General features: G+C 58.8%; 6 protein-coding genes and 2 non-coding genes across 9 annotated transcripts; 6 read left to right on the forward strand and 2 right to left on the reverse strand.

The window, feature by feature from the left end:
• Positions 1-5,238: 5,238 nt before the first annotated feature.
• On the forward strand, positions 5,239-7,383 carry LRRN2 (leucine rich repeat neuronal 2). The gene has a single exon (XM_068419432.1). It carries the CDS (start codon positions 5,239-5,241, stop codon positions 7,381-7,383), a length of 2,145 nt encoding a protein of 714 aa, XP_068275533.1.
• A 7,800-nt stretch (positions 7,384-15,183) lies between these two features.
• MDM4 (MDM4 regulator of p53) lies at positions 15,184-39,082 on the reverse strand. Of its 2 annotated transcripts, XM_068419177.1 has the most exons (12): positions 38,922-39,082; positions 34,400-34,634; positions 32,373-32,479; positions 29,606-29,680; positions 28,265-28,398; positions 27,751-27,800; positions 24,844-24,905; positions 23,982-24,078; positions 22,631-22,791; positions 21,937-22,071; positions 21,407-21,487; positions 15,184-19,790 (listed from the first exon to the last, which is right to left on the reverse strand). In XM_068419177.1, the coding sequence occupies exons 3-12, from the start codon at positions 32,445-32,447 to the stop codon at positions 19,236-19,238; spliced, it is 1,425 nt and encodes a 474-aa protein (XP_068275278.1). In that variant the 5' UTR covers positions 32,448-32,479; positions 34,400-34,634; positions 38,922-39,082; the 3' UTR covers positions 15,184-19,235. The 2 variants fall into 2 exon arrangements, with proteins under 2 accessions (XP_068275278.1, XP_068275277.1); XM_068419176.1 differs by lacking the exon at positions 34,400-34,634.
• Positions 39,083-39,475: 393 nt separating this feature from the next.
• TRNAK-UUU (transfer RNA lysine (anticodon UUU)) lies at positions 39,476-39,548 on the forward strand. The gene has a single exon. It is a non-coding gene; the product is annotated as a tRNA-Lys (tRNA).
• A 180-nt stretch (positions 39,549-39,728) lies between these two features.
• TRNAK-UUU (transfer RNA lysine (anticodon UUU)) lies at positions 39,729-39,801 on the reverse strand. The gene has a single exon. It is a non-coding gene; the product is annotated as a tRNA-Lys (tRNA).
• A 1,385-nt stretch (positions 39,802-41,186) lies between these two features.
• PIK3C2B (phosphatidylinositol-4-phosphate 3-kinase catalytic subunit type 2 beta) lies at positions 41,187-62,333 on the forward strand. Its single transcript, XM_068419136.1, has 33 exons — positions 41,187-41,226; positions 48,694-49,677; positions 50,371-50,471; positions 50,631-50,785; positions 50,944-51,064; positions 53,034-53,145; positions 53,253-53,332; positions 53,408-53,471; positions 53,714-53,860; positions 54,109-54,142; positions 54,455-54,650; positions 55,536-55,658; positions 56,429-56,596; positions 56,772-56,883; positions 56,967-57,109; positions 57,686-57,874; positions 58,005-58,098; positions 58,203-58,297; positions 58,376-58,556; positions 58,686-58,793; positions 58,880-58,972; positions 59,100-59,229; positions 59,510-59,646; positions 59,778-59,947; positions 60,123-60,279; positions 60,366-60,475; positions 60,587-60,788; positions 60,921-61,045; positions 61,123-61,240; positions 61,415-61,496; positions 61,588-61,694; positions 61,772-61,900; positions 61,977-62,333. Exons 2-33 carry the CDS (start codon positions 48,766-48,768, stop codon positions 62,163-62,165), a joined length of 4,884 nt encoding a protein of 1,627 aa, XP_068275237.1. The 5' UTR covers positions 41,187-41,226; positions 48,694-48,765; the 3' UTR covers positions 62,166-62,333.
• Positions 62,334-63,799: 1,466 nt separating this feature from the next.
• Positions 63,800-68,537, forward strand: PPP1R15B (protein phosphatase 1 regulatory subunit 15B). The gene is made up of 2 exons (XM_068419521.1): positions 63,800-65,599; positions 68,123-68,537. Exons 1-2 carry the CDS (start codon positions 63,800-63,802, stop codon positions 68,333-68,335), a joined length of 2,013 nt encoding a protein of 670 aa, XP_068275622.1. The 3' UTR covers positions 68,336-68,537.
• Positions 68,538-96,776: 28,239 nt separating this feature from the next.
• Positions 96,777-122,533, forward strand: PLEKHA6 (pleckstrin homology domain containing A6). Its single transcript, XM_068419358.1, has 23 exons — positions 96,777-96,830; positions 106,109-106,189; positions 106,345-106,459; positions 106,556-106,660; positions 106,752-106,824; positions 107,295-107,395; positions 109,490-109,618; positions 109,801-110,327; positions 110,878-111,388; positions 115,931-115,999; positions 116,405-116,485; positions 116,755-116,904; positions 117,145-117,240; positions 117,788-117,899; positions 118,014-118,153; positions 119,648-119,774; positions 119,897-120,006; positions 120,259-120,441; positions 120,593-120,757; positions 120,968-121,101; positions 121,219-121,361; positions 121,858-121,981; positions 122,460-122,533. Exons 3-22 carry the CDS (start codon positions 106,358-106,360, stop codon positions 121,971-121,973), a joined length of 3,174 nt encoding a protein of 1,057 aa, XP_068275459.1. The 5' UTR covers positions 96,777-96,830; positions 106,109-106,189; positions 106,345-106,357; the 3' UTR covers positions 121,974-121,981; positions 122,460-122,533.
• Positions 122,534-125,300: 2,767 nt separating this feature from the next.
• Positions 125,301-126,630, forward strand: GOLT1A (golgi transport 1A). Its single transcript, XM_068419451.1, has 5 exons — positions 125,301-125,325; positions 125,825-125,916; positions 126,026-126,204; positions 126,366-126,429; positions 126,592-126,630. Exons 1-5 carry the CDS (start codon positions 125,301-125,303, stop codon positions 126,628-126,630), a joined length of 399 nt encoding a protein of 132 aa, XP_068275552.1.
• Positions 126,631-128,532: the final 1,902 nt, after the last annotated feature.

Below are 128,532 nucleotides of genomic sequence, written 5' to 3' on the forward strand. Positions count from 1 at the left end.
GTGCCGTGGCCCCGTGCGTGGGTGCAGGGGTTCCCTGTGCTCCCCGCACGCCTTGGGGCTGGTTTGGGTGCTTGAGCCAGGGGTGAAGCTGCAGAAAGGCTGGGGCAGGAGCATCCGCCCATCCCTCGGTCCAGAGAGCGAAGACGCAGAGCTGCGTAATATGCCGGAATGTAATAAAACGCCTCGAACAGACAAAGTTTTTCCTTTTGCCAGCTGCTTAATTAAATTGCCTAATGCTGTTTGCAGTGGCAGCGCAAACCCCGGTGTTTAAAGCCCACGGTGTTGCCATGGTGCTCACCCGGCGGGGCTGTGACGGAGCATACAGATGAGGGAGGATGCGGGGGGAGCGGTTGCCGCGTTACGGGGTGGATGGGGGGAGATTTCGGTGTCTTTTCTTTATTTATTTATTGGTTTGTTTTCTGACGCGGTGGTAAACTCCCTGCCAAGGTTTGTGTCGGGATCTTTGCTCTGAACTGAGCAGCTGCTTTGCCATGCCAGGGCTTCGGAGCCGCTCGCTCGGAGGTACGAGCTCTCTGGCAGCGTTGCTGAAACATCCCAGCCCCCGTTTGCCAGCGGGAGGGAGGGGATGTGTTGGGCTTCCACAGACCCCGAGCGCTTGCTTTGCTGTAGCCTTACACACCAGGCAGAGCAAGCCTGAACTGTGTGGCCACATTCCCAACGTGGGGGACGGAGATGAGGACTGAGCCCAGAAATCCTGACCCGTGGCACTGAGGGGTCACCCTGGACATGTCAAGTTTTCCATCAGCAACAGGAGCAAATTAAAGCCCAGGACACCGGCAACACGAGCTCAGCCAAGCCTCCACCGCGGTGTCCAGCTGCATTGAAGCCCCTGGTGCTCCGTTCCTCATGGGTGAAGTTTTCCTGCTCGTGTTGTGCATCTCGCCTGTGCTGGAGGTCCACGAGGGAAAGTCCAACCTGGCCAGAGGCTTTGGGCTTCGTGGCTGTGGATGAGGCAAGGAGACCTGTGAGCCAAGGATGGCTGACTTGGAGAAACTCTTGCTTCCCCCAGCAAAGTGAAGCTTTAGGTGGATGTTGGGCTGTAATGCTTGAACAGGTTTCCTCGCTCAAGCAGCAGGTATCTCACATAGCAATTCCTGCCATTTTCTATCCCTGTATCAGCTGTAGCGAACCCAAGATGCCTGCAGCAGCATCCCTCCGGCTGCCTGGCTAGATCTCACCTGCTGTTTCTTCCCCTTGATGGTGCAAATTCCAGAAAATCCCTGGAAACCCATGAGCAACAGGCGGGAGACTCTGGGGCTGGGGACTGGCAGGGCTCCCTCTGCCCCAGGCATGGGGGATGCTCAGCCCAGGGCTCACCCCACGTCCTGGACCCACCTCATTGCTGCTCTATCCCCTGTAGTGCCCAGGGGCACTACACCAGAAAAACCTTTCCAGAGCCTCTTGAAGGATATATTTCCTTTTTCTGATATCCAGAGTTACGTCTCTGCATAATCCCTGCCACCATTAGCCCCAGATAATGACTTGACCTCCACAGCTTAACTGAGATTTGATAGGTCAGTTATTGTGTGTTAAACAGTGGATCATCAAAAACATTTATTCAAGATTAACAGCTCTCTAATAGACACCGTTATTAGCATCACAGTTGTGTAAGTGGCTAATCCAGAATGTGTGCGGTTTAACGATCCCTTGGGGTGTATTTGCCATACTGTAACTGTACTGTTAGATGTAGACTCGGGCTGGCCTCATCCTGCGCCCCGTGATGGGGACCCAGGGCAGTGTGTGAGCTCCGTGGGCAGAGCTGTATCCACAAAGTGCATGTGCTGGCATCGTCTGTGCTCGCTTCCCAGAAGGCACGAGATACCCAGGGGGAGGAAAGGGCTCGTTTTGCATTTGCACTAAGGCTGTTATCATATAAAAAAGCCATAAATAAGGCATGCTCCCAGCTGGCATCGTGATGGCAGCAGGGGCAGGGCTGGTCTCTCGGGTCCCAGGAGTCCCCGCAGTCCCTCTCCTCTCTCCCCCCCAGCCTGGATTTAGATGTGTGAACCACACAGAGCTGCCTCTGGCTGCCAGGCACGCTGTGGGGGCTCGGCGTTGCTGAAAATAGGAGGTCCCTGAAAATAGGAGGTCCCGAGGAGTTTTTATCTGATGGTGGTTCAGAGATGTGCCGGCTGCTCCAGGGCAGGGGATGGAGACAGAGAGTGAGAGCCCAGAGCCAACCTCATAAAATTGGCCATTACAGCAGAGCCCTGCAGGATTTGATACAGCATCTCCTTCCCGATAAAAAAAACCCTGATAAAGGAATGTTCTGATAACAGCAGAGCACCCTATTTCTGAGTTTTACAAGGAATTGATCCAGAACCCTATTTAATTCTTCTTGGTTTTATCACAAATAGAAGTGAAGCTTTTACAAAAAGGTTCAAACTGGGGAGATGTGGCCTCAGCCCGAGGGACAAACTTTGCTGGGTGCTACTGTGGAAAGTCCTGAGCCCAGAGCAGCCGGGGCTGGGAGCTGGGCGAGGTGATGTGCCAAACCCACGTCTCCTCCCCGGGGCTGGCTGTGGGTTTGAATCGTGCAGTCGAAAAAAGCAAAAGGGGATGGGGAGGGGGGGGAGGATTTTCCCACAGCATTCGACTGCCACTTCTCATCTGCCTCCGCCGGGAGCTGGCAGGGACGGTGACAGGGACGTGAAGGCTGCGCAGCCGCCCCAGTGCGCAGCGCTGGAAAGCTGCGAGAGCGATGGCTGTGTCAGAGGCTCCTTGCTTAGAGACATCACCCAGGAGAGACGGGGGCTTGGCAGGAGCTCACGGCCCCCGGGGAGATGCCGCGTGGGCTGGGGCGTCTGCTACCCCTTGGGGACATCGCTGTGGAGAGGAGCTGTGGGCTGAGCACGGCCCCGCTCCTGGCTGTCCCCAGCCGAGGGACCCCGGGGTGGTTGGGGTGCTCCCCGACCCCCTCGGGGTGCCCCCCATTCCCTCGGGGTGCCCCCCATCCCCCTCGGGGTGCCCCCCGTCCCCTCGGGGTGCTCCCCATCCCCTTAGGGTGCTCCCCATCCCTCTTGGGATGCTCCTCATCCCCTCGGGGTTCTCCCCATCCCCTCGGGGTGCCCCCCATCCCCTCGGGGTGCAGGGGCTGTCCATCACCTCCCACCCACAGCACGCTGGGGAGCCCCGGGCCCTCCAGGCTGCGGTAGGGGCGAGGGAAGGGCAGGAGCCCCCGGGCTGGCTGCAGCCATCCGTCTCCCCCAGGCAGGCGCTGAGACAGATGACAGAGGGAGGGAGGCAGCCGGTGCAGGCACTGAGACCAAGGCTCCTTCCACTGGGTGATTTATCTCCTGGCTTCATCCAGCAAACTTGCTGATGAAAAGACTCTTCCCTTCTCTGTGCCTCATCAATTCTCATTCTCGTTGCTTTTCTATTTTCTTTTTTTTTCCCTTTCCCTGCGTTTCTACTGCCTGCTCTTGCAGCCGCGCTCCCCTCGCCCCGGCGCCGCGCACCCCGTCTCTCCTGCGCTCCCCATCTCATCTCCCACTCCCGACCTCATTCTCTGATGACAGAGCTTGAAACAAGGTGCTTTTTCTGGGCTCTTCTTCATGGCCTTAAAGAAATAAAAAAAATATATTCCTCCGTATTATTTTTTTTTAAGGAGAAAAGATTCTGTAGTATTTTAATGGCCGGAGAGATTTATAGTCACAGAGATGCTTGTGCACTTAAAAAGAAAGATGAGGGTCCAGCAGAAGGATGCAGAAATCAATCCAGCCTTCGTCTGCTTTAATGCTGTTGCTCCGGGAGGTGGTTTAAAAGCCGATGCCCTCGCAGAAGGCCAGAAGGGAAGCGCGCGGGATTAATCCTGGCGCAAGGCTTGGATGAGTCGGTGCTGAATCAACTTGGGTTGGAAGCTCTTTCCAGGGAGAACCAGGGGCGATAAAATAGAGCTGCGTGGAGAGAAACTTTCTGCTCTCACTCTTGCAGCTTTTTAATGGTTTTCCTGCTGTGTCAGAGTCTTTTAAGATGGGGAGAAGCTTTGGGGCTTGGTTTGATTTGTGTCAGCGTGGGGCAGGAGGGCTGTAGCAAATCACAAAATCAAAGGTGGGGTGGTGGGAGGCTCCGGCTCCTCCGAACCCCGCGGCCGGCCGGGGAGAGGGGCAGGGAGGTGCCGGGGGGCTCGTGCCCACCCCAGCCCCTCGCCGAACACCCCACCGAGGAACCCCGACCCTTATTCCCCATAAAGGGTGCAAGGCGAGGAGCTGAGGCCAAGGTCACACCCAGCATGGAGGGGGTCAAGGGGCTTCTGCATTCCCCCAGGAGCTTCTAATGAGCCCAATCAGGGTTTCCTGCCCCCAGGAAATTGCCCCCACCCTGAGCCAGTGCTTTAAAAGGAGCTGGGAGGGATCTGGGGGGCTTTGTCCTGGAGGGGAGTATCATCAGCTCCATTAAACCCTGAGGCCCAAGCTTGGGCAGAGGTGGGTGTTCTCGCTGCTCTGCTGGTGTAGAAGGAAAAGGGCTGAGATGGGTCTGGGATAACCCATCCCTGAGCAAAGCAAACGGCTCTGAGCCCGCGGTCCCTGTGCTGCTCCAGGGCTCCTGCTGGAGATGCCAAGAGACAGGTCTGTGCTTAGGAGCATGTTTCCTCCATGAGCCCACCAAGGAAAAACACATCAGGGTCTGCAAATAGGGCTGGGAGCTCCTGGATGTGGGTGCTCGGTGCTGGGGGGGACAAGGGGCAGAAAGCAGAGTCCTGAGAGCCCACGGGAAAGCTGCCCCCATAGAGACTTTCTCTTCCCAGCACCTGCAGCCCTGGCTCTGCTCAGGGAAAAGCCTTTGGTCCACGGGCTGCTGGTGGCCTTGGGCAGAGCATCTGTGGGCTAATTATACCGAAAACCTCTTGGGATGGGAGGGCACAGTTAATGCCATGGATATAAAGCAGATTAAATGGACACATCAGTCTGTCCTGAAGCTGACACACTTGGCCATCATGTGTGTGGTCTCTTCTAACATGACTTTTTCTCTTTCAGGAATGACCTTGAGGAGGAACCCGAAAGATGCAGCCAAGTGCAAAAATGAATCACTTGGGGAGGAAGAAAAGGCAAAGCTGTGACTGAAGGCACCAGCCCTGGTCACGGGTGTTATGTGCTCTCGGTGGGGACCCGGCAGGGCAGCTGGCAGCAGGGGCTGATCGGTGCCAGGGGCTCGCATGGAGCATCTCCTCCCACGGATGCTGTCCCCACTCGACTGTCGCCCCATGCCCCGCTCTGGATGCCCCCCATGAGCCTTTCCTGCCTGGGAGGAAGCCAGTCCCACCAGCCGAAAATGAAACGCTTCCAAACCAGCTCGCTTCTGCTCTGCGTGGTGGCCGCCACCGCCATCCCCATCGTGCCCTGGAAGGTCAAATGCCCACCGCAGTGCGTCTGCCAGATCAGGCCGTGGTACACCCCCCGCTCCGTGTACCGGGAGGCTGCCACGGTGGACTGCAATGACCTGTTCATCTCCGCCGTGCCCGAAGACCTGCCAGAGGGGACCCAGACCCTGCTCTTGCAAAGCAACAATATCGCCAGGCTGGAGCAGAGTGAGCTGGACTATCTCAGAAACCTCTCGGAGCTGGACCTGTCGCAGAACAGCTTCTCCGATGTCTGGGACTTTGGCCTGAAGAGCATGCCCCAGCTGCTCAGCTTGCACCTGGAGGAGAACCAGCTGTCTGAGCTGCCCGACGGCAGCTTCCCCGGGCTGGGCAACCTGCAGGAGCTCTACCTGAACCACAACCAGCTCCACAGGATCGCTCCCCGCGCCTTCTCTGGCCTCAGCAGCCTGCTGCGCCTCCACCTCAACTCCAACCTGCTGAGGACGGTCGACAGCCGCTGGTTCCAGATGCTCCCCAGCCTCGAGATCCTCATGATCGGAGGCAACAGGGTGGATGCGATCTTGGATATGAATTTTAGGCCCCTGTCGAACCTGCGGAGCTTGGTTTTGGCTGGGATGCACCTGAGGGAGATCTCGGACTATGCGCTGGAAGGGCTGCGGAGCCTGGAGAGCCTCTCCTTCTATGACAACAAGCTCATGAATGTCCCCAAGCGGGCGCTGCAGCAAGTTCCTGGCCTTAAGTTCTTGGATCTGAACAAAAACCCATTGCAGAGGGTCAGGCAAAGCGACTTCACAAACATGCTGCACCTCAAAGAGCTGGGGCTCAACAACATGGAGGAGCTGGTGTCCATAGACAAGTTTGCCTTGATCAACCTCCCCGAGCTGACCAAGCTAGACGTGACCAACAACCCTAAGCTGTCCTTTATCCACCCCAACGCGTTTCACCACCTTCCCCAACTGGAAACCCTCATGCTCAACAACAACGCCCTAAGTGCCTTGCATAAGCAGACGGTCGAGTCCCTGCCCAACCTGCAGGAGATCAGCTTCCACAGCAACCCCATCCGCTGCGACTGCGTCATCCGCTGGGTCAACAGCACGGAGAACCACATCCGCTTCATCGAACCCCAGTCCACGCTGTGCGCCGAGCCCCCCGACCTCAAGAGGAGGCACATTCGGGATGTCCCCTTCCGGGAGATGACGGACCGGTGCCTGCCTCTCATCTCCACCAAGAGCTTCCCCTCCCACTTAGAGGTGGCAGACGGTGACAATGTCTCCTTGCATTGCCGAGCTCTGGCAGAGCCAGACCCAGAGATCTACTGGGTCATCCCTTCAGGGGTGAAGCTGATCCCCTACACGGAAGATGGGCGGTACAAGGTGCACCCCGAAGGGACACTGGAGATTCATGGGATCTTGGCTCGGGAGGCTGGGCTGTACACCTGCGTGGCTCACAACCTCCTTGGGGCAGACACCAAGAGCGTCAGCGTGGTGGTCAACCACTCCTTTCCGCTCAGTGAGGACAGCCTGGAGCTGGTGGTGGCAGATGTCCAGGCCTATCACATCCTGGTTGCCTGGAAGCCTCATCTCAACACCGTCTCCTCCAACCTCACCTGGTCCAACTTCTTGCTTAGCTCCAACTTGGACACGACCAATGTGGCCCGGATTCCCATGGGGACCCACATGTACAACATCACCCGGCTCCACCAGAACACGGACTACTGGGCTTGCCTCCACGTGGCCTTTGTAGACTTGCAGGCCAAGGTGGCTTGTGTGAACGCCAGGACTAAAGAGGCTGCCCATGGCTACCAGCTCCTGGAGGGCAGGCAGAGCCTCCTGACGGTGCTGGTCCTCTGCCTCCTGCTTCTCACCGCCAGCCTCGTAGCTCGCTATGGTGTCAGGGCAGAGCCCAGGAGGGCCGGGGAGCTGCTCTGGGGTGCCACGGCCGTGCGTGTGGTCTATCCCCCCCTTGCCCAGCCCTGGGCTCGGGGGCAGCATGGGGGGCAGCTCCTGGCCGTGGAGGTGCAAGCAGCCCCCCTGGACTGCTGAAGGCTGACCGTGGGGTGGGGTGGTTTGGGGTGGGGAGGGAGAAACTATTTTTTACCAAAAAAAAATAACTAAACTACAAAACTGGACAGAAAAAAAAGGAATTTCATGGACTTGACCACGAGTCAAAGCGGTGCGTGGCAGATGGAGAGGAGCAGAGCTGGCCACGGGGCTTGCAGAGCCTCTTCACGGTCCTGGCAGGGTCTGGACCCATGTGTAGTGTCTGGATGGGTGTGTGGCTCCCAAAAGCACCCACCGGGCAGCCGGGAGGGCTCAGAGGGGCCCGAGCCCAAGGGGGACGATGCCTCGAGCAATTGAAGAGCCATACAGATGATCAGCAGATCTCTCCTTCCCCACGTGCCCCTGGCACCACGAGACACCCCAGTGGTGTCAGCTCCTTTGCTGGATGGTCCCTGGTTTGGAAATATAAAAAAAAAGGCCTTGCCCTTTGGGATACGTGTCCTTTTGTGGGGTGGGGTTTTTTTTTTTGAGCACTCAGATAATCAGCCACAAACCCACCCCCAGCACCTTCCCACCGCCCCGTTTGCTCGCTGCTGTTGGATAGAGGGAGGCGGAGGGGGAAGAAGAGGACTTTGGGGGAAAAGAAACTGAAATTACGATGGTGACACATCTCTTAGTTGGCATCCCTGCAGGGCTGGCCAGCTTCTGCTGGGGTTGACTGGATCCTGCAAGTGTGATCTCAAGGGTATTTTGTAAACTTTTGTGGGTAATGTTAAAGGAAAAAAAAAAAAAAAGAGGAGAAATGGGAAGAAAAGTCGGGGTGGGGGGAATGAAGTTCTTGCTTTTCTGTTTTTGTATTAAAAAAGGAAAAAAGGAAAGTGTTTGGACAGTGGTGTGCAGCTGGAGGGCTGTGGGGTGGGAGTCCCTTGCTTTGGGTGCAGGGGGGCCGGGGGCTCTCCGGGACCGTCCTTGGGTGACACCAGCCCCGCACGCACCCCGTGCATTGCTGTGAAGGGGAGGACACAAAACCTGCGCTGTCACTGCTGCTTTCTCAGATAGTTCATTAAAATCACAAGGGAAAGGGAGCGGTGGGGGGCACCAGCCCCCGGGTTGTGCCAAACCAAGGGACTCCGCAAACCCAAAGCAGCGAGGCCGCGCTGATGCTGCCGGAGATCTCCCCCTCCCTGGTTAACATGACCAAGCCTTTGCCTGGGCCTAAACCTGACCCCTGCTTGTCAGCGGTGAGGATTTTGGGGTTGGTTTAGCTGCAGTCCTGAACAAAACGTGCCTTTACCAACACACACGCAGCCCCAAGAGACCCTGGTGCAGCCCGTGGGGTGGGTGTGGGTGCGTCCAGAGCCCAGCTGGCCCCTCGCCTGGGGGTCCTTCCGTGGGAAAGCCCCGGAAAAAACACCCCAGGCAGCCCTGGGGGGCTGATGGGTGTCATGGGGTGCAGGTACCCCAGGAGGTTGTGTCTCTGCGTGGACGTGGTGCACGCTTGGGTGAAGCTGGTTGTGCCGGCGCAGTCACTGCGTGCACGGGGCGTCGAAGGGACCAGAAATCCTCGACACAGTCAAAAGCTGTTTGAGCTCCTCATTCATCTTCCAGCCAAGGTGAGAGGGTTCCCCGCGGGATAAGCTCCACGCTCAGCCAGGCACCAAAACAGCTCCTGTGCCTTCGCCGGGTGATTGTTTCGGAGGATGATGGCTCTCCACGGCCCCATCACACCATCACGGCTCACCAGAGCACTTCAGCACGTGCTCAGGACCCAGCGAGATCTCCAGGTGCCCTAAGCACAAGCTGCCAGTTAAGTGCAGGCTTAAATACTTCGCTGAGAGTCAGGATCCACTTTGAATATTCAGCTGCAGAGCTCCAGCCCCGCGACTGTCAGTGTTTGCAGGCTCAGGGCTTGAAACAGCCTTCCTCTGCCTTTTGTACAGCAGGGAAACGTAAATGCAAAATATATTCCCTGTGGTTCAGCTAAATCGCTGCTGGAACACGTGGAAATAGTTGCTGAGGAGTTTCCCCGGTGTAAACACGGCCCTGATTTACTCCCGCTCGTCCCTGCGATGCGCGGGCTGAGCCCTGGGCAGCGCCTGCACCTCCCGTCCCCTCCGCTGCCCGAAACCCATCACCAGCTCCCAAACAAAGCAAGGCCCGAGCCCCTCGAAGGCTGGAATTTTGTAGGTGTGGAGAAAAAGCCTCTTTGATCACGGTTATGGTGGCTGCCGCTGGGACAGGAGGCGAAGGTTCAGCCGCTGCCGGGATTGTCTGCTCGCATCTAAAGGCGATGCCTGCGAACCAGAGATTAAAATGCAAGATACAGGCAATTAATTTGATTTCCTTTGAAACCGGAGCAGCCCGAGGAGCTCTGTGCATCGCATTCAGAGGCACCCATCGCTGCAGGACTTGCTTCCCAGTGGGTCCCCCCACACCCAGTGCCCCCGGGTGGGTGCTGCAGCGTGGGAGGGGGGTGGCAAAATCCCTTCCCCCTGCCCCAAAACAGGAGCTTTGCTGTGAACCGCTCCTATCCCCCTCCCTTCCTCCGAGGACACCAGCTGGGAGCACCGTAGGTGCCTCATCCACTATTTATTGTTGTTGTTATTTATTATTAAAGCCCCAACGAGCTTTTCCTGGGCACGGCGCTGGAGGAAACGCTCCATCAACCATCCCCTGTGCCCAAGCCTGGACGGGGCACGTGGAGCTGGAGCAGCTGCAGGCAGAGCCCCACCAGCACCATCCCCTGTCTGTCATCCAGGGGGACAAAGTCCTGTCTGCTGAGCCCCTTCCTCCTGCGGAGCCCACAGCCAAGGCAGGCGGGTGACCTGGGGCCAGCCCTCGCTGGAGGGGGCAGGGGAGAGCCCAGCGCCTTGGACCAGCCCCGCAGCACTTTCACCCTCATCAGGAGGCATCGGCCCAAAAATGAACTTTGCTGGGTGAATTATAGCGACCACGAAGTCTTACAGGGCTCGTGGTCGGGACTTACAGCTCGTCCCCTGCCTGGAGGGTGGGTTCTGCACTGGGGGAGGCTTTGTGGGTGCACACGAGGGTTATTTTGGGGGCCAGGCAGGGGGGACGGGGCTTTTTAGGCACAGCAAAATCTAATTGAACCTTAAGTTCCCTTTAGGGGGGAGCAGAACCCCAGGTGCCGAGGCAGGGTCGCTCTGCGGGGTCTCATCTCCCAGCCCTGAGAGCAAGGACATGGAGGGGTCAGAGATGCTTCGGAAAGGGGGAAAGGAGTGTCCGACCCGGGATGCTCTTGACCAGAGGGCTCTTTAGTCTGCACCCGACATCACTCCTGGCTGCTGCCAGCCCCGCCACTCATAAACCACTCTTCCTTAGCTGCTTGTCAGGTTTAATTTCTCCTTTTTTTTTTTTTAATTACCTTCACTTTGAGGAGAGCAGTAAAAGTCCTCACTCCTCCTTCTGCCCTCTACCCCCCCTCCTCCTCCTCTTTCTCAGTGCAAACAGCATCGTGGATCTCACACGCAACTGAGCTGCTCTCAACGAAGCCAACCGAGAACATTGTGTGCCAGGCTCTATTTTAAGCACCTAATAAACCAGTTTTTGGAGTGGCTCCATCATTGTGTCCTTCTTTTGCAGAGGGCCCCACGGTGGAGATGCCCCATTGTCAGCACCCATCGCTGGCTACCAGGTTGGCTACCGGGCTGGCTGTCTCCCTGCCTGCACCAAAGGCTTTCAGGCTCTGGGAGGAGAGCAACAGGCACGTATTTATTAGTTTGTTAGAGAAGCAAAGCAGCCTCCCCTCCTCTCTCCAGCACTTCCTCAAAAACAACTTAAATTAAACCCCCCGCCCTCCCTGGGAAGTGTCAGCCGTGTTATCCATATGCATGATGCCGTTAGGATGAAGCAGGTGCAGCTTTCAAAACCTTTAGGAAAATCTACCTGTCAATCTCCACGGCAAGCAGCTCTCCTTCCAAACACTTCGTCACTTCTCCCCCTCCCTCCTTTACCGCTGATCTACAGGTGGGGAAACTGAGGCAGGGAGCTGCTTAGGGACTTATGGTCCCTTTTCCCCTTCCAAGCACACGCTGGGGTCAGGAGACAAGCACTCCTTTGGCCTTTCCATCCAGAAGTCACCAACAAAAGGAGGAAGAAGCGAAGGCAGGAGGCACAGAGAACTGATTGCAGCTCATTTATCTCCCGTTGCCTTTCCCAGCCCTTCAGAGCTGAAGCAGCTCCTGGCCCCTGCTAGGTCAGCCCGGCCAGCCCCGGTGAATGCATTCAGCTGTGTTCAAGTGGGCAATCGAGGCTGAAATCAGGCTGATGGGAAGCAGCGGGGCAGGAGGGGCGGCACAGGGTCAGTTCGGAGATGTCTGAGGCTACAAAAGCACTGACTTTTCTGTCCCAGCTCTGGCTGGCTGCTCACAGCTCTCCCTGTCCCTCTCTGCATCCCCAGCTCCCTTCGTCCCACAACTCGGGGGGTCTCTGGAGGAGTGAGGACTTGGGGATGTGCAGCAGTGTTGCAGGAGACATGAGTGGTGCCACTGGACCGTGGATGCTGCAGGTCCTGGTGAGAGATGGGTGCTCGCTGCTGGCCACCAGCTCTGCTCGTGCTGCCTGGGCGGCACTTTGGGGTGTTTGGGGTCTGACCCCATGGCAAGGGAGGGTGCGGGGGGGGGCCGTGGCCATCCCAGGGCAAGGGGCAGAGCACCCTGCTCCCACCCTGGGGTCTGCTCCCAGGGGGATGCGTGGGGCACCCCTGGTACCCTCACTGCTCCTGAGTTGTCCTGGAACCTTATTACATCTTAATTAAGTAGGGGAAGAATTGATTTTGGATCTGCATGTGGCTAAATGGGAAGAGAGTAGGGGAAAGGCAGGCAGGGCTTGTGCTGATGGGGGATGAATATTAATAGGGAGTAACAAGCCAGAGCCCAGCTCAGTGGTGGCAGGAGCAGGAGGCGAGTGCCAGAGCCGGTGGGGTTGTTGTGGGGCAAGCAGAGCCAGAGGTTGTGGTGGGGGGGGCTCTGCCCAGGGCTGGAGGAAGCCCCGAGGAATGTGAGGTTTTGGCAGGGACTCAGCTGTGTCAGCAAGAGATGGGGAGATGTGGAGGGGGGCAAAATCCCCCCCCTCTGCAATGAGAGTCAGCGAAAATGGTTAAAAGCAAGAGCAAAAATAACCAAATATAAAGGGGGGGGTCGGCACTGCTACCCACGTATCGGGGTCCTGCGGAAAGCCTGCGGGGAGCTGGTGGTTTCCAGTGTGAATACCGAACAGCTTTGATCTTTGCCAACCCTTTCTAAATCTTGAGCGGTGTCTCGTAAATCTTTAATTACAAGAAAATTGCAACCTTAACAGTAAACACACAAACTGTGTTGATAAATATTTAAAATTGCCACAGCGACAGATCTGAGGGGATTAAGAAAAGATATATTGGAGAGACAGTTATTAAACACTAGATCCCAGTAAATGTTACCAAGCAGATAAATAATGCAGGTCCCCGACAGCCGCTTGGCTGCTGACAAGGGGGGGAAACGGCTGCTTTGGGGGGGGAGGCTGGGGATGCTGAGCTCCCAAAAAGCCCAGGGTGGTGGTGGGGGGGAAAAAGTAGGGAGTAAAAGCATTTTCTGTCCTGCTTGGAAATAAAATGCAGTGTGTGTTGTGGTAGTGCCCGGCAGCTGAGGAAGGGCCAGGAGCTGATGGGGTCTTGGCTCAGCAGCTCGCCTGCCGCTCTGTTCCTCCTGCTTGGCCCCCTCTGCTTCCCTCACCTTTTTCTGTAAGTTTCGAGGTCACCACCTAAATTTCCCTTATTAAATTTCCAGCTAGCATTAAAGATTTATTAGCTCACTAAAGGTAACTAGCAAAAAGTTCATTATTCCTAATAGCCTGGGCTTCGCTCGCGTGGAGGGAAGATGCTCGAAGCGTGAATTACCCCAGCAACCTTCCCAATAAAATATTGATCTAAAAAGTTGGTTAATTATAACTATTACAGCAGAGTGATGAGAAAGTCCCTGGTTTGCAGTAAGCTGCCCTCTCTGCCGTGCCCTGAGGATGGGTACTGGCTCTGCCTGGCAGATCCCCATCCTCTGTGTCTCAAACAGACCAGAGCTGTGGTGGGAGCAGTGCCTGACCCCCCAGCCCTGCCCAGTGCAGCCCAGCATCGCCGTGTCCCTGCCACAGGGCTGTCCCCAGCTGTCCCCACGCCATCCAGCATCCTGAGGGAAGCCAGAGCCTGGAGACCCCTCCAGACACACGTCTTTGCCCATCTTGGTCCTCCCACCCTGCTGCTTTTGGGCTCAGCCTTACAGGGATGAAGCCAGGCGCTGCTGGGTGAGCGTGTGTGGGCTGGTGGGTTTTAGATCTAATTTATGGTGTGCTCTGCTGAACTATGATAACGAAGCACTTAAAAATCTAACGAGGGGGGGCTGGTTTGTTGGCCTTGCAGAAGTGCTGATGCCCACCTAGTAAATCTTTAATTGAAAGTGGAAGGGAACTGGGAGGCTCATGAGTACAAACAGTAAATATTTAATTTGGGCACAGCGATTACAGAAACAAGGTTAAGGGGGGAGAAGACAGATAAAAGTGGCACCTATAGGACATTAAGTCCAGATAAAGTCACCAAGGAGATGATATAAATAAAATATCCCCTTCCAGCAAGGGCGGGCACCAGCTTGCTGCCCTGGCATCTGTAGGGCTGCACTTGAGCGATGCATTCTCTGTGCATTCAGCTGTTTTGGGGGGTTTTTTATAGTTTTAAGGCCTGACTGCAAGGTGTTGTGTTTCTAGGTATGAGCAGAAAGCACAGTTCTGCAAGCAAGGATCAGAGGTAAGGGTGCTTGCTCGGGATGAAATGATGATTTATAGCAAATACCACCCAGGGCTCCAAGGGCTGTGTCGGCGTGGGTTACAATCCGCTGCTAACAGCAGTAAGAGGAGGCTTGTAGCCAGTTAACCAGCTTGCTCACGCGTTCTTCTTTGTGATATTAAGGAGAACAAGGTTTCCAAAGCACAATAACAATAGGTAGCACTTGTAAGGCTGTTCCCACGCTCAAAGCAATATGCAAACATTTACATGCCATTTAAAGCATCTCATTAAATCACGCCGGTAGATAATCCTTCCTGATTTACTGCTGGCTGAACTAGAGGATGCTGCGCTCTGGGGATGTCTCTGGTGCTGTGAGGGGAAGCACAAGTCCTTGGTGGGCACCGGGGCTCTGCTCCTCTCTGAGGCAGAGCATCGCTGTCTCCTAAACACAGCTACATCTGTCTCCCTCCCTGCTGCTCCCCAGCCAGCCCCGTAAACCCAGAGGCAAACCAGGAAAGCCAAACCCCAACGATGGGACTCATGTCCCTCAGTGCAACCTATTTACACCAGCTGTGGAGGCTGCGTACGTACAGCCCAGAGGTAAGATGAGAGCAGCAAGGCAACTTCCAGCACCCCGCTCTGTGCCACGCAGGGCCAGCGGGTGCCCTCTAGTGAGCCGCCTGCCCGGGGAGCTCAGCAGAACGGGGCGCAGCGGGTGCACGCTGCCTTCCCCAGCCCTGCTTCCAGCCCAAGGCAAAGCAAACAGCGTTTAAAAACAGCTGGAGAAGGACTAAGCCACCGCCTGGCACTACCACAAGCAAACGACGGGGTGGCTGCCCCTCCTGGGCAGTGGCTACTGCTGCCGGTGGCCATGGGACTGGGAAACCAGCTTGAAAACAACACAAGCTGGCTCAGGAGATGATGCTTAATCCCTTCCCCTGCCACCACTCCTGCTGGCTTTTGCCAACACACAGGTTTGTGCTAGAGCCTCCCCTCCCAGCTGCCAGGCAGACCCATGCTGGGAGGGATGGGAGGCCTCCCCCTCCCTGGAAAGGCAGACACACAGGACGATCACAGGCTGCTGAACTGGTAACACACCTTTACTTAAAAAGTTTTTCCCGAAACGCAGTACAAATGAAAAAATAAACCTATGTTACCATAGAATGCGCTCAATTTAATTAAATTCATTACGTGCAGGACACAAACCCAAGTCGTCGATCCTGTGATACGTGCCTTTTTTAAATAGTGCAAACACACAGATGTTGTTTAGCGAGTGCTCCTGCTTGTTCCTGCAGTGGCTGAGTGAGTGTACAGGGAGACGCAGAGTTGTTCTAAACAAGAAAAATGTATCTGGGAACAAGGGGCTGCAGGAAAGGGTGGGGGGGAGAGTCAGTAGGCAATTGCTCTTTGCAGAACAGCGAGTCTTTTTATCTTTGCCAGAGGTACAACATGTTCCTGCCTTCTTATGTATCTGATCCTCTAAGGTGGTTATGTCTTCTAGGAGCTGGAGACTCATCTGTGCTTCTGGAGCTGTTCCAAATCGCCCCTCTATCATTTGTGGGTCTCATTCTTGCTCTTGATAGGACAGCCTTGCAGTATCTCCTTTTCAAGGTTCCTGATGCTGCTTGCTGAGGTCCAGGTGGCCAAAGAGCATGCATAGGACTTGAGGAGTTCCTTGCTCAGCTTATGGACAACGACAGAAGAGAGACCAGTGCCCTGGCTTGCTCTTCGATCGCTTAATCATGGCACCTTCAGAAATGATCAGCCTTCACTGAAGGCCTCTAATGAGAGCATTTTGTTTTTTCTTCCAGGACTGGAAGATGAAGCTCAGAACAGGCAGAGTGTGAGGAGGCAAAAGCAAGCTACCCTGATGGGTTTTGAGACACTCAGTTTCCACTCCATTTCCACTTGTCCAACAGCTGCTTTTTCTCTGCAAGGACAGCTTCTCAGTGGCAGATACAACCTATGCTGGACGCAGAAGGATGGAGCAGACCCTGGCAAGCTGCATCACGGCTTCCATCAGTCATGCACCGTAATAAATACATAACACAGGCAGAAAGTTCATTGCTGTCTTTGTGGAAACACCCACAGTTCAGAGGAAATAACCACTCTGGGGGGCTGCTCCAAAGGATCTTTGTAACTTGTGTAGCGGCTTTGTTTAGGGTAAATTGGCTCGGTAACACATCTCAGCAGAGGAGGGACACTGAGACTTTTGAAGAGAGCTGAAGAAAAGGCTGTGCATGTCAGTAAACGAGTCACTGAGAGTAACTAAGAGGCACTTCAACTGGAAGGACTTTCAGGAGTCAATGCAACGTGTGTACCTCTGGCTGCCAATAGAGAGTTTACATATAGTTATGGTTTCTCACTGCAGAGCACTATAATGTGCTGAGCAGCACTATACAGTTGCAAGCTTCATGGTTCCCATGCTGTAATTAAATACCCACCCAAGTAAGAAATCTGCTGGTTCTGGGGATAACTGATGCCAAAACTTCTGGCTGAAAAGCTGAAGGATCTACTAAATGAAACCTGACCTACAGGTACCCTGACTTCAGCAGGTTCCTGAGGAACAGCAACCAATGTCACTGAAGGAAAAAAAGGAGTGAAAGAGAGAAACCTTCTTAGTCTGGGCATTGAAAGACAGCTGCGCTCAACACTTCTCCTAACAGATATTCAGCAACGACTGCTAACGATTACCAAGGACCTCTGCTCTCATATTGCACTTCATAGTAAAACTACTGTAAGAGAGAACTGTCATCCGCTATGAGACACCAGTGATGTGTTCAGAGGACGTGCGTTCACTCTCATCTTGGGTAAATGCTCAGCTCCTCCAGAAAATGGGTTTCTGAATGAGGACTCCACGTTAACTGCTGCGTCTGTACAAAAGGGAAGCAACAGCACTGCCTGGCCAACATCTCCTCTGCGCCAACACGTAAGTATTGCAGCCGAGTGCTTCGAGCTAGTTCTCTAACCCATACCTCAAGTCTGCACTTCCTACAAAGTGCCAGAAGAGCAGTTCTTGCTAAATTGCTACTTATTTAGACTTAGACTTAAGTTAAAGCAATAAAACATTCTTTTCCCTTTCTCCTGCACCAACCCCCCTCCCTCCTCCAAACCCCAGCCACAACCTGGGCAGTTACAGCTCCACACAATGTGCTGGCACTGCAATAGCTTATTCTTCTACAGGAAGGAAAATCAACTGTAACATTGTGATATCCGCTAACTATTTCAGTTAAAAAAGAAATAAGAACTTGACAAATGCAGGTTGTAAACACTCTGGTTATACTGAACAAGAAGTCACAGATACAAAGATCGTTACACTGAGGGTTATCCTGTGGATGAGCTCTTTATCACAAACTGCCGCACTGACAACAATTCTCATTTAATAATGGAAGCTGCACACAGATCTCAGTAGGATTTTGGTAGGTATATTCAACCCTAGTACTGGAACTTAAACTCTCGTGACTTTTTTTTTGTCAACACAAATTACATGCTTTTCAGTGCGGCCAGATCTGAACAATTCAGTACAACTGCTTTTAAGCAAAACATTTAGTTTTTAGAAGCAATCAGGGCGAGGGGGAATTCACAGTATTCAGAAGTGCCACAAAGTGCCACAACGCACCCTGCTGAGCCCAAGACACTTAAAAGGAAAGAAACTACCTGAAAAGGGAAGAAAATACCCGGCGGGGACTCCCTTCTGTGATCCCAGGCTGCTGATCTTGGCATGATTAAAGTGCATCACCAGCAATTTAACAGCCCTTTAGCTAAAGGAGCAATAAGTCAGCTTTTCCATGTGGATTGATTCCCATGGACTTACAGCTAGTGCACCGAAACACCAGACTGTTATCCCCTGATTTTTAAAACACAACTGTAAATAACAGCCAACAATAATAGCCTAAATTACAGCCAACATGGAAATAATCACAATACTATGCAAAATATAAAGTGGAACTGACTTTTGGCAGTGATGGGCGATTGCATATAGCACCTACTCTGGTATCTTTGCAGAGAAACAACTTTGACATCGCAGTTTGCTGGGACCTTCTGCTGGGCAGGTTCTGGGGCTTCCCACTGCACGCCTGACCTGCTAGGGCTGGACCAGCACAAGGAGTGTGGAAAACAGCCTCGAGAAGGACCAAGGTATGAGCACTATCTTCTTTTTTTTTTTTTTTCTATCTTCAGGTTGTACTTCCTAGATCAGAGAGGGAATTACAGATAGCATGAGAAAACGGGGTTTATTCTACATGCTGTCCTGAATTCAAATGCCTGTGTACCTGAAAGGTGAAGGCATTATTGCTCTTGCTGCATGATGAGGCCCTCCAAAGCCCTGGAGAACAGGAAGGCTGAGGAAGGTCTAAGCACACTCTAGGATATGATGTCAGAAACAGGTTAGATGTTTTTAAACTGCAAGTTCCAACTGAGTTCTAATAGCCAGTAGAGCAACCCTGCATAGCTCTGAAGGACAATGTAAATGCTGCAAACAGATTTGAAGTGTTAAATCACAGGGAAAGCAAATCAGTGGAGAAAATTATAAAACTTTGGGAGTACTTAAGTCTAGGAGCAACCTTCACCTTTGCTAACAAACCTACATTAAACAAAAAAAAAATTTCAGAAACCAGGTTATTCAGAAGAACTGATCCTTGGAGAAATGGCTTATCTAAATCGAAAACACCTTGGTCTACCCTTCCCTGCCACCCCTGCATGAGTGTATATATATCTCTCAGACACAGATTCCCCCCTTAGAAGGCATTGTGCAGGGTTTAACTTACTGGAGACCACCACTCCAACAGCCAAAGTTACAACTCTTTGCTAAACTTGCTTTCTGCAAGGACCAGTTGTCAGAACAGAGAATCCCAGTGACACCACTGAGCTGAAATTAGAAGATTTAGACAATTGCAAAGCTAGGGCATTGACACCGACGTGCTGGTCGCTCCCTGCTGGCTTTAATTTAAATGGACATCGAAAAGTAGATGCTGCTTCATTTAATGCAGAGAATTCCTCAGTGTTCTTGGTCAGATTTGAATCTTAATTCTCTTTGGTATTCATCAGCCGAGCTGTGAAGTTAGGGTTTGTGTGAGTGCAAGAAAACCTGGATGCTATCTTCTCGTGGAGAAGGCCTGAACTGGCACAACTACCCCATAAAGATCCTGATCACCATCTCAATCTCTTTCCTGCACACTGGGCAAGGCGATCTCTTTTTCTTCAGCATCTTTGCACACTTGAAACAGGCCACAAGGTGAGCAGTTCTTCCATGGACAATATTCCCATCCCGTGGTCTGTGATGGCATAAGAAGCAAGGATTCAGTAATTTTTTAATACTCTCTAAAGACTGTATTTCTTCCTCCTTTTTATGCTCGGTGAAATGCAACAGAGACTCCTTCCTTTCACATTCTTGTGCCAAATCCAAAGACTCAATAGAGCTGCGGGGATCTATAAGTGATTTGTTTTCGACCACGTACAGGTCTTTGGGTTGGCCAACGGGAGCAGAAATAGTCCTTCGGCAGTCTGGGACGTCTATCCCTTCATCATCATTTTTGTTTTGCATAGCATCAATGTTGGACAGAGAAAGAGAATGAGCCAGTTTGGGACAATCTGAGTACCAGTCCTTCCGTAGGGCCCAGCAGCGGTAACAGTACCGTTTGCCTGGAGAGTTAAACTTCTTGCATTTGGTGCATTGCCAGCAGTCCTGAGGAATGATTGAGGCAGACAAAAACAGCAGCAAGTTAGTGTATTCTTGCATACAACTCGTTTCCTCTACGTAGGAAAAGGGGCAAAGAAGCTTCATCAAAAAAAGACATTTATTACCTCGTATAAGCCTGTGAATGCACGATTGGTAGTTGGATTATCAGCACCTCAGAAAGCCGAAAGAGAATTTGACTGCCCCTGTGTATTCTACAGATCTCTTTAAGCATTAAAATCTGCCCTTCCTTCCTCCCAGCCTTCAGCACTCCAGCAGAATACAATGTTCTCCAGCTATGCAGTTTATTGAATTTTTAGTATCTCTAAATTCAAGGGTAGAGCTCCTGGAATCAAGTCAGGAATATATTTCCCAGACTCACTAATCACTTAGTTGTACAGATTCAACAGCTTACTTGATTACCCCACACAGCAAGGGCAAGAGCTGCCCAAGTTCAGAGCTATGATTCAACTGCCCAATGCCAGGGACATCTTGATTTGTCAAGTATGCACAGTCTAAAAAATAATGCTAAAAAATGTTGGTGCCATCAGCTGCAAAGAGTATCATGATGATACACTTCTGCTGATTTACAACAAAACCTCAGAAGGTTCCCCCTGCAGGACTGGGGAAAAAAAAAGACAGATGAAAGAACACAAATTTGATGTCCCTCAGTATCTGTCATGAGGGAATTCAGAAGAGGAATGGGGTAGTGGTGAGGTGTGACAACCCAGTAATTACTGCTTATTCTCTCTTTCCACCTTGTTTTTTCATTTAAACAGGGAAAAGAGCTGTGCTCTGTCCTTAGAGAGGCACTGCAAGGGCAAAGACATTATACCAGCAGGTACACAGGCTCTCCTCCTGACAAAGGCCATAAAGGCTTTCAAAAATTTTTTGGAGTATAAGCACTTCACTTCAGTCATTACAAAGTGCCTACTTTAGATTTCTGAATCTCTACCAAGGACTATACTGCAAATTTCCTTTCAGAGGACAATACAGAATTAACCTTTTTAAAACATGCATGGATATGGTTAATGCTAACTTCATATAGCATTAGACTGACCATGCTGGAAACTGAGGGCCTAATCTTCATTCAGTTCCCGAGTGTGTGAAGGGACAAGTTAAATGATAAGTAAAAAGCCAGCAGCTGCCCATGCTGACACGACATTACCCTGCACAAAAGGGATGAATGTACAAACAAGGGCCCTCATCTAGTCAAAAATCCCTCCTAGCTACAGCACTTGTAAATTCTCTCCCATTGCCACAAAAAGTGGCTGAAATCACTCGAGTTCCAGGACTGCTCTGTGGCCAGGAGAGACACTCGGTGTCTTTGGACTGGGTGGGTCAGATCATTCATGGGCTGCCAGTGCTCAATGCCCATCCAGTTTAGAATTTAACAGAGCCCTATCCAAAACAAACCAGACCAGGCCAAGCCAACTTCTCTACCTTCCTTTACGTTGGTTACAAAAAAGCTTTTTTTGGCTTGATTTTTTGCTTTTTTTTGGCTGCTGAAACCCACACAAGAATCAGCTTCCCCCACCACAACCAGTAGTAGCTGTAGGACAAGTTTTTCCAACTATAGCATGCAGCACACTCCAAGCAAGGAAGGCTGACTAAAGGATGCCTACCTCAGAAGCAGCTTCTGTGTCTGTGTCATCAGTTAAGCACTGAGAATCCTCAAAGTCATTCAAACATGCATCCTCAGTTACCTGGAAAAAATGGAAAGGTTAGAGGGGCACAATAATCTGTATTTATGATGCGCCTGGCTCTGTACACCAAAATGACCATATAATTGCCATGATAATTAAGCTATTTCTGTAAGTGAATGAAAAGCCATTGAATGTACAGAAATATAGAAATATAAGGAAGTTGCTGCTAAAGTTTTAATTAATTTTAAATGAAGTTTGTGCCTTGAAAATACATGCATTTAAACCAAACCCCAAGCAGACTGGCTACACAGGAAAGCTATCACCCCGTGCATAGAATGGTGACAGCCTTTTCTAAACATTTTTTAAACCCTGGATGGTTATAGGTCTAGCTCCTCCCAAATCAGCACAGCACCAAAAGGCAGATGAAAAGCAAAGGATTTTGCACTTCCATGGAATTAATTAAAGGCCAACCTGCAGAACACAGGCACTGTGGCTGTTTGAAGAAGTACCTTTTTGTCACCTTCTTTCACTTCCTCGCAGTCAACCGTTTCCACCTTGACTGCAGCACTGCTCTGATCCGACGGGCATTCGTTGAGGAACCACAAGTCATCAGTAGTATCCGAAACAATGGCAGTGTCTATGTCCTGTGGGAGAAGAAACAGGAGAGACCACTTAGAGCTCCAGTCAGCAGCAGCAGGAGTACCAGCACCACAGCACTCGCCACAGCGAATGCCTCTCCCCGTTTCCTCACTAAGAGCCTTCTCAGCTCTGGGCAGCTTCTTCAGTCACCCCTGGGAGAGAATGGGGCAGCTCACTACTCTCACCCCCTTTTGCAAGCAGCACTATGCTTACTCCCCTGGCTAGCTGGCCATACAGCAGCTGGCCACACACGCTACAGCCATCTGCACCGCGTAACAACTTTCAACCCAGAAGAGGGGCAACTCCTGAAATAACAGCCACTGCTCTGGAGTGCAGAAGGACCTCCAACGGCTGAACACAGCCTTCAGAGAGCACCTAGTTTATTTAAGAACACTAAAGGTAACCAACCACCTGATGTGAAAGGCTGGGACAGGAACACACAAGGGAGAGGCTGAAAATCCTGGAGTGGGAAGGGGAAAGAAAGAACAAGAACATTTTATTTACTTGGAACCCAAAAGAGGAGAGGAAGAGAATACAGCGCACCTATTTAAAAGGTCTACACACCTGGTTAGTCTGAATATCTGTTGATCCATTACTTCTGGACTTGTAATTGCTTCTGAGGTTGCCTAAAAACCACCATGGAAGACCAGCTACATCCCATTCCTCAAACACTAGGTCCAGTTTAGGCTTCTTGCTTTTAGAGAGGTTTTCTATTAAGTCTTTGTCTGTAAGAGCCAAGTAGAATCTAAGTCATGCCACACCTACATTATTTAAGAGACTAGCAGAGAAAAGTCTGGCCCCATCTGAGGTTAGAGATCTTTCTTGCTCCTTCATACAGCCAGTTACTGCTAAGAGCTTTGGGGTTTGTACAAGTGTACTGGGATGTTAGATCTGCTGCACATCTGTACTCATGTATCTACCATCCCAGTGCCTCTGTACCGTACAGGTTCTCTTTAGATTTCCAGTGATGGGAGCTCCTGAATTCCTAAACCAGGCTCAAAATAGGAAGCAGGAAGGTAAGAATCCATCCTCCATAACTCCATCCTTCAGCCTCCTTATTAGCCTGTGTAGTTTAGTCTATGATCCTAAACTCAGCAGTCTGAACTTCAAGGTAACCTTGAATCTACCTCGCTTCCATGCCAAGAGTTTCAGATGCACAGACAAGGACTGTTTCTACCTCCTTTGTACTTGCAGCCAGGAAAATACCTTCTGCTTTCATTTGATCTGGAAATACCCACGCTTGCAAAGAAGATTTGGTTTCACAAATTAGGTTCCTTGATATGAGAACGATGTGAGAACAGAAAGTAGAAAACCAGGAAAACTGCTTCCACAACATCAGAAATCCGTATGTGAACCAGCAAGAAATCCCCAGACATTAAAACAAAGGAAATGTCTAAATATGAAAGAAGCTGTATTGCACTTCAGCTGGACAGAAAAAAAATTCCACTGTTATTCAGTTTCCTGATTGGTTTGCAGGTAATGACTGCAGACAGCTCAGGCTGTGTTCTGTTTAATCAGAGGGGAGAGTCCCTTGGGAAGATAAATAGATACAAGTATAATTTCAGCATTTAAAATACCCTCCAGCGAGGCCTGTAACATTTTTCATGGCATTGTTTAGTGATAGATGTGCTTTTGGGGCTTAACCTGCCATTTTATTCCAAGTGTTTGTTTATTTATGAGACCAAATATCCAAGCTAGAAAACAGGTCTATCATAAATACCTTTGGTGAACATTTCCAGTTCTCTCAATCTTTAGCATAAAACAATGATTTTTAAAGATTATATTTCACAACAGGTTCTTCTTAGCCTCCCAACACCCTCCTCCAGCATTTTGCTGATGCAGAGCTCAGTGTGTCACACTGGAAAAGGAGCAGAACTTGTACACATTGTGTTACTGCAGAAAAGCTGGCACTCACCTTCACAATTCTCACATTTTTGCTCTGAGGTAGACAAAGCAGAAGCATTGCTTTCACCCTCCATGATGCCAGTGTCAGAACCTTCTTGCTGGCTAAACTGCATGAAGGAAGAAAAAACAGATGTTAGTCCATCAGAGCTTATAGGGACAAGGGGATGTAGCACTTCCATTCCCAGTCACCAGCTGCAGTACAAGACCAAGAAGTTGTGAAGAGAAATAAAAGTTTCTGAACAAAAAATACACACTGTTAACCCTTTAAGAAGGCTAATGCATCTGTAATCAGCACAAACAATATACTTGCAACCTAGGAAAAATCTTAAGATTGGCAAAAGTGCGAAAGTTGCCACCTTTAATGCAGGAATACTGTGATCTTTGTTACTCTCTGGCCCCCAATGTGAACAGACACCTGCCAGATCAGACTACCTTAACCCCAAAATATACCTGGAAACAAGTTTGAATGTGCAAAGATTTTTCCTAGGTTTCAGATTCTGCCTGAAAGCTTCTGAAAACAATCCTACTAAACACAAAACTCGTTCACACATTTTAGAAAGCTTAATTATTTGGCAATTCCTACTGAGAGAGGGGATGGGAGAGAGGGGGGAAAGACAAGAAAATACAGAGCACGCTGGAGGAACTGAGGACTAGAAGTGCTACACCCCAGAGAAACGCGCTCAGAGACTGGTACTCTGTTATGAAGAGAACAGAGAAGGGTCACTCTGTCCCTGCTCTGTGGACTCCAAGAACTTTTCAGGAAGGTGAGGACCTGGCAGCCAAGCAGCACAAAGTTCTGGCAGTCCACCATGCACAGGTACAGAGAAGGGGCACTCTGTACAACAAAAGAAACCACCAGGCAGTGGGTTTACCTTCAGCTGGTCTTGGCTTGGCTTATCGACGCTCTGTTCCTTTGGGAGATTCTGTGCGGCATCTAGATGGCAGGTAAAACAAAAGAAAAAACCTTCCCTGGTAATAACCATTCTCACAACACAGAGGGTCTTCAGCAAGCAACCAACAAACCAGTCTTGGCAGACCTCTAAGTAAGCCTTTAAGAGAAACAGAGCCCTTTCTTCCTTAGAGAGCTGGCCATGTCCAAGGAGGATTACTCCAGGTACACATGGAGGCATTAGCCTATGGAATACAGAGTCTGTGCCTCCTGGGAGATGAAGCTTGATGAAACCTCACAGCATGTAAGAACCTTCTTCCCAATGTGAAAAACTATTCTTGTTCCTACAGGCTGTCCTGCCATCGCAAGCTCCAGGTCCTTTACACAAGAGGTCAGCATGGAGGCAGAAACCCAGAGCAAGAGCAGAGCGTGGGAACTCCTACTTGAAGGCTGGATCAGATCCATGCTGAGGAAGGTGAACAGAGACAAGTAAGATTTTTATAAATATCTGAGGACACCATCTCTAAGACAGGAAAACTGTCTTTCTTAAAGGGTGTGGGCATAAAGAACAAAGAGTAGACTGAAGAAGGGAAAATTCTATGCACAGCAAGCTCTTTCCTGGGTAACTGTGTACACATCTATAACACAATTTAATCCAGCCCATTATGCTGGCCCCAAGAGTTAATTAAAAGGTCAACCTAAACAGCAGGAACAATCAAATTAACAGAAATCTTTCTAATGATAGGAGAGCTGCACTTAGGAAGTATACCCTTTGAACAGAACGACTTGCTAGAGAACAAAAGATGCAAGGATGGCTCCTGCTTGCTCCCCTTTCAGTTTGGCAGAGAAATTCCCTGCTGAATGCCAGGCAGACATGAACTGTCCAATTCACATCATGAATCATGGCACTGACATGAAGACACCGAAAACTGCTGCTATAGGTAGAAAAGTGAACCACAAAATGGTCCATAAAATGGACCAAAACACAGGACCACAAAATAACACAGCTCTATCCCATATTCTTTGCCCTCCGTGCATTAGTTGAGCTTTCCTTTCTTCCCTTCCATCACCCTACAGCTTCTGCAGTCACTGATTATTTAATACCTGAAGGAAAACAAAAGCCATTTGGCTCATCCATAATTGCTTTGGCACCATAGGGGTATTAGAAGAGGTGAAGACTTACCATTCTAACCCTTTATAAATAATGCAAACTAGCCTTAAAAACTGTGTGAAAAGACACTCCGCTTACTGGAAGGCTTCCTTTTTCCAAGGCAACATATACTAGGAACTGAACACAAAATGTCCTTAAAGTGAGGTATTCCTGAACACACCTCATGTGATTGATACTTAGAGTGAAAGCTAGCCAAGTAAGGACACCATCTGATAAAGAGCATTATGGAAGAGCTTAGTCTTTATTATCAAGATGTAATGCAGTCACTTTTCTTTCTACAAGTGTACTTAAAAGAAGTGGCCAAGATAATCTGCACAATGATGTGCTAATAAGCACTGATTTGGCTAATGAATACAAGCTGCTATTGCAAAACAGGAAACATGAGGACCTCTTTAAACCCTGTGGCACTTCTAGCTATTCCTGTGTTTCGATGAAGGAAAAAAATACCTAGAGTCATCCTTCCTAGGTACTTGTCAAAGGTCTGGTCTGCCAAGCTTGTTTTGTTTGAGAGTCACACACATACCCAAGCAGACACGGTGGTATAACTCAGCAATCATCTCCCTAAAGGAACAGTATTTCCTTTGGCAGGTTCAAAAATAGTTACACCATGACTGGACCATACACGCACACCCAGCCACACACACACACACCAAGCAGAAGGGGACAGGGCAGCAGAGCAGAGAGCATTCTGCCAGGATCCTTTGCTCTCCTCATACACTGCCTACAGGGAAGAGGCCAGGGCATCACCAGCGAGGGGAACAGCACTCACACAGTTATCCTGGAGGGAATGTGTTTACACGAGAGTCCGCTTTAGGAAGATTCTTCTACAGAAATAGAGAAAGGAGGGGGACCTCAGAGGCACTGATACATGGCTCAAAGCAGAGGACTAAGCTGTTCAGGGCCACGTTTTCTCAGTTTCTAAATTTGCACAAGGTTTTATGTACGTATGCAAAAATGGACTATGCCCTTATGAAGAACTAAGTCCATATTATCTGCTTAGAGACCCCAGGAAGTCAGGCACAAGACTCCACAACTCTCTGGGTGCAGCTCGCTCATGATTTGCATGCTTGTGGTTTCCTCAGAGGTTTTTTTTTCAAATGAAGATTGCCAGCTGTACAATGGGAACTGGCTGCAAGGAAGCCATCAGCTGAGATTAATTTTAGAATAAATTTTAATTTATGACTGAAGGACTTTTGATGTACATAGATTTGATTTCTCTTATGAGCTGGGAAAGTAAGACTGACCTTTAAAGGTTCAAGTGTTTGATTAAAGTCCAGACCTCTCTGGCTTCCAGAACTAGGCTGGGTTTCCAGCACTCTTACATTCAGTCTCAAGACTAAATATAAAACAAGGTGAGAGCGAGGAGTCGCAGCATGCTATGAAACTGAGAAAAGACTGAGAAATCAACAGATATTTGGATGGGATACTTCAGCCACGTTGATTTAGCTCTGTCAGCATGCTTCCAGTGTGCCTGCTACCCCGAGGTTTGGCCATTGGTTATAGGCAGCCACGTTACTCAGACAGCTAACTGATTTAATCTCACAGCTACTGATGGTGGACACACAGAGAAGACACATACTCAAAGAGATTGTCTTGTTAAAGCCTTCATCAGCAGTTTGTTCCAACTTCAGAAACATTTCTCTTTTTTGAATATCATTACTTACCCAAGTTACATCAACACTATATTGAATATACTTGCCCATACTGTGACAAACCTACCTGCCATTGCAGCAGAAGTCAGGTTCCGTTTCAACATGTCATAGACTGGGCTGTGGGAAAGAAGGCAACAGTTGACTACACTCACAAAACCAAACAGCATCACCCTTTTAAACCAGAGACAGAAATTCCCTTTTATTATCCAGAGTGATGCTGGAAGCTACAGTGTTTTTTTTGCCACTCCTCAACGCCTGCTACAGAGAAGTCTAGCTCAGAACTTAACTGAAGGATGCAGATTTTAGTTTAAGTGTGAGATCAAGGGCTTAAGAAGATGCAAAAATAAAAGGGAGGAAAGATGTTACCCCAAACAGCTCACTGCCTGGACCATTCAGAACTGGCTCTTCAAAACAAAGAAGCTAAACTCAAACTTGTCACAGGCATTACCAATAAGCCACTGAGTGAGGCACTTGGTATTCGTGGAGGTTTATGTGACAGTGAACAGAAACAGTGACACCAGGAGTCTCCTGTCTCAGCAACCTCTACAATACAACACACGTTAAAGGTCACGTTTTCCTACCTTGGATCTTTTACAGAGAAGCTCTCCAGTCCCAGCAGTTCTCCCAGCTGATCTCCTCCACAATAGACCATGTGTTGCTGTCTTTTGTCATACAGCTGCCTCACCATTATATACTGTCCTAGGTAATGCATAACCTGTGGATACATAACATACCATTAGCCACACTTGCAGTTGAAATCAAACCACCAGAGACCCTGGAAATTTGCTTTAGTTTATGATACTTGTCTTCTGCTACCCTACACAGTGTGAGTCAAAGAGTACCTGCTTTTTATGCACATCTGCAATTCGTTGGAGCTCCCCAACTAAGGGAGAGTTATGCTTTACCATACTGCTCTAAGGTTTGTAACTATTAACCCTTGACAAGAAGGAAAACTGAGTGGAAGATGGATAAAGTAAGTGCATTAGTATCACAAAGAAGGATGGAGAGGAAACACCCTCTGAGAGACAGAGGACACTGCCAGCTCCAGTGAGGAATCCAGAGTACAAAAGGATAAAGCAAAGTGCACTGAGCACAATATAGGCAGGTTCCACCCCCCATTACCCACCAAAGTGACCCTCCTGAATGATAGTGTCACCAAAAAGTTGCTAACAGTGCTCCATTCACTGCACAAAAATGGACTTAACCGAGTTAAAATGTTAATCCATACAAGTAACCTGCATTTAATACTCAACTCTCCCCATTTAAACCATTCAATTTGTTTTTGCAAAGATTTTTAGAAGCTAAATAAGTTATTTAAATGCATAAGTGTTTAAAATAAGTCACAGGGCTCTGCAGGAGTATTTGACACATTCATAATGAAAAACCACTGCATTTAATTCTTTGCAGACAGGATACTCCTGTAAATCAGAGTCAGTGTCATTTTTTTTTTAAATCTTGTACACATATTGCATTTTAATCTTAAAATAAATGAATTCACAGGGTCTCTTAGGTTTAGCTGACAAGCCATTTCAAAGGAAAGTTAAAAGAAAAATATCAACTGGAATTCAGTTTTTAAGGCTTTCATGCACTGAGTGGAGAGCAAGACAATTGAACAGAATCTCCTACGCTCTCCCAGGAATGTGGCTACCCCATCTCTCCTTTCTCTAAAGAGCTTTCTGATTTTCCATGATAAACAATTTTCTTTAATATTTCACACTCCTATTCCAGTTCCTCCAGGGGCTCTCGAGACAATTTATGATCAATCAAACTGCAACAGCCCTCCTGGTAAGATATCCTTATTCTGCAGATAGGGCTTCAAAGTACAGCAAAATTAATAGCCAGTCCCATCCCTTCCCCACAAAGAGCAAGCTCCCAAACAACCAGGGACAGGCACAGCTTCAGTGCCTAGAAATTGAGCCCACCTCCTTCAGCGTGAAGGTTTCACCTTGGGCGCCTGCAGCCTGCAGGATCTTCAGAAGCGGCAGTTTGGGTCGCACCTAAAAGGCAAAGCAGAGAGTTTTGTTTGAAATGACACAAAGCAGTGCCCTGCTGAGAGAAAGCACAGCACCCTGGCACACCTGCACATCACAGCTAACAAACCCAAGTGGCCCAAGTCAACCTGTGTAAGACTCACACCAAGCACAGAGCTGACAACCGTGGTATGTGGTATGAGTTGGAGGTCATGGGGCTAACCTGCTGAAGGCTGGTATTCTTTTTTACAACTAATCTGCATGGACAAATGCTTTAACAGGAGTTAGAAGGACTGAAAATCAGCACAATCATTCTGACTCAAGTGCAAGACAAAAAAAAAGCCAAGGAATTTGGGCAGCCAGCTCTAAAGGTTTTAATCACTCACATTGTCCCATTAACTTTGATGTCATTCATCCTGGGAGAGAAGATTGGAAACTCAGACGCTTGGTATGGAGTCCTGGGCAGTGACTAACCAAATGCACTGAGTCATCTGTTCAGGAGCAATGATGGTGCATTGAGAATGCCACTGCAAGAGCAGCACGCCTGAATTTTCTCAATTAGTGCAGTGAACAAATGGGACCTGCTCTGCACAGACCTCAGGGAGCATGTATCCATGAATAGGCACATAACAATAAGACTGCATTAAACACAAGGTAAGGTTAATTAACACCAAGGATCAGAACCTGTATTTTCTACGGATCTCAGTCATCAACCAAAATCTTTATTATATAAAGCACGCTGGGAACAATGCAACTGCTCCACAACCCTTTTAGGTTTCACCCACACTCCCAAGCAGCTTTGAGTAGCAGATGAGAGAGATGATGCTATATAAAAAGCAGCAAGTTTTAAATAGCTACTTCCCCACTATGCTGCCACCTCATCTACTCCACAAGAATTTTAACAATTCCTAGGAGAGTGCCACCACATGATCTGATGCCTCGTGATCCCTAAAAATGGCAGAAAGCCCTCACTGTTCTCTGAGTGCTACACAATTGTGTACAATATTGTATATTAATGCACATTTCCCACACTGAACCTCTTCCTCTGTTCTCCTTGTCCATCAGATGCTAAGACAGCAAGGTATTGCCATCTGTCATGGGACAGAAAGTCCAGTCCTCAGCACACAACGTTCATTGCTGTTTCCTCTACACTTTGACAAGGCTTGTGCTTAAGGCATGTAATCTGTGCTCACTAGTAAAAGCCTTCACCTGTCAATGTTAGGTGGGTTCACCTGTGCCTCATACCCACCCCTCCTTTCTGCCTATATAAATGCAATTACAATCTCTCCTTCCTTTCCCAAGGAGTAGAGTCTGCTTGCAACATCTCCTTGAGAGAGAGCCTGAGCTGCAGCACCATTTCCCTGCACAAGGTAAGGAGAGCAGGTTTTGGTTGCTTGTCACAATATCATTTGTCACTCAGCTATCAGACAGTATCTGGGCAAGGTATTTGTTCTATTGTTTTATAATATTGTAAAAAATTCACCTCCTCTGTGAATGCACCTGGTCTGCCTGTTTTCTCATTATGTTTGTTAAATGCATTTTCAAGCTCAAACAGAAGAGCTTATGTCCAGCCCCAAGTCTCTTTCTCAAGAACAGCTTTTTCAGTAGGAAAAAAGCTCAGCACAACTGAAATAAGTGCTTGTATCAGCACATGGTATTTAATAAGATGAAATTATGTGTTTGCATTCATCCATTTCTCTAATGACCACTCTCAAATGGATTTTCAAGGAACTTCTTATACATTTCTTTCTGATTAAAGAAGTAACCTAGTTAGCTTGATCTCTTTAAAATGGGCCCTCAGCTGCTACAGTACAGCCCAAATGGAAGTGTTTACTCTGCACTGCTGAGGACACTGAGTGTTGACAATCAATATTTTGCTACTAATATCAGAGCCTATTTACTTATTTTTTCATGCAGAGTGAGTTGCATAAATAGGCATATACGTCAGTTCTGCACAGGGCTGGGCTACATTTCAAAGCCTCTAAATTACGCCTCTAATGGGAGGATCTCTCAACTTCTTGTCAGCTCATTTCCACTCCTGCCACATCCCCTCATACTGTGGAGACGCTTTTTCCAGTTAAGTGGCTCTGGAAGGCTGGATATCTGTCTTAGAGAAACCTTCCTGATTTTTAGACCAGATTTCTACTGTTACTGTTCGCAAATTTCTCTTCTCTGACTGGCTGTCAACATGGTGTGACAGAGCCAGACTACTACACTCAAACCACACACCTGCCATGTTGACCTTGGCTCGCAGCTACAACTGCCTCTTGTTCCAGGGATGCTCTAGGAATGGTCGATAATGGGAGTACTACATGTTCTTACCTGAGTTGACTTCACAAAGGTATGGGGATGCTTTACTGGCTAGACAAAGTTCAGCACACAAGATTACAAAGCTCTAGTACAACTGTCACAACCAGTCCAGCACTAGGAGGAATGCTGTAGGTGGAATACTTCAAGTACACGTCCAGCACAAAAATATGCATGACACAAGTTCTTTTAGGGCCTATTTTAACTGCTTTTTCCCCCTCCCCCCCCCTTTAAAATGTTCATAAATCATTGATCTGACAGTGAAAGCTAACACAACTCCTCAGGATAAAAGCTCTACTCCATCAGGCTAAATTCTTCTTACTTAAATGTACTTGGAGAGCTTTGATTTGATGGAAGACATTACTGCTTTAGTGAGGAGAAAGCAGTGAATATAAATGGGAGAGATAATTACCTGGTTAACTTGTCTGAGTGGGCTTCTGCAGGCATTCTCAGCTGCTGGATGCTGGGCAGAGCTTGAAGATGTCATTGTGGCAGTGATTAGCTCTGTGTAGCACAAACCTGTAAATGAGAAGGGTCATGTACCAGTTGAGATGAGAAACCTGGTCTTGAGTTTAACCACTTCCACTTCTTAGAAGCTTCAGGAAACCAGTGTTTAAAATTAGCCCTGCATGCATATCTTAAACAACTGCTGTATAATGCTAATGTTACTGTGCCCCTCACCTGCTCTGTCCACACTGATGTGCTTTGTCCTACCTGAGCTGCATCCAGCTGCCCAGTGCCTGACAAACAGCCATGTGAGGACAACCAGGACAGATTTGCTGTGGCACTGAGGATGCTTTGACTCTGCCCATCTCAGTGGCACAGCACAGTGAGGCACTTGGGGACCTGCCAGCTGAAGGGAACTGCCAGTCTCCATCATGCCACCGGCAAACTCTTAATATGGTGAAATCCTTGAGTCAGAGGTGGGGAAACAGAAGCTGAGACACAATCAACCACAATGGAAATCTTCACAAGACAGTGACTCCCTGATTGCCCAAAAGCAGTAGTTGTCAGTGCTGATGGCAAAGATTAACACATTCCCCACCTTCTTTTCCAAGAGCTGAAAACCTGCTAAAGCTGCTGCAGCCTTCAGCCCAAATGACTAGATGCAGGCTATAAATTAAGTTTTTAACAGCATTACTGGGTGAGCAGGTGAAATGATTCTTTCCTGGAAAGGAACAAAAGGGGAAGTCCTGCAGCTATTTGAATTTGTCAAGCCCTATCAGTTTCAGTATCCACCCAAGGAGCACAGCTTCGTATGCAAAATGATCTGTAACGACTCATGTTCACAGCACAATACAGTTTAATCTACCCCACACAACAAGTTTGAAAACTTCTTTATATTTAAGGAGAAAGGATGGTGTAAATTAACTACCACTGAAAAAAAGTAACTTGAACCTGCTGGAGAAGGAACTTAAGTCTTGACCTGTTAGTCTCAGCACTAAAGCATAAACCAATATAAAATTATTGTGCGTCCCTGGACCTAGTTAGAATAAAAATCTTCATTTCAATGTGAGCCTGGATGCACTTCTGCAGGCAGCACCGAAACAAGCCCTGCAACTGCCATTTTGGTAAACTTAAGGCTAGTGCATGAGATGAACTGAAAAGTAAAGACTGGTTCCTGGATTTGCCTACACAGATGCAACTTTGGGAAAGTTTTTACTGTGTGGAACCTGGAAGAAGTGTCAACCTTCCACCCGTGCAGTAGTTTAAACGAGATTTGAAAATGTGAGGCCAAAAAGTTTCAAAGCAATATCTAAATTGTTGATCATGGAATTTTCCAGCTATAGTAAATGAATTTGTTATTACTACTATTATTAACATCAGTTATAAAGAATGTGAGCCAGCATGATTAGCTACATAAAAAAGTTCATACTAGCAAAATAACCAGCTGGATGCCTGAGGAATGTAACCAAACATTTTAGAGATGTAGACAAAACAGGCTGAACATCTATCTAGCAGGCAGTGCAGAAACCTCAGTAATGACAAAAATCTGAGCTTTAGCACCAATTCAAGTTACTGACCACTGGTAACCACTCAACCCCTATCCCTCCCCTGCCCCATCTATTAAAAGGGACTTATAATGACTTTGCTAGAGCCTTCTGATAGTTCTTATAGCATCGCATTTCTCTGAAGTAAGGCACTATCAGGAATAAAATCATTCCCAAAGATCAAACATACCTCTAAATACTTAGGAAAGCTTCACTAAAGCATATCAAATGTTCAAGCTTGGTAAATAACATTGATAGTGACCAGACCTAGGTAGTAACTCAAAATAAGTGACATATAACAGTTAACATCACTTCCATGGTAACAGTGTCATAAATGTTAACTAAGGTTTCTACTTAATAATGCCAAGCACCCTGCAACACAAACTGCCCACAGGATCCCTTCCACGCTGAGCTGTACTTGGTACTAGCTGCAGACAAACTTACCAACCTTGAACTTCTCTGCTAGAGGAGTGTCACCAGGCTGGGCCAGCCGCTGCCTCAGTTTCCCCAGTCCCTTTGCTCCTGCCAAGAAGAGTCTGCGGGTCCTTGTGCCACTCTGGCAGCCCGGAGGGTGCTGGGTGAAGCCTCCCCTGGAGCTCTGCCACGCCTGGCTGGGCTCCCGTCCTGCTGATGCTCTGGGCTCTGAGTCGCTCTTTCAAAAACCGCTCCTGCCTCCAACTCATCTGGTCAGGAAAGGGAGTCACTAAATACATCAGCGTCTGATAAGAGCTTGAGTTGGTGTGAAAAACGGACAAAGTGGGAGAAATCGTGGATTTCCTCTCCGCCCTGCATTCCTGGAAAGGGGCTCTGCTGCCCCTGGGTTAAGAGAGTCAACTAAAGATCACTTTAACTGTTTCAGTACTGGTTTTATTAGAGAAGGGCAGGCGACTTAGTGCCTTGCCTCCAGTCTTTACAGATAAATTGTATTTTTAGTAAGTTTGATTCTCAGTAATACCAACTTCCTTTAATCTTGAGATTACTAAACGCTATCTTCCCAAGCGTGCATGTTTTAACATGTCTGGGCTGCAGATACCCACGAGATTTATGGAGGCAGCCACCAGCCATCGTCCTGCCAAGACAGAAAATCCCACGTCTGTTCCCACCCTCTGTACACGGGCTGGCCAGAAACACAAATGGTGGAAATTCCTAGAGAACTGAGAAGCTTCTTCCTCAGTGAGCCCTATTTAACTTTCCCCTGCAACTCTCTCCACCTATTTTATGCCAAATATTTTACCTCACAACAAGTGTCTAAACTGATTTGCAGCCACCTGAACGAAGCACCAGTGAAGCTCCTGCTCTTCCCCTCTATAGCTTTGGAGCTGCATATAGAAGGAAATTACACTGGACCAGCGTAATGATTTGGAGGAAAGCATGAATCACAAAGGAGTCATGAAGTAAGGACTTTTTCCACTTGAACACTTTATATGGTCATGCATACTACAGGAACAGCTCATCTGTCTGTTTTGTGAGTAAAAGTTCTTTCTCTTAAGAGATCAAAACCCCACCAGACCACAGCTTTTGATGCTTGCAGAAGGAAAGGCTTGAGACAAAAGATCTCAACAGTCCCAGAAGAGAGTACAAGCACAGGGTGCACGGACTTTTCTCGATAGCAGTGTCTGAAAAGTTCAAGCTAAACTTCTAATTCAACTTCAGTTTTTGTTTTAAAGTCTTCTTTCAAGGAAAGAATACAGTTCCTAACTTCTGTGCAAACTGAAAACATAGCAGGGAGTGTAAATTAGACGTTGTTTGGTGTATCTGTGGGCTCTGTAACGGCTCACTTCATCAGCGGGTTAAGACCTGACATTTTAGTCTCATCCTCAGGTAGCATCATCCTTTTTCATGCTTTCAAATAAAGCAAAATTCCTATTAAAACCAAACTTGCAGGCTTGTATACAGTCTCATGTAGAGAGCAGCCCTGGAGGGGAGGCTTTAAACAAGCACTGATCTGACAACTGAGTCAAAGCTAATTAGGTTTGTCCCCCTGAGTTTCCATGCCTGCAAGTCCTTCTGCCCACTTATCTCAACTGTCTTGCAACAGAAGCACCATTACTCCTCCCTGTAAACCATCCCTTACTACATCCTTAGCTCCATCAATGTTGTCATGGTGCTACTACCTTTCTCTGGGCCATACATTTCACCTGATCACATCACTGTGTTCCCAACAAGTTCATACATGTCCTTGGAGAGCTGCAGGATGTCAGCCAAGGAAACATCAAAGCTGCCCTTTCACTGCCACCTCCCAACAAGTGCTGCCTTGTCACAATTTTACTCCATGAGACCTTGCAAGTGTTGGCTGGTTATCTGGGGGCTCCTGCCTGGGAAGTGGCAGCAGGAGGAGAGAGAACTGGGCTGTGAATTACATGATTTAACAGATTTCACACTCACAGACTGCTTGACCTCAATTTTGGCTGTCCTGTGCTCAGTTAAGCGCTCCAATTTGTTGCTTTGATATTGACTTGGCACTCAGTCAGGAAAAATGTCCTCTGCTAGGAAAAGTATCCAGAGAAAAGCCTAATTTCACCACCGAGAAGTCCTTTATTGTGTTACTTATGGCAACAAAAGGCAGGACTACTATTTTTAATACTTAGCTGAAACACTGATTTTAAAGAGTTCCTTTTAGGCAACTGCTCTGGAGTAAATCCAGATCATCTAATACAAAAGACATTTTAATTCTGAATTTCACCTGACATGAGTGTTGTTGCTGACATGATGCATCTGCCACAAACTGTGTGCTGCTCCCCAAAGGTCTGTCAATAATGCACCGAAATCAGCCAACCTTTGATAAATGTTAGTAGTTAACAAAAACAAATGTTACGTGATGCTCTCTTTATTGCAGAACATGTTAAGTAGGAGGAAAAACAAAACTGTTTCAATTAAAAAAAGGCACACTGGCAAATTGCTCTGCAAATCTCCCTAAATCAGCTACTGCTGACAGTCCTTGTTGCTGGTGATGTCTGGAACCGGGCAGCACTTCCACCCCACCCCACACACCCGTGTTTCCATTTACCTCTACTTTAACTCTCCTTGGGGTCGCTTTTCCCAATAGCAGACACTTCCTTAAGGGAATGTCAAATCAATATCACTATTTTACACATTCAACCATGGAGCAAGAAGTAGTTAGATCATGAAAACAAGCTTCTTCACCAGGTAAGGGCTATATAATACCCTGAAATGACTGCGCTGACTGTTCCTGTTCTTCCTCTTCAGTGTTGAGCCAAGTACTTTAGAACTTATGAGTCAAACTGAAGTTAATAATTACCTATTTTTTGCAGCAGTGAAAAATGAGAAAAGCCCTTATTTTAATCACATCTTCAGCAGGACTAGCAGCGTGATGTTTCATTTACAAGTCTGCGTATTGCTGAACATCTAGGGACTTCTGCTCTACTCCTAACAGTTGTTAAATAAATAGGCATTCACTCAAAGTCCTGTTACATGTCTGTTTGCCACACAAAGTCCACAGTAACTGCTGAAGAAGGAGGCACTTGGGATATGACTTTTAGCCCTTTTTGACTGGCACGTTTCCTGTGCACTCTCCTAGCACTAGGTGTAGTGCAGGGTGGTGCTGGCACCTGAGCTACCTGGCAGAAACAGTTGACACTGCCCTGCTTGGAGCAAGGCCACCTACGCTGGCAGTGCAGTAACTGGGAGCTGCTGGAGAGCATTAAATGAACAAAAGCCAGAGCAGAAACAAGTCCAAGTTCTCATAACAGCACTGTGTTTGTATTTCAGTGGCCCTTTCAACCTCACTTGTGTATATCTTCTCTAAAAGTTCATAATTTGCATCTATGAAACTCTACTTCTGTCAAATTTAAGTCTTGGATAGTTGTAGGTTTATTTCAGCTATTTTTAACCCAGTGTGTGTTACAGCCCTAAATTCTGCACGACCCCAGACAGGATGTGTGAGAACCGATCAGCCTAGAAACTAGGGATCATCTTTTGAAGTCAATCTGTTTAATAAGTGTGAAACATTACACATCTATCTTTGAGTTATTAATCCCTCCCTGAAAATACTTCCTTGTTAATACAGCACTTAGCTGAGCAGCTACTTCCAACTATTAAACCACACAGCCTCTGGCAGTGTTTTGCCCTGGAAAAGCATGGCAGGGTTTAAGGTTAAAATCACGCTGTGAAAGCTGACACATGGCCACAACCAGTCCCAGTCAGCTCTCTGCTGCAAAGTCATATCGCATTTCTCTGAAAGTTTTACTCTAAATGCTGCCTGTAAATTAAAATTTTACTCTAAATTGCCTGTAAAGTTATCAATGCTGCAGATAACCATCAGGTACGCAAAAGATTAGAAAGCAGAAAGTGTGCTCTGGAAAAGATGCAATAATGCAGAAAGTCTTGTCACATCTCCTTTTATTGCTGGAACAGATGGTATCAGCATCAGCTAACTGCAAACCACGAGCTGTCAGACAACAGTAAGACGTCCTTGAAAGTATTTAGCAGAAAATATAATTAGAATAACACTTAAAGCTTGGAAGCACGTTTCTGATGGCAGCGGCACGGCTCTCGGAGCGTGATTTCGTGAGGACAGAGCCCTTGCTGTGCCTCCAGCACACCTAAGCGACTGGTGCACGGCACTGCTCTAACCGGCGCGATGATGCTGTCAGTCAAGCGGGAAGGTTCGGATCGTGGTTTTAACGCTTGATTTTTTTTTTAACTCCTCCCTTTTCAAGCAGAACCGCTTTCAAGGCCAGACACAGTAACGGCTCCTGTGGTTACAACTGCACCCGCGCAGCCCCCGCGGCCACAAGCCGGGTGCGAGGCCTCCGCTCCCGCAGGCCCCTTCCCACCGGCGCACCGGCTTTCTCCCGACGCCCCCCCCCAGCCCGGGGCCTCCGGATCCCCCACCGCACCCCGCTCTTGGCACCTCAGCCGCCTTCACCCCGGCCCCCTCCCCGCTCCCCCGGCCTGCTCGGCACCGGCGCACTGCGCCCCCGAGCCCCGGCCTCCCGCGGCGGGCTCACCCTACAGCTGCTCCATGGGCCGCAGATCGCCCTGCAGCCCGGGGTCGGGGAGGGTGGGGGGGGGGGAGCCCCTACACCCCCCGCGGGCTCCTCTCCACCATCTTAGCGGGGCTCCGCGCCGCCACTTCCCCTCGCAGGCAACATGGCGGCGCGGGGGCGCCCGGTCCGGCGCGGCCACGCCATAGAGCGTACCGGAAGTTGTTCCTAGAGCGGACATGATACCCGCGCCGCCCCCCCCCGCGGTGGAGGACCGAGCTGTACCACGGAGCACGTGTACCCCCAGCCCCACGTAAGCCCCCACCGACCCGGTGCAAACCCCCCCGCCGGGACCGCTCCACGAGGTACAGAGCTGCACGCCCCGCTCCAGCCCAACGCGAGCCCTCCCAGGCCGCCCTCTGCCCAGCCGGTACAGGGTTGCGCCACCTCCCTGGCCCCGTACAAGCCCCCCCGTGTCCCCCCCCACCCCGCTACGAGCCCTTCCGTGACCCGCAGCACGGCGCTCCTTCCGTGCTATCGCGCGGTGATAACGGCGGCCCGGGAGCGGACGGTACAGAGCCCGGATAGCTCAGTCGGTAGAGCATCAGACTTTTAATCTGAGGGTCCAGGGTTCAAGTCCCTGTTCGGGCGATATTACCTTTTTCTTTCAATCCTCTTTCTTCGGTGTTTTTTTTTTTATTTTCCCCTACAGAGTTGTCCAGCGGCGTAGCCAGGACAGCCCGGCGGGAAAAGCCGCTCCTGCCGCGGGTGTAAAACGCTTTTGAGGGGAAAAAAATAGGAAAAAGGGAGGGGGGGAAAAAAAAATACTATCGCCCGAACAGGGACTTGAACCCTGGACCCTCAGATTAAAAGTCTGATGCTCTACCGACTGAGCTATCCGGGCTCTGAAAGTCCAGCCTGCCCTGCCCCTACATCCCGCTGCACGCTGCCTGCACCCCCGGTACAGCCCTCGCCCCCAGCGACCCCCCCCAGCCCTCCGGGCAGTGCCGCGGCCACCGCACAGCCCGGGGTACAAGTGACCCAGCGCGGGCTGATCCTGCACCTTCTTACTGCCTGTGCTGGGTGGGCTGGGGGTGTCCTGCGGAGGAGGGTCTCCCACTGCGGGCCCTGAGGGTCACCTGCCTCTTCCACCCAAGCTGGGGTGTTTCAAAGGGGTCAGGGAAACTGCGAAGGGAAGGTGGACCGGGAATAATCCGTCCCAGGACAGGGGATGCTGGGGGGTGTTTAATTAGTGGGATTATTTCTCCCATCGCCCCCCAGCCCTGCTCGCAGCTTGTCCCCACGCCGTGGGTGACGATTCCTGTCAGAGGGTGGGTGCAGCCCGGGGGGTTCTGCAGGCAGGTGCAGCGCTGGCTGGGGCCATTTTTCCATCGAGGCCTGGTGGGAGATGGGGCCTGGGGGTGCCCTGAGGGGACCCTCGAGCACTGGTGTGGTGAATCCCACGACAACTCCATCCTCCCGTTCCCTGGGGATGAGCAGGGAGGCTGGGACAACACTGTGTCACCACCGAACCCAAACCACAGGCCGTGACCCGCAACCCTGCCAGCGCAGCTCGTGGCTTTCCAGCGCGGCGCTGGGGTTTCGGAGGTGAATATTACCCCGTCCGCGAGCGCCTGGCAGGGCCCGCTGCCCACAAAACCAAATCACAGCTGCCGCTGCCACGGCTCCAGCACTTCTCTGGCCCACAACGTGCTTGTGCAGCCACTTCTGCCCCTGCTCTCCCCCGAGCCTCGGGGCTGGCTGCTGCGGGTGGGAGCGTGTCCCCCCCAACCTGGGGGGCTCTGGGGAACAGCACAAGCACCCCAGAACCAGTGGGGTGCTGTGGGGTGTCTCAGCACCCTCCTGCAGCCCCCCGGAGGGGTACAGAGGAGCACCCTGGAGGTGGTGATGCAGTGGGAGGTGGGTGCTGATGGGGCTCCCCCCAGAAAATGGGCTGCAGCGGTTTGGGGAGGTGGAGGGGGCCATCGCCCACCGACCGTCCCGCCGGCAGCGAGGGGGGGGACGCGGGGGGCACCCCGGGGGCTCCGTGTGGGGGTGCCGGGACGCTCCCCCTACGTGTCCCCGGGGGGCACCGGGGGGGCCAGCCCCGCCTCGCCCCCGGCCCCCGGCGCCGTGCAATGCGGCGGGCCGCCGGGAGATGGCCCCGCGCCGCGCTGCGCCCCTCCATTGTCCGCCGTGCTCCCTCCCTCCCTCCTTCCTCCTCCGCCTCCTCCTCCTCCTCCTCCCGCCGCCGCCGCGGCGCGGCCCCGCCGCCGCCCGGCCCCAGCCCGGCCCGGCCCGACCCGCCGCCGCAGCCCGCTCGGAGCAGGTAGGGCTGAGCCCCGGGGGGAGCGGGGGGGGCATGGCGGGGGGGACGGGGGGGAGCAGGCCGGCTCCTCCGGTGAGCGGCTCGTTCCGGGTTTTTCTCCTTAAAAAAATAATCATTTTTATATATATATATAAAAAAATATTTCATCTCCTGGGAGATGTGGGTCGCGGACGGGGCTGCTGCGGGTCCTTCCCCCGGCGCTGCCCGAAGGCTCCAGCCCAGCCTTGTGTTTTTCCAGGGGCTGAAAACCCCCCAAAGCCCCGGGGAGGCGGCGGGGGGGTCCCGGGGGCTGCACCCCCAGGGCGCGGTGCGGGCTCTGCGCTCTTGAAATGCACCGTCGGGGCGGGCGGGGGGGAAAGTTGGTTTATTTTAATGAGCGGAACAATGAAAGGGTCCCCGTTAAATTGCAAAGTTGCCCGTCAGCGAAGTAGAGAGGCAGGGCGGGGGGTTCTGCCCTTTCCCATCATGTCAGAGTCCCCCCGCTGGGACAGGGATGGGGACAGGGATGGGGAGAGGGACAGGGATGGGGACAGGGTCAGCTCGTCGCACCCCAGCCAGGTGCAGGCGTGGGGCAGAAGGCACTTCGGAGGATGCTGGGGCTGCAGCGAGCTGCGCTGCTGCCCCTGCGGTACAGAGCTCTGGATCCTGAACTTGCAGAAATGCTCATGCGTGTATTTAACTGTAAACTCCAGAGATATGCGAGCTATTACCCCTAAGCGAGGGAGATACATCGACTTAACCACAGCTATTCGTGTGTACAAGGCCAAGCACAAATGTGATTGTTCGCAGGATCGTGGGCCCGGGAAGAACTCGTACCAGTGTGATGAGAAAAATCAATCTTTTCCTCCCGAAGCGGGAGGGACGGGGTAGCGGGGAGCTGTGGGGTGAGCGAAACCTGCCCGGCAAATGGGGCACCCGGCTCTCCCGGGCCAACCACCCCGGCGAGGCGCCTGCCCCACCTCGCAAATACCAAGGGAGGTTGGGGAGAGGAGCCGGGAGCCGAGAGGAGCTGCCTTTCCAGCCCAGCAGCCGGGCACCAGCCCTCCTTGCGTGCTGCAGCGTGAGTAGGTGCCCGGCGTGTGTCTGCGAGCGTTGCCTGGATGCACACTGGATGGGTCCTGGATGCACGCTGGATGGGTCCTGGATGCACCCATCGTGCGCAGCGGGTGCGTGTCAGCACCCTGGGCTGCGGGGCAGGGGATGCACGAGAGAGGACGGGGGTCCTGAGCCGTGGGGAGGGACCACCGGGGTTGTAGCAGCAGCAGCAGGACCCACGGCCCCGTCCTCAGTGAGGTGTTTCCCTGCGTGTCGGGTGCTCTGGAGGAGCCGCGTGTGTCTGGCCCGTGTCTGTGGTGTGTCCTTCGGCTGCGGCGCTCTCCCACGGCACGTAAATCCTGTGGGCAGAGCAGGGCTGAGCACCTATGGAGCTGGTTCCCATTGCAGGCTGGGCTGAGTCTGGTGTGCAGTGTGGGACCAGCCGGACCCCCTGTACCCCAGCAGGGTGCTGTGGGCAGGGGGATGCACCCCGGCATGTCCTCAGTGCACCCTGCTGGTTCAGCTGCAGGAGCATCTGGGTCGGGGACAGTCCCGTGACAGCAGGGAACAGCCTGTGGCATGGATACAGCAGCAGGATCTGGCCCTTGGGGCTGGCCGGGACTGCTGGGCTGTGGGGCAGAGGGCAGGGAGGGGAGGGAGGGCGGCATGCTACCGCTTGCCAGCCCACCCCGTGTAGGCAGGGCTCTTCCCCTGGGTGCTGGTGCAGCGGGATGCGCCGAGGCCGGAGAGGTGCTGTGCTTTGGTGCTGTGCTCTACATTGCTGAGCGTATACAGGGTCCAGCCCCTCCTCGCCTGGCTGAGCCCCCGTACAGGCTGTGCCAGCGGGCCGGTGTGCGGCTGGGTGCACGTACACCCACGCCGTCGCGTAGCTAGCCACGCCGCGCCGGGTGCTAGCCACGGAGGAAGACAAGATTTGCATAGGAGCCGAGCACCAGAGCTGCTGTGCTGGGGAGAGCCTCGCCGCCAGCATCCCCCGGGACGGCGAGCACCGAGAAAACCTGTCCCTGGGGATGGGCGCTGGGTGCTGGAGCAGCGAGGGTTGAGTAATTTGGAAAGTCCGATGTGTGCCTGGGGGCTGAGGAGCAGAGGAGGTGTGGGGTATCTTGGCCCCGTTGTTATCGTCGCTGTTGTGGGGCTTGGAGCTGCTGTGTGGGAACGCCGGGGGGGATGCAGCCATGGGTGACTGCGGGAAGGTCCCACCCTCGCTCCTCCCCGTGCCCACGTCGCTCCGCAGGTGCTGGGTGAGGTTCAGCATCTCCTGTGCAGCCGAGCGTGTGGCTGTCGCACCTCGCTGTGAGGGGGGGCTCTGACATCCCCCCACCCACGCCACCTCCTGCCCCACACCTGGCTGCGACACCCCATTGTCCCCTCCGTTGTCCCCATTGCGGACTGGCCTCCCGCAGAGTGGTTCCTCTGCAGAGCTCCCTCCTTCGGCTGCCGAAGCCGAGGGCTTTCCCGTCCCAAACCCGACCCATTTTCCTGGGGCAGGATTTCCTCCCGAGGGTGGAAATACGTAGAAAAATGATGGAAGAGCCTTTGGCATCGGCCAGCTTCACATCCTGCCTCCTCGAGAGAGCTTGGACTGGACTGGACTTTGCTATGAATCGGAGACATATCGGCTTGAAGAGGAAGAAACTCCTGCCGTAGGGCAACAGGTTGGAAGCGAGTGGCACTGGCCGTTTCCGAGGCATTTGCTCAGCTCAGGCAGCTGCCTGGTTTTATTTTGCTGCCCGTAACGAACTGGCTGGACCCTGCAGGTCTCCACGTTGCAGTGGCGAGTGCTGCAGATCTGCCCCGGCGATGGGGGGCTTTGGGGGACGTGGAAGGAGCCGCGTCCTTCGTGCCCAGCCCAGGGCGAGGGTGGCTCCTGGGAGGTGAAGCGGGGCCGGATCCTGGGGGACAGAGATGAGCTCCCGTCAGTTTTGGGGAGGAATCATGCTGTTTTCGCTGCAAACACTTCCAGAGCATTGGTTTTGCCAGATTTGGGGTTGATGGGTGGTGTTTTGACAGCACTGAGTGTGGCTCCAGGAATGAAATGCTCTGGGTTTCGGTTTCGTTTTTCCATGACCTTTGAGACGAGGTTCCCTTTCTGGAGCTCCAATTCCAGACTGGGATGAAAATCCTGCAGTTTGCTGTGTCGAAACATCACCTGGAGACCCACCCAAAGGGCTTTCCTTGGTCGTGTTGTTGCCCGGGAGGTCCCAAAAGGCCCCGTTTCCTTCCCATTTTGGAGGGGAAGAGGAGAATTGAGACCAGAGAGTTTCTTCTGGAGCAGGGGGAGCTGGATCCTGCTGGCTCTGAAGGGTGCTGGAGCTGGTGGGGGGCCCTGGGAACCTGCCCCCCCCATGCTATGAGCCTGGGGGCTGTATGGGACGAGGGACTGGCTCTGCCTCGCAGATGTAGGAGGATCCCCGCTGCCGGAGGGCAGCCCTGGGGTCCGGTGTGTCCGAGGAGCTTTGTCACCCCACAAGGTGCTGTGCCTCGCAGCAGGAGCGATGGCACACAGCGGGATGTGGCACACAGCCGGGAGCCAGGGCCATGTCCCCGAAGCAGGGAAGATCCCACCATCCTCCTGTCCGGGCAGGGGCTGCTCCGGTGGCTGGGAACACGGCGGCTCGCCCGGTTCAGCAGGAGCAGCAGGATGGATGGATGGATCCGCAGCCCCAGAGGTGAAGGCTGGTGCTTTATCCTTCTCACGGCCGCTCCTCCCTCCGCCCGATTATAAATGAGCGTGAATTGTCTCCCCTGATAGGCATAACCTCCATCCCCGGTTCTCACACCCCGGGGAGGTGCCCCTCCGGGGCTCGCTTTGCTTCCTCGCCCTCAGATGTTTGATGTCTTCCCAGATGCTTCGGACCTTTCTATCTGCTCCCAAAGCAGCTGCCTGCAAGGGGGAAGGGAGGGATGGGATGAGCCCCCCTCGGACCGCAGCGGCTCTGCCCCGGGCTCCTGTCCCCGGGCACAGGGACTCAGGGCTGGCTGTGGCGTTTGCCCCACCGTGGGATCCCGTAGGATGATTTTCTGCTCGGGTTGCCTCGTCCCTCCCTGCACCGAGCAGGTGCTGCTCAGCTGCTGGGAGCAGGGTGGGCGTGGGGTGGCTGCACGTGGTGCCGAGCGCCCCCCCAGGTCCTCCCCAGCCTGCCCTGATCCTCCTCGCCTTCCTCCCTACACGATGCTCAGCTCTTTGCACGAGGGCTGGGATCGTCCCCCCCGTCCCACCGATGCTGGGTGTGGGGACAGGGACAGCCTGGGGGGACCTGACCACTGCCTCAGGCTGGGCTGCTCCTGGGTGGGTCCAACCAATTTGGTATTTGAAAAATAAACTCTGTGGGATCCGCCGATATGAAGGCGTGAAAGCCGCACCCTAAGCCTCCCTTCCCACCCTGGGAGGGTGCCCAGGGGGTGCAGAGCCCGGGGAGGCTGGCAGTCAGGGTGCTGAGGCTGGGAGCCTGACAAAGAGCCATGCTGCAACCAGCAGATGCTCTGAAATCGCCTTTAAAAGTGCAAGAGGTTCCCAAAAGAGGATTTGGGGCTGGTTTTGCTGCCTTTTGGTCTCAACACTGATGTTCTCAAGGGCTGTCCCCAGGAGGAGGTTGGCTTCGTGCACCTGGGCAGCGCTTTGATGTGGCCACGCAGAGAGGGGCAGCGGGTGCCGGTGGGTTGCACAAGGGATGTGGCATCTGCCCGTGGCTCCCTGCAAGGCTGAAAACTCCCTTACGGGGCCGTGCTGGTGCAAAGCGTGAAGAAAATGGTGTTAAACCATAATTCGGCGGCTTAGGGCAAAGGGTGGTTTTCCCTGCTGCGTGCCTCCAGCCGAGCCCTGGGCTGCAGCGGCACGAACCCAGCACAGCGAAGCGTTTCTCCGAAAGGTGGGACCCCAGGCGCTCGCTGGATGGGTCTCCCGAGGCTGACGTGACCGTGGCAAACGCCAGGAAATTTAAAGTCAGGAAATTATCCCTATATTATTATTTTAAAGAGGAAAAAATCTGCTTGTCTCTGCTCCTCTGGAATTCGGCTCCCGCCTCGGGAGCTCCCGTGCTGAGACCTAACCCGCAGCTCTCATCGGTCCTGCCCCTGGCCAAGGGCTCGGAGGGCAACCAGGAGACTTTGGGGCTCTTCCACGTGGGTTTGCATCACCTCGGTCCGGCCGCATCCCACCGGCACACGCGGGAGCTTCAGCTCGACCAGGCACGAGCGTTTCTCTGCTCAAAACGTCAGCGAGATGCAGACGCTTCTCTTGGAGACGAGAATGGGCTTGTGGCTTTGTCAGCCACGAAAATCGGTTTGATTTTATTGCTTTTGGGTTAAAAGCAGATTTTCTTTGTTTGGCTTCCAGAAGCCCAGCACTGCCAGCTTTTGGGATTTCTGTTTTTCCAGGAAAAGCCCACAGCTGCTGGCAGGGTCCAAAATGCCGGGGAAGGGAACATTTACAGCCCGTTCCCCCCCCAAAGCCATTTTTCCAGTTAGAAAGCACACAGAAGCTGGCTGAGTGAGGTGCCTGGCCTGGCGTTGGGGGCCGAGAGGGGACCCGTGCCGGTGAGGGTCCAAACCCACCTCGCTCATGGGAAATGGGTTTGCAGCAGGCGAAACCTGGGCTGGGGGCCTGGTCCTGCTCCACACTTGGGCTGGGGGGACCTGTTTGTGGATGGGGAGGGAATGATGTGTCTGGGGGCTACCACGGGCGATGATCAGCAGCCGGGCTGGGAGGGGATGGTGGGGACCAGCCTGGTGACGATGGTGATGCTCGACTGGGTGCTGTGTGCTGGAGGAGGGGATTCACCAGCATAACCCAGCCTGGAGATGGCTTTGCCCCGTGCCATGGGGTGGGATGTGGGGGGCATGTGTCATGCCAGGGGGGCTCCTCCATTGCCGGGGGTCAGAGCAGGCAGCAGCAGGGTCTGCCAGCCCTCTCCCCACTCCTGCACTTCGTGGTTAAAGGCTTTCCTGCCCCGCGCCACGGGACGGAGGGGAGATCCTCCGGTTCAGCGATGCCCGCAGCCCCCCGCGGTGCTTTTCCAGCAGAAACGTTTGCAATCGCTGGGAAGGGGCGGTTGCGTCCTTTCACCCTAAATCAGAGCATCAACCAGAGCCCGGCGTGGCAGCAGAGGTCCCGTGTCCTCCCCGTGCTGGGGCTCGTGAGCCAGCCCTGGCTGGAGCCCGAAAACACCCGGCTGCCTCTCTGCTCTAGAGATTTCGAGTGCCGTCCGCCTCCAGCAGCTTCGGGCTCGCTCCACTCTTCTGTTTAACTTCCACTTCGTTATTTATTTTGCTAGGAAGGGAGGAGGAGGTGGAACATCCCTCCCCGGGGAGCGCGGCGCTGGCCGGGCAGAGCAGAGCCCCCGCTGCGGTCGCCGCCCTCGCGGGGTCTGCTCGGGGCCAGGGAGTGGTTTCCCCTCTCTGCTCACGTAGCTGGATGCTGCCCAGGGCTGGGTTTGGAGGCTGCTGGGGGGGACCCGGCGGTCCATGCAACGGGGCTGGGGCTGCCGGGGGTCATTAGAGCAGAGCGTGATGCCCGTGTCCCCATCGCCGTGCCCCGATTCTCGCTGAAGCAGCCCGGGCTGGTCGGTGCTGGGGAATAGCAGCGGGAGCTGGTGAGCAGCGGGCGCTCGGGGCTGTCCTGGGCAGTACCCAGTTCCCTCTGCTGAAATAGGGTTTGGGGACAGGACATCATGGCCCTCAGATGGGGAGAGAGTAGGAAGCATTTCTTCTCAGCAAAGGTCATTAGGCATTGGAAGGGGCTGCCCAGGGAGCTGGTGGAGTCACCATCTCTGGAGGGGTTTAAGACAAGACTGGACATGGCACTTAGTGCCCTGGTCTAGTTGACGTGGTGGTGTCAGGGCAATGGTTGGACTCGATGATCCCAGAGGGCTCTTCCAACCTGTTTGATTCTGGGATTCTGTTTGATTCTGTGGTGCTGGCTGTCTTGTTCTCAAAGCTGCGATGGTCCCCAGACGAGCAAGGTGGCTCAGAGCCATGTCCTAGGCATGCCACAGCATTGGCACCTCGGTGAAGCCCGTGCCGGGGTGGGCTCCCTGCGGCAGCGGGGTTGCAGGTTGAGTCAGCCCCAGCTGCAGGCGCTGGCCCCGCTGCCCTCCCCTCTCTGCATCTTATTTTGTCCTCGGGGAAATACGTGGGGCTCCAGCAATAGCCCCAGCAGCTGCTGCGGGGCCAGCCACCCCTGCCTGAGTGGTGGCCACGGGGTCCCTGTGGGGCAGGCAGCAGCAAAAGCTTTATATTTAACCCATCGTGTTGCCAAGCCCTAAACATTTCCTTTTTCCAGTCGCAGAGAGGAAGGGCTGTACCACCAGCACTGCCAGCCTGACCCTCCTTAGCCAGCCTTCCTTATCAGTAGCCAACTTTCCTTATCGTAGCCTGCCCAGCCGTTAACCCTCGCCCTTCCCCTCTGCCCAGGTGGCCGGCGGTGCAGCATGCCTTTCTCCTGACCCCGGAGCCCAGGAGGAAGAGGTCCTGGTCCCCGCAGAGATGTCGGCCACGCGCGGCAATGGGGAGCACTGGAAGTCGCTGGAGTCGGTGGGCATCAGCCGGAAGGAGCTGGCGCTGGCCGAGGCGCTGCAGATGGAGTACGACGCGCTGTCGCGCCTGCGGCAGGACAAGGAGGAGAGCCGGGCCAAGCAGCGGGGCGAGCGGCCCCTCATCTCCTGGGACGACCCCGCCGAGAGGAACGGCTGCGCCGGCATCAAGGCAGCGCGGGGCCTCTCCGGCTCCGACCCCACGCTCAGCTACAACATCCCGGTGGCACCCGAGGGTCCCCCCACACCCGGCCCTCCCCCCGGCCCCTGCCCCCTCCAGCCGGACCCCCAGCCCTGGCTGAAGGGACCCCTGGCCGGGGACTACCTGTACATCTTTGATGGCTCAGGGGAGGACTTCCTCGGGGAGCCCCTCAACGGCACCTCGCCCCACGACGGCGGGGGCAGCTCCCCCAAAAAGATCTCGCCGCCCCCGCTGCCCCCCCGCCACCTCCTCTGGAGCTCCCCGGAGGGGAACCAGCGCTCGGGGAAGGGGTCCCCCCCCTCCTCCAAAGGACCCCAGCCCAGAGACATCAACATGTTCTCGGCGGCCCAGGAGCGGGCTCACGGCAAGCTGCTCGGCCGCCGCATCTCCGAGGAGGACCCCTACGGCATCGCCGACTACGGCGGCATCAACGACGCCATCACCTGCCTCAACCTGAAGTCCACCTACGAGTCGGAGGTGCTGCGGGAAGCTGCGCGGGGCTGGAAGGAGGGCAGGAGCATCTTCGAGAAGGAATCGAGTGGCAAGCCGGTGGCGCGGAGCAAGACCATGCCCCCCCAGGTCCCCCCGCGGACGTACGTCTCCCGCTTCGGCAACCGCAAGAATCTGGCACCAAACAAGAACCGCAGGATCTCCGTCGATCCGGTAAGAGGCTTTTCTCTCCGTGCCTTGGAAGTGGGGCTGGGATGGAGCCGAGGTGCTGGAGGTGGTTTGCAGCGGGCTCGTGTCCCGCCAGCTCACGAAATGTCACAAGATCCTCCGGAAAGAGCCGGGAGTCTCCTCCCGAGAGCCGGGCGATGGCTTTCCTGTTCGGCTCGCAACATCCTTTCTGATCCCAGCTCCGTTCTTCCCTCTGTTGGAGGTGTTGGGGGGCTGCTGGTGCTGCTGCCGTCTCTCTCCCGGGGCTGCCAGGTCCCCTGTCCCCCATGGGGTGCCCGTTGCAGGGGCAGAGCCCCAGTTCTGGTGCGTCTCATCCCACCTCTGTCAAGAGGAGGAGATAAATAATGGGAGAAGTCGCCTTCCTCGCAGGGTCCCCCCTCCCCGGGGCCAGGGACCGCCAGCGAGTGCTACGTAAGTCAGTCTCGGCTTTCTTAGTGCCAGAAACTAATTATAAAAGAGCATTAAAATTGTCTTTAGCGGCTGCAGTGTTCTCTGCCTTTCTCTGCCTCCCGTTAGCTGTTGGCTGGGTTAATTGCTCTGACAGTGGGGCCATTGTTCGCTGCGACAGAGCGATGGAGGCCCCGGGACCCCCGGGCGCGGGGAGAGCCTGGCACCATGGCAGGAGAGTGGCGGCAGGGACGCTGCAGCCCACTGACGGGCTCGTGCTCTGTTCCGTAGGTTGCCCCCCGGCCACACTCCTTCGCCAACGGCTACGAGCTCTTCGAAGTCTCCGAGGAGCGGGACGAGGAGGTGGCTGCTTTCTGCCATATGCTGGATGTGTGAGTACCCGGCTGTGTCCGAGCCCTTCCTGGGGCTCTCGGTGCACCCCAGGGCTGCAGCATCCCACTGCAAAATGCCCCAAAACAGGCATTTTTGGGGGGGGATGGGGCAAAACCCAAAGCAAGGGCAGCATCTCTGACCAGTCCCTGCCTCTGCAGGCTGCGGTCCGGCTACAGCACCAAGGACTATTCCCTCACCGGCTTGGTGTGGAGTGCCGTGAACCTCAGCCCCGAGCAGCTGGGCCACGGCGTCAGCCTGAAGGTGACGGTGGTGTGTGACAGCCTGGGAGAGCCCCTCACCTTCACCTGCGACTGTAAGTGCCCCGCGCCACGCAGCCGCTTGCCCGTCCCCCCTCGCAGCGATCGGGGGTGACGTGAAGCAGGGACAGACCCCAGCAACACCTGGGTGGAGGATCTGGGGGGTGGGATCCCACCCTCCGCGGACTCACGTCGCTGCTCCCTCTCCCCACAGGCTCCTCCACCGTGGACCTGCTCATCTACCAGGCACTGTGCTACACGCACGATGAGCTGCACGCCGTGGACGTCGAGGACTTTGTGCTCAAGATCTGTGGTTTGGAGGAGTTCCTGCAGAAGTGAGTGTCGGGGGGGGACACGCACGCCACAACCCAGGCATCTGGGGGCTCACGCGCTCGGCCGCGCTCGCCCCGTGCGTGACCTCGGCGGGGTGTGATGGGCGGTGGGGGCTGATCCCGGCGTGCGCAGCAGGAGCCTCTCCGCTCCGTTTCCTGCCTCCCGAGCTGCCGTGATGCTCTTGCCAAAAGCAGCATGTTGGGAGCATCTTTCCCGGCGGCGGGGTGTCCGTCACGCTGACCCCCGCGCGCCTGGAGAAGGGCCTGAAAACCAGGGAGCTGCCAAAAAAGCTCTTTGGAGGAGTACTAATAACAGCCGTGTCACTGAGCCCGGCTTCTCCCAGCCTGCTCTTTAAATCGAGGGAAAAGGTGGAAAAGGGACTTGTTGGGGGGCACGGGAGCATCAGGGCTGCGGTGGGTTCCCTTGGCCGCGGAGCCGGGGATGGGTGATGGCGGCTGAGACCTGCACAGATCCCTCCTGCCCTCCCCGCCTCGCTGCCTTTCCCGGCGAAAGGCTGCATTTCCAGAGGGGTTTTGGGGTCTGGAGGGCTCTCTGCGGAGGAAGCTGCAGCAGCCACACGTGCGCAGGCCCCCGGCATCCTTCCCGGCGGCTCGGCGCAGCTCTCACGGCTGGAGAGCTGCCCTGGGCCTGGCCCCGCCAAGGGGATCTGCGGGAGCTTCGCCGCGGCCTCCGGGAGCCGCCGGTTTGGGCCCTAAAGGGGCGGCTGGGGATTGCTGAGCCCGGGAGAGGCTGGGCCCAGCCGCTGCTCCCGGCTGCCTGGGGGGGTTATTCCCATCGGGGCTGAGCCCTTGTGCTGCCAAGCAGCCCAGGGCACGTGTGTGCACGTGTGTACACGCGTGTTTGCACGCCGCTAGTGTTAACTAGCCGTGGGTACGGCGGCATTTCCACGCAGCAAACCTCTGCGGTGGGTGGCTCGGGGCTGCCAGGGAGCACCCGGCTGTGGGGCAGAGCCAGCCAGCTTGGAGGGCACTTCCCAGAGGGATGAACCTCCTGATTTTTTGGCAGGGAATGGCATCCCGGGCACGGAGCGGGACAGCCCGTCCCCGGCGAGCGTTTCCCCGGGAGCCGGTGCCAGGCAGGCGCTGCCGTATCTCCCAGGGCCCTCAAAGGACCTTTGAGAAAGCCCTGGGACATAAAGCCCTTTTGTCGCCGATCTTTTCTTTCCACATCTTCCCCCTCGGCAGAGGAGGTGCTGGAGGAGGCAGGACCAGGCCGGGTGCGCGGGGTGCCGGCCCCGGGGGCGCGTGGCTCATCCTCCTGGGGCAGGACGTGGCACCGGTGGGACTCTGTGTCCCCGTCCCCTGACCGGCTCATCCTGCCCCGCAGCCGGGGCTGGGCGGTGAGCTCTGCGGGTCCCGCTCCAGGGGTGCTGCCCATGGCGGTGGGCATGGTGGGACCAGGCTGTCACCCCCGGCTCTGGGGCTCACCCGGGTCCCGCTGTCAGCCAGAGCATCCTCCAGCTTCTCTGGCCCAGGTTGCCCAGAGAAGCTGTGGCTGCCCCCTCCCTGGCAGTGCTCAAGGCCAGGTTGGATGGGGCTGGGAGCAACCTGGGCTGGTGGAAGGTGTCCCTGCCCGTGGCAGGAGGGTGGAACTAGATGGGCTTTAAGGTCCCTTTTAACCCAAACCAGTCTGTGATTCTTGGGTCCACGCTCTGCTCCCCACGCGTCGGCGGGCAGGTCCTGGCACGACGGGCTCCTCCGTGCCTGCTCCCAGCTCCATCGCGCCGGCTGGGCTGGGCACGGCTTGTTGGAGGGCGCAGGGGAAGGAGGGAAAACAATAGCTTATTCTTTGGCAAGTGACCGGGTGCCACAAGCATCTGTGCAGGCGAGGTGGCCCCAGCCGATGCTGCCTGGGCACAGCATTGGGGTGGGGCATCCTGGGTTGAGTTTTGGGGCATCCCATGAGATGGAGAGGGGCCGGGGGCTCAGCGTGCCGTCCCTGTCCCCGCAGCAAGCACGCGCTGGGCAGCCACGAGTACATCCAGCACTGCAGGAAGTTCGACATCGACATCCGCCTGCAGCTGATGAGGAGGAAGGGGGTGCGCAGCGAGCTGGCCCACACGGTGGGTGCCGGGGCGCGGGGGGCAGCGTGGGGGTGCCCGTGCCACCTCCCTGCTGCGGGAGGACCCGCGCGTGGCCAGGCTGCGGCACAGCATCTCTCCATCTCCAGGCGAACGATGACCAGAGCCCCTCCACCCTCAACCACTACATCCACCTGCAGGAGAGACCCATCAAGCAGACCATCAGCAGGTAGGGGGGACACGGCGGGACCCCCCATGCCGGTACCCGCCTGGCCAGGGCTGAGCTCTGCTCCCTGTCCCCCAGGCAGGCCCTGAGTCTCCTCTTCGACACCTTCCACAACGAGGTGGATGCTTTCCTGGCAGCCGAGGTGAGCCCCAGGGAGGGAGGGGGTATTTCTGGGGATCCTTTGCCTCGTTTGCTGTGGACTCTTTTCCCCTTTTCGTTATGAGGCTCTAAGGGTGCATCAGAGAAGGGGAAAGGCCATGAAAGTAGGGGAAACTGAGGCACGGGCTGGCGCACCTCCCCGTGCATGTTGTGTGGGCTGTGGGGAGCAGCCCCTGCCCCCTCGGCTGCCCGGAGGTCCCGTCTCAGCCCCCCTGTGCCCCCCAGGGAGACTTCCCGCTGAAGGCGGAGCGGGTGATCCAGTCGGTCATGGCCATCTGCAACGCCCTGGCCTCCGTGGAGTCCCAGGAGATCACGGCAGCCCTCAACCAGATGCCCCCCTGCCCCTCCCGCATGCAGCCCAAAATCCAGAAGGTGAGTGATGGGCACCGGGGGGCTGGTCCCCGGGGTGTGTGGGGCCGGGGGGCTCAGCCGGGAGGTGCAGAGGGGAAGCACGTTTTCACATCTGATTTCTTCCCCTCCTTCCTCCCGCTGTACCATGGAAAATTCCTCGCTAGCTGGGAGCAGGGAGCTGCCTGGCCGAGCTCCCCGCCGCCAGCGTGGGGCTGATCCCCATGTTGCTGTTGTGGTTTCTCTCTTTTTTTTTTTTTTTCCCTCAACAGGATCCAAATGTTCTGGCCAAGAGGGAAAATCGAGGTATTTCTATTCTCCTCCTCCCCTTCTGGGCTCAAGTTCTTGGTGCTTTTAATCCTCAAACCCCTCCCCCTCAATTATTAAGGCCAAAAATGTGTTTGAAACCATTCTGGTTAAGAAAAGAGGGTTTCTGGAGGCGATGGCTGTTGTTCCTCCTTGGGAACTCGGCCTGAAATTCTCCCTCTCACCCTCTTTGTCCCCGGGGAGACCTGCCCATGGTCCCTCCAGCATCCCGACCCCAGCCCAGAGGGGCACCGCGGGGGGCAGTGGGGCTGGCAGCTGCCCCATCTCACCCCTCTCGCACGTCCCCTCCAGAGAGGATCGTGGAGAGCCTGACGGCCGCCATCCTCAGCCTGGTTGAGCTCTACTGCAGCACCTTCAACGCCGACTTCCAGCCGGCCGTGCCCGGGAGCCGGGAGCACGGCGCGGCGCAGGAGGCTCGCCTGCTCTCCTGCCCGCTCTCCTTCACCGTCTACGCCACCCACCGCATCCCCATCACCTGGGCTGCCAGGTAACACCTGCCTGCACCTCGCTCAGCCTCTGCCTGCCCATCCCGGGGCTCACACCCGTGTTAAATACACCGTAGCAGGGGTGTCCCTCTCCTGGGTGGCTCAGGAGGGTGTCCCTGTCCCACATACGCTGCACGTGTGGAGGGAGTAAGAGCTGACCCACCCCAAGCCTCCTAAAGGGCAGGAATATGGGGTGCTGGTGCTCGACGGGTGGTGAGGGATGCTCAGAGCTGGCTGATGCCGGAGCCTCTGGGTGTGAGCAGGTGGGATGGGCTCTGCCGTGCTCTCCCATCCCAACCCCGCGCATCCCTGGGGCTGCAGCATCGCCGCTGCCCCGGGGATGTGACAGACGGCCGCAGTGCCGCAGGACCGGGCTGCCCCAGCCCCACATCAGCCACGTGCTCCTTTGTGAGGTGCCTCGGTGCCCGTACCCGTGTTCAGCCCCACACGGGGGGGGGACAGCGGGGGTCCGGGCAGGCGGCAGGAGCCCACCGCCGGGAGGGCGTGCGAGGCAGCGGCGCCAGCAGCAGCCGCCCCGCCGGGGACCCCTCGCCTTTGTCCTGCCCTTAATGTATTCCCCTTGGTGACTGGCTCCGAACAAAGCGGGTAGCCTGGGAAATGCCGGCATCCCCTGACCCCCGGTGCCCCGCAGCCCTCCCCGGATTGTCGCTCGGCACCTGCCACATGGCAGGGCCCCCCCGGCAGCTCCCCGTGTGACGGTATGCGCGGTGGCATATGGTGATGGGGACGGGGGCTCCCAGCTCTGCGCCCCTTCCCCAGCACCTCCATCCTCCCCACCCCACCACAGTGGGGTGAACCCCCCCCCGGGTGCCAGCTCCCAGGCAAAGCCCCCCCCAGCTCACGGCTCCCTCTGCTCCCCTTGGCAGCTACGAAGATTTCTACCTCTCCTGCTCCCTCAGCCACGGCGGCAAGGAGCTGTGCAGCCCCCTGCTCACCAGGAAGGCCCACGTCTACAAATACCTCTTCCACCTCATCATATGGGACCAGCAGTAAGGCAGCACCCAGCCGTGGGGTGGGCAGGGGGTGCCCGGTGCCATCCCCTGCGTCCTCCTTCTCTCCTCCGCTGCTCCAGCGGCTCCTCTCCCCAGTTTTTGGGTGTCCGAAGCTCTTGTGTCATCCCTGGGAATAGCAGCGGCCCCAACGCCAGCCCTGCCCTCCCTGTTTGCAGCCGGGAAAGGGAATCTGCTCCAAAAATAGCCCCGGGAGCTGTGCCGAGCCCTCGCCTCGCCTGGCATTCGCAGCGGCACGGGGAGGTGGGGATGGGAAGGGGATAATTTTAGAAGGTGCCGGTGCCCCCAAGGGCAGGCGCCGAGCGGCCGGCGGGGAGCGGAGCCGTGCTGGTCCCCTCCGCGGGGCCATCCCCTGCCCGTGCCCACCCGTGGGGGGGATGTAGCTGCCACCCTGGGCTCCTTGGGAGCGTTGGAGAGGAGCCTTGGCCCTGGGGTCCTGCACAGCCGCTCCCCGGGCACAGGACGAGGTCAGTGTGTGGTGGGGGCCCCCCATGGCAGCCCCTTGGCTCCACGGGCACCTTCCCGGGGCAGGGAGCAGCAGGGCTCCCCGGTGCCGGGAGAGGATGGGGGTACACGAGCAGCCGGCTCTCCCTGAACCCGGCTGCCTCCCAGCCAGTGCCAGCAGTGAAGGTTGGGCTGGGCTGGCCCAGGGCACGCTCGGCATCCCGAGGCGGGGGGCTGGCTGGTGCCACGGGGCCCTGGCGGTGCCTGTCCCCGGCACGGCTGAGCCGCCGGCTGCTCTCTTGCAGGATCTGCTTCCCCGTCCAGGTGAACCGTCTGCCGCGGGAGACGCTGCTCAGCGTCACGCTCTTTGCCGTGCCCGTCCCGCCCCCGGGGAGCTCCTCCGACGCCAACAAGCAGCGGCGCGTCCCCGAGGCCCTGGGCTGGGTGACCACCCCCCTCTTCAACTTCAGGCAGTACGTGGGGTGTCCTGCCACGATGGGGACGGCGGGGGACTGTGCCAGCATCCCCAGAGCGGGGCAGGAGGGTCCCCTTGGCTCAGCGTGGGGACAGCATCGCTGCAGCGGTGCCACCCTCCTGCCCCGTCGGAGCAGCCCCCGGTGCCGGGCTCTCACCCCCCTGCTTCTCCAGGGTCCTGACCTGCGGGCGAAAGCTCCTGGGCTTGTGGCCAGCGACGCAGGACAACTCCAGAGCCAGGTCGAGTGCCCCCAACTTCAACCAGCCTGACAGTGTCATCCTGCAGGTGCGTCCTGGTGGCGGGGGGTCCCGGGGGGGGACAGGACAGACACACACATGGCCCCCGCTTACCCTCTGCATCTGCCCCAGATCGACTTCCCCACCTCTGCCTTCGAGGTGAAGTTCACTAGCCCGCCGGCGGCCGAATTCAGCCCCAAGTACGAGTTCGGCAGCCTGGGGGAGGAGGACCAGCGCAAGCTGCGTGAGGCGATGCAAAAGAAATCGCTCTACTGGTAAGGAAAGCTGGGATGGGGGGGTTGGACACAGCGTCACCCTGGCAGGGGGGACTCTGCCGAGCTCCTCCCAGCACATGCACAGGGGGGATCTGGGGGCCTGACCCTGCCTCTGGGTGCCGGGGATGAGGCTGGAGCCTGGCGTTTGGCAGAGCTGCCTCCTGCCCTCTGCCCTCCCGGCCACCCCTCTCTGGGGAGGGTCTCTCCAGCCGCGTCCCCCCCGGCGGGGACAGCTGCCCGGCCCCTCGTCCAGCCCGGCGCGGCCGAGCTGGCCGGAGCCCTCGGCGCTGGCTGTAAACCGGAGGATCAGGTGTCGGCAGCTGCGCCAGGATCTACTGCACAGGACGGAGCTGACGCTCCTTGCGAAGTGCCCTGGGTGCACGGGGGTCCCTGGGCATGGGGACAGCCAGGGCCGTGCCTATGCCAGCTCAGTCACCCCCGTGCACGGGTGCTCGGGTCCTGGCTGTCCCCTGGGGGAGCGGGTGCAGTGTAGGCGTGGGATGCCCCGTCCCATCCATGCCACCCCCTCCGTCGCCCCGAGCCTGAGCCGTGCCCCCCGTCCCCTCGCTGCCCTAGGCTGATGGACGCCGACCGCAAGCGGCTGTGGGAGAAGCGGTACCATTGCCACGGGGCGCCGGGCGCCCTGCCCATGCTGCTGGCCAGCGCGCCCAGCTGGGAGTGGGCCTGCCTGCCCGACATCTACGCCCTGCTCGGCCAGTGGACCTACATGAGCCACCAGGATGCCCTGGGGCTCCTGCACGCCACGTAAGCCACCACTCGGCTGCCGGTGCCACGGGGACACACGCTCGGGCACCGCTGCCCTCCCTGTGCAGGCAGGGAGAGGGTGGCAGTGGGCTGGGGGATGCTGTCCCCATGATGCTTGTCCTGGTGGCAGGTTCCCGGACCAGGAGGTGAGGAGGACGGCTGTGCAGTGGATCGACTCCATCTCTGACACCGAGCTGCTGGACTACCTGCCCCAGCTGGTCCAGGTGCGTGGTGGGACGGGGATGTGGCACGGGGTGCATGCCAGGACCGGGATGTGGCACGGGGTGCATGCCAGTGCCGCTGTGCCCCAAATCTGTCCTCCCTCCAGGCCCTGAAGTACGAGTGCTACCTGGACAGCCCGCTGGTGCGCTTCCTCCTGAAGCGAGCAATCTGTGACCTGAAGATCACCCACTACTTCTTCTGGTGGGTTTGGGGGGGCCAGGAGCGGTGGGGGGGGGAACCCTGGGGCTCGCCTGACCGGCATACCCCTGCTCCAAGCAGGCTGCTGAAGGACGGCCTCAAGGACTCCCAGTTCAGCATCCGCTACCAGTACCTGCTGGCAGCTCTGCTCTGCTGCTGCGGGAAGGGGCTGCGGGAGGAGTTCGACCGGCAGTGCCTGCTCGTCAGCACGCTGGCCAGGCTGGCCCAGCAAGTGCGGGATGCCACCCCGTCTGCACGCCAGGTGGGTGCCGGGGCGGTGGTGGGGGTGCGGGGGGGTGCTGGGCTGTGTCTCAGCCCCCCATCCCAATCCTCACCCCATCCCATGCCCATCCCATCCCAATCCTCACCCCATCCCATGCCCACCCCACAGGGCATCCTCCGCGAGGGGCTGGAGGACGTGAAGCAGTTCTTCAAGGCGAACGGGTCGTGCCGGCTGCCGCTCAGCCCCAGCCTGCTGGTGAAGGGGATCGTGGCCCAGGTGAGTGCCGGAGCTGGGGGTGTCAGGGGGCTGCTCTGCCCGCACCCGGCTCCCCCTGACACCCTGCGCCTTCCTCCCCATGGCAGGACTGCTCCTATTTCAACTCCAACGCCGTGCCCCTGAAGCTCTCCTTCCAGAACGTGGATCCCCTCGGGGAAAACATCCGAGTGATATTCAAGGTGAGCCTGTTCTCCCGGCGATGCCCAAACCCCCACCACGGCTGCTCCAGCCTGCGTGGGGCTGGCTCGGCTTTGCCCCCGCTGCCCCCCAGCTCTGATGGCTCTCCTCCCCCTCCATGGCTCGCAGTGCGGTGATGACCTGCGGCAGGACATGCTGACACTGCAGATGATCCGGATCATGAACAAGATCTGGGTGCAGGAGGGGCTGGACATGCGCATGGTCATCTTCCGCTGCTTCTCCACCGGCCGCGGACGAGGTAACCTGGCATTGGGGCGTCCCGCGGCGGCATCGGGCCCCAGGTCATGATGCTCTTGGGCTGGTGATGGCACAGGAGGTCCTGGGGCTCTGCTAGAGAGGAGCTGCTGTGATCCACCTTGGGGTCTGATCCCACCAGCCCGTCTGTAGGAACGTGGCTTTGCAGGCTGTCCCTCAGCGGTGATGGCTGGGGAGCGGCTGGGTTGGTGGCAAAGGGGGCTGGGGTCTCGGTGCCCCCTGGGTGGGATGGAGGGGTCTCACCCTGCTGTCTCGCCTGCCAGGTATGGTGGAGATGATCCCCAACGCCGAGACCCTACGCAAAATCCAGGTGGAGCACGGCGTGACAGGCTCCTTCAAAGACCGGCCACTCGCGGACTGGCTGCAGAAACACAACCCCGAGGAGGACGAGTACGAGAAGGTGAGGAGGAGCCTGGCAGGGTTCCCGCTCCTCGTGCTCCACTCTCCAGGGACCAGACCTGTCACTTCCCGACGCGTCCAGCCTTCCTCCACGCCTGGTGGCTCCATCCCTCCCTCCCTCCCTCCTCCCAGGCTGTGGAGAACTTCATCTACTCCTGCGCCGGCTGCTGCGTGGCCACCTACGTGCTGGGGATCTGCGACCGGCACAACGACAACATCATGCTCAAGACCACCGGCCACATGTTTCACATCGACTTCGGCAGGTTCCTGGGCCACGCGCAGATGTTTGGCAACATCAAGAGGTGAGAAACGCCTCCGGCATCCCCTTCCCCCTCGCCTGGGCTCATTCCTGCAGGGCTGCGGCTCTTTAGCATCGGGGTTCACCCTAATTTCGTGGGGTGAAATCTCACGCTGTGGTCCTGGTGGTGGGTGACCCCCGGACATGGTCACTTTCTGTCCCTGCTTGCCCTGGCGCAGGGACCGGGCGCCGTTCGTCTTCACTTCGGACATGGCGTATGTCATCAACGGCGGGGACAAGCCCTCCAGCCGCTTCCATGACTTCGTCGACCTGTGCTGCCAGGCCTACAACCTGATCCGCAAGCACACCCACCTCTTCCTCAACCTGCTGGGGCTGGTGAGAGCCAGGGGGCCACCCGCCCGCTCCCCCCTGGAGGGGTCCTCCTGCCACCGCCTGCCTACACCCCCTGCCTTCCCTCCCAGATGCTGTCCTGTGGCATCCCCGAGCTCTCCGACCTGGAGGACCTCAAGTACGTCTACGATGCCCTGCGGCCGCAGGACTCTGATGCCGATGCCACCACCTACTTCACCAGGTAGAGGACATGGGTGGGCGATGGGGCAGGAGAGGATGGAGGGAGACGTGGGCACCGGCTCGGCACGCTGACGGGCTCCTCCATACTGAGCATGTGGTGGCCTCGTTGCAGGTTGATCGAGTCCAGCCTGGGCAGCGTGGCCACCAAACTCAACTTCTTCATCCACAACCTGGCGCAGATGAAGTTCACGGGCTCCAACGCCCGCCCGACCCTCTCCTTCGCCCCCCGCACACACACCATCAAGACATCCGGCCGGATCCGCGACGTCTTCCTCTGCCGCCACGAGAGGGTCTTCAACCCCAGCAAGGGCTACGTGAGTGGGGACAGTTGGGGACAGGCAAAGGTACAACTCGGGCAGTTCCATCCCGGTGCTTCTCTCCGGCCCCGTATGGGCTTGGGGCACCCCAGGGTGCCCATCCCACATCGCAGCCCCATCTCCCCACAGACCTACGTGGTGAAGGTGCAGCGGGAGAGCCCGGGCGAGGTGGCCTTCGTGCAGCGCACCTTCGAGGAGTTCCAGGAGCTGCACAACAAGCTGCGCCTCCTCTTCCCCTCCTCGCTGCTGCCCAGGTACCCCTGCAACCCCCTGGCAGACCCCCGGGGCTCCCCGCTGTCCCCTGGGCTTTGCTGAGGGTCCGTCCCCGCAGCTTCCCCAGCAGGTTTGTCATCGGGCGGTCGCGGGGCGAAGCGGTGGCCGAGCGGCGGAAGGAGGAGTTGAACGGCTACATCTGGCACCTCATCCACGCGGCCCCCGAGGTGGCGGAGGTGTGGAGCTGGGGGGGGTCCCAGTGGGGTGGAGGGGGGCTGCTGCTTCCCGAGAGGTGGGAGTGGTGCTGGGGATGCTGGTGAGGTGGGGAAGTGCTTGGGGACCAACGCACCACGTAAAGGATCCCGAGTGGCCACCGCCGCCACCGCTAACGTCACCTCCTCGCCCCGCAGTGCGACCTCATCTACACCTTCTTCCACCCCCTGCCACGGGACGAGAAGGCAGCTGGCACCAACCCGGCCCCGAAGGCGGCAGGTAAGGGGGCTGGCAGCACGGCTGGCACCGCGGGGGCAATGGCAGGGGGCTCCTGTCCCACCCGCGCCCCTCCTCTCCTCCTCCTCGGCAGATGCTACGTGGGCTCGGCCCCTGGGGAAGGTCGGCGGGGAGGTGAAGCTCTCCATCTCCTACAAGAACAACAAGCTCTTCATCATGGTGATGCACATCCGGGGGCTGGTAGGTGCGCGGCGGTGGTGGGGTGGGGGTCTGCCCCACTGCCGGGCTCACGGGGTGCCCCCCGCTCTGCCCCACAGCCACCGTTGCAGGACGGCAATGACCCTGACCCCTACGTCAAGACCTACCTGCTGCCTGACCCCCAAAAAACAACCAAGAGGAAAACCAAAGTGGCCCGAAAAACCTGCAACCCCACCTACAACGAGATGGTACGTGGGATGGGGCTGGGGCTGGGGAGGGTCCGGGGGGGCCGTGGCTGAGGGTCTGCCCTGTTCTGCCCCGCAGCTGGTCTACGACGGGATCCCCAGAGGGGACCTGCAGCAGCGGGAGCTGCGCCTGAGCGTGCTGAGCGAGGAAGGCTTCTGGGAGAACATCCTCCTCGGGGAGGTGGGCATCCGCCTGCGGGACCTCGACCTGGCCCAGGAGAAAATGGGCTGGTTCGCCCTGGGATCCCGTGGCCACGGCACCCTCTGAGGTCCCACCGCCGGGGCTGGAGACCCATGGCACCGCCGCCGCGGCTCTGCCCGCCCTGGGGTGTGCCCGTAGGGACCGGGCACCGACAGGCGCTGTGGCGGGCATCGTCTTTTTTAAGTTTACCTTGTGTCAAGGGAGCAACGCGGGGAGGGAGGGGCAGGGAGGACCGGAGGGGTGCTTCGGGGGGGTGGTTTCTTCCTTTGGGATATCTGTATTTTAATTTTTTTTAATAACGAGTAGCATGCGGCCGGGCACCGGGGCGGAGAGGAGAGGGGAGGCGTGGCAGAGGTTCGCTTCGGGCTGGGGGTGTGTGTACCCGCAGAGCCATGGGTACATCTCCAGCCAGGAACCGCCTGCCTGGATCCGGGAATTCACTCCCAAAGGAGAGCAGTGGGGCAGGGCTGCGCGTGGAGCCGGTCCTGGGTGGCCGACCCTCCCAGATGCCACGGGAAGGGGACCATGGCCACCCTTCCAGTCCCTGTGCCAGCGGGGACATCCATCTCCTCCCCTGCCATCCGCCCCAGAGCCGCGGACGCCTGCGCCGGGGTGCGGGCTTGGTGCCTGTGGTGCTTTGTTTACAGGGAGAGCTCCGTAAACGGACAAAAATGTTTCTCAGGATCGAGAATAATGAACTTAACCTTTATATTAAAAGTTTTAAATATTGTATGTAGGAGGTGGAGGGCGAGGGGAAGCAGCCTGGCCCCGCCAGCGGCTGGGGCTGCTGGAGCCGGCGGTCGGGACCCTCCTGCCTGTAACACGGGGATGTGGAAATAAAGGAGATGGAACGCACGGGGTGGTGTGTGGGCCCTGCCTGCACCTCTGCCTGCACCTCTGCATCTCTGCCTGCACATCTGCCTGCAACTCTGCACATCTGCCTGCATCTCTGCCCGCACCTCTGCATCTCTGCCCGCACCTCTGCATCTCTGCATCTCTGCCCGCACCTCTGCATCTCTGCCCGCACCTCTGCCTGCACATCTGCACCTCTGCAAGCACCTCTGGATTTCTGCCTGCACATCTCCATCTCTGCCCGCACCTCTGCCCGCACCTCTGCCCGCACCTCTGCCCGCACCTCTGCCTGCACCTCTGCCCTCAACTCTGCCTGCACCTCTGCATCTCTGCCCGCACATCTGCCCGCATCTCTGCCTGCATCTCTGCCTGCACATCTGCCCACACCTCTGCCTGCACATCTGTATCTCTGCTTGCACATCTGCCCACACCTCTGCCCGCCGCAGGGCCCAGGAGGCCGGAGTCCTGGGGGTCTGGGACGTGCCCCCCTCGGTCCCTGGGCCCCGTCCCGTTGGCACCAGCAGGGACCCCGGCCCCCTTGTCCCTCGGCCATCGCTCCCCCGCGGGCTCCCGCAGCGCACCCCCGCGTGCCCGGTCAGCGCTGCCGAGGGCGGGCAGCGGCCGGAGCAGCCCCGGGGCCGCCCCGCTGCCCCCCCCAGCCCCGGGGCCGCCCCGCTGCGCTCCTCCGCGCCGCCAGAGGGGGCGCTGCCGCGCGTGCCCCGCCGGCTGATGCAATCCCCACGCGGAGGGGGGGCGGGGCCCCCTCGGGGGCGGGGCCATGGCGACCCCGAGCCGGTGTCCAATGGGCGGCGGCGGCGCGCCGTGACGGCGCGGGGGCGGGCAGGCGCATGCGTGTTGGGCGCGCCCCGCCCCTCGCCGCCGCCGCAGGATGGGGGAGACGCCGCGCTCGCCCCCGCGCCGCCATTTTGTGCCGCCGCCCGCAGCAGGATGGAGCCGAGTACCCGAGCGAAGCTACTGCCCGCTGCCCGCCGCGCCCCACGCCCCGCAGCCCCTCCACGGAGCGCCGCTCCGCAGGCCCGACCGCACCGCTGGGAACGCTGAAGAGCCTCCTCTGCCCGCCACCGCCGCTCATGGAGCCGAGCGGTCGGGAACCCGCCGGCTTGGGGCGGGCCCGGCTGGGCTTCGCCGCGGCCTGGCCTAAGCTGGCCGGGCCCAGCGCGGCCCCCGCCGGCGCCTCGCCCCAGGCGAGCCCGCCTTTCTCCTGGCTGCGGCTGATGTCGCAGCTCCTGTCCCCGCTGCCCGCTTTGCTGCAGCGGCTGCTGCCCGGCCCCGTGCTGAGCAGTGCGCTCTGCCCCGCCGCCGGGCAGCCGCCCGCCAAGGGCCCCCAGCCGCCGCCGCTGCTGCTGCTGTCGGAGCCGGCCGCCTCGCTGGATTGGGCCGAGGAGACGCTGCCGTGGCCGGAGGAGCCCCTAGAGAAGGGGCGAGAGGGTGGCACGGAAACGCCGCCGGGGCTCTGGGGAGCCGGGCTGGTGCGGAGCAGCCTGGTGTCCTTCCCCGCACCGCGTGTGGACTTGTACGTGCTGGGCCCGGAGCGGGGCCAGGCCTGCTGCTCCGGCAAGAGCCACCTGCCGCAGCCCCTGCGAGCCGAGGTCCCCGCGGAGGCCTGGCGAGGCTGCCCCGCCCGGGGCGGCTTGCCCGAGGTTGAGTTCCTCCGCAGCAAGCGCTTGGCTTTTCTCCAGCGGTGGCATTTGGCGAGCGGTGGCCTGGCCGTGCCAGACCCGGACCACGGCTATCACAGCCTGGAGGAGGAGCAGCAGCAGCAGCACAAGGGCGTGTGTCGAGAAGAGGTCGGGCGACGGCAGGAGCAGCGGTGCGATCCTGGGGAGGTGAAGCGGAGCGAGGAGCCGAGCGACGCGGGGGGAGAACCTGGAGGGGGTCCCTTGGAGCAGGAGAGGATAAGGGGTTTGGCTGAGAAGGGGGCGCTTGAGGGGGAAGCCTTGACTGAAGAGGATGGCGAGGACTCCGAAATAGAGCAAAACCTTTCAGTTTCAGCCAGACCTGCCTGTGCGAATAAATTAATAGACTATATCATAGGGGGAGTTTCCAGTGAGGAGGAGAGTGCAGATGATGAGGAAGACTGGGATGATGATGACGGGTTTGATAGCGAAGGGCTCGCCTCAGATTCAGACACCAGTAGCCAGGACGGGGAAAGGCTTCATCTCTGGAATTCCTTCTACAGTTTGGATCCGTACAACCCTCAGAACTTCACAGCCACCATTCAGACATCTTCCAGCGATCCGGGAAAGGACATGTCAGATATGGAGGAGGAGGAGGATGATTCTTCGTGGGCAGAGGAGTCTTCAGGCTCTCCTCACCCTAGTTCTGACGAGGAGGACGAGTGGGACTGTAGCAGTGTGGATGAGGCAGAAAATTGGAAACTTTGGAACTCGTTCTGTACCTCAGATGATCCATATAATCCTTTAAATTTCAAGGCGGCCTTTCAAACAGCAGAGAAAAAAGAGACTCCTGGTTTAAAAGCAGCAGAGAGGCCAAGTTCGGCCGCTTCTGAGCATAGTCACTTAACTGTCTGTCGGGTGCAGCTGGAAAAACATAACTGTGGGGTCACTGACTTTGTGCAGCACGGCATTCTTCTTGATGAGAAATGTAGAAGTACCAAGCGGAAAAAGGTATCTGCTTAACTTATGGTTTTGTGTTTTGGGGGTGCTAAAAAAAACAAAACCCAACAAGCCCACATTGCATGAGGTGGTACGTGGGTGGGTGAGGTCACTTGTGCCAGGTTTCCAGCCATGGCAGTAAGCAGGATCATGCCCCCATGAGTTTATGGTCTAATTATTTGACTGAAATGAGTGTGCATCATCCTTTGCACGTGATGGTAGATTTCATAATTCAGTGGCACAGGGCAGATGACTTCTTTAAATTTCTTTATTGGACTTGAAGTTAAATTTTTGTTTTAAGACTTAGTGTTAATTTTGTATTTGTGTTGTAGTTTTCGTTATCAGAGAAACGAATGAGAACTGTGACGTAAGTTTATCTCCTGGAAAGTCCGGGTTTCTGTTGCAAATAACATTGATAAAGTATTTTAGGACCTTTGTGTGCACGTAGTGTAATTGACACTTAAGTCATCGTAAACATTTCAGGACTCGTGACAAGCCTGCTTGAGTTACAAACGTCTTTTGGAGTAGGAAGAACTCTTCTGTTGTGGGTTAAAACATGCTACAGTAAGACACTGAAGTTTCAATAGAGAGTGTGGTAATACTCCCATTTCCATTTGAGAGACTCATAATTCAGCAGTTGTTTTATTAAAAAGATGTGATCTGGAACTGGGCTTTTGAGCACAACCTGGGAGTGTAATGTGTTTATGAGGAGTTAATGCATTAAAAAACTTTTTAATGTATGTGCTGGGATTCGGGTGAATAGTAATAAACAAATTCACCTTCTCCTGAGTTGGATGCTGCCACAGATGTAGAAGATGGCTTTTCAGGTGTAACGTGAGAGTCTTGCCTGATGCTTCAGACATTTGTATGAGTTGTGATACCAAGTCCCAGGGTAATACACGAGTGTAACAAGTCATCAGAATAGGAAAGTTGTATAATGCTTGCTTCAGCATTCTTAGAGTGCAGAGATTTGTTTCCTCCTTTAACTGAGAGCCTGACTCGGAGGCAGCTTCGTACCTGTTTTTGCTAGGGCAGGTGGCATTTAATGCTTCACACAGGATAAACTATTATATTTTAATCTAAATGGAAAATACTTTCTGCAAGAGGTCCTTTGTAACTGGCAGCATCTGTCTGAAATGGTGCAAGGTAGGACTGAGCCCTGCTGTAAGTTCCTTCTGCTGTGTCAGGGATGTAGACTTAACAGTAGTAGTTTTTTGACTAATTTGTTGTTTGACTCTGTGTAATCTATTGATATGGTGAAAGAACGATGATCTAGCCGCAATATTTCGCGTGATGTTACAAAATGCAGTAATTGTGCCCAAGGGTGTCTTAGACTGATGTAAAAAGGTTGTAAGGTAGGAACTCGCAAAGGGATAGGCTGATGTAACAGCTCACGTGTGCTTGAAAGCGAGAGACTTAATTAGGACTGTCTGCAAAACAGATCGCTGAGCAGTGACCGAGGTGTTCCCAGGGAATCTTCAAGTCATTCGTGTTTGTAAAGTCATAAAACCTGGGAACGTTTTGTTTCACTCACGAGTTAGCAATGCATTGACCTTGTGCAAGGACGTGTGGGGTCTGATGCCCCTGCTTTCACCGACGGTCGGAATCAGCCCTAGTCTGGGAGGTGATGGGTGCTGACAGCTAGTTAGTTTGTCCTTCAGCTTTGTGCTTCTTGTATAGCTGAGTGAAAAGTGATACATAATCCAGTAGGAGCCTGAAATAGTCTGGCTTTTGCTCATCGCTTGATAACAGAAAGACTTAAATCCTTAGTATAGTAATAGCCCAAATACTATCAAGTTTAGATCCTGAGCCTATAAGTTTCTTTGTTTTCTTAGAATAGCTTAATAGTTCTTAAAAATAGCGAAGAGTGGAAGTTTTCATATGTATTTTAAAGTGTCATGGCTGTGACATCATTTCCTTGCATGAACTTAAATACCCTGGAATTTGATATGGGCTCCAAATAGACGGGTTTGTTCCGTTCATGTGGTGATGAGTGGTGCTTCCTTACATGTCCCATAGTGTGATTTCTTTTCCTGGTGCTGAAGGACAAGCTGACTCACATGATTACTTACTCTTCAGAACAATGATTCTTCCTTTTTTTTTATTATGTAAGCTCCAGCAATCGGAGTGGTTGACTGGTAGCATATTTCTAGCCTTGTGAGTGTCCTGGCATGTCCTACTGAGTAACCTGCTTGAAGCGTGCCTGTGTGAGGTTATAACCCAGTCCTGGTGTTGGGGTGGAGTTACTCCACAGGGAACATTGTGGGATCTGCCATCAGGCCGCAGTTTAGAAACTCTGTAGTAGTTTGAGCACTGCTTTGGTAGAGGGAGAAGTCAGCAACTGGTTGTTTTTAAAGCTGAGAGGTGAAATATGCTCTGGCCTAGGTGGTGCAGAGACCTACCATGAACTGGTAGCGTATCTGAGGGATTTAATAACTTCTGTTAAAAAAAAAAAATCGTACTTGCAAATAAATATTAAGCTCCATTTGCATGAGTGTTTGGCTAATGCTTTACTAAATGACTTGTCTTTTCCAGGTAACCTTCCTTGACGAAGTTACTGAGTATTACATAAGCAGCGAGGAGGATCGTAAAGGACCCTGGGAAGAGCTTGCACGAGATGGATGCAGGTTCCAGAAACGTATCCAAGAAACAGAAGAAGCCATAGGATACTGCTTCACAACAGAGCATAGACAAAGAGTATTTAACAGACTCCAAGAAACCTACTACAAGAGGGTTGATCTCTTCTAGCACCTTAAAAGATCTGGTAGTTGTGTGACCCGAAGCACTCGTGAACATTTTCAAAACAAGAAGAGGCAGCTGCGTGTGCTAGTTTGACATGGGGAGAGAAGTGGGATTTTAACCCTTCTTCCCCAGTTTGATATTCAGCCAACGAATATGCCTGTGTGTCCCATTTTGATATCCAGACAAAACCTTTTGAGTATCATCGAGGGTAAGGGTGGTATAATCGCATTCCTTTTAAGTAACACTTGAGAAACAGACTGCTTTAGGTTAAATCCATTCCAAAAATGCCTTGTCTGCCGTATGTGGAGAAGTGGTGGCTATTGAGTTGGATTTTTGCACTTTGATAAAGCAAAACCTATTTTGAAGGATATATTTATGGGGTTCAGAACCTAGTTATTGCAGTTTTGATTTAAAGTTTCTAGAGGTATGTGCTACTTTCTTGTGGTTCTCCATTTTCTCTAACTTGTACAAAAGTCTCAACATTTTGTTAGCTAATAATGTTAACTTTACTGTGCAAAGCAGATAGTTTATTCCTTTTAAGATCCCAGTTTTGCATGTAATCTAATGTTTGAGTGTTTATGTAATGCTTTGATGTCTTAATATTTGTCTATCACACTGGGGGATTCAGGGGAACTCTGGTGCACTACAAGCCCTTTGGTTTGTCTTTATTTAAATAATACCTTTACCCAGTACTGTTCCAAAGGGTGTTGGCTGCTTGTGCACCAAACCTGTGTGCTTTCAGGGCAGTGGAAGGCCTCATCCTGATCAATAATTAAAGCTTCAAGGCTGTGGCTGAGCGTTGGAGTTTAGGTCGCCACGCAAAGGGAACTAAGCCCTAGTTCTTTAGTTAGAGTAACTTTGCCATGATTGATTCTGCTTCCTGAAGATGGATTGAAGTGGAGGATTCTTTATATTTCTTGTACCCGATATGCTTGTTTTGGTATTTGTGAGGAGAATTATCTTTGACTTATGGAAATCTACAAATCGCCGTGTTCTGTACCAAAAGCCAGTATTAATACCTCTCTGCGTCTGCACTTTTGTTCATCTGGTACCAAAATAACATTTCACGTTTGGGGTCTGAAAGTCGAGGTCCTTGGTGGAAGGAAAACACTCCTTATTTATGTTCCTAACTTAAAATGTTTCATTGTTGTTTCAGTAAAAAATAAAACAGCAGCACCGTTGGGATACGTGTGTGACCTGAAGGATGGTGTGTGGCTGCTACCCCAGCAGGTATGAGGTCATGCAATGGAATAAATGCCAAACACCAAAGAACTATCTGCCCAAAATTGTGTGAATAAATGATTTGTTACTTGGTTCATTCAACTCACTAGAATTATTTCCCTTTTTTAAGGGAGAAACCTAAAAATACTTCAGATTTGTCATTTCATTAATGACTTCAATTTTTAATTTGAAAGAAAATGACAGATACAGAAGAGCTTCACAGAGCTTTAGTGAGTTTTCTGCTTTATCGTGCCATCTTTTTGGCCATTACTTTTAATTCTGTCTCAAAAATTTGAGAGTTTTTGTGTTTGTACTTTATTCTTATTGCATGAAGTATGTTCTTGGAATTTAAAAATTCCCTTTCTCTGCTACAAGTTAGAAGTGTTACAGTTATGAAATTCAGAGGGATAACTCAACTACAGTAGAGTCATCATGTAAACTTAAAATACAGCCAAAACTCAAGCAGCCTTACAGACTGGCTACTTGGAAGCAATGCAGCAATGTTATTTTTCATCCCCATGGCATAAAAAAACCCCTGGATTCTCCTTTCCTACAAAAGAGTTTTAGTTGTGAAATCATAATTCTAATCATGCCTTCAAATCCTGTGAAATAACCTGATTTTTAGGAGTTCTTTTCCTGTCTCATATTTGATAACAGGTCTTCTGCTTAGGAAAAAGCATGCAGGATGATAAATGTAGCATTGGAACAGAAAATTTGTTGATTTATGGTCCAGGTGTGACTGACAAGTAGAAATGCTGTTCATTGCTCTTGGTGAAATATACTATAGTCATTTTTCCCTGACTCTCCTAGATTCTTTGATCTTGGAGAAGTTGTTGGTGCTTCAGTTACTCTGGACAACTCGGTTTACTGGTGCTTGTGAACAGCTTTAGATTGATGTGAATTAACACCTGCAAATCCTGATCCGCTGTTCGCAGAGGCTTGGAGAAGGCTACAGCTGGAAACGAACAGAACTGACCAGTTGGATGTGAACTAAATTAAAAACTACGTCCAGAGTGCTTCTAACCTTTGAGAAATTACTTCTTTGCAAGCTGCAGTGTGTCAAGCACTCTGCTCTAACACTGCTGATTCTCACTGAAACATACCTGCTTGGGTAAGCTTTTCCCCCCTCTCAAACCTCGTGTTTGCACAGTAGCCACTGTAAGGTGATAGGAAATTAACACTAAGTTCATCACCATAAACATCACCTTAAAAGCAAGCCAAGCTTGTCACCATTTTCCCTATAACATATCTTAAAATGGTCATACAGGATGCGTACATGCGTAAGTGCTTTGAGTGAGACAGTAAAAATAACACTCGTTGAACTTTAAATCAAAACTGTAATTATCAGATTTTATTTTTGTATAATTTAGAGGAAGTTAGAAAACCTTCAGCATTGGCTTTATACAGATTTTAATTTCTGTCGAGTTTGTTGGGTTTTTATATCTAAAGTTATATTTCTGTACATAATAAAACTATTCAGAACTAATCTGTGAATTGTAATAAAGATATTTGCAAGATAATGCCAGATTGTTTTTCTTTGAACTTACGGGAGACAGCAGGTAACTGCAAAGGCACAATTAGTGCATGCGTGTTTATGAGAATATTAAATACTTTTTTATCACCTTTGGTGTTCCAGAGGTTATGATAATTTAGAAGCAGGCACTCTCCCTTATGAATTTCCTTCTGAACCAGTAACTGTGTGATCGTAAGGGCTCCTTGTGCTGATGAAGCTTGTAAACTAACATACAAAGTGATGTAAGTGCAATTAGTTGTATTCAAATGAGGAGTTGGCTTGGTGTGAGCAGGGATGTTCATGTTTTGTTGCCCTAATTGAAGCTGAGTATTGAGATTTGCTTTTCCTTTGCTCCCTGGTTAGCATAACTTTGCATATGAATACTGCATGGGTTTGAAAGTATTTCAGGGGTTTTTGGGGGTTTTTTTGAAGTATTTTCAGCCTTTGCAGTGAAACAAATTTGAGGTGTTGTGAGTAGAAGTGACTCAAAGGTGCCAAACATCTGATCTTTCTTTAATTAGAGAAGAGCCAGAACACTTCCCTGTGTCTGCCATGTAGCGTTGGCCTGTAATGCAGTGAATGACTTGTCCCCTTGTTCATGTTTTAATGAGTTGGAGTAAAACGCTTGGTGAGGAGCTCAGAATACGTGAGAGGTGGCAGTGACACTTAATCCTGCACAGCGTTATCCAGCGTAATTATATTTAATGAAGGATTTTTTTGGTTGTGTAAAGCTGCGTCTGTCACTTGGTGGTTTTTAGAGTCGGGAATACCATAATTTTGGCAGTGCCTTCCCTGGGCGTGAAGCTGGGACGCCTGGTGCGAGCTGGGTGCTCTCGGGGACGCCGTGCCCCTCGGCTGGGGCTGGTCGGGTCTTTGCGGGGTGGCAGGAGGAGGCTGGGAGCGCTGCGGGGCGGCACCGCGCCGTGGGCTTCATCCCCCAAAGGGGTGACGGTGCCTGGAGGGGTTTGCAGGCGCAAACCAGCTTTTCCAGAGGTTCCCAGGAGCTTCCTGAGTGGGTGTGAGGGGTTTGGATGAGGGGTTTGGCTGCGGATGAGCTTCCCCCGGAGCAGCGATACTGGTGATACTGGTGAGGAGCGTCACCGGTGGCTCTGCTCCGCGTGCGACGTGGTCACGGTGTAGGACTCTGGAATGAGTTCAAGGGCCATGGGTGGGTCACACCTCTCCTAGAGCGATGTTTTGGGGGGAGAGCTTTCAAGTTATTTGTAAACTTTATTTAATTTTTTTTTAGTTATTTGTTAACTTCAGTTTATGCCTTAAAGAAACTTAAGTTTATGGTGCTGTACGCTGTTTGCTCCTGTCTTGCAGCACAAGCCGTGTTTCACCCGATACTTACGTCTTGTCCGGGCATCTCTAAACCACCATCGTGCAGCATTTGTTTCTGTGAGAGTATCACAGGTAGAAAACTGCTGGACTGGACAAGGAAAAACATTGTCTGAACTTCCTGCAACGCTCTTTAAAGTAGTGAACAAAGCTGAACGTAGTAATTACGAACCACAGTGGGTTTTAAAAGTCATATTCACCTGTTCTGCTGGCTCTAAAATCTGCCTTGAAAATGAACGTTGTGATTCCTCTTTATTCAGTGGGATAGCTTAAAGGAATAGTGTGCGAAATGAAAGCTTTGGTGTATCTGGCGGTGCATCCAGGTGCCATCTGGAATGCAGAATCCTGCTGGGGTTTCTTTATTCCATCAGTACCCAGGTCGGCAGTTGGAGTTTTGTTGACAATTTATCTGTTAGAGCAGGGTTGTTCTATCTCTGGTAGCTGTATCTTCTCCGTGGGACTTAAGAACTTGTCAGCAAAGCACATGGGGAGTAAATAAGCTGCTATTTTTGTAGTCGCTACTGGCTGCGTCCACTGAAACACCATTTGCAAATTAATGTTGCTGCGGAGCTGGTTTGGTCCCGCAAAAACAAGTTTCTTCTGAAACTGGCAGGCGGGAGAAGGCAACGCCACTGCGAATCACGACGTGATGGCGATGCCAGGGAGAGCCCGCTGCTTCCCAGCCTGACTCGGACAGAACCCAGGGTTTGGTTCGGCGTGTGGTGGGGAAATGAAATCGTGCAGAAGCTGCCCATTAGTCTGGAGGGTGTAAAGTGTTAGAGCCCGTTAGTAGCAGGCAGCCATCTGCCCCTCCTGCTAACGCTCACGGTGAGACTGTTGGCGATAAAAACACCGGCTGCTTTGTAGCTGCCCCAGCTGTAGGAGCACATCCAGTAGTCATTGCTTTCCTTGCCTGTCTGTTTTGCTGGACATATGTCTCCATCCTTCCTCTTGCCATCCCTGGGTCTGTTGCTTCTTGCAAAATGAAAAAATATAATCTAACAAAACCCCTGTACTGTTGGGGGTATCCAGCTCCGGCAGGCTGGGCTCGATGCTTTGGAGCGGCTGTGGGAGAGGAGGTGGTTCTCGGCACAGGTCACTGATTCCAGGGACAAACCTGGGAGGCTGCTGAGGAGAAATTCCTGCTGTCTTTGTTGCAGATACAGTCTGGACAGCTCTGGATGGTGCCATCTTAAGCTAAAGCTTAACGCCCCTCTTTAGGGAAGGGAGCTGCCACAAAGAAGGACTGATACGTACAGAGCAGAGCAGGTCCTACGTGGAAAATAGGGCTTTGATGCTCGACGGGTCGGTGTGTAAGGGAAGCAGCGTGTGTAACGTTGCTCTGGAGCAGCTGCTCCTACCCCAGCGCTGTGTGGCAGCCTGGCGCGAGCTGCTCCTGGCCCCGTGGGAAGCGCCGGCGAGCATCCTGCCCCGGCAGCGAGAGACAAGGCACCTCGGCAGGAACAGCAAACAGCTACTGCAGCCCTTTTGCATGCAAAGAGCCGCCCTCGGCCGCGAGCAGTTGGGTACGGTCCCAGGTCTCTCGCAGGGACTTTGTGCTGAGAAGAAACAAAGATCCCGCAGGGACATTTGCATTCAGCATCTTTTCCCCTCATGCGCCCTGCTGCTGCTTTTAGACATGCTGTTTCGGGTTGCTGAGATAGTTTAGGGCAGATCTGAGGTTCAGCAAAGCTTCTAGCAAAGGGGAAGCAGGAGGCAGGTTAAAAAGATTTCACTTGTAGAGCTGGAGGGCTGTTACGCTGGCACCTTCCCCTGCCGGCTGGTGGGAGCTATGGTAACGAGGTCCAAGGGTTTGGTGGGTGTGGGAGCGGGGGGTTGCTGTGCCTGGTGGTAAATGTGTTCCTCGGATTGGTGATAAAAGGCTGTTAAACATCTGCTTGCCATAGAGGTGTCTGGGCTCCAGCATAGCAGCCCGGTAGGATCTACTGAGCAGCACCCACGGGTGCTCCCGGCAGCAGCGTTCCCTGGCACCATCTATCAAATTACGAGCAGTTTACAACCAGACATAAAGAATATGAAGCAATTAAGCTTTTTGCTTAGCAACTCCCTCTCACTTGAGGTGATTACTGGTCTCTCTGCTCAAGCCGGGAGAGCCAAGAGGGAGTGATGTGCTCCTGCCTGCCCCGGTATTGCAAAGCATGGGGGTGTGATGGCTGTTGTGTCCCCAGCCTGGTTCAGGGGGGGCTTTGAGCAGTTGGAGGGGCAGCGTGGGGAGTAGGGAGGAGGTGACAGCTTGAAGTTACGGGGACACACTGCAGGCTGTCGGCTATTAACAGTCAGGGAGGGGGGACAACGCGCACCTCGGGGTGCAGGAGATTGGGCTGGGTGGAAGCTCCTGGCCCACCTCGCTCTGCAGCTGCGTTTCTCATCTGGTTTCTGGGGAAGCTTTTGTCCAGGAGATGGTGCCAGAACCGTACGGCAGCGCGGGACTCACAGCCACAACGCTACGGGGGCCACCGCCACCCTGAGGTGCTTATGGCTGAGTGGGTCCCCCGGCTGTCCCCCCACTGCCGAGCCCCCTCCCACCCACCCCCAAGGTGCTCTGGAGCGAGCATCAGGGCGGGACGGGCGAATGTGGGGCAGGTGCAATAACCATCCCTTTCTCCGCAGAAACGCCCGGTTTTGTGGCATTCCCAACGTCTGACCCACGAGGGCTCCGCGCAGGAAACCTCCTCGGCAGGGCAGGGCACCCACGGCGGGCCGGGAGCTGGGTGTCAGCCGGGGCCAGCCGCCCTCCCTGACCGCAGCCGAGCCCCAGCGGTGCCTGTGGCACAGCCCTTTTCCGCATGCTTCGCTCCCGTCGCCTTTTGTTCTCGGCGTGGCCCCTCCGTGGCTCGAAGCGAAGGCTTGGCAGTGTGGGGTTGGAGGAGGAGGTGGCTGCTCCGTGGCGACCGTGGTGCCAGGCTGCTTCTGGCATGTTGGCAAGTGAAATCCTTCTGCCTAAACCCTCACGCACGAGGGTGACCTGGTGCCCCTGGGCTCGCACCAGAAGACGGCTGATGTGCTGGGGCTCTTGCTTGCTATAGCAAATACATCTGCTGGGTTTCCTTCTCCATCTCCTCCCTGTGCCAGGTCCTGATGCAAAACCACTTCCCCACTGGTGGGCTTCTGCTCTCAGGATGGTCCCATGGGAGACTGGTGGCTTCCTCATCCCTCCGTATCCCTGCTAAAGGAAGGACAGAGGTGGCAGGACCCAATGGAGCCTCCCTGAGACCATCTGTAGAAACACTGAATATGGGTGTTTTTGCGAAGAAAACCTCGGTGTGTGCCTGCTTGCTGTCCCCTTCCTTCCTAACCTGGGTGGTGGTGAGCAAGGAGCTTTTTAAAAGGATTTTAAACCAAATGAAAACAAAAAGCCTTGCTGGTATTTCCCCTTTGAATTTCCATTGGATTAAGATATAAAGAAATAGGGAAAAAAATTCTCTTGTGGAAAGCAATAAAAGCTGATTTATTTACCTGGCAGGAGAGAGCCTGGAGCTGCTCGGGATTCTTGGCTGAAGGTCCTTCAAAGCTCTCCAACAACCTCTGCGTTAGTTACCCCAGGGACTGCACCGGCTCCTTCTCCTTTCTGACCTTCGTGTCTGATGAGATGGTCCCCTGTAATTGCCAGGGACGAGCGAGGGGGACCCTGAGAATGTGTATGGTCAGGGGAAAAAGGAAATCTTTTACCATCAGATGAGTTTATCTTGCATGGACCCTGATCCCGCATCCCCTCGAGGTACGAGGTACGTGCGAGTGACTCTGCAGTGATGGGAGAGGTTTTGCCCTGGGCTGAAGGTGCCCAGTGAACTCCTAACCCTGGGACTGCAGGACGGGCTTGTTCCCTCCTGGTTCTCTTCAGGTTTCTGTTTCACTGGGCATCGGTTTTGAAAGCTCAGTCCTGAAAGCTGGACGATGGGGAGATCTCCAGAGGGGTCTCGGGAGCAATGCTGTGGTTACCCCCCCCCCCAGTGCCGTGGTTACCCCCACAGTGCCTCCCCCAGTGCTGAAACAAGATTAGGGCAGCTTAGGAACAGACTTCTTGCCACAGTTGACTTTACAAAACTATTTCTGCCTTGAGCCAGCACATGCCACAAGCCATCTCTGTGCCAGGGCTGGCTGTGGGGCTTTCTCCCAAAAAACCCACGATGGAAACAAGTTTAACGTGGCAGCTTTGTCCACAGGTGCCTATTTCAGGTGAGGAGTGGTGTGTCCTGGCTCCTAGGTTGAAGCCCCACCACACCGAGCTGCTCGTGCGCTCCCGAGGTTTGGCCACGAGCCTTAAGCTCCAGGATTTCTTCGCTGCGGTTTGGCTCCGGCGTGCGGACCCTGCCCGGCTGCGGGGGCAGGGGAGCGGAGCTGCCTCCCTCGGGGTCACGCCGTGACCTCCCCAATCTCGGGGCGCATCGCGGCGTCAAAGCCCCGGGGGTTCCCGTGGTCGTTAATCGGGCAGTGATTGATGTTTAGCTCTGCAGCCGGGTTCACAGATGGTGACACGATAAGGGTGGCAGCTCAGTGGTGTGACTGCAGCCAAACTGGGGCAGACAGGCTCAGCCTAACGCTGTCCCTGTCACCAAACCCAGGCAAAAACCTCAAACCCAGGGAAAAAGCCAATGCAGCACCTAATCCTGGTGAGCCGTAGCCGTGCCCTGAGCCCCCCCGGGGCTGCGAGCGCGGGGGGCTGAGCACACGCACTCCTGCACATCCCTCGAGCCTCATCCATGGCACAGGCAGGACATGAGCTTGGCCCCCAGTTTGCAGCCAAGCATTTCTCCCACGAAACGGAGCTTCCCCGGGTGAACTGATGCCCAGGATCGTGGCATCGTTCCCCGCTGCGCCAGGGTCCCGTCGGATGCTCTCCCGATGGGCTCGCTGGGACTAACCAGGCGTGTTTTTCTTACCCAGTGGTTCAAAGAACTATAGGAAGAGCCTTCCTGCAGCGTCGGGTGAACTGGTTTCCCCAAATCCTGGCAGGGAACTGCTCTGCTGTGGGGACTGTTCTTCAGCTCAGCAGGACAAGCCCCTTCCTCGCTGCTTTGGGGACCAGCTCCTTCCTTCCCACCTCCTGGGCCTCTCCCGAACCAGCATCTTTCTCCTTGTGCCATGAGAAGCTTTGCCAAGGCGCCGCTGAGACACGAGGGCAATTGCCCTCCTTTGCAGTCACCCAGCCCAGGTGCCTCCCAGACCCCACCTTTCCCCTTAAAAGACATTTAATTGACGGCTAAGAACAAGCAGAGAGAAAATACCCATTGGGCAGCTCCGAAAGCGCCGCAGATAATCATCAGGGTGCCCTACATACTGCCGCGGCTTGGCTGCGAGATCAGACGGGGAGAAGAATTTGACATTGTTTAAAATGAACAGGAGAGGGAAGTAACAACTCCATAATTACTCACCCCGAGTTAATTGACGGTAATTATACTGAGTAGGCAGCGCAGGAAGCTGTGATGGGCTAGCCCCGAAAAGTCATTTGGCGAGTGGTGCCGGGAGGATGCCCCCTGCACCCCGGGCTGGCAGCCCAGCTCCGAGGGGGTTAACTTGATGGGTTTGGTTGGGATATTTTTTTTTTTCCCTCCCTCCTTGGTTATTTGCAGCAAACAGAGTCTGGGTGGAAGGTCTGAGCCGAGCAAGTGGGACGGGGAGTTGTCTGGCACTGCCCGAGCCGGGTGCTGACCCCCCTCGCAGCTCGGGGCTGCTCCGCGCCCGAGCCCCCTGCCGCCACCCCCATGGCAGATGACATCGAGTGGCTGGACCTGCCGGGCAGGTGGACCTACGGCGTCTGCGGGGACGGGCGCGTCTTCTTCATCAAGTACGGTCCTGCCTGGCCGCGCGCGCGGAGCGGGGGCTGCCGCGGGGACGGGCTTTACGCTGGGGCGCGGGGGGAGCCGGGTGCGTGGCTGGGGGGGCTGCAGGGGGTGGGGGGCTTAGTCTGGGCTGGGAATAAGGGGTGCCCCCTGCTGCGAGCCTCTGCGTCTGGCTGCTTTCCTATCGCACACGCTCACCTCTCCTTTCCCCCCGGTTCTCCTCGGGGCTCACCGCTGGCCCAGCCGGGTGGGTGCTGTTCCCCCTTCCCCTGCGATCCCGTCCTGCCGGTCCTTGGGCTGGAAAAGTCACCCGTGTTGCAAAGACCCTTCCCCGGCGAGGGGAAGGGGCTCCCTGGCCCCCGTGGGTGCTCACGGCCCCGCTCCTTGTCTTTTGCAGCGACGACACCAAGTCCACGAGCTGGGTGCACCCCGGCACAGGCTACTCCATCCAGAGCGGGCACTTCTCCTGCGCCGGTAAGGGACGGCTCCCAGGGCTTGGTGTTTGCTCTCTGCCCTCCCCGACACTGATCAGAATCTGGAGGTGGGGAGTGAAATCCTCCAGCAGTGCAATGGAGACCCCAAAGAGCTGCCTTGCAGCTGGGGAGGGCTGGGGGGCTTTGAATGACGCACAAGGTGATGCTGCATCTCTCGGGCACAGGGTTTCCAGCTGGAGGGATGTTCTCGGGGGGCTTTTAAGAGTCCCCTTCCACAGAGAGACCCCCTGCAGCCTCTGGGACCTGTCGCTGATGGGGAGGGGACTCAAACCACTTAAAAAACATAATCTGAGCTTGAGAGCTGACCACGGCAGGATGTGGCACCCCACGAGTGTCATGATCATCCCGCAGCTTCCTGCCCGTGCGCTCCTGCCCTTCTCTAGTGCTGCCTCCTGCGAGGAGGATCTCCTCTGCCCTTGTCTCCTGGTGAAGTGGGGCCTCGGTGTGACACCGAGCATTGCGCTCTGCTCCGGCGCAACACCCCAGCCCGCAGCTGGGGCACGGGCAGGGAGGGCAGAGGCTGCGCGGGGCGAGGGAGGGTGACCGCTGCTTCTGCCCTGTCCTTCCAGGGCTGCCCCGAGGCTGGGAGGTGGACACCACGCTGCACGGGGGCTTCTACTTCATCAAGTAAGTGAGAAGGGGCTGGAGGGAGAAGCTGCTGCCTCCTGCTCGCGAGTGCCATTGCACCCTCGGAGGATGCTGCTCCCTGGGCTTGGCTCTGCCCAGAGGCAGCTGCTACCGAAACGCTGTGAGTGCGGCGCGGGCTGCTGTAATCCAGCCTCGGGGAGGGCCAGGGCAGTGAAGGTGTGCGTTGGGAGGCCCCCTCTTAGCGGGGACCAGACCCAGCTCTGGGCTGTGTCTTGCACTTGGATCCTACATCCAGTGCTGCTGGGACAGGCAAATCTTGCCCCGTCCCTGCACACAAGGGAGCTCCTGCGCCAAGTTACCGTTTCAGATGCAAATGTCTCTTCTGAAGGCTCTGGGAGCTCCAGGGTGGTGTGGGCGAGCCAGCCAGCCCCCCACCCTGCGTCACCCCTCAGGGAAAGGTCCCAGTGGGGCCTTTCTCCAGGGCCCTGCAGCACCCAGCCTTTGTGGGAGGGAGCTGAGTGGTGCAAAGGGTCCCGGGGGCACGCACCGCCCAGGGCACGCAGCGCAGAGCTGGCTGTGCTCGCTGGGGTGAATGCAACAGGAGTGTAACTTGGTGAGGATCTGGCCCCCGGCGTTGCTCCGAGAGCCCCAGCTCATCCTGGCGGGTTGTTTCCCATCGCCTCGTGCCCCCTCCTTGCCTCCAGCCCAGGAACCGGGACCCTGGCTGGGTGATGGTGGTGTCTAGACAGGCTGAGCTCGCGCGGGGCTCCGGGTCCTGCTGGGCCAGGGTGTTTCCGATGGGATCTTTGAGCCTGTCCCTATCTGGCACCGAGATTTCTCTGCGTGCTCAGACGGCAGTAAAACCTGAGAGCAAAGATCCCAAGGTGGGCTGAGGGCTGGAGCGAAGCGCCGGGATTAGCCGGTCTAATCTGTCGAGCAGAGCCAAGGTGTCCTTGAACCAGCCCCGTGTCTGAGTCGCGCAGCCACAAACGTGGCCGGGAGCGGGGCTGGCTGGGCGAGGGCTGCGGCGGCGAACCTCCCCGGCAGGTTGGAGCTGCGTGCCTGCAGCACGTCTGCGACGCTCCTCCGCGGCGGGGACCGGCTTCCCCCGTGGTCGGCCGTCGCCGCGTGCTCACCATCACCTCCCAGTGCGCTGCTGGGAACGCCATGGCGGAGCCGGGAGAGGGTCTGGGCTGCGCTGGCTCCTGCCTTTGCGGCAGCACCCACAAGGTGGCTGGAGCCCGGCGCACGGTGCATGCCCTGCACGTTGCTGCGCATGTGTGCCAGGCCCGGCTGCGGGGAAGGGGATTGCTGGCTCCCTGCGACGCTGGGCACCCTCCTGCCTGTGCCAGCCCGGGCTGCGGGAGGGCAGCACCCACCTGGGTGCTCCCATGGGGAAGCACCGCTAGTAAAAGGGCTTTTTTCCACCCCACTCCTGCAGCCAGCTCTCTGCCTGCAGAAGAAAAGGCCCTGCTGTGTCTGTGCCTTCGGGCTGGGAGCCGACGAGGCAGCACCACGCACCTCGGTCTGTGCAAGGGGGGCAGGAACAGCCGGCCCCCAACCTGGCACTGGTGCTTCGGGCTGCCTGGCCAGGCTGGGGGGCTCCCCCGAGAGCAGCACAGCTCCACAGTTGCTCGTGGGTTTCCTGGGCTGTTTTTCAGCTCTCAGGGCTCTCCTGGGTGGCAGGAGGGCAGTGGGGGGTAGAGCCACCCCAGCAGGTCCCAGCTGCCTGCAGAGCAGGGGAATGGCTGGGGACAGTGACCTCGGAGAGGGGACGACTCGCAGGCGCAGCGTGTACCTTTGGAGGTGCGGGGGTCCCTCTGCAGTGGGCTGGCGGGGAGGGAGGATGTCGCCATGGCTGTGGGGAAGGAGGGGGAGATGCAGGAGGCAGAGCAGCCAACCCCCTCCCCAGCCCCTAATGCCGTGTGGCTAATGGGGGATTATGGGATCAAGGGCAGCTGCTGGTTTTTCCTTCCTTGGAGAGCCCACGTCCCTCCCCACGGCAGCTCGGCTGTGGAGGGTGAAGGGTCCCTGCGTGCTGCGGGGTCTGAGCCTCCGGCCGCGCGGGCTGGGTGCAGGCAGGGTCCCCGCTGCGGTGCCCGGCAGCTCTGACGGGCAGAGGCAGGGCAGTGCCATGGATCAGGGCACGGTGCCATTGCTGTGGGGCTGGAGTTTGCAGCTCCCCAGTGCCTCTGCGAGTGCCCGGCTCTGCAGCCCGGGCATCACCCTGTCACCGGGCCAGGGCTGGGGGCTGAGCAGGGCTGGGGGGGGGGACTGAGCGGTGGCCTTTGTGCTCCAGAGAACAAGCTGTGGCTGTTGAGCTGTGCTTCTGCCCGCTGCATCCCCCCTGCAGGCAGCTCTCCCCGGGGTGCAGGGCCTGGGGGTGCTGCAGCGGGTCCCACGAGCCCGGCTGGGAACAAACGGGCTCCGGTGCCCCGAGAGATGCGGGATGCAGGGGGGGGGGGGCGCGGTCCCAGCTGTCCCCCAGGGATGCTGGGGTGTGTGTGGGAGGCAGAGTGGTCCAGTGTGGTCCAGCCCCCCCGCAAGTGATGCTGGGGGGGGCGGTGCGGCCCCTCCCCGGTGATTGGGGAGGGACGGGGCGGGGGCGGCAGGCGCGGCCCCCCCGCCGTGCTCGGTGCCAGCCCGGCATCACGTGCCGCTCGGCGGCCCCCGAGCATGCCCAGCTCCGGCTCCCGCTCCGGCTGCGGCTCCGGCTCCGGCTGGCCCGGAGGATGCTGCGCCCGTAGGCAACGGGGGGGCCCCGGCCGCTGCCCGCCCCGCACGGTGAGTGCCCCCGGCGTGGCTCCCTCCCTCCCTTCCTCCTCCTCCTCCTCCTCCTCCTCCTCCTCCTCCTCCTCCTTTTCCTCCTCCTCCTCCTCCCGGGCGCTGCGGCGGGGCTCAGGGCGGCAGAGCATCCCCTCCTCGGGGACGTGTGCCGTGGGGGGGCGAGCTGTGCAGGGGGGGCTTTCTTAGGGGAAGCGGGGGGTGCTCCAGCCGGCGGTTCCCACCCCCCCCGGCTGCCCTGGGGCCGGGGCCAGGCTCCCCCTGCACCCCCCGCGCTGTTGGTGGGTGACACGTGGGGACCCCCCGAGCTGTCCCCGCGGCGTGTTTGTGTGCTGGCTGGTGCGGGCTGGGGTCCCCCGGGCTCGGAGCCGGCTGCAGCACCGAGGGCTTCGGGAGACCCCCGGCTGAGCACCCCCAAACCCCCGTGATGGTGCCTGGGGGCTCGAAGGGGCCAGACCCCCCCCAGCCCTGCGTGTGCGGGGCTGGTCCCCGTGGCTGCGCTCTGCTGCGATCGCAGCCAGGACGGGGATGGATGGATGGAGGCCGAGATGTCGTCTGTCACTTCCCAGGGACCCCAGTGCTCCCGTGGGCTTCGTGGCTCCGTTAGCGGGGAGCCAGCCCCCCCCCTCCTCGGCAGAGAGCGAGGGTGAAGCGCCTCGGGGGTGCGTCGCCTGCGCGGTGCTGTGCCAGCTTGGCCTCCGCTGCGTGGAGGTGGCTGGCGGTGCTGGAGGCGGTGTGGGAGCCGCAGCCGCTACCCCGAGCAGTCAATCGCAGCTTTGTTGCGCCGCTGTTAGATCTGAGGGAGCAGGGTCTGATCCATCACATGATGGGGCATGTTAAATACGCCACGAGTGTATTTAACCCCAGCGGAAGGGGCTGGACTGGCCACCCCGTGCCATCGTCGCCAGGCTTTGGTGGGGATGCCAACCGTGGTGCCCCTCTGCGGAGGGAGGCCCAGCCCCTCCATCACCTCCTTGCAGGGTCTTCGCCATCCTCCGAGGGCTGCGACGTGGGGCTGTGCTGGGGCGTGGGGGGGCCGAGTCCCCTGTGCCCGGTTTGATCCGTACCGCCTGGCGCTGCCATCCCGCCCGTGACGTGTGCCGCGGTCCCTGGGGCGCGGGGGGCCGGCTCCCCCCTCCAGATGGCTGCAGGAGCCGCTGTGTAATCCCTCCGTGCGGGGAGGCAGGAGGGAAGCTGCAGTGGGGAGGGGGACCGTGACCATCCTGGGGTGCGGAGGGGTGCAGGTGACTGGGCAGGGAGGGGACCAGGGTGGCATTTGCTGGGGGAGACATCCTTCCAGGCAGGCGAGGCTGTTTGCAGCGCTGTGTGCTGCTCTGCAGCCGGGAATCAGCAGCACCCGTTGGTTTCTCCCACTTCTCCATGTCAGGAGCGTCTGCATCCCGCCGTGCATCCTGCTGTGCATCCCTGGGGCTGAGCGCAGGGCAGGAGCTGGGACTGCTGCTTGCCGTGCCATTGCTCCCGGTATGGTCTGTCCTGTTGTGCACATGCACATGGGCACAGCCGTGCACATGTGTGTGCACATACACGTGTCTGTGCGTGCAGCCGCTCTGTTTCCTTCCCCTGCACCCTGCTGGCATCTCCTCGTGCAGAAGCAGAGCTCTCATCCTGCTCCGATCCGCACCGGTCCCTCTTGTCCCCTTCACTCCGCTGGGAGGGGACGAGGCTTCTCCGTGTGGCCCCAGGGACCCTCCTTCCCTCCTCTGCCTGGCAGCAGCCGTGGGTGGGGGGCACCCAGCCCCGTCACCCACCCCGAGCCAGTCCCTCAGTGAGCCAGAGCCGGGATTAGGACTCCCGGAGAGGGGGCAGCCGAAGCATTAAAATTCTTGAGCGTCTGCTAAAAATCACATGGCGAGTGCAAATCCTGTCCCCTTTGGCTGGTCCCTGCCAGCCTTGGCCAGACTCTGCCTGCGGGGAGCAGTCCCAGCACCCCCAGCCCATGCCAGAGAGCCCCGTGGGCCGTGGCTCCCATCCCGCTGCACTGGGCCACCAGCACCATCCTGGCTCTGAGCACCCCATCACCCTGGCCACGGGCCTGGCTGTCCCCTCGGAGAGAGGGGCTGTGGCGAGGGGTCCCACAGGCAAAGCCCGCGATGGGGCAGCTCGCCGCTGGGTTTGGGCTGCTGGGACGACGCCGGCCTTGCCAGAAACCGTGTTTTCCTGCTGAGTTCCCATAGAAACCGTCGGGAGCAGCCAGCGGGGATGAGGGAGAGGAGGGACGGGCAGGACAGGCAGGTGGGTGAGCTCCGCGCCTGGCACTGCCGGGATGAGGCGACTGCACCGGGTGCCTGTCTATCTTTGCTCGCTGGAGGGGAAAGCGCGGCTCCTTCGCGGCTCCTCTCTCTCTAGTAGCATCCCCCCTTGTGTTTTCCTTAGCTTGAAACACGATAATCCGCAGCAGGCAGGAACAGCACGTTGAGGAATGCGCCGGCTCCTCTTTAGCCTCATTTTTCCCTCGGATCTGGCAGCTCCGCGCGCTCCCGGGGAAGCCCTGCTCTGGCACAGCCCCTTCCCACCGCCCCACGGTGCCTTGTGCCCTGCCAGCCCTCCTCTCCGAACCCCCCCCCGATTTCATGGCCCTGCTGGGGAGCATCCCCTGGCATGGCACAGGCAGAGGTGAGCTGCAGGGACAGGGAGGTGGGGAGCACACACGCTCTGACCCCCCCACAGCCCTGTGCCTGCTCCTTCCAGCATCCAAAGCTGGGAAAAACCCCTGGGAATGGGGTGGTTTTGTGCGGGCAGGTCGGGGCCCTCCTGGTTCCCAGCGCGGTTCTGGTTTTATTTCAGTTTTGGCTCCGCAGCAGCAGCGCAGGGAGCAGCGGCCGGGGGTGAGGGTGCTCCGGCCGTGGTATGCGGGGAATCAGGTTGGATGATGGCAGTGGCCGGTCGTGCCCTTAATCTGTGAATTCACCAAAGCTCTTTAATAAAGATTCAAAGTCACCAACTTCTCAATTAAGGGATGAGACAGCTCTTGAGCCATGTTTCTGGGTCAGCTGGAGAAAAGCCATTTAAGACCTGGGCGATTTTTTTTTTTTTGCCTTTGATGTTTCTAAAGGAGACGACTTTTGAATGAACACCTCGCGCTGTGCAGGAGGGCGTGTGGCTTGGCCACCTCCGAGGCACGACCCGCAGCCTTGGAGTCCAACCCCGGCTGCTCCTGAGTCGGGAGAAGGTCTCTCCTCCTCTCCCTGCAGAGCACGGGTGCTCCCTGCCCTGCACTCACTGGGACACTCTGGGCAGTGCCACCAGCCTCGCAAGGTCCTGCCGCTGCCGTGGTGCTCTCTCGAGGGCGAGTGCCCTGCCCGGCCCTGGCAGGTTCTGCTGGAGCAGCCGAGGGGCTCAGGGAGGTGGGTCAGACCCACCAGGGCCACCTGCTCCTAGGTGCGTGCCCATGGGTGGTCTGCGCCCTGCCAGGGCCCCCAGCTCTCTAGGGTGCTTCTAACCCTCTGTTTACCTCAACAACAGCCGCTTGCATGGGTGTTAATTGCACGGGCTGGCAAGGCACTAATTAGGGGATAATGAGACAGCTTTTGTGTGCGTCTGGCATCACTTTGAAAAACGACCTGCTCCAAACGCCCCGCGGTGTCCGTGATCCCCCCCGTGCCGCGTCCATGATCCCCCCCGTGCCGTGATCCATGATCCCCCCTCGTGCCGTGTCCGTGACCCCCCGTGCCATGTCCTGCTGGCCCCTCTCCCCGGCTGCTGTGGGTGCTGCCCTGCTGCCTGCCCCGCTGCCCCAGCCTGGCACCCATCTTCCGTGCGGGGCCGTGCGTGCCGAGCAGCGAGCGGCTGCTGCTCCTCTCCTCCTGCCTGCAGTCGCTGGGGGCTCGGGGCCAGCGCTCCCCTCCGAGGTGTCCTGACATAACCACCGGCAGCTCAGTGCCACCGAGGCCTGGAGCCTCGTACCAGCCGCTGGCAGCCAGGTAAGGACCACCCCAGTGCCACGCTGGCAATAGGCGTGTGGCTACCGATGGCCTCCACCGCGCGGTGGGGACACCGGCGTGGCCGGGCTGAGCGGGAGGTGCCTCTGCGGGTGCAGCCGGGGCGGGAGCATCGCTCTGCCCCGGGGACCCGGGGGATGATGTGCCGTGGGTCGGGCTCCCGTCCATGGCTGGCGCCCGGCAGAACAGCCAAGACCAGTCTGGCAGCACCGGCCACCTCCCAGCCTTGCTCGGCTGGTTCCACGCCGTGCTCCCCACTTCCTGGGGCGCTGTGGGTGCTGACGCAGTGGGTGCCGGGCTCAGCACCCTTCCTGGGGCGCTGGCCCCCCGGGAGGACCACGCTCAGTGCCGGGTGAGGGTGGGGTGTGTGTGCCCGCAGCGGAGCCAGCGCTGGGCACAGCATCCCAGGCTGGAGGGGAATAGCTTAAAAACCCCATCCCAGTGGCATTGCCCCCAGCAGCCTCGCACCCCCCGCTCCGGGCTGGGCACCCGGGAGGCCTTGGAGGGACCCGGCCAGGACGGGAGGTCTGGACCCCTCTGTGGCAGGTGCTGAGCTGTGGCTGGCGGGTGGGCGGTGCGGTGGCTACGATCTGGCGGGCGAGGGCTAATGACAGCCCAGAGCGGTGGGTTCAAAGGGCTCTGCGGGCTCAGGTGGGGCTGGCAAGGGCGAGCCCGGCGTGGTCGCTCCCCTCCTGCGCCGCGATCTCTGCCCCTCGCTGCGGCGACGGGAGGTGAATCCCCCCGGCTTGGCAGGGATTCCCTTCCAGCGGTGGAAAACCCTCGGGTGATTCGGCAGCGGCGGGGTTGTGGCTTTTTGTGCTTCTCGGGGCGCGGCGGACGGGTGCAGGATGAGGCCAGGGTGCGTGGGGCAGCGAGACGAGGCTGCCTATTCCCAGCGGTGCTGGGGCGAGCAGCTCACAGAGCTTCAGCATCCCAGGGGGCGGCTCAGCTCCCGCTCCACGCTCCTGCTCTCCCTCTTCTCCCCCATCCTTGCAGTCTCTGGAGTCCCATCACTTGTCACTTGTCCCCTGCACAGCCGTCCCCTTGGGTCCCACGGCTGAGCCCTGCACCCTGAGGCCCTGCAGCGCTGGCGGGGGCTCAGTTCTGCCTCGGGGGGGCAGGAGGTCCCCCAAAGCCCCCAGCCATCTGCTCTATGCACCGCAACTAATTTTCGAGCCTTTATTCTTCCAGAGAATTTGAAAATGCGATTGCACCCTCAGGGCCTGGAAAGTGAAAAAGCAGATCGGAGCCATCAGCCTGCTGCTCTTGCCTCTGTCTGATCATTTTATGGCCAGTTGCACCCCAATCCCTGCCACGTGCTGGGGGGACCTGGCGGGCTGCGGCCCACCTCCGCCATCCCCATCTTCCCCCATCACAATCACCAGATCTGCCATGCGAGCACAGGATATTTTTTTTTTCCCCTCCTTTTATTATTTTTTTTTTAAAAAACGTGTGTTTTGTGGATGTGCAAACGCAGTGACCTTTCGCGGGGCCGCCCCGAGCTCCGGCTCTGCCTGCCGGCTGCTCTCCCGCCTGTCAGGGAGATGAGGGTTTCGAGAGCGACGTGCGAACGAACTCCGCGGCCTCCAGGCCCCGACGCTCCGTTGCCATCGTTGCCATCGCGGTGATGAGTTCCCGGAGGGGAGGAAGGAGGAAGGAGCTCGTGTCGCAGCTCTCCCCGTGCGCCCGCAGATGCCAGCCCCTTCGCCAGCCATCAGCGCTGCTGCTGCACCTCCCGGCCCCCCGCCTCTCGCCTGCGATCTGGTATTGGCGTGGCCTTGTCCCCCGCTGCCGTCGCAGGAGGCTCCGGTGGCAAAACGTCCCCCCCTTGTCCCCGAGGGTCCCTGGCAGTGGTGCTGCGGGGCGATGGGGCAGATTGCGGGTTGCCGATGGGGAGGGTCCGGCTCCTGCCTGTCACCGCCATCCCCGCGCGCTCCCGGTGACCTGTCCCCTTCCCCGGTGTCCTTGGGCATGGTGACAGGGCCGGTGGCCGCTCCGGGCTGCGGACAGGCCTGCGCTAGCACCACAGATAAGGGCTGTGCCGGCGGGGAGCCAACAGGAATGTTATTGATATGGTTAAAGTTCACCTGCTGTTAGGAGCCACATGCTCACGGGGGGTTTGGGGTGGCCGAGAGCAGGGCTGCCCTGGCCCTGGGGTGGTGGGGTGGCCCTGGTTTGGGTGCCACCATAGCCCTGGCCCTGCTGGGAGCAGGATGCCCAGCCACAAGTGGGGAAACTGAGGCACAGAGCCAGCACAGGTAGGGTAGAGCCGGGGAGCTCTGTGGGGCCAGGCGCCTCCCTCTGACGTGTCCCGTCTCCGCTCCAGAGATCTCCTGAGGTTTCTTGGGGGGGTGTGCGCGTGTGTGTGTGCCCGTGCACGCGTGCACTCGCTGGCACCCGGCAGTCCCATTTCCTGACCAGGGTTTGGGCGTTACCCTCATATAATTAATCTGTAATTGCTCTGTAATGAGGGAGCAACCCTGCGGTGGGGCTGCACTTCAAAGGGCTTCCCTCGCCCCGGGGATGCTCCCTGCAGCCCCCCAGCATCCCACCCTGAGCCCCCGTCCTCCTCCGCAGGGTGCCAGGGTGGTGGGTGCCTGCCCGTGGGGTCAACGCTGGCCCCGCTCCTTCTGGGAGCGGGGTGGAGAGCTCTGGGCAGGATTCCCTGAAAGAGGGGGGGTCTCCTCTGTGCTTGCCCCTCTCCCAGCGGGGGGCACTGGGGGCACTGGGAGGTGGCGTGTCCCCGCAGTGCCCGGCGCCAGCCTGGCAGCCTGCCCCAGCTCCTATCAGCGCTGCCTTTCACTCCCTCCTGGCACCCGCCCCGCTGCCTCCGGGGCCCTTTGGGGATTTCCTCTGCCTTGCCCCCGCTTGTCCCCGCTGGCACGGCCACCCCACTGCTGAGGTCCAGCCACCCCATCCCGGCCCCGCGTCCCTCCCAGTGCCGCCGGGTGAGAAGGGGGCTCCTCTCCCTTCCTCCCACCCTGCGGGGCCGTTTCCCTCCCGTCCCATTAAACCCCCCCCCCGCCCAGCAGCCGGAACTGGTATTTATAGCCTGGCACGGATGCTGGGAGGCAAACGGGTGTGGAGGGGGGGTTGTTTGGGTCTTTTTTTCCCCTCAATCCTCCTATTTTAAGGGCCAGGCTGGCTCTGCTGGAGGCAGGGTGCCCACGCGCTGGCAGATCCCCTTTGTAGACCCTGGGAATGGGACCGAGGGTGCCAGCCCACCCCATCTCCCCCCCTCGCCGTGCCCAGGCGCTGCGTGGCACCGGGTTTGGGTTGGGGAGAGAAGGGGCTGGGTATGGCCTGGCACTGGGGCAGAGCCCACCTTTTGGGGTGGCCCCAGAGCTGCTCTCCCCCCTCCCAGGGTGGGTTTGCACCCTACGAGGGATGCTCAGCCCCGGGCAGGAGTGATGCGGTGAGAGGCAGCGAGGAGGAGGAGAAGCCGTCCGAGGAAGGCTCAGGTGTGTGTGCCAGCCCCGGCTGACGTCCCCGTGCCCCGCGCTCGGTCCTGTGGGTTTGTTTTCCTGGCAGCATCTCTTCTTTCAGGTCGGCTGAGCAGCAATGATCAGCAATTCCAGTTTTTATTTGCGAGCCATCGGGCTGCGTGCGCCTCTCCCCTCCCCGTCCCCCCCCCGCCTTCGCTCCCAGGTTTCCCCAGACAAATTGTTTAATTTAGTGCGTGGGTTTTGTTTCTTATTTTTTTTTTCTCTCCTCTCTCCCCTGAATCGAGTGGATTGTCTGATTTGGAAACAACAAGCAAGTGTTGTGTGTGTTGAACGTAATGAATCTTTTAAAGCTCGTCTAGGCTGGATGCGTGCCGCGGCGGGGGAGGCTGCTGGGTGGGGGGGGGGCATCTGGGGGGTGCAGCACCCCTCAGCCTTGGGGCACAGCGCTGGAGGAAGGGCTGGCGATAGCAGCGGGGCTGCACGGGGCCTTATCTTATCCCTCCTGCGCTCGGCTTATCACCAGACACGCTGGGGCTGCAGATAAGCAGGACCTTGGGTTCAGCACGGGGTGTCAGGGGGGGGAGTGATGCTCCATGTGCCGGGTGGGCAGCAGGGATGCAGCGTGGGGGCCAGGACCCCCAGTCGGGGTGGGGGTGCGGGGTCCCTCTGTGGCTCGGCTCCCCGACACAGGGATCGGTGGAGGATGCAGAAACGGGCTGGGAACTGCGTGTCAGGTCTAACCCCAGCCCTTCTTCTCTTATAGCGAAAGAAAGTGGAAAAAAATACCATTTTTAGGCCATGAAGATGACTGTGGGCTCATCCAGCTGCTGAACTGGAAGCCGTGTGTTCAGAATACCTGTGGGGAGGCCCCCGGGCTCTCTCCCCGACCCCAAACGGTCAGTCTGTGCCGCAGGAGCCCCGGACCTTGCTGGTGGTCTCTGCTCCCTTCCCAGGGGGTTTGCAGGGCACGGGGGGTGCTGTCCCAGCCCCGCTGTGGGGCCAAAGTCCTGTGGGGTGGCCCTGGGGAGGAAATCCCTGCCCAAGGTCACCTCATCCCCCTTGTGCCTGGTCAGTCCAGGTGCTCCAAAGGCAAATTTGCTCTTCCAAAGTACCTTTGCAAGATGCCGGGGGTGAGGGTGCCAGTGCCTGTGCCAGGAAGGGTCCTCACGCCCTGCACCGCAGCAGCGTTTCGGGGGGGCTCTGGGGCAGCTGGTGGAGTCACCATCTCTGGAGGTGTTTAAGAAAAGACTGGACATGGCACTTAGTGCCCTGGTCTAGTTGCCATGGTGGTGTCAGGGCAATGGTTGGACTCGATGATCCCAGAGGGCTCTGCCAACCTGATTGATTGATGATTGATTGATTGATTGAATGGCAGAGGGTGCCCGGGGAGCTGCAGGCAGCCGGGCTGGGGATCGCCGTGTCTCCTGCTCTTCCTCCCCGCGCTGAGGCAGGGCTGTAGGAGCTCTGGAGGCAGGTGGCTGGGGCGATGCCCTTGTAAACAGGCTGTTATTGTTTGTGCGCGCCCGGCACTGCCCCAGGGCCGCTTGTGCAACCGGGGCGGGGAGCTGGCTCAGAGCTCCGTGGGGCTCCTTGCACCCCGGATGGAGCCTCCTCAGCTGGGTGCAGCTCCAGGAGCACCCGGGCTGCGCCCGTGCAGAGCCAGCAGCCCCCAGATACGGGCTGCCCCTTCCCAGCACCCAGCTCCCCAGCACGGGGATGCCACGTGCAATGGCGAGGTCCTCACGGACAGACCCTCTCCATGCCACGGAGCGGCTTCACCCCCAGCAGGCAAAGCAGCTTTGGGGCTCCCCTTTCCCACCGGCGATGCCCACCCCGTGTCCCTGAGCAGGGCTCATCGCACAGCCCCGCTCACCCCGGGCTGGAGCTGGGGTGAAGCAAGCGGCCGTGCACGCAGCCCGGCCTCGCCGATGGCATGCGGCCGCCCCGGTTCTGGGCTGTGGGTGAGCCTGGAGAATGGGGAAAACAAGGCAGGGGTTGGTCTGCTTGGGTGTTTCCTCCTGCTGGAGGAAGCGTGGCCGTGGCGGGGCTGGCACGAGGAGGTCCCGTGGTGGCATGGCGTGGTCACGCCACGGCTATCGGCCACCGTGGCCCTGGCAAGCGGAGGGGCTCAGCAGGGGCGGCGACGGGCACCCACCGCCCTGGGTCATGCACGTGGCATCACTGCCCATCGCCGCTGGGCGAGGGGGACCAAAGGGTGCTGTGACCGCAGGCACCCATCAGCTGATCCAGCACAGTGCTGGTCCCTCTGACCCATTTTATGAGGTTAAAAAAGCACTATTGCTGGTTTTTGGGTTTTTTCCCCCCCCATATCGCTGGTTTTAGCAGCCAGGCAGGTGGTGCCCGACCACTGCCCACCCGTGGGTCCCTGCCCCTTTCCCAACGCACTCCGTGGAGGAAGCAGGGCTTGCCAGGGAGCAAAAATACATCTGAAGCACGACATAAACCAGCGTTAGGCTTCGCTTTGAGCTGGTGCCAGCGCGTTGGGGGCCAGGTTGGGTGGCGGGGGGCTCGGGCAGCGGTGCCGGTCGGCGTGGCCGTTGCCAGCGGAGGGCTGGGGGGTGCCCGGGAGCAGCGGGAGTGGCGTGTGTGGGGGTGTGTGTGTGCGAGCGCCTGTTTATATAGGAAGGAGCCAACCTGCAGGTTCAGATTTCAGACCTCGCTCTATCACCCGGGCCGTGCTTGGACGTGGCGGCTCTCGGAGGCGGCCGGCGCTGCTCCCCGTTCCCCGCCAGCCCCGGGCTCCCCGCCTTGGCACCGAGCCCCCCGCCCGCCCCACGGCTGGCACCCGGCGAGCAGGTAGGCTGAGCCGACGGTGGGTGCTCTGCCCGCGCAGGCTGGGGTACAGGGGGGCCTGGGGGGATGGAGGGAGAGCCCCCAGGGCTGGAGCGAAGGGGTTGGGGATGCTGGAGGGGTTGCGCTGTGCCAGGGCAGCCAGCGAGTCGGGCTTTGCCAGGGGATGGCTGCAGAGCCGCTCGTGGGGTGAGGGCTCGTGGGGAGGGTGGCTTTGAACGTGGCCGTGGCAGTCGGCACGGTGGAGGCATTCGCACCGTGCCCACGGGCGGGCAGCAGGTCCCACCGGGCACGGGCATCGCGCGGGAAAGCCCGTCTGCGCTCTGCCAGGGGTTAAACTGCTCGCAGAGAGCTGAATGGAAGGTGTGGCGGCAGGGTAAGGCTGGCAGAGCTGGGAGTGGGGCAGAGGCACCCCGGTGTGTACACAGGGCTCTGCTTCCAGCTGGGGTGTGGGGTGGGAGCCTGCCCACCCGGCGGTTCGTGGGTGGGAAGGGGTTGTGCCCCTGCCCTGTGCCACGGGCTGGCCCCTGAAGCCCGGGGGAGCTGCCCTCCCTGCCCTTAGCCAAGCTGGATGGGGAGTAACGCTGCGATCTCCTGGAAGCACGGCTTAAAATCACCTCCCAGGGGGAGAGCCCCAGCTGCGTCGCCTGCTTTGTTGTGTTTAAAGGGATGTTCTAAGAAGCTTTTTTAAAGCCACCCTCCGCTGTACCCTGCCATACCCTCTGCTGTGCCCTTCCTACTCCTCCCCTCTGCTTTCCCAGAGCCTGGAACAGCCCCTTCCTCCCCAGCCCCTCCAGCTGAGCTGCTGCCTGGAGGGACGGTGACCCCAGCATCCCCGGGGGATGCTCCAGCACCGGGCAGCGGCAGGTGCTGCAGCCCCTGCAGCTGGCAGCAGCCGGTGGCTGTTGTAGGGCTGCTCGGCTCTGCGGCGTGGGGTGGCCGTGGTGCCCGTCCGGATGCTCCCAGCCGTGTGCAGGGATGCCCAGGGGACAGGAGTGATGTCCCCGCTGCTCTCCAGCGCTGGTGGGGCGGGGGGGTTGTACCTGAGCCTGATCCTGGCACCGTCCCCCCCCTATTGCTCCAGCGATGGTGGGTGAAGAACCGGGCTCTGGTCTGGAGCAAAGCGCTCCCTCCTCCCAGCAGCACGTCCTTCGCTCCATCCCAGGGCCGCAGGGCCGCTAATTAATTTTGTGACAAGGAGGGACCTTTAGCAGCTCCTGGCAATGCCCAGCGTAGTGTGGAGCTGGGATGTCACCTCTGCGGTCCCTGCTCTGCGGGGAGGGAGGCGCGTGGGGAGGCAGGACACATCGGGGCACGTCAAGTGGCTTTTTTCCACTTGCTGATTTCCTGAGAAGCTGAGGATTGTGATCACACTCCCTTGTCCATTCCTGTGATTCCCAGTGACTTCTGGGCCAGACTGGGCTGGGGACACTGGTCTCCATGCACGTGGAGCGTCCTCCCCTGACCCAAACCCCAGGAAAGCAGCAGCCACCGTGCTGTGGGCACCCGGCGAAGGGATCTCCCACCTCCCCAGCGCCCGGCTGCTCTTCCCACACGTATCGGCCCATCTTTGCCCTCTGGAAACTCGTCACGAGCCTTCGGCTCTTCCCAGCGCCGAGCAAACCAGTTCCTTGCAGAGGGCAGCCCCCACGCTTCCTCCCCTCGACTGAACCTGCCGCAGGTCCCCAGCCCCTGCGAGCATCCTCGGGGGGACACTGCGGGCGGGTGCATCGGCAAGGGGCTCACCTGGGTGTCGGCAAAGGCATCGCCAAGGGCCCTTGCGGGGCTAGGACTGGCCCTGCTCCAGCGCCAGCCCGGCTCAGCGGCGCCCGTCCCACCGGCTTCCCTCCCCGGGCACGGCAGCGGACACGGGGCTGGGGCTGGAGGCTGCGGGGCCGGGTTGGGCTGAGCTGCAGCCGGAGCCCCGAGGCCACACGTCCCCTCCGGGGCGGAGGAAGGGCTGGGGCGGCGTTTATTTACGCGGTGCTGGGGGAGAAGGGGGGAACTGGCAAGAGGCTCGCTTGCAAATGGGATTTCTGGGAAGTGGAAAGCTGGCGCGCGCTCAGCCCGGAGCTGTCCTGATTTCCAATTGGAAACATCCCACGGTGACTAAACTTCATTCAGGGGAAGATCTCGTTCCGCAGAGCCAGCGCCGAGCTCCTAAACTCGCCCGCGGTGTTTGTACCGTCGCGGAGGTGGCTGCGGGGAGGGAGGACGAGGAACAAGGCGAGGGCTGTTTGGTGGCACAGAGGTGGGCCGTGTCCCCGTGCTGGCTTTGCACCATCCCTGGAGAGAGCCCTAAAACCAGGGCCGCCCCGTGCGAGGGCGGGGAGGGGATCACTGCGTCCTGGCGCTGGGGCTAATGGCCGGGCTGAGCATTTAGTGGCTGGTGGAGGAGGCTTGTGGCTCAATATGGCACCTGCCTGCAGATAGCCGAGCTCTCGGCAGGTGTTAGTAGGAACTGGACGGCGTCCAGCCACTCCTGCCCGCCGGAGGCTGTGTCCCAGGGCCGGAGACAGGAGCTGGCAGATCCCCCGGGGCCACGGGGAGCACCCAGCTCCCCAGCACCCACGGCCTGGTGCAGAGCCCGGTGCCTTGGTCAGCTGCGGTTTATGGGACCGCTGGGGTTTGGTGCAGAGAGCCCTGACACGCTGATTTATCTCTGCCTCCGGAGACCCGCTCTGGCTGTGTCAGCTCAGCTCAGGCCTCGGCGGGTCGGCTGTGGTTCCCCCCTGGGATGGCACTGGGGCACGCTCAGCAAGGGCGGTGCCTGGGGTCTGGGAGGGGTGTCTGTGCGTGTTTGTTTTGCTTAGGAACAAACCGCCCGGTTTGGGGGACCTTTGGTTCCCACTCTGTTTGTACACGGAGGCCAGCGGCACGGCCGCGCGCCCGCGTGGCTCCGGGGCTGGGAGCCATCGGTGCCGGGGCCAGGAGGAACTGGAGGCACCACCGTGCCCACGGCAGATCCTCACCCCTTGTTTCTTCCGGGCACTCGGGAGCACTTCTGGCCGTTCCGCACGTTGCACCCGCCGGCACGGTGCTCGCAGGCTGATCTCCGGGGCTGTGGGGTCGGAGAGCCTCGGCCAGCCCCGAGCTGGTGCTCGCCCCGTCCTTGGGAGCTGTTTGGTGCTATGCACTTGCACAACCGAGACGCACGCGCTGTTGCATCACAGCTCGGTTACAGGCTGTTCCGAGGCCTGCGAAGGTACAGGATGGGAGCTAAAAATGGAGAGTTTCCCCATACACCGCCATCACACCCGTGCCGACGTAAGGGAAGCGTGGCGTTGCACGAGGAAGGCAACTGGGACGGCAGCTGCGCTGCTGGGGAGGGTGATAGGCTGCCCGCGGTGACAACCCGCCGGCCAGGCCAGCTTCGCCGTGGCACAGGAGCCAGAGCTGAGCTGCTCCTGCCCAGGGCTAACCCCCCATGGCACACGTGGCCATGTCGTGGCCATCAGACCGTGACGAAGCCCGGGGACGTGTGAGCCTCTTTGCCTGCCTCCCCCCAGCCCAGCCAGGCAGGTGTGGGGCTCGGTGCCGGCATGGCACGGCACGGCTATGCCAGGAATGTGCCGAATGCGTCGGGACTTGACTGCGGGAGGTCGGGGCGCGGAGCAGCCGGTGAGTCACTCGGAGGGCTGGCAGGTCTCCTTCTTCTCTTCTCCAGGCTGAACAGCCCCAGCTCTCTCAGCCTGTCTCCATAGCAGAGGGGCTCCAGCCCTCTGAGCATCTTTGTGGCCTCCTCTGGACTCACTCCAACATCTCCATGTCTTTCTGTTCAATGCGCCGTGTCGTGCCCCCCGCACCCCGGGGTGCTGCGTTTATGACTTTATTTTTCATCCGTATGAGCGCACCCGTTTGCCAAAGCACTGGCGTGCGAGCAGCTGTGGGAGATCCGACAGCAGAAAACGGGTAATTTAGACAAAACCAATCAAGAGGCTCTGCAGGGAGCGGCACAACCTGCCGTGGGTGATGGAGCCCAGGCTGGGGTCACCCCCTCCTTGTCCCGGTGGGCTCGGAGGCGAGTGGGAATGGCAGAGCCTGGAGACCCGCTGCTGGGAGCGGGGAGGTGCTTGATTGTGGCACCCTGCACCCCGCGCCAGGCCCTGCGCCCTCCAAGTGCTCCCAGCTCGGGGTTTTTGCAAGGAGCTGTTGGCTCCGTGTCCCGAGTGGATGTGGGGAATGGGAAATTCACAAGCTGTGCCCGTATGCAAAGGGGCCGCGCACATCACGGGCACGGGGGGCCGTGCCGAGCCCTGCTGCCGGTGGGTCTTATCAGCTGCTGCGTTTGTGCTTATATACAGCTCACTCCCGTCTGTTGTTTTTAGCCATTTGATGGTCTTATATCATGATTAAAACCATCCCCACAGCAGCCCTCGGCTCTCCAGCCTGCTTGGGGAGGTGCCGTGCAGATGTTTGTCCAAGGCTATTTACGAGCGCTCGCAGCCCGGACGCCCCCGGGGCCGCGGCCAGCGCTGGAGAAGGAGAAATCCGCTGCGTGTTGGTGTCCGAAAGCAGAGCTGGGCTGCGGGGCCAGCGGGCTGTGAGTACCTCTAGACCCACAGGAGCCGGGACAGGAACAGGAGCTGAGCCCCTCTGTGCTCCCCTGCATTTGCAGGGGGACGCGGTGGCTGCCCCGGGCTGGCCAAGCTGGACGTGTCCCTGCTCCGGGACCTGGCATGGGATGCTCCTGGGGCAGCGGGGGCCGGTGCTGCTGGCTGGGTTTGGGGTCAGGGTGGGTAAGGGGGTAGGGGTTTGCGCCCTGGGGCTGTGCGTGGGCAGAGCAGGGCTCTCCCGGCGACGGCGCGGCCGGAGGTTAATCATTGAACCCCTTCGCAGGCTGGGTAACGCAGCCAGCGGCGGGGGGTGACAGGGACATCTGGCCATCTGCTTCCCAGACCTCAGAGGTAGGAACAGCCCCTGTGCTCCTCCTCCAGCTCCCGGTGCCTGTTCCCCCTCGCCATGGGGATGCTGATCCGGGCAGCCCCGTGGGTACTGCGGTGTGCGGGAGAGCCTGGCACCGGGGTGCTGGCAGCACCGCGCCCGGCTGAGCCGCGGCCTCAGGGAGCCGAGCCGGCCCCTGGCACGGCCGAGGGAGCCAAGACCGCAGCCGGGCTGTAAACACGCGCAGATAAAGTTACAAACATTGATGTTCCTTGGAAAAGCTGCGCGAAGGGAGAGCTCCGGGACCCCCGAGCTGAGGGATCCTGTCCTGCCCCGGCTCCCGCAGCGAGGAGGGCATGGACGTGCCTCCTGCCTCCCTCCCTGGGCAGCCCAGGGGGGAGCAGCCCCCGGCCCTGCTGTGCTGCCCCACTCCTTGGGGACAGAGGGCTGTGGGGCTCAGCCCCCCGTGGCTGAGCTGCTTACGGGATGCAGAGGCAGGATACGGCCCTCGGGGCTGCACGGGAGCACGCAGGGCGTCTCGGGGGGGCTGAGCTGCCGAGGGAGCGGTTTGGGGTGCAGAGAGACATGACCCTGTGGGTCCCCAGGGGGTGCGGAGCCCCTTGGAAACCCCTTTGCATCCCCAGCAACCTGCGGTGCCGCGGTGCCTTCGCGTGCGGTGCCGAGGGGGTTAAGGCTGCCGGCAGCTGCTGTGGCGGTTAATGATTGATACCAGTGACGGTCTCTGTGGGCTTGGAAGGAAATCATCTACCTCGGCTGTGGGAGAGCCACCGGCTTGGCGAGCGGCGTGGACGGAGGGGATGCGCGGTGGCACCGGTGAGTGTGTGCGTGCGTGCAGCGTGGGCACGGAGCCCGGCCACGGCACACGTGGGCCATTGTCTGCGGCCAGAGCCCGGCGGTGGCCAAGAGCAGCCGGGGACCCGAGGGTGGCTGGCGTGGTGACGGGCACCGCTGGCGAGCTGGCAGGCGCGGGTTGCGGCAGGGAAGGCACCATGGCGGCCGCGGCCGGTGGGATGCTGCTGTGGTTATCGCGTGCGGTGGGTTGAGCAGGTGCTGAGGATTGGTCCCAGCAGGATTTTTCCCAGCGCTGCTGCTGCCGTAATCCCCGCTCCTGACCTGACCCGGCTGCGGAAGGGTTGGGGCTGGGTTTGTTTTGATGCCTCGCACCGGTGATTGCTTCGGACAGGTATTTGTGCCCGCTGGAAGCGGTTTCTTAAAGAGCTTACCGAGAGGTTTAAACCCTCCAGGTCTGGGTCTGGCTTGCAGCTCGGAGGCTGCATTAGTGGATCCCTTTTGGTGTTGCAGCTGCCCAGGCACCTCCGTGCCCCCCGGCTGGGTTTCGGTGGCAGCGCCAAGCCCAACCACGAGCCGTGGCCCTGCCGCCCCGTCCCCCTGCGGCCCCAGCCCCGGGGCCTGCAGCCCCACAGCGGTTCCAGGTTTGTGGGAGGCTGCAGAGTGCGGGGGGAGAGGCTGGAGGATTGCATCCTGATCCCATAAACGCTCCTGGTGTCTTGTGTCTGCGCAGCCGTGCCGGTGCCCCGTGCCTTTCGGTGCCTACCGCGGCCTGGCTCGGTGTGCCGGCAGCCTCCCCCCTGGCCCCTCGCCTCCAAGCCCCACAGTGTCCATTTCTGACTGATTTCATCCCAGGGGGAAGGATGCTTGGCTGGTGTTGCTGCAGGATTGCTGCCATGGGGCTGCCCTGTCCCGCGTGGGCACGGTGGCACAGGGAGCCTGGTGATGCCATACACATGGGGTTTGGGCTCTGTCCCCAAGAAGGGACGATAGAACAACATGGTGAAAGCAGGGCCACGCACTGCCTGGGCATGGACCGTGCCCTGCTCTGCCACGGGTCCTGGGACACCCCGTCACACCGCTGTGACACCCCCCGAGTGTCACCCCGTGCGTATGGGGTGCCGCTGCGCCTGCCCCCAGCTCTCCGTCTCCCGCGGCAGGGCGTTTGGGCCCTGTGGGCCGTGCCTGTGATGGAGCCGGGGTTGCCAGGGAGATAAAACACAAACTCTTGGTGCTTTTTGTGCTTTTCCCCAACCCCAGCTGGGGCAGGAGCAGGGGGGGACTCGCCCTCCACGCCGCTGGCTGCCAGCAACCGCTTTGTTCCCTGGAAATCCCCCGACTTCCCCCCGGCTCTACCGTGCCAAGGACAGCGGGGGCTTCTCCCACGCTCCATCCCCGTGGACCCCGGCCAGCCTGGCTGTCCCCGCTCGGTGCCACGGCCTCTCCCGCGCCAGCCCGCCTGCGTGGCGGCCGTGACGTCGCTCGCCGGGCGTGGGTGTGCGGGAGCCGCCGTGTCCGCCCTTGCCGGGGACTTTGCCTTGGCTTGGCCAGCCCCGCTGCTCCCCGGCCTGATCCAGCTCAGGCTTTTCTGCCTTCCCTCCCGGCCAGGCTCCCGTGGGGACGCGATGGCGAGCGGGCGGTAAAGCCTGGCCTGGCCACGGGGCTCGCTGGCTGCAGCCTCTGACGCCGAAACCCCCGCAAGGTGCGTGGGGCCGAGCTCTCCTCCTTGCCCCGGGGAGGCTCTCGGGCATCGGCGGTGGGTGGCACGCTGGGTGCTCCCTGGGTGCCGTGGTGGCAGCTGACGTGTGAGGTGGCAGAGGGGTCGGATGCTCAGAGCAGCACCCTCCCTCCTGGGGCTGCTTCCCAGCAGCACCCAGCACAGACAAGGGCAGGAGGCAAAAATGAACCTTTGCTTTTGCCTCCCTGGCCCCATCCCAGCAGAAACGCTGTGGTTGGGGGCTGCTGGGCCGTGCCCCCATGCTGGCACCGGGGCGGGCGCAGGAGGAGGCTGTGTGGGCGCCAGGAGCCCCGTTTCCTTAGCACGAGGGGCTGTGCTGGCTCCTGGCCCTGATGGACGCCGTGCTGGCAGCGCTTGCTCAGCTGATGGCGGGGCCGGGATCAGGCCAGGGATGAGGTTACGGAGGAGAACAGGCTGGCGCTGGGGTTTCCAGGGCTGGTGGTCGGTGCCCAGCCAGGCACGGGGGCATTTCTTACAGCTCCCCATCCCACCTTTGCCTCTATCTCCTCTTCCCCTGCTGCCCTCTCCCAGGGCTGCCGCGTAACTCGTACAAGTCCAGGGCGATTCAGACCCGCTGAGCAGCTTTTCCCACCGGCTTGTGGCCCAGGCTTTTGGCCGGGGCTGGCACAGGACGCCCCGCAGCCGGCTCAGCGCAGGGCGAGCTTTTATTTATTCCTGCTTGAGTCATCCAGCGTGGGGTTGAAGTAGCTGCAGGGCTGGAGCAGCCCAGGGCCTCACTCGGCAGCGAGCCGGGGCTGGAGATGGCCCCGCCGAAGCAGCCGAGCCGCTGGCACTCGTCCCCCGGCTGCAGCGACTCCGCCAGACCCATTCGTGCTGCGCCTGTGGAATTTAATTTAAATTTTTTAAGGTTTTTTTTTTTTTTCCTAGTGCATCCCGAGCACACGCTGCACCGGCCCCACGGGGCAGAGCCGAGCCCCTGCACCCCCTGCGCCGAGCGGGACGGCCCCGGGGGTGTGGAGGGTCCGGTTTATTAGTGCATTATAATGTATTTGCTCCCCTTGCACGATGGCAGTTGCTCACGTGAGGGTGGGTTTTCTCTGCCAGCCCCCTTGCAGGGGCCATGGGTGATGGGGTGACCCCCACATCCCTTCCCATGGGTGATAGGGTGACCCCCATGTCCCTTCCCATGGGTGCTGAGCGCTGCAGTTAACTGGGAGAGGAGGGTTTTCAAGGGCTGCAGTTGGAGGAAAGGGATGTGGCTCAGGAGGAGGAGGAGGAGAGGTGAAGAAAGGGCTAGAAAAACAGAGGAAGGAGGCCAACACACAGGGCGTGTTTGGCCGGTGGCCACGCAAACCCCTTGCTTGGGAGCCGCCTGGATGTTTGCCCCGAGAACGGGGGCAAAACCTCCCAAGGAAGGGTTTCTGTTATCGCTTCGGAGGGGGTTTGCGGGGAGCCTTGGCCGTGCCTCCTCCTGCCGCGGTGCCGGGGCGGCAGAGCCCAGCAGCCGTGCTGGGAACCCCTCCGAGCCCCCCCTGGGGTGCCGGGGGCGGCGAGGCGCCTGCTGGAGCTGAAATTCGGGTTGGGGCGTGGGAGGACGAGGCGGTCGGATCCCCGTGGCGTGCAGCCAGCCCGGGAGCCGGGGGGGGGACGGCATTACCCTGCGGCGAGCGCTCGGAGGGGAGCCCCGAGGCTCCGGCGTGGCGGGGCAGGGCAGGTGGGGAGCGGGCTCCCCGTAGACCCCCCACCCGGCCGCTCTGCTCTGGATTTAGGGCTTGGCAGGCTCCGGCGCCTGGGCGCTCAGCCTGAGTCTCCCCTCCTCCTGCTGCCCTCGCAGCCGCCAGATAACAGCCGGGAGCCCCGACGCCACGGGGAGGGCCGCGGCGCAGGAATGGTTCCCATTAGCTGACGTCTGCTGGGGGGTTTTGGGTGGCTGCAGGGCTGCCTCCAGCCAGCCGAGCTGGCCGTGCTGTCTGCTCTTGGAGGGGACCCCCCCCTGCGCCCCACACCACCCCTCAGAGAGCTTTTTCCAGCCCCTCGGTGCATCCCACCCGCCCCACGTGCCACGAGGAGCTCTCCCCACCGAGGGGTCCCGACACAGCCAGCCAGGAATCCTGCACGGCTGGCAGCACCCACCGGTGCTTCGCCCCACGGAGGGGTGTTGGGGGGTCTCTGCTCCCCCCTGGGTGCACCAAGCCCTGGCATGAGCTGGTGGGAAGGGGAAATTGCTCCCTCCCGTCACCATTTCACCTGCTCCTTCCCAGCTGGGCCGGCGTTAAGGCTCTCGCACCCGCAGCTGCAGTCGGGAGCGGCTGTAAAGCAGCCCACCCTCCTGCCCCACTGCCCAGGGCACAGGGTGGTGTGGGTGGGGGGTGGCACCCACACACTGTGGCCGTGGGGGTCCTCAGGGACGTACCCCAGCCGTGGTTTGAGGTTTGCAAGGGCTGGGAAGCCCAGACCTTGGTGGGGGGCTGTGGAAGGGCAGGGGGGAGCCAGGAGGGGTTTGTCCTCCTGCTCTCAGCAAACTTCAGCTTTGAGGAAGGGGAAGAAAAGCAGCGGAGTGACAGTGTTGTTCCTTAATTATTGCATTTATTCCCTTCTCTTGCTCCTTACCTGTATGAAAAAGCAAGAGGAGGTTTAGAGGGTCTTTTGTTTGATGTTTACCCCGAGGAAAAGCACTGTCTCTTCTCTCTGGGGAGGTCCAGGGAAGCCCCCCCAGCCCAGCGCTGCTGTCTGGAGCCCCGAAGCGTGTCCGTGGAGGATGCCTGTGTCCGTGGAGGATGCCTGTGTCCCTGCCCACCCCCGGGCACTAATGGCTGTGAAACAGCCCAGCTGGCACAGGGAGAGCGGTGCCTGCTCCAGGCTGGCAAAGCCGGGATTGAACCCGGGTTAAAGGCTCCCAGAGCAGCCCCTGAGCCTGGCACAGCCCCCCCTGTGCCACTGACCCGGGTGAAACCCCCACGCCGAGGGGACGGTGCCTCCGGCGCACCCGTGGGTGGACTCTGCGGCTCCTACCTGCAGCGTCCGGCACGCCCAGAGCCGCCTTTCCTGCTCCTGTCCCCAAAAGGGGCCACAGCCTCGGCTGGCGGCTCCCCTTCCTCCGCGGTGACCCCGCCACCGGGCGAGCTTCGGGTTTGGCACGTGGCAGAGGGCTGGCTCGCACCCACGGGCCGTTGGGGGACCTTGACCCCAGCTGCTTTGCTGAGGAGCGGGTGAGTCGCTGCTGCGGGGACGTGGGGACAGGCGGTGTCGGGGGGTTTGCCGGCGGTGGGAACATGGGGGTGAGGCGGGTGCTGCCCGCGGGCGCTGCGGTGGGCAGGTTTCTCTGCACACTCATGGAGCCAGGAGAGCAGCGGTGGCACCGCTCGGCTCCTCCGTGCGCAGGGAACACCTCAGGCCCCTCAAGGGGTGGGTTTGGGTGTTTGGGAGCGGTAACGCCGCTGCGTTGGCACATCCTCTGCCTGCGCTGGGGACGTGGGTCCCATCCCCGGCTGCTCCCTGCTACCCTCCTGGCAGGGACCGCTGGTGCCAGCCAAGGGGCAGCGGGAGCATCCTGGAGCTGGGCTCTGGTGCTGGCCCAGCTCGCCCCGGGCTGAGCGGCTGGCGTGGCCGTGACTTCGGGGCACCGGCGTTCAGGAGGAGCAGGTGGATGATGCAATGGGCGGGCGGGTGCTGTCCCGGGGTGGTCCCGGGGCGCTGGCGGAGCGGGGACAGGGCGTGATGGAGGCCAGCTGGCTTTCTGTGCTCCGCTTCCTTCTTTGGAGGTTTCTCTGCGGCGTCAGCGCTGCCCGCCCTCCCTCCCCAGGCGTTATCCCAACAGCCCTGATGGATTTGCATTCGCTTTCCCCAGTGCCGTGCCCAGGCGGAGGGTGGGTCACCCCCAGTCCTGCTCCCCACTCCTCACCTGCCGGCGTGTGAAGGGCTCCCTGGCTTTCGGGGGGTGCCAAAGCCCCGTTGCTGGGTGCCCTGCAGGGTCCTGTCCCCCCCCCGCAGCCGCTGGGTTGGTCGGCGGTCGGTGCTTGTGCCCATCCTGCTCCCCGGGATTTTCTCTTGGCGTGACCCGGGGAAGGGACGGCAGCGAGGGGGGGGACGGGGATGGTTTGGGGACAGAAGCAGGGGGAAGGGATGCAGGCAGGGAATCCAGGGCAGCGGCAGAGCTCATCTCAGCGCTTCTGCCGCCCTCGCCGCGACACCCCCCCTCCCTTCCCGGGCAGCAGCCCCCCGCGCGCTGGGGGGGCCCGGCAGCCCCCCGTCCTGCCCCTCTTGCCCTCCGCCTGCCGCACCTGGGCTGGGGGAGGCGGCGTGTGCCGCGCTGCCCTTCGCCTCTCCTCTGCGCGGGGACGCGAGCGGGAGCTGTTTGTCCCCGTCACTTGCCGGCTGGCTGCCGCACACCGGGGGCTCGCCAGCCCCGGAGCTGCCGGCACCCGCGGGAGCTCTGCCACCCGCACCGCCAATGCCACCAGCGCAGGGCACGGGGCACCGGGGACACCTGGGAGAGGACAGTGAGACCCTTCGCCCGCCACCGGCATCCCCCTGCCCGCGCGGGGCTGCCGCCCCCGTGGCACGTGCCGTCGCCTCGTAGCGTGGCGGCGGGCGGCCCGGGGCTGGCCGTGCCCACCATGGTGGGGGCCGGGAGCCGGTGCTGAGCTGGGAGGGCCCCCGGCACCATGCTGAAGTTTCGGGCGGACCGACGGGTGAGGTAGGAGTCCGGGGTGGGCTGGGGGGGGCTGCGGGCAGGCGGCAGTGGGGGACCCTCAGCCCGGGCAGTGGCTGCTGCATTGCAGTGCTTGGGAGGCGATGGGAACCGGGGAGGTTTGGAGCGGGGTCAGCCGAGGGAGCCGCTGCCGAGGGGGGGTTTAAGGAGGTTTCCCCTGGCTGTTCCTGGGGTCTTGCCCCATCTGGGGGTGGGCACAGACCTGGGGCAGGGGGAGGCACCAGGGAGGGTGCCAGGAGGAGCCATAGGGGCTGCAAAGTGGGGTGAGGGGAGAGTCCAGCCTGCGGGAACAGAACCTGCAGCGGTGCAGGGTCGTGGGCAGGGTTGGGGGGGGACATCCCCAGCTTGGGTTCAGGCACGCTGGTGGGTCAGGGCAGCCCCCGCTTCCCAGCGCTGGTGTGGTCGGGATGCGTTTACACCCTCCCTGTGTGTCAGCATCACGACGGGGGCCAGGGACCTGCCCTGGCACCGCCGCGTTGTGCCCCTCCAAAGTCACCTGCCGGGGGCAAACGTTCCTGGAGCGGCTCCAGCTGCCCCAGAAAGCCCCTTCGCTGCTGCCGGAGCGTGGGCCGGGCAAGCTGTCTGCACGGGTAACTCGTGTCAGTCGTGGCACAGAAAAGCTCGGTGCTGGGGGGGGTTTGGGCCCCTCGTTGCGGGGTTTTAAGGTGACCCCAAGTGAGGGGGAGGAGAGCGGGACAGTGGCAGGGTGCAGGGTGGGACCTGCAAGGGGGAGTAGCTCCAGCCAGGCTTTTTTGGGCAGAAAGCGGTTAATCGTGTTCAGAGCCTGGCTGGAGCCCAGGTTCGGGGTGAGGCGTGTGTGGATGGCTGGGATGGTCTTGGCAGCTGCGTTTTCTTGCTCAAACTTCCCCCGTTTTGCTGACACGCGGAAGTTCAGCGGCGTTCTGGGCTGTTGGCGCATTGGCTGCCCTGGTGGCCGGGGGCTCAGGAGCTTTGGGAAGGAGGGGTGTGATGTGAACTGCTCGCGATGGAGCCCCAAACCTGCAGGGACCTTTCCTCCTCCAGCTCCAGCAGCGAGGGCCCTGGGGAGGCAGCGTGGGAGTGGGTTCCCCGGCCGGAGCAGCGAGGTGCCGGGTGATACCGGCTCTGTGGGATGGGGCAGGGACACGGCAAGCGCTGCCAGCTGGTGCGAGCCCTGCCTCGTCCCTCCCCGGAGCCCTGCACCGCCTTTGGGTGCACCCCAGCTTCGCCGAAACAGCACCAGGGCTGGGGCTGAGCTGGGCCTGATCCACAGGGTCCTGGTTGGGGTCTGTGTGGTGCATGGCCCCGCGTGGTCAAGGGGACCCTTCCTTAGCCTGACCCGAGGTGTTGTGGCTCTAAGAGCAGCGAGCCGAAGGGGAGGATGTGACATTGGGGACGTCGCTGCAGGTGCAGCCCAGGATGGGCCATCGCTGCTGCAGTGACGGCTTTGAGTGGGGTTTAGGGTGATGTGTGGGATGTGGCCAGCAGAAGTCACGAGGGCTCAGCCACCAGAGAGCCCATTTCGGCTCCCGGTGAGGCAAACGCTTTCTGGGAGACGCCGATGACCTGAAGCGTGGGGTTAGCGGGGACGTGGGGAGGGTGATGCTTGGAGCCAGCCCCAGTGCCTGCGCAGGCGTGGGACAGCCGGGTGCTGGGGTCAGAGCAGCAAATGTGGTGCTGAAGGCAAAGGGACGGGGATGGAGGATGCTGACCACCGCCCCACCGCTGTCTCCCATAGCCACAATGAAAGGCGGAACACGTTCCTGCACCCAGTGACAGGACAAGACCCCGAGGACAACTCAAGACTTGACTTGCAAAAGTAAGTTGGCTCCCAACTCCTCTGCTTTCCGGGCCTGGGAGTGGGTTGTGATGGGGGACCAAGGTGGGCTGGGGCACAGGGGGAGGGCGGTTCCCCGGGGTGGGGATGCCAGGGGCGGAGAAACACAGCTCTGCTGACCCAGCTCTCCTCCGCAGACCCACCTTGGACATGTCAAGCAAAGCGGGTGGCAAGCGACCGGTGACCATCTCCAGCGAGCCCTCCAACCACGCCATGGTGTCGGAGGTGCCCCCGGAGCGCCCCGGAGGCCGGGTGGGTGCCCGGAGCTGCGCGGCACGGCAGGTGGCAGCGGACATGGGGTGCCGGGGACCCCCGCGGGGACTGAGCGGCTCCTCTCCCCCTCTGCAGGCTTCGCGCTCCTCCCGCAAGGGCATCGCCTTCGGGAAGCGCTCCAATTCCATGAAGAGGAACCCCAATGCCGCTGTCACCAAAAGCGGTTGGCTCTACAAGCAGGTACCCGACCCTCCTGCCATGCCGGGTGCCCCCCGGGGCCGTGCCATCCCCTCCCCGGGTCGGGGCTGCTCTCACCACTCCTCTCTCACAGGCCAGCTCGGGGGTGAAGCAGTGGAACAAGCGCTGGTTCGTGCTGGTGGATCGCTGCCTCTTCTACTACAAAGGTACGGCAGCGAGTAGGTGCCCCGGGTGCCCGCTGTGGCTCGTGCCCCCCCACAGGACCCAGTGGCCACCAGCTGGCCACCTGCAAATGAACCCCGGGCTGTTACCGGGCTCGGAGCAGGTTTTGCCAGTGTGGGCAGAGGGGTCCGGAGGTGACAGCCCACCGGGGAGCGGTGGCCGTGCTCAGCACCCCTTTGTGCGGGCGTTTGCCGTGGACCCGAGGGGTTAAGTCAGGCACTTCCCCAGCTCCCCTGGCAGCTGCTGGGCTCAGCCCGGGGCGGGCATGAATAATTGAGCAGGCTGGTGTGGGAGCCCAGCCGAGCCAGGGCAGCAACAGGCAGCGGCGGTTTCCCACAGGTGGGGAAGGAGCAATGGGGCCGTGTCCCCACAGCAGCTCGTGGGTCTCTGCTGGGGGGCAGCCGGGGCTCCCAGCCCCTCCGTGCGTGGTGTAACCCCCTCGTTTGCCCTCCAGATGAGAAGGAGGAGAGCATCCTGGGCAGCATCCCCCTCCTCAGCTTCCGCGTGGCGGCCGTGCAGCCCTCGGACAACATCAGCAGGAAGCACACGTTCAAGGTCAGCGCATGGTTGTGCCGGGGTTCGGAGGGGACGGAGCACGGGGACAGTGATGCTCGCAGGGTCCCCGCTGCTCTCTCTTCTTGCTTTCTTGGTGACGGGCGCGGAGCAAGCTGGGGAGAGGGGGGACCGCAGTAACCCCCGGGGGTACCCTGCGCTATGCGGCTGCGCCTGCTGCTGGGGAAACTGAGGCACGCGTGGGGCAAAGCAGCGTCGGCAAGGTCATCATCCCCCAGGCCTGAGCTGCTGCCCCTCGGGGCGCGCTGCTGTCCCCCAGCCCGGGGAGGTGCTGGGTGCAGGGCGAGCAGCAGCTCTGCCCTCGCCGCCCGGGCTCCTGGCCCCGCTTTCCCCTCTGCATCACTACTCCCAGAGCCAGACAGGGAGAGTTGTCCCCAACTCCTCTTTTTTGTTTTAATTTCCTTTGCCTGGCGTGCAAAGGAAAGGGAAACGTCCTTGCAAGGGGGCAGCTCGTAACGGGTCGCTGCTTATCATCCTCTCTGCCGTGGGAGAGGAGAGGAGAGCTGCGGAGGGCGGCTGCTGCAGATCTCCCATCCCCGGGAGCAAACCTGGGCTCTGCCTGGCTCGGGGCAGGGGCTGAGCTTCCCTGGCACCGCGTGGCACTGGTCGGCATCGCTGTGTGCCTTGGCATCGCTGTGCACCCCCACCGGCCTGGTGCTTGTGCTGCCCGCAGTCCCGTTAACGCTCGCAGGTCCACGGACCGGTGCTGGGGGCTGGCTTGTGCCCCTTCCTGCCCGTGAGCGTGGCAGGAGCCGGTGCCCGGGGTCTGCGCCGCGGAGGAGCTTTTCCAGTCTAAGGGAGGGATTTTGGTAGCTGCCACCCTTCGACCTGCATTTCAGCTGGAGCCGAGCAGGGTGTAGGGGCAGGCGCTGGCAGGTGGCAGCGTGGGCTGTCCCGCGTGCCCGTGCTGACGCTGGCAGCTGTCGAGGTGTCTCTTTGCCTGCAGCGGAGAGCAGAGGAGTGACCTGGGGGTGTCGAAACGTCTCTTGGCTTGTGACGCTGGTGGGGAAGGAGCCTCGTGGAGCTGTTGCCCGCGAGCTGAGCTCTGTGGGCACCTCCCTGGGGTCCCGTCTGCCCGCAAGAGCTTTGGGGCTGGTTTTGTTCAGGGAAGGGCAGCGAGGGTCCCGACGGCCCTCGGGGCTGTGCTGCAGCGTGACCCTTGTCTGTGTTTCCTCCTCTCTCCGCGGGCGAGGATCCCCGGCCGGGAGGGCTCTCTTCGTGCCTGTCCACCGTGCCAGCACCCAGCCACCACCTAGGTAGTACCTTCTTGTGTTTCTGGTGCATGCAGGAGGGTGAGGGCCCCGCAGGCTTGCTGGCACGCTCCGCTCACCCCACCCGCACTAACCCGGGGGATGAATCGGTTGGGTTTGATTTCTTTTGCTCTGGCTGCAGAGCGTTTCGTGGGGGTTGCAGGAGGTGACCCCGCGGCTGCATGCTCTGGGAAAAGGGGAAGATGGAAACCCAAGGGAGAGGTTTAATCAAGCCCCCAATTTTTTTAAAAATTTTATTCTTTTAAAAAATTGAGCCCTGAAAGTCTTTCAAGGGGAAAAACCTCCTGCTTTCTCCCTTTGCCTCCTCCTCGCTGCCTCCCATCCCTTTCCACAGAGGGGGAAGGTGGAAGCTTCAAAAAGGCCCTAAATAGCCAGACCTGCCTTCCAGGTGGAGAGCATCTCGGACCAAAAGCGAGCCTTTTTCCCCCAAAAAATGTTGTCTGGGCCTCGAAGCCACCTTCCCCCCAACCCTGCATGAACCCCCTCGATGCTGGGGTGCAGCAGCCTCTGCAGCAGGGTGCTGGTCCCGAGCGTTGCTGGGGGTGACCACGGGGGATCCCTGCGAGGGGACGAGGGCTGGCAGAGCCTTCCTCCCGCTCGGTGCCCCCGAGGGTGCACGTGGCTCGGGCAGGGAGGGATGGACCGTGCGTGTCTTCTCCTGTGGCGCCAGGACCTCGTGCCGGGGTGGAGATGGAGCTCTCACCCTCCTGTCTGTCTCTCCCCCCACTTCTCTGCCTCCCTGCAGGTGACGGTGTGCTGGGTGGAGGAGGTGCCGGCCGGTAACGAGCAGTCCCTGTCTCCCCAGGCCGAGCACGCTGGCATCCGGACGTACTTCTTCAGCGCTGAGAACACGGAGGAGCAGGAGGCCTGGATCCAAGCCATGGGCGAAGCCGCCCGGGTGCAGATCCCACCGACCCAGAGGTCAGCACCCACAGTGTCCCTGTGCCACCCCGCTGCCCTGGTCTCTTGGAGATGGGGTGGAGAGGCCATGCATCATGGCCAGGGACCTTCTGGGAGCGTGAGGGTCCCTCTGGAGAGCGGAGCTGGGGGAGCGTTGGCCCCCCAAGGCTGGGGGAGGGATGGGATGTTACTGGCCACTCCAGGGGCATTGCGAAGTGGGGGGTAACGCACTCTCCTGTCTCGGCACCCTCCAGGCATGAGAAGCCAGACTCTGAGAACATCCCCCCCAGCAAGCACCACCATCACCACCGCAACACCACCCACCGCGAGCACCCCAAAGCCGACCCCGACGCCAAGACCCGGGGGGAAGGGGATGGCCGTGGCTCGGAGAAGATGGAGAGGAAATCCGAGAGGACAGAGAGCAAGAAGGAGCCCTTGGCCAAAGCCAACGGCATCGCCGGGCAGGAGATGCCCTCGGAGCCTGGCAGTCCTTACCCCGAGGCTCCCCGGGTGCCGGCGAGCGTGGAGCGGCCACCCCAGCCCAACGGCTGGCCCTACGCGTCGCCCAGCCGCCCCGGCAGCACCGCGTACCCCCCGCCCGACGGGGAGAGCGTGACCCACCGCCGGGGCTTGGCCCCCCGCACCAACCCCGAGAAGATCGCCCAGCGCAAGAGCTCCATGACGCAGCTGCAGCAGTGGGTGAACTCGCGCCGGGGGGCCGTGCCCCCCGAGGAGCTGCGGAGGTGAGGGCTGCGGGGGGCTGGCCGGGTGCAGAGAGGGGTCTGGGGATGTTTTTCCCCTTCCCACCTGCTTTCTCCCCTCCTGGGGTCAGAAAATCTCATTTCTGGGGCTGTCCCCATGTGCCAGCTCTGAGCTGTGTGTGGGACACCCCGAAAAGCTGAGCAGGGTGGATTTTGGAGGGGTGGCCACTGCGGGGTCCCTGGGAGGAGGGATGGCAGGAGGGGAGGCCACCATGGGGTCCCTGGGAGGAGGGATGGCAGGAGGGGAGGCCACCATGGGGTCCCTAGGAGGAGGGATGGCAGGAGGGGAGGCCACCATGGGGTCCCTAGGAGGAGGGATGGCAGGAGGGGTGGCCACCACGGGGTCCCAGAGAGGAGGGATGTGAGGAGGGGTGGCCACCACGGGGTCCCTGGGAGGAGGGATGCCAGCCAGCTTTCCTGACGCTGGTGCCAGAGCTGCCTGCTCTAAGGCTGTCCTTGCCCACCGGGACCCCTGGATGCTGGGTACCGTCTGGCCACCAGCCCGGCTCTCACGGCTCTCTTCCCTCTCCAGCCCCACCAGGTTTTACCCCGTGTCTCGCCGGGTACCTGACTACTACTCCCCCTACTCACCCCAGTACCCTGAGGACTACCAGTACTACCCGCCCGGGGTGCGCCCCGACAGCATCTGCTCCATGCCTGCCTACGAGCGGGTGAGCCCGCCCTGGGCGCTGGAGGACAAGCGGCACTCCTTCCGCAACGGGGGCACCTACCAGCTCCGCGACTGGAAGGAACACCCCGCTTTTGGCCGCCAAGATGTCCCGCTCTGGCTACCCGGTCCCGGGAGGCAGCCGAGCTACTTGGACGAGGTGGACGCAGCCTCGGGCTCTCTGCGGCGGATGTCGCTGCAGCCCCGCTCCCGCTCCGTGCCCCGCTCGCCCAGCCAGGGCTCCTACAGCCGGGCACGGGTTTACTCCCCCGTGCGCTCGCCCAGCGCCCGCTTCGAGCGGCTGCCAGCCCGGGGCGAGGAGATTTACGCCGACCCCACCACCTTCGTGATGAGGCGATCCATCAGTTCTCCAAAGGTAAGTGCCCGTCGGCGCTCGGGCTGCGTGGAGGTGGAGGGGGACCCTCACGGGGGCGTCAGGGCAGGGATACTGCAGCACAGCTCGTCCCCTCTGCGTGCGCAGCCTGGCCTCAAAATGCCACCGAGTCTGTGGCTTGCGGCGGCTGATGGCTTTAGGTGCCCCCTTGCCATCCTTCAAGGCTGCCCAGGTTGTGATTGTTCCCTTCTGGCTGCTCCTGCGCTGCTGTGAGCCCAGAGAGATGGGGCAGGAGGGGCTGGGGTGGGGCTGGGGTGCTCAGGGCCACCACAAGTGACGTGTCCCCGTCTCGCTGCTGTGCACCCCAAAGCCCGGCCCTGCTGCGGGGCCGGGGTCTGCCCTTGTGGATGCTCTCTGGCCTCTCGCACACCTCCGACGTGTCTGCTTTTGGGGTGGGGGGTCTCCTCTCCTTACAGTACGACTATCTGGGCGACAGACGGCCCGTCCCCGCAGGGATGTACCCGTACCACTACCCGGCATCCCCCACCGTCCATGACAAGATGGTGCGTACGCTGCTGGCGCGGAGGGGGGGACCCCCGGCAGAGCGGGGTGCGCAGACCCCAGGGGAGGTGGGCGAGGAGAAACCTCTCCGCTCCGGGGGCAGCTTTGAATGAAATCCTTGTGGAAAGACCCCCGGCCCCTGCCCTGCAGCCCCCAGGTCATGGGGGCGGTGGGACACCCTTGGACCCCCGGGGCAGGTCGGTCACCCCCGGGGCGGTCCCCGACAAGGACGGGGCTGAGGCCGGTGCGCACCCTGCGCCTCTCCCCCTCTTGCTTCCTCACTTCTGGCTACAGCTGCTGCTTTTTCCTGCGTTGTGTTTCCTTCCCCTCGGAGCGCTGAGGGGTTGGAGGTGGCGGGGGGAGACCGGGCGGTCCCCCCGCAGAGCATGGTCCCGCTGGAGGAGGGAGAAGCACGAGTTACCATAAGCCACCCATGCTGCCATCCATCCTCTCTAGCCAGGGAAGGGCTCTGCTGAGGCCCCCAGAGCTGGGTCCCGCCGGGCACGTCCCCGCAGCTCTCCCAGCTCTGTGCCAGGGAGGTGCCTCGCTGCCCCGGCCGAGGGGTCTTCGCTGCCCGTAGCCTTCACCTAACCGCTTTGCTTCTTCTTTTATGTGTTCTGTGTGTTCGTTCCTTGCCGCGTGCCTGCTGGCTCCTGGTAGGATGAACTTTTAGACCTTCAGTTGCAAAGAAACCTAGAGTATTTGGACCAGCAGGTAGGCAGAGCTGGCTGCAAGCCTCACGCTGCTTACGTCCCCGTGTGCCCTGTCCCCAGTGACGTCCCCTTCCCTCCTGGCGCAGCATCTCATCCCCTAACATCCATCTCCACCCTTCTTGGCGTTAAAGCAGCACGAGTTGTCTTTGGTTTGCTTCTTCCATGCTTCCTATCTGTAGGGTCACTCATTGCTTGGCAGAACAATCCCCCTGATGGTGCCTTCTGTGTGGTGTGCTGGAGCCGGTGGGGGAGTCTCGGGGGAGCCGGGGCAGCTCCCCACATGCCCGGGGCCTCGGGGAGCTGCTCCCAGGGTGCAGGGGAGGCAGCCGGCTCTGAGACCCTCCCCAGGTTGGTCTGTACCGTGCTGGCTCGGGGCACGGTGCCAGTGTGGCCGTGCTGGGTGGCGTGTCCCCACACCCAGATGGCACCCAGGAAGGGGCTGGTGGCCCCTGTGCGGGGGTGGCTGGGGGAGCCAGAGGGGTGTGAGGTGGTTTCGGTGACGCGCTGGCCCTGCTCCTCTTCAAAGGCGAGAGGCTCGATGCGGGGCTGGGGTGAGGCTGGGACCGACACCAAAACGGCATCTCCCAGGTTTTTGTGTGCTGGGGGGTGCTGGGAGGAAAACCCTGAGCAGGCTTCATCCGAGGAGTGGGGCAGGGGGCTCGGAGAGACCCCGGGACTGGCGGGGCGGGAGCCGCAGGCACCGGCTGAGGGCAAAGCCAGGGACAGAAGCTGTTGGCCGGTGCTGCAGCCCAGGCGCTTGCCTGCAAAAGCCAGGCTTGCGCTGAGGGAGCTGCTCCAGAGGCAATCTCATTACTCTGCAAACCTCTGCCGGTGCAGTAACCGCCGAGATCTGTGTCCGCCGTGGAGCGGAGCCAAGGACAGGCAGGAGCGCTCGCTGCAATAAAAGCTCCCTGGGTTATTTCACGGCCGTGGGCAGCAGCGCTCGCTCTCCCAGGCTCTTTAAAATGCTCCCTAAAAAGGGTTTTGCATCTCCTCCTCCCCTCCCGCTGACCTCTGCGGAGACTAATGCGGAGTGACACTGTCGAGTGTCTCTTTTCAAACAGCTTGTGGCTTTGTTTGCTCTCTCCTTGCTCGGCCGCTCGTGGGGACGGCTCCCTCGGCTGCACCCGCTCAGGGTTTGGTCCCTGATTGTGCTTAAACTGCCGTCACCCCTGGGACCTCGAGGGTCGTGGGGTGCGAGGGGCTTCGGGCTCCCGCGGCTCTTCTGCGGGCAGAGGCAGCGGTGAAGCTCTGGTGCTGCTGGTTTGGGCAGCTCCACCACGCAGGGCAAGGGACCCTGGGGCTGCGGCGGTGGGAACGGCCCCGGGGTTGGGGTCTGTCCCCCTCCCCGGAGGGCTCGGCACGGCTCGGGGCAGTGCTGCCGGCCGCTGCGGCTCTGGGGAGGTACAGGCATGCCAAACACCGTCGCATCCTCGCCCTGCCCGGCAGCACAGCCGCAACGTGCCATCCCCACGGGAGCACCCCGTTCCCACCCGGCTCCTCTGCTCGAGGCTGCTGGACTGGAGAGGGGGACGCTGCTGTCCCCAGCCCCAGGCTTGTCACTCACCTTCCCCTGTGCCTTGAGCGGGGCCATCCCAGCGCGGCTCTACCGTGAGGGCAGGGCACCGAGGTGTCCGTCAGCGCGAGGATGGGGCCTGTCTGTCTGTCTGCTGGGACCACGCCGTGCGCTGCAGCATCTCTGTGCGAGCTTGTGTCTGTGTGTGCGGTTTGCTGCCGCCCGGCTCCGAGCTGGCTCGGTTTTATCTGTGTTTTCCCCTCAACAAAGTTCTCAAGGTGTGTAGCCAGCCCAGGACACACTTGAGTGCACAAAACGGAGCAGGGGCAGCCATCCCCACGTGGCTTGAGCCCCTGGGACATCTCTTGGAGGTGGCACCTTGCAGCCCGATGCCCCCGATGCCTCGCCGCTCCCACAACCCGCGCCCCGCAGCACGCGAGCGCATCTCCGCTGACCTCCCAACTTTCCTTCCCTGTGTGCCGCAGATGAGCGAGAGCGAAACCCTGATCAGTATGGTGAACAGGATGGTGGAGACCTCCTCTCCTAGGGCCCAGCTCTACATGCAAGTAAGGCTCCGGGGCCGGGCCGTGCATGGCAGCCCCGCGCTCCATCCCCGAGGTCACCTCCTGCCATTGCCACCCATGCAGGCTCCAGCATCCATGTGGCTCCGGCACATCACGCTCTTGGGGACCTGCTAGTCCATCACAGGCTTTGCTAATCCATCCATGGGCCATTAAAACCCGGTAAATCCTTGTGCTGAGAGCACGAGGTGGGGACGCAGCAGCCCTGAGCTCTCGTCCTCGCTTGGGCTGGACTCGGGTGCTTTGCTCACCCTCTGCTGTCGTGCGTTGAGGCAAGGAGGAGGTGTGGGATGACTTAAAGACAGGAATCCTGCCCAAGGCTCCTAAACCAAAGCAATAACTCCTGTAAGAGGGAGAGGAAACAGCCTTTTACCCCCTGAGGCTCTGGCTCGGGCTGTTCCCAGCCCGGAGAGGGCTGCAAAAGCATTGGGATGTCACTGCTGATGTTGGGCTGCAGCTCCGAGCACAGGCAGGTCCCATCGCTTGGGAACGTGTCTCCAGGTCACCGCAGCCCTGGGCAGAGGGGTCGTGGGGCCCCGCCGTGCTGCCCAGGGCATCTCGTGCAGCGGCCGGGCGCTCGCCGGGGTTTTCCGACGAGGGGAAGGTGCCAGTTCCCAGCTGCTGTGCGTGGGGAGCGGGGACGTGCTGGAGGGCGAAGGCGAGATGCTCTCATTGCTGGGCTCCCTGCAGCATCCCCGTTGGCCGGGCTCTGCCTCCAGCAGAGGCAGGTTTGGGTCTATTTGCATTTTCCTGTGGTTTTCAATGGCTCTGAAGTAGCTCTTTGCTTTCTAGCAATAATGATCCCCTTCTTCCTATCTTACGCCTTTCATCTCGAGATCATGGAGGCATTTAATTGGTGAGGTCCCATTAGTAATTTAGATTTCCAGGAAAGGAAAATGACTCACAGAGAAGCCGGATGGTAAACAGCTGCTGATTTATGGGTGTTTCCACTCCGTGAAGGGGGATTACAGCTGCATCCTTCTGCCCTTGTGACACGGGGGCAGTTCTACACGAGGCAGTTAATGATTCACGAGGCGTCTCTCTTGGTGTCCCATGGAGAGGTTGTCTCCAGTCCCTGTGGCTCACCCAGCTGATGGGGAACGGGGCTGGGAATGGGGAGGGCGGTCGTGCCTTCATCCCAGCCGCTGTGCAGGGCTCCAGCACCCGCACCCCGCGCTCCCGGCGCCGGGCTCACCCCACGCTCTCCTTGCAGGTGACGCCCTTCCCGGAGCCCTACAGGGAGACGCTGCACGCCTACAAGATAAGCGAGCAAGACACCGATGTAAGTGCAAACGTTCCCCCCCTGCCCCGTGCCGGTGTCCCTGTCCCCCGCAGCAGGTCTCCTGCCCCACACACGGCTGTGCCGAGCGCTCCCACGCAGGGACCAGGAGCTCCCCCGAGCATCGTGTGTGCAGCCTGGGGACCAAACCCTCTGCTGAGCTCAGCTGCTTGGCCTTGCCCCACGTCCAGATTTGGCCACTGTCACTCTGGCTGGGGCTGGTGTCCCTGCAATGGGAGCAACGGGCTGGAAACCCTCCCCAGGACCACGTGTTGTCCCATCAAACCAACCCCGCGGGTCGTGTCCCGGCTGCATCCCATCTCCTGGCTGAGCACGGAGCTGTTTGCGTGGGTGCGCCCTGCTGAGCTCTCATCCTCTCCTCCCTTTCTCTTTCCCTCCTGGGGACAGAAGCTGCTGGGGAAGCTCTGTGAGCAGAACAAGGTGCTGCGGGAGCAGGAGAGGCTGGTGCAGCAGCTCCGAGCAGAGAAGGTACGTGGTGGGTGGCTCAAGTGGGTGTCTGGGGACAACCCTGGCTGCACGGCGATGGCTGTACCCAGGCAGCAGCTTTGTGGCGAGGAGGTGACATGTCCTGCTGTCTTGGGGACAGCTCAGCAGGGGCGTTTCTGAGCTGGAGGAGGTGCCCTGGCCATGCCGTGGTCCTGGGACTCCCCATGTGTTAATGGCCTGTTAAGGAGAGGGACTGCAGCTCCTGCCCCAGCCGGACTCTCATGGCTGCATCTCCCTCCCATTTGTCCCAGGAGAGCCTGGAGAGTGCCCTGATGGGGACGCACCAGGAGCTGGAGATGTTCGGGAGCCAGCCCGCCTACCCAGAGAAGCTGCTGCACAAGAAGGAATCGCTCCAGAACCAGCTCATCAACATCCGCGTGGAGCTGTCGCAGGCCAGCACGGTACCCAGCTCCCCCCGCTGCCATCCCGTCCCCCAGCCCCAGCACCCGCTGGGACTGGCCTCCCCACCCATTATGTTCCCTTTTCTCTCCCTTCCTGTAAAAAAACTCATGGGTTGTGTTGGGTGCAGCATCCTCGTGCTTCCCCGGGTGCTCCCACGCTGCGCTGGCCAGGGCTGCTGCCAGCCAGGGGAAAAACATGCCCGGGACACCCAAACCCACCCCCCTTTCCCCCCACCCCAGGCGCTGGCAAATAGCACTGCTGCGTACGAGAGCCTGGAGAGTGAGGTGTCCGCCCTGCACGACGACCTCTGGGAGCAGCTGAACCTGGACATCCAGGTGAGCAGGACCCTGCCATCCCTGGGGTCCCCCTGCCATCCCCGGGGTCCCCCCGCCAGCCACAGGTTCCTTCTGCCATCTCTGGGGTCCCCCCTGCCAGCCCCGGGGTCCCCCCTGCCATCCCTGGGGTCCCCCTGCCATCCCTGGGGTCCCCCTGCCAGCCCCAGGGTCCTTCTGCCATCCCTGGGGTCACCCCGCCAGCCCCAGGGTCCCCCACCATCCCCGGGGAGATGGAAACCCCCATGTTCCTTCAGCCCTCGGCATCCAGCTTTGGCCCCAGGCGAGGGCCGAGGGGCTGGGGAGCCGTGGGCACCTGGGTGCCATGGAGGGGCTGCAGCCCAGCACTCCCCGTGCTGCTGGGGCTCCCACGGAGGGTGTCTGTGGGAGCAGAACGATGGCTCCTGGCAGGAGACGAGTCGTGGGCGTGATGGCTCAGACCCCCCCGGGCTGTGTCTGCGTCAGCGGGGTCCCACGGCTCGGGGCTGGGGTGCAGCGGGGCTGGCAGCAGTGGGAGCCCCTCTGCCCGCTGCCTTTTCCTCCCCTCCAGAACGAAATGCTCAACCGGCAGATCCAGAAGGAGATCTGGCGGATTCAGGACGTGATGGAGGGGCTGAGGAAGAACAATCCATCCCGCGGCACCGACACCGCCAAGCACAGAGGTGAGCAGGGGCTGTCCCTGCCCTCCCGTGGCATGACACAGCGTGGGGCATCCCGCAGCGTGACGGGAGGTGGAGGCCCCCGGGGCACCCACTTAATTTTGCCTTTCTCCGCAGTGGCCATCGGCCCCTCGGGGACATTCAGCTCCAACAGCCCCGCCAGCCCCCTCAGCTCCGCCAGCCTCACCAGCCCCCTCAGCCCCTTCTCCCTCGTCTCCGGCTCCCAGGGCTCGCCCACCAAGGCAGGACCCGGCGAGGTGAGTGAGCCGGGGTGGCCCTCGGGAGCCACCGTCGGGTCCCCAGGCTGGCTCGCAGGGTGCTGAGCCCTCGCTCTGGGGGGGGACGGCTGGGCACCAAGCGCAGGGTGTCCTCGTGGCTGTGCCTGGGGACACCGTTCTGGCCGCGTGCGTGGGCTGTGGTGTCCCCTGGTGATGTCTGGGTCCGTGGTCCTTGCAGGGGCTGTGGCTGGGCTTTGCAGTTGCTCAGCTCCAGCCTTCGGCTTCAGGACCAGCTCCTGCTGCCACCACGGTCCCCTCTCGCCCTTGCTTGGGGTCCAGCAGTGCCCGGGGACACGGAGACCGGCTGCTCTCCCTCCTCCCTTCCTCGGCTCGACGCTTCCCCTGCGTGTTGTCTCCATCTTTCTCTAACTCTCTCTTCCTCCCCGGCTCTCAGCGTCTCTGCTCTCACGCCTCACGCTCCTCTCCACCCCAGGAACCGGGCCCGCCTCGACCTCCCCTCCCCAAGTCCTACGTACCCCTGGAGTCTCCTCCGACTGTCCCTCCGCTCCCCGGCGAGGGCCGGCTCTGGCCGTACCCCACCTCCCCTTCCTGGCAGCGAGGCGGCGAGGCGAAGAGGGGACAGGTACCGAACCCCCTCCAGAGCAGCCCCGCAGCAGTGGCCCCCGTCCCCTTCCTCCCCGAGACATCAGCTGGGCTGAGGCAGGCGATGGGGCTGCCCACCCTCTGCCCTGGCAGGGGGCACGGGGATGGCGTGGAGGTGGCACTTGGCTAGGGGACAGCCGTGCGTGGCTGGTACCTGCCCTCTCCAAGGGCAGCAATGGGCAGTGTCCCCCCCGGCAGCCTCACCGTGGCCCTCCTGTCCCCGCCACGTCCCTTGCACCCACATGCAGCACTCGCTGCGCTCGCTCAGGACAGGGGCAGGCTCCTGGGCAGCCCCCGAAGCTGCTGCTGTCCCCAGCATCGGCCCCTCTGCTTTCCTCTGCCCTCTCTCGCTGTCCTTCGCGGTGCTGTGCTGGGGCTGGCAGGCTCTGCCCATGGGGTGACCCCTCCCCAACTCCTGCCCACCCAGAGCAAACCTGATCTGGGAATTCCTGGCAATGCCTCGGCCGGGGGGAAGGGGCCAGGTTTGGGCTTCAGGGGCCACAAGCATCCTTGTGGCTGGGGGTCAGGATGGGTGCACGAGGGGGCTGGCACGGCAACGCAGCGGCTGTGCTGCGTGGGGCAGGGGTACGGACCCCGCTGCGAGCCCACTGAGCCGTGGCAGGATCGTCACCGCTGCGGGAAGCTTTTCCTGTGCTGCGGGGACAGCGATGGGTGCCCAGCCCCGATGGGCGGGGGTGAGAGCCCTGCCAGCCCCTCTCCCCGCACGGTACCGCCTGTCTGGTGTCTGTGTGTCCGTCCGCTCCCGGGAGCGTGTCTGCAGGCTGTGTCACCCCGTGGCTGCAGGGAGCAGCAGATCTGTCCCCAGGCAGGACATGGGGTCTCACCGGGGACCTGCTTTCCCCCCCGCAGCCCAAGCCGAGCTTCGAGCAGAGCAAGAAAGAGGGGCAGCGACCAGGAGCCCCGGGCCCCCCGGCCGAGGGGCTCCCGCAGAGCCGGCACGAGCAGGAGGTGGAGAAGCAAACGGCTCTCAACAAGGGTACGGCACCGGTCCCGCTCCCGTGGGCTCCCCCCGTGCCTGCCGGGACCCCCCGGAGCCTCGCTGGGACCCTGCCCTTGGCCCCGGGGGGGTTCAGCCTGGCATTTCGGTTTGCTTCGCAGTGGGCATCGTCCCCCCCAGGACCAAGTCTCCGGCCGAGGAGGAGGCAGTGCCCACAGCCGGCGTGCCGAGGAGGGGAGCTGGAGGCATGGCCAACGGGCTCGGCTCCCGGGTAGGGCTGGGGGCTCGGGCGGTGGGGCTGGCAAAGGGGGGGCTGGGGCAGCGTGGAGGGGAGCCTATCGCTGCATGGCTGCATATCTCAGCATCCAACACCCACCTCCCGGGACCCCCCCTGGCACCTTCGCCCCCACCCCGGCAGCAGGCTGAGCCCGACAGCCACTCGCAGAGGGATGCAGCCATGGGGAGAGGGGCTGGGTCCTGCTGCGGGCTGGGGTGTGTGACCGTGGGGCTGGGCTCTCCCCAGGAGAGACCGAAGAGCGCCGTGTTCGCCAACGAGACGAAGGTGAAGATGAGCGTGGAGGAGCAGATCGACCGCATGAAGCGTCACCAGAGCGGCTCGATGAAGGAGAAGCGGCGCAGCCTGCAGCTCCCTGGCAGCCAGCTGCCCGACACCCCCGGCACGAGGGCACCCGCCTCCTACAAGGTGGTGAGTCCCCGCGCTGGCTGCGGGGCTGGGGCGAAGCGGCCTTGGCTGTGCAGGGTGCCTGAGGTCCCTGAGCAGGGAGGACATGGGGGGACTGGGGCAGGGGACAGTGTGCCATCCCGGGGGAGCTCAGCGGGGCTGGGGTCCCTCGCAGGTACGCCGGCACCGCAGCATCCACGAGGTGGACATCTCGGACCTGGAGGCAGCGCTGCGCTCCGATGACCCCGGCAAGGTCTACGAGACGCCCCAGGAGGAGATCGCCCGGCTGCGCAAGATGGAGCTGGAGCCACAGCACTACGACGTGGACATCAACAAGGAGGTGAGGACGGGCTGTCCTGGGCAGCCTGGGCACGGGGCATCCCTCCCTCCCTCCACACCCCGCACCAGGGGGGACGATCCATCCTCCTGCGTTGGTCAGGATCCTGCCCTTGCCCAGGCGGGTGCTGGGGGCGAGTGGGGCAGGTGGGTGCTGGAGCGGGGATGGGTCCCACGTGGGCACACACAGCTCAGCCCTTGCCCCCGCACCCAGCTCTCCACGCCGGACAAAGTCCTCATCCCTGAGCGGTACGTGGAGCTGGAGCCCGACACCCCCCTCAGCCCCGAGGAGATGAAGGAGAAGCAGAAGAAGGTGGAGAGGATCAAGACCCTCATTGCCAAGTCCAGGTGAGGCCCACGCCGGGGTGCACCCCCCACCCGCCTGCACCCCTTCCCCAGCCGTCCCCGCGGGGTCTGTCCCGATGAGGCCGGCCATGGGTGCTGACGCCGGGTTGCTCTGCACAGCCTGCAGAACGTCGTCCCCCTGGGCGAGGGGGAGGTGGACACCCCCCAGGACCCCGAGACCCAACTGCAGGAGCAGGAGAAGAGGATCGAGATCTCGTGCGCTCTGGCCACCGAGGCGTCCCGCCGGGGCCGCATGCTCTCGGGTAAGGCACGGTGGGGGGAGGCACGGAGGGTCAGATCCTACCAGGACCACAGGTAGAGGGTGAGGGCAGGGTGGATGCAGGATGGAGCTGATGGGCTGGAGAGGCAGCAAGAGCAAGGGGCTGATGCGGGTGGGCTGCGCTGGCGCAGAGCATCCCTGGGCGGTGGGACAGCCAGCGCAACGATGCCAGGGCCGTGCCTGTGGCGCCTGGGGCTACCTTCACCTGCGGCAGCGTGGGATGGAGCAGCCCCTTTGGCCGGGCCATGCTGCAGCAGCGTGGTGGCCACCGTGCCTTGTCCATGAGGAGCCCTGCGGGGAGCTCACGTGTGCGCGCCGCGGCCGGGCGCCGCTCTGGCTGCTTGGCCTGACCCCGCTTGCTTCCCCCTCCCCGTCCTCCCTCTCCTCCCCTCGCTGTCCCCTCGCTGGGTCGCCGCCTTCCCCTCGCCGCTGCCGGCAGCTTGTGTTCTTCACGCCCTTCTCCCATTTCTCGTTTCCAGCTCAATGCGCTACCCCAAGCCCTCCCACCTCCCCAGCCTCCCCGACTCCACCGACCAACCCCCTCTCGTCTGAAACATCCCGGGGCGCCGACAACAGCCATTTTATGCGTGTCTGAGCCATGAAGTAAGCACCTCTTCTCTCCTACTCCATCCCCTCCTCTGTCCATCCCCGGGGCCGGGCAGGGGGGTGCTGCTTCTGCGCCCAGCCTCCGTCCATCGCTGCTTGCTCCAGCTAACGCCTCCCCAGCCACGTCAGCCCCGTCTCCTCCCATGGACCAAGCGCAAGTGTCCTCCAAGGCGAAGCCCCCCGGGTCATCCAGGGACCCTGGTGTGGGCAGGGGGGCTCAGGCACAGAGCTAAAGGGGGGGGTGGTCTCGGGGCCAGGCTCTGGGGGACGCCTGCCCTGGCACTTCCACGTTGGTGGCTGCAGGCTGGGGGGGGACACTGCGTCCCCCTGCTCGGCTGGAGGGTCCCCCCGGGGGGCACAGAGCTGAATCTGCGCTAGGCTTTCCTCCGAGGAGGGGTCTGTGGGGCGGGCACAGGGGCTGCCCCACCGCTGGCTACCCCACGCGTAGCTCAGCCCCTCTCTCCTCTCCCTCCAGCTCAAGCCCTGGCTGCTGCCGGCGCCGTCAAGTTCCATGGGGCCACGTTTTAGCGCCCTGACACGACACCGACCCTCTCGCCATCGTTTTCGGTTCTCCCGGACCCCCCTCCCCTCCCACCGACGGCGAGATGCGTCTCCGGCAGCACCAGCTGCTCTGCCCCGGCCCGGAGGAGCCAGGCGGGTGCCGGGGGGTTGGCTGCTGGAGCGTGGTCTGGAGGAGCCCCCGGGCTGCCAGCTGGCACAGGGACAGATCGGCGGTGTCCCGGGCATCGGGCTTGCGTGGACGGCCGGGCAGGGGCATCTCCCTGCTGGGGCAGCCCTCGGGGAGCGTCGGACTCCCGGGGCTGATGCGTTGGTCTCCCAAAGGTCTGTGAAGGGGCTCTTCTGGGGGGAGACCGGCCAGTCCCCACCACGGATGGTGCTTCCACCTTACGCTGGACCTGGATGCTCCATCTCTGCTCTTCGGGGGCCTCTTGCCCCTCCCTGTGCCCTGAACCTGCTGTTAGCATCCGTCTGGCTGGGGGGTGGCAGGCGGCAGAGCCTGGCCTGTGCCGTTGCTCCCCGCGCTGGGGGCTCGCAGGAGGAAGAAGGAGCTGTGTGGGGAGCAGGACGGATGGAGACGGGACTGGGGGAGGACGCGGAGGTGCCCCGGAGAGCGGTGTGCTCAGGGCCGGGGTGGTTTGAGGGCTGCTGGCACGGAGCAGGGGGTCTGGGCAGGGATGGGGACGTGGCACGGGGACAGAGGAGCTGGGGCACAAGGTGGGACGGCGAAGCTGCAGGGACCCCTCTGCGGTGGATGGGGAGGGTGATGAGAAGGAGAGGGGGCTTGGGGCCAGGCGGTGGCAGCGGGGCTCAACCTCGGCGTGGGGAGCAGCGTCCTGGCTGCCCCCCGTCCCCTCTGCCTCAGCCCCTCTGGAGATCTGGCACCGCGTCTCACCCCAGGACCTGGCCGTTGCATCCAGACCCTTCCCTTTGTTCGGTTTTCCCGTGACAAGTTCACCCTTTTCTTCAGCTTCGGGAGGGAGGAAGAAGAAGCCGGTTCTGCCTGGAAAAGCGGCGTCCCCCCAGAGGGTGTGGGGGCCGCTGGGGCGGGCGGAGGACAGAGCTACCCTCCGTCCTGCAGCTGGTTCCTGACCCTGACACCCCCCAGGACCCCTGCCCCACGCCCACCCCGCGTCCCCATCGCCCCCCGCACACCCCATCGTAGCAATACTGGTAGGAGCCCCCAGCCTCCCGCAGCCCTCTTAGCTCATAAAGCTGGCCCTTTATTTTGCTATTACATGCCTTAATATATGTTTTATGGAAATTATACATTTATAATATATATCTATATTTGTTTTTTTTTCTCTTCTTTTCGGGGAGGTAGTGTTTTGTGCTGATCTCTCTCTCCGCAGGGGTGTTGGCACCAGCCCTGCCAGTGAGCTACAAAACCAGATTCTTTGCCAATTTATCAAGAGAAAAAAAAAAAAAGAAAAAAAAACTATTTAAAATATATATATATTTTCTGCTTTTATTAAAAGCAAATTTATTTAAAATAAAATATAAAGAGACTAAGTTTTAAGAGATGACGCATTTATTTCCCTGCCCCTGAGCGTGGTGGCCGGGGTGGGCTCCCCAGCTCATGTCACCGGGGCAGAGCCCAGTCTGAGCACAGCCCGGTGCACTGGGACCCTGTGGCTGCTGGTCATTATTGTTGTTTTTTTTTAAAAAAAAATCCCTTAATTCCTAATTTTATTTTGATTATTATTTTTCATAACACTTCATATACCAGTGACTTGTAACCGAGAAAGGATTTGCGTCGGGTGGAAATTATTTATGCACTGGGGAGGGTGGGAAGGGAGGCGTTTGTTTTCTGGGGTTTTTTTGCTAGTGGTAGAGAAATAAAAGTATCTAAGAAACAACGAGGTGTCGGTGTCTTTTGTCTAGGGGTGACCTCAGATAACAATTTTAATATTAGCCATTCATCCCCCATCTCTTCGGTCCCACCTTGCCTATCGCTCACTCCAGGGCTGGGGGCATCTTCTCCCTTTCCCTGTTTTCGGGGGTGTTTTCCCTGTGCAGTTTATTATTTCAGCTGTAGCTGCTCAATAGGAAGGAGGAAGAAAAAAATCCCCTTGAACCTGGCAAGTTTGGATAAAGCCAAGGAATAAAAGCATCTGGTTTGTAAGTAGCTGGTGTGTGGAGCTGGTCCCTGCGGGGTTTCTTGAGGGACGTGGGTGTAGGAGTCCCTGTGGGGTGGCACAGCCTCAAGCTTCACCAGGGGAGGTTCAGGTTGGACATTAGGAAGCATTTCTTCTCAGCAAGGGTCATTAGCCATTGGAAGGGGCTGCCCAGGGAGGTGGGGGAGTCACCATCTCTGGAGGGGTTTAAGAAAAGACTGGACATGGCACTTAGTGCCCTGGTCTAGTTGACATGGTGGTGTCAGGGCAATGGTTGGACTCGATGAGCCCAGAGGGCTCTTCCAACTTCATTGATTCTGGGATTGTGTGGGGACCGTCCCTGCCCCACACGACGATGCTGCGGGGAGCTGTGTGTACCCCTCGGACACCCCACGGGACACCACAGCCACGTGCATCCCCCTATTTTGGGGGTTGCTCCAAGCCATCCTGTCCCAGGGCGGGCAGGACCAGGCGGGGACGCCCACCAGCCCCTCTCTGTGTCACCCTGCAGCCATGCCCGGCCACCCCGTCCCCCCCCGAAGGAGGTGCTGCCGCCGTGGGGCCGGTGCTGCCGGGCTGTTAATGATTTGCAGGGTGACGTGGGGACTAAAGGGCCTTTCCAAGGGTCACTGCTGGGGAGGCACGTGGAAGGGCGGCCGCCCTCGCCCAGCCCCGCCAAGATGGTGTCTCTGACCGACTTCCAGCGTAAGCGGGTGGGTGGGGGGGGGTGGCTGTGTCCCCGTGGCGATGCCCATCCCCGTGGGATCAGGGCACGGTGTGGGGATGCTCCTCAGCACCGAGTCAGGGCTGGAGGCTGCTGACCGGGGTCATCGGGGCAGGGAGAGGGTGCGATGGCCAGGGCCGTGCTGGGTGGGGGGACCAGGCAGGTCTGTGTGTGGGGACCAGCATCTCCAGCCTCTCCCACCAGCTGCCTGCACCAAAATCCTGGACACGACCTTCCTGTTTATTTTTCCTTTGTGGTTCATTCTTTACCTGGCAGCCCAGAGGGGTTTCTGGGGTACCAACAGCCTCCCCAAGGCTTGGGCAGGTGGAAAGGCTGTTTCCAAGCTTTGGAGACAAATCCAGAGGACGTATCTGGGAGGGAACAGGCCAAGGAGGTGCCGAGGAGAGTGATGGCAGCCTGAGGTGGGACCCGAGCTGGGTGCCTGAGCCCCCATCTCAGCCCTCCTCCTGTCCTCTGCAGGGATCGGCGTGGGACTGGTTGGCTTCGGTCTCTTCTTCATCCTTTTTGGGATGCTCTTGTACTTCGACTCGGTGCTCCTGGCCTTCGGGAACGTGAGTACAGTGGGGCCGGGGCTCCCCGCAGCGGGCACTGACGCCCAGGATGGAGCAAAGGGTCCGTCTGGGCAGGACTTCTCTGACCTGCTTCCCTTCATCCTCCCAGATCCTCTTCCTCTCCGGCTTGGTCTTCATCATTGGCTTCAGGAGGACCTTCACCTTCTTCTTCCAGCGGCCAAAGCTGAAGGGCACCAGCTTCTTCTTTGGGGGGGTCCTCATCGTCCTCATGCGGTGGCCCCTCCTGGGCATGCTGCTGGAGGCTTACGGCTTCGTCACCCTCTTCAGGTCCATCCCACAGCACCCAACTCCCCAGCACGGCATGGGTGCCCTGGGAGAGCAGGGGCTGGGTGATCCTTGTGCCCTGCAGCCCCGGGCAGAGCCCCTGCTGCTCCCCTCCCGGCAAAATCCCATCACGGAGCTTAACAGAGACTTTTGTTTCGATGCAGGAGTTTTTTCCCGGTGGCTTTTGGGTTTTTGGGCTCGCTGGCAAACATCCCCCTGCTGAGCAAGGTGAGCAGGGCGCTGGGCACGCTGTCCTGGGCAGATGTGACCCTTGGGGTTTGCAGTCCTTGGGTGATATCAACCCTGATAGCGTGGTTGGGACCAGAGGGAAGGTCACCCAAGAAAGCACTGGGGGATTTTCCTGGTAACCAGCGTCTGTCCCCGTTGCAGCTCTTGCAGAAGGTGGGAGACAGCAGCTCCATGGTGTGACCTGCGAGACGGGCCGCGTCGCTGGAGATGGGACGGCGCGAGCGAGCCCTGGGGCCAGCGATCCCACAGTGAGCTTCTGCCTCCCTCGGCCCCGGGACCCTCGGTGCTGGCCGGAGCCACCCCCGCCGTGGGGACAGTGCTTCGCGGGGCTCCTGTGAGAGCTCCTGAGTGAGGCTGCGGGGCCCAACGCGGTGCCAGACGGGCTTCTGGAACTATCCGCGTTGGTTTATTCTTTTTGTCTTCCCCTGTTGAGAGATTTAATTAAAAAGTGTGTCTGAGACTAAACTCAGACTGTGCTCCTTCCCTGTGGCTCAGGGCTTGCTCCAGCTCTGCCTCCTCTTAGTGTCACCAAGAGGCATCATGGCCACGGCAGGAGATGGCACGGGGACCTTCCCATGGCCACGTCTGGAGATGGCAAGGGGACCTTCCCATGGCCACGTCTGGAGAGGGCAAGGGGACCTTCCCATGGCCACGTCTGGAGAGGGCAAGGGGACCTTCCCATGGCCACGTCTGGAAATGGAAAGGGGACCTTCCCATGGCCACATACGGAGATGTCATGAGGACCTTCCAGTGGCCATGGTCCTGGCTGCCCTGGCCACGAGCCCTGGGCAGTGCGGGCAGCCCTGGCTCTCAGGCAGTGGCCATGGCACTGCCTTCCCACGCGTCCCACGGGGATGTGGGCTGCGGAGAGCAGCGCCCGGGGAGCCGCGGGAGCGGGCAGGGGAGGTTAGGAAAACACCCATTAAACCACATCAACATTTGCTGACCTGCTTGGAGGAGAGTAAATTACCCTGTTGAAATTCAGCGACCACGAAAAAGCAAATGACATCTGGGGTTATTAATTAATTGAGAGATGCTGGGGTGGGAGCAGGGGCTGGGGCAAAGACGCAGACTTACAGTGCTGGTATCTCAGAGGGTTACGGGCTGGGACTCTCGTTTCCCACAGACCTGTGTCCTGCGGGATGGGGCCAGGAGGGAGTGGAGCTGGACCCGCTGGCTGCTGCCTCGCAGGATGGAGCTGGTGGGAGCTACGGCGGCGGTGGCCACCGGGACAGCTCTGCCAGGGTTGGAGCCAGGGGAGCATCTCCAGCACCCGGTGCCCACCCCAAGGCCAGCGTGGGTGCTGGGGGGCGCTGGCTGCCCACCCGTGATCCAGATGTCTGCACCGCTGTGGGGGAGCCTGCCAAGATCTGCGGCTTACGCTCCAGAGAGGGGTCCGGCCCCATCCGCTGGCATTCGAAGTGCCTTTTCATCCGCCACACACCCCCACAGCCCCAGCCCGGCTCCTCGGAGGGCGATGGGCAGCTGCTGCTTCCCAGCCTGTTTCTGCAGGGACAGAAAGGGGCTGGTTTGGCTGCTGGTGGCCCCAGCACATCTCATCACCCACCATGTCCCCTCTATGTCCTCTCTGCAGTTGATTGCCATCAGAGACACAAGATACATGGATGTGAGCCAGGTTTCTAGGAGCACTTGGGAAGCTGGGTGCAAGCAGGAGTTTAATTAAACCACGGCAATCCCATCAAAGCCGGTCCCTGTGCAGATACCCTTCTTAACTTGCGAGAATTAATTAATGAGTTTGAGTTAAACCTGTTCCCCGCTGATGGAAGCGCAGGCTGATGGAGCGGGTGGTGGCACTTTGCAGGTGGAAGCGGAGCTGGGAGCTGCTCTGAGAGCTCAGCTGAGGTGGGGTAACTCATTTGGGCACCCAAAGGCCAGCCCCAGCAGGTATAAATGAGGGCAGCCCCCCTTTAAGCTGGGTGTGGTTGTTCTGCATCCCCAGCTCAGGGGAAGATGCTCCTTTGCTGCTGGTTTTGGGGGGGTGCAGTGGGAGGCTTTCAAGAAGAGGGGGTGGAAAAAAAGAGCTAGCAGCTTCCTAGCCTGAGCTTGGCTGTGGGCAGGAGG

Source organism: Nyctibius grandis, chromosome 27 (assembly GCF_013368605.1).
Source record: "Nyctibius grandis isolate bNycGra1 chromosome 27, bNycGra1.pri, whole genome shotgun sequence".
Taxonomy (NCBI): Eukaryota; Metazoa; Chordata; class Aves; order Nyctibiiformes; family Nyctibiidae; genus Nyctibius; species Nyctibius grandis.

Excerpts from the sequence above, each read along its gene's own strand:
- PPP1R15B (XM_068419521.1), top strand. The coding sequence starts at position 63,800 with ATGCGTGTTGGGCGCGCCCCGCCCCTCGCCGCCGCCGCAGGATGGGGG. Across the intron at positions 65,600-68,122 it reads GAAGTACCAAGCGGAAAAAG|GTAACCTTCCTTGACGAAGT; the intron begins GTATCTGCTTAA and ends TGTCTTTTCCAG.
- PLEKHA6 (XM_068419358.1), top strand. The coding sequence starts at position 106,358 with ATGTCAAGCAAAGCGGGTGGCAAGCGACCGGTGACCATCTCCAGCGAG. Across the intron at positions 110,328-110,877 it reads CCCCCCGAGGAGCTGCGGAG|CCCCACCAGGTTTTACCCCG; the intron begins GTGAGGGCTGCG and ends TTCCCTCTCCAG. Across the intron at positions 120,758-120,967 it reads ACGTGGACATCAACAAGGAG|CTCTCCACGCCGGACAAAGT; the intron begins GTGAGGACGGGC and ends CCCCGCACCCAG.
- PIK3C2B (XM_068419136.1), top strand. The coding sequence starts at position 48,766 with ATGTCGGCCACGCGCGGCAATGGGGAGCACTGGAAGTCGCTGGAGTCG. Across the intron at positions 49,678-50,370 it reads GCAGGATCTCCGTCGATCCG|GTTGCCCCCCGGCCACACTC; the intron begins GTAAGAGGCTTT and ends TCTGTTCCGTAG. Across the intron at positions 59,948-60,122 it reads ATGTTTGGCAACATCAAGAG|GGACCGGGCGCCGTTCGTCT; the intron begins GTGAGAAACGCC and ends GCCCTGGCGCAG.
- GOLT1A (XM_068419451.1), top strand. The coding sequence starts at position 125,301 with ATGGTGTCTCTGACCGACTTCCAGC. Across the intron at positions 125,326-125,824 it reads GTCTCTGACCGACTTCCAGC|GGATCGGCGTGGGACTGGTT; the intron begins GTAAGCGGGTGG and ends TGTCCTCTGCAG. Across the intron at positions 126,205-126,365 it reads GGCTTCGTCACCCTCTTCAG|GAGTTTTTTCCCGGTGGCTT; the intron begins GTCCATCCCACA and ends GTTTCGATGCAG.
- LRRN2 (XM_068419432.1), top strand. The coding sequence starts at position 5,239 with ATGCCCCCCATGAGCCTTTCCTGCCTGGGAGGAAGCCAGTCCCACCAG.
- MDM4 (XM_068419176.1), bottom strand. The coding sequence starts at position 32,447 with ATGACATCTTCAAGCTCTGCCCAGCATCCAGCAGCTGAGAATGCCTGC. Across the intron at positions 29,681-32,372 it reads CACTCAGACAAGTTAACCAG|GTGCGACCCAAACTGCCGCT; the intron begins GTAATTATCTCT and ends TTTGCCTTTTAG. Across the intron at positions 22,792-23,981 it reads AAAATGTGAGAATTGTGAAG|ACAAAGACTTAATAGAAAAC; the intron begins GTGAGTGCCAGC and ends TGGCTCTTACAG.